Source organism: Salvia hispanica, chromosome 5 (assembly GCF_029641045.1).
Source record: "Salvia hispanica isolate PSC_SH4W2 chromosome 5, Shi_PSC_v1, whole genome shotgun sequence".
Taxonomy (NCBI): Eukaryota; Viridiplantae; Streptophyta; class Magnoliopsida; order Lamiales; family Lamiaceae; genus Salvia; species Salvia hispanica.
Window position 1 is genome coordinate 35,704,319 of NC_142696.1, and position 136,937 is coordinate 35,841,255.

General features: G+C 36.4%; 14 protein-coding genes, 1 long non-coding RNA gene and 1 pseudogene across 23 annotated transcripts; 9 read left to right on the top strand and 7 right to left on the bottom strand.

Annotated features, from left to right (window-relative positions):
* The first annotated feature begins 4,774 nt into the window (after window positions 1-4,774).
* Window positions 4,775-23,434, top strand: SCD1 (stomatal cytokinesis defective / SCD1 protein (SCD1)). The gene is made up of 29 exons (XM_048085163.2): window positions 4,775-5,339; window positions 6,478-6,619; window positions 6,742-6,842; window positions 8,028-8,091; window positions 8,232-8,345; window positions 9,940-10,154; window positions 11,016-11,070; window positions 11,148-11,231; window positions 11,339-11,534; window positions 11,635-11,764; window positions 11,854-11,914; window positions 11,984-12,028; window positions 13,606-13,681; window positions 13,803-13,876; window positions 13,964-14,014; window positions 15,955-16,112; window positions 17,352-17,399; window positions 18,201-18,258; window positions 18,366-18,449; window positions 19,262-19,514; window positions 19,591-19,790; window positions 20,106-20,170; window positions 20,396-20,519; window positions 21,053-21,234; window positions 21,358-21,429; window positions 21,515-21,675; window positions 21,763-21,804; window positions 22,370-22,578; window positions 23,219-23,434. The coding sequence occupies exons 1-29, from the start codon at window positions 4,870-4,872 to the stop codon at window positions 23,312-23,314; spliced, it is 3,630 nt and encodes a 1,209-aa protein (XP_047941120.2). The 5' UTR covers window positions 4,775-4,869; the 3' UTR covers window positions 23,315-23,434.
* Window positions 23,435-33,564: 10,130 nt separating this feature from the next.
* LOC125186217 (Eukaryotic aspartyl protease family protein) lies at window positions 33,565-41,422 on the top strand. The gene is made up of 10 exons (XM_089059488.1): window positions 33,565-34,255; window positions 35,097-35,214; window positions 35,354-35,399; window positions 39,154-39,337; window positions 39,415-39,654; window positions 39,993-40,146; window positions 40,236-40,321; window positions 40,751-40,865; window positions 40,946-41,018; window positions 41,158-41,422. Exons 1-10 carry the CDS (start codon window positions 33,684-33,686, stop codon window positions 41,283-41,285), a joined length of 1,716 nt encoding a protein of 571 aa, XP_088915614.1. The 5' UTR covers window positions 33,565-33,683; the 3' UTR covers window positions 41,286-41,422.
* Window positions 35,406-38,393, top strand: LOC148926725 (uncharacterized). Its single transcript, XM_089059489.1, has 2 exons — window positions 35,406-36,736; window positions 36,882-38,393. Exons 1-2 carry the CDS (start codon window positions 35,924-35,926, stop codon window positions 37,407-37,409), a joined length of 1,341 nt encoding a protein of 446 aa, XP_088915615.1. The 5' UTR covers window positions 35,406-35,923; the 3' UTR covers window positions 37,410-38,393.
* Window positions 41,423-41,639: 217 nt separating the features above from the next.
* Window positions 41,640-45,090, bottom strand: LOC125186218 (RING/U-box superfamily protein). 2 transcript variants are annotated; one of them, XM_048082567.2, is made up of 5 exons: window positions 44,203-45,090; window positions 43,333-43,488; window positions 42,440-42,538; window positions 42,201-42,356; window positions 41,640-42,036 (listed from the first exon to the last, which is right to left on the bottom strand). In XM_048082567.2, the coding sequence occupies exons 1-5, from the start codon at window positions 44,728-44,730 to the stop codon at window positions 41,887-41,889; spliced, it is 1,089 nt and encodes a 362-aa protein (XP_047938524.1). In that variant the 5' UTR covers window positions 44,731-45,090; the 3' UTR covers window positions 41,640-41,886. The 2 variants fall into 2 exon arrangements, with proteins under 2 accessions (XP_047938524.1, XP_047938523.1); XM_048082566.2 differs by having other exon boundaries at window positions 42,440-42,565; window positions 44,203-45,084.
* Window positions 45,091-48,257: 3,167 nt separating this feature from the next.
* On the top strand, window positions 48,258-51,027 carry LOC125190836 (lipid phosphate phosphatase 2-like). 4 transcript variants are annotated; one of them, XM_048088241.2, is made up of 9 exons: window positions 48,258-48,312; window positions 48,813-48,872; window positions 48,959-49,200; window positions 49,284-49,371; window positions 49,470-49,579; window positions 49,966-50,059; window positions 50,142-50,330; window positions 50,434-50,493; window positions 50,693-51,027. In XM_048088241.2, exons 3-9 carry the CDS (start codon window positions 48,976-48,978, stop codon window positions 50,890-50,892), a joined length of 966 nt encoding a protein of 321 aa, XP_047944198.1. In that variant the 5' UTR covers window positions 48,258-48,312; window positions 48,813-48,872; window positions 48,959-48,975; the 3' UTR covers window positions 50,893-51,027. The 4 variants fall into 4 exon arrangements, with proteins under 4 accessions (XP_047944198.1, XP_088915787.1, XP_047944199.1 ...); XM_089059661.1 differs by having other exon boundaries at window positions 48,277-48,312; window positions 48,949-49,200; XM_048088242.2 differs by lacking the exon at window positions 48,258-48,312 and having other exon boundaries at window positions 48,777-48,872; window positions 48,949-49,200.
* A 4,168-nt stretch (window positions 51,028-55,195) lies between these two features.
* Window positions 55,196-58,719, top strand: LOC125187819 (uncharacterized). The gene is made up of 3 exons (XR_007170672.2): window positions 55,196-57,281; window positions 57,690-57,753; window positions 58,374-58,719. It is a non-coding gene; the product is annotated as an uncharacterized LOC125187819 (long non-coding RNA).
* A 4,979-nt stretch (window positions 58,720-63,698) lies between these two features.
* On the bottom strand, window positions 63,699-65,650 carry LOC125187470 (uncharacterized). The gene is made up of 2 exons (XM_048084068.2): window positions 65,298-65,650; window positions 63,699-64,361 (listed from the first exon to the last, which is right to left on the bottom strand). The coding sequence occupies exons 1-2, from the start codon at window positions 65,544-65,546 to the stop codon at window positions 63,819-63,821; spliced, it is 792 nt and encodes a 263-aa protein (XP_047940025.1). The 5' UTR covers window positions 65,547-65,650; the 3' UTR covers window positions 63,699-63,818.
* An 11,060-nt stretch (window positions 65,651-76,710) lies between these two features.
* On the top strand, window positions 76,711-80,931 carry LOC125191384 (Protein phosphatase 2C family protein). 2 transcript variants are annotated; one of them, XM_048088930.2, is made up of 10 exons: window positions 76,711-76,995; window positions 77,152-77,260; window positions 77,392-77,428; window positions 77,517-77,561; window positions 77,976-78,028; window positions 78,708-78,869; window positions 79,495-79,578; window positions 80,056-80,145; window positions 80,266-80,338; window positions 80,558-80,931. In XM_048088930.2, exons 1-10 carry the CDS (start codon window positions 76,724-76,726, stop codon window positions 80,623-80,625), a joined length of 993 nt encoding a protein of 330 aa, XP_047944887.1. In that variant the 5' UTR covers window positions 76,711-76,723; the 3' UTR covers window positions 80,626-80,931. The 2 variants fall into 2 exon arrangements, with proteins under 2 accessions (XP_047944887.1, XP_047944886.1); XM_048088929.2 differs by having other exon boundaries at window positions 80,266-80,313.
* Window positions 80,932-83,345: 2,414 nt separating this feature from the next.
* On the top strand, window positions 83,346-85,376 carry UMAMIT4 (nodulin MtN21 /EamA-like transporter family protein). The gene is made up of 7 exons (XM_048085294.2): window positions 83,346-83,638; window positions 83,722-83,784; window positions 83,881-83,997; window positions 84,082-84,307; window positions 84,585-84,743; window positions 84,836-84,987; window positions 85,077-85,376. Exons 1-7 carry the CDS (start codon window positions 83,445-83,447, stop codon window positions 85,240-85,242), a joined length of 1,077 nt encoding a protein of 358 aa, XP_047941251.1. The 5' UTR covers window positions 83,346-83,444; the 3' UTR covers window positions 85,243-85,376.
* A 275-nt stretch (window positions 85,377-85,651) lies between these two features.
* On the bottom strand, window positions 85,652-87,595 carry LOC125188441 (T-complex protein 1 subunit delta). The gene has a single exon (XM_048085291.2). It carries the CDS (start codon window positions 87,466-87,468, stop codon window positions 85,870-85,872), a length of 1,599 nt encoding a protein of 532 aa, XP_047941248.1. The 5' UTR covers window positions 87,469-87,595; the 3' UTR covers window positions 85,652-85,869.
* A 1,746-nt stretch (window positions 87,596-89,341) lies between these two features.
* On the top strand, window positions 89,342-98,879 carry LOC125188440 (DEA(D/H)-box RNA helicase family protein). 3 transcript variants are annotated; one of them, XR_016130921.1, is made up of 20 exons: window positions 89,342-89,798; window positions 90,057-90,211; window positions 90,642-90,729; window positions 90,937-91,176; window positions 91,934-92,029; window positions 93,328-93,516; window positions 93,674-93,833; window positions 93,920-94,050; window positions 94,328-94,495; window positions 94,594-94,866; window positions 95,159-95,353; window positions 95,460-95,663; window positions 95,795-95,864; window positions 95,962-96,110; window positions 96,684-96,989; window positions 97,136-97,195; window positions 97,280-97,432; window positions 97,517-97,627; window positions 97,731-98,337; window positions 98,418-98,879. XR_016130921.1 is itself a non-coding variant. In XM_089059704.1 (19 exons), exons 1-19 carry the CDS (start codon window positions 89,448-89,450, stop codon window positions 98,196-98,198), a joined length of 3,567 nt encoding a protein of 1,188 aa, XP_088915830.1. In that variant the 5' UTR covers window positions 89,342-89,447; the 3' UTR covers window positions 98,199-98,879. The 3 variants fall into 3 exon arrangements, 1 of the variants encoding a protein (XP_088915830.1); XR_016130922.1 differs by having other exon boundaries at window positions 98,421-98,879; XM_089059704.1 differs by having other exon boundaries at window positions 97,731-98,879.
* A 250-nt stretch (window positions 98,880-99,129) lies between these two features.
* On the bottom strand, window positions 99,130-101,837 carry LOC125188443 (beta-1,2-xylosyltransferase XYXT1-like; annotated as a pseudogene). Its single transcript, XR_016130924.1, has 3 exons — window positions 101,687-101,837; window positions 101,312-101,389; window positions 99,130-100,368 (listed from the first exon to the last, which is right to left on the bottom strand). The product of XR_016130924.1 is annotated as a beta-1,2-xylosyltransferase XYXT1-like (transcript).
* A 1,253-nt stretch (window positions 101,838-103,090) lies between these two features.
* On the bottom strand, window positions 103,091-105,857 carry LOC125187562 (protein DETOXIFICATION 16-like). Its single transcript, XM_048084177.2, has 8 exons — window positions 105,488-105,857; window positions 104,546-105,090; window positions 104,375-104,461; window positions 104,242-104,298; window positions 103,861-104,099; window positions 103,660-103,778; window positions 103,481-103,567; window positions 103,091-103,393 (listed from the first exon to the last, which is right to left on the bottom strand). Exons 1-8 carry the CDS (start codon window positions 105,761-105,763, stop codon window positions 103,334-103,336), a joined length of 1,470 nt encoding a protein of 489 aa, XP_047940134.1. The 5' UTR covers window positions 105,764-105,857; the 3' UTR covers window positions 103,091-103,333.
* Window positions 105,858-106,520: 663 nt separating this feature from the next.
* On the bottom strand, window positions 106,521-109,298 carry LOC125186600 (protein DETOXIFICATION 16-like). Its single transcript, XM_048082996.2, has 8 exons — window positions 108,811-109,298; window positions 107,940-108,484; window positions 107,737-107,823; window positions 107,610-107,666; window positions 107,259-107,497; window positions 107,058-107,176; window positions 106,877-106,963; window positions 106,521-106,808 (listed from the first exon to the last, which is right to left on the bottom strand). Exons 1-8 carry the CDS (start codon window positions 109,063-109,065, stop codon window positions 106,749-106,751), a joined length of 1,449 nt encoding a protein of 482 aa, XP_047938953.1. The 5' UTR covers window positions 109,066-109,298; the 3' UTR covers window positions 106,521-106,748.
* An 890-nt stretch (window positions 109,299-110,188) lies between these two features.
* LOC125187698 (microbial collagenase) lies at window positions 110,189-112,550 on the bottom strand. The gene is made up of 4 exons (XM_048084327.2): window positions 112,314-112,550; window positions 111,200-111,382; window positions 111,033-111,092; window positions 110,189-110,599 (listed from the first exon to the last, which is right to left on the bottom strand). The coding sequence occupies exons 1-4, from the start codon at window positions 112,533-112,535 to the stop codon at window positions 110,312-110,314; spliced, it is 753 nt and encodes a 250-aa protein (XP_047940284.2). The 5' UTR covers window positions 112,536-112,550; the 3' UTR covers window positions 110,189-110,311.
* A 756-nt stretch (window positions 112,551-113,306) lies between these two features.
* Window positions 113,307-118,340, top strand: LOC125190627 (peroxisome biogenesis protein 3-1-like). The gene is made up of 7 exons (XM_048087976.2): window positions 113,307-113,514; window positions 113,795-113,956; window positions 114,050-114,249; window positions 114,344-114,474; window positions 115,676-115,803; window positions 117,346-117,573; window positions 117,924-118,340. The coding sequence occupies exons 1-7, from the start codon at window positions 113,510-113,512 to the stop codon at window positions 118,174-118,176; spliced, it is 1,107 nt and encodes a 368-aa protein (XP_047943933.1). The 5' UTR covers window positions 113,307-113,509; the 3' UTR covers window positions 118,177-118,340.
* Window positions 118,341-136,937: the final 18,597 nt, after the last annotated feature.

Below are 136,937 nucleotides of genomic sequence, written 5' to 3' on the forward strand. Positions count from 1 at the left end.
CTTTTAGGCCCGAATAGCCCGATGGGTTAGCCCAAAATCCGGCAGGTTAGGGTTAGGGTTGAAAATTTATGATCCGAAAAATCCAAACCCGAATGACCCGCATCCAAATAGCCCGGCAACCCGAGTGGGCTGGCCTGAACCCGAACGGGTTAGCCCGATTAACATCACTAGTAATGTCCATTGGAACTTAAAAAGCACCTCTCCTAGAACTTTACTCGTTCTTTCAACTCAATCTTCGTACTCTTCCTTTTTTTAGTTATAAAAACTCGACAAACCATTAAACAACAAATTTACAAGAACTTATATATAATTAAAACAATAAAGAATTGTAGTATTAAAAAAAATCCCACTAACATTTTTTCTGAAACACTATCAAACGAAAAACTTATACTCATCCAAACCAAAACTTTAACATTGTATTAACAAAAGTGATTGAATTAATATAGTTGAAATATACCCATCATTTAAATTGATTATATGAAAAAATAAATAATTTTATGGTCATAAAAATAGTACTACTAATACTTATGCATTGACAAATTTTAGTTTTGTATACCAACTTTAAAATATATCTGTAAATTATCAAATTAGGAATTTGTTTTAATTTTTAATTATTTCACTCTCTTCGTCGTTGAGTCTATCCTTTTTTGGGTTATTAAAGATAGTTGAGTCATTTTCAGTTTTGACAAAATTTTATTTTTCTCATACTTTATTGTCTCTTCTGTTCTCTTACTTTACTTTTTCTACTTTAGCATTTAACACATTCATTTCTTAGACATGTGTACAAAAGAAATGTTTCAACTATCTTGATGTCTTGCAACCAATCTAAATTATGATGATACTCCTAATATAATTTGATGGCTTAACTAGTTGAATGTAAATCAAAATAATGTTATATTTTGAAATAATGAAACAACATCATGGGACTATACTCAAAGGGGGTATTCGGCTTGCAATATTGTATCACGGATTAAATATATAATGTGTATGGTTCATGAGATTCAATCTCACAATTCAATAATAGATGGATAATCATGTCATAATTAGTCACAGCTAACCCCTATAACTAAAATAATCTCACAATTCAATCATAGATTATATATTGATATTATTTTATCTAGGAAACCGAACACAACCTTTGGGATGGATGGAGTACTAAATTAAATAATTTTATTTATTCAATTAGAGTTTAAGGAGTACCATCATTTATATTAAAATTAAAATTAATTGTAAAATTAATTACGTACCGTTTCATCGGACACAAGTGGAAACTCAAAACCAGCGAAGGCGAAGAAATTAGACAGTAAGAGCATCTCCAATGGCGGCGAGCGGGCCGGCTAGCCGATTCCCGGCGCTGGCCGGTCCGCTCGCCGAACCATTGTGGGCGGCGAGCGCCAATTCGGCGGAAAAATAGCAAGCGTTGGCCGATTGGTTCGCCGCCATTGTAGGCTGGCGATCGGCCAGCGGCTTTTTTATTTAATTTCCGAAACACTATATATACGGATTTGGCATGCGTATTTTGGGGTAGCCGGGTCGAACAACGACCTCAACGTCCTCAACTCGTTGCCCCTTTTTAACGAGAAGTGCCAGGGCGTCGGTCCGGCATAATATGGGCTACTACTTGGCGGATGAGATATACCATAGGTGGCCCGTCTTTGTGAAGACGATCAGATGCACAAATGAGGACAAGAAGGCCTACTTTGCGGAATGGCAGGAGTCGGCGCGCAAGGACGTGGAGCGCGCATTTGGTGTTCTCCAAGCTCGATGAGCGGCAATTAAGGGTCAACGCGTTTGTGGGATGTCGACTGCATTGCTGATATGATGTACGTCATGCACAACATGATTGTCAAAGATGAAGGTGTACAACTGACTAGTTGGGCCAACGACGATAATGAAGCCGGTCAAAGCCACGGCGTGGCCGCCGCCAACGTACGACGGGGGTACCTCACGATGAAACCGGCCGCCTCCAGGCACATGCCGACATGCGCCAAGTGGATGCTCATATTCAACTCCAAAAAAATTTAATTGAAGAGTTGTGGGCGCGGAGGATTGAACGGCGATAGTAATTTTTGTTTTATGTATTTTTTTTAATTATGTATTGTATTATTTTTAGGACACATTTTTTTTAATTTAAATGAAATTATTGCATTTTTCCGTATATGTGTCATAAATTTAATTCCTTATTTTGTGTTTAATTTCGTAAATTTGTTTTTTAATTTGAGTGAACTTCAAAAATGGTCCCTGGACTATGGGTTTATCTCGAAAATGGTCCCTGGACTTTAAAAATATCACCAATAGTCCCTGGACTAAGAGTTAATATAAAAAAGAGTGAACTACAAAAATGGTCCCTGGACTATGGGTTTATCTCGCCCATAGTCCCTGGACTTTAAAAATATCGCCAGTAGTCCCTGGACTAAGGGTTTATCTCGAAATTGGTCCTTTTAGCCTTTTTTGGTACGAAAATACCCTTTGATATTATTTTGGGGGTTTGGGCAATTTAGTCTTTTTACACTTTTAACATTTTAAATCTGATATTATTTTAGTTATGTACTAACTTTGATATTATTTCAAATTTATCATCCTTTTTCCCTTTTGTCATCCTTCACTTTGTTTCTTTATTTCAATATTAGATTTAATTTTACAAAATTTTAAATTTTAATTTTTAAATATCAATAAATTTTTTAATTATAAAAATTATTAAATAGCAAAAATTAATAGTTATAATCAATATTTGATAGTGTATAGTACTATGTAATCAATAAGGTATGACAACGCCTTAGTTTTAATCAATATTTAATACTCTCTCTGTCTCACGTTACTTGAGTCATTTCTTTTTTGCACTCGTTTTGGAAAAATAATAATAAATAGTTAAAATGGAGAGAAAAAAAGTAAGAGAGAGAATAATGTAGAGAAGAGTCTTAACTATATTTTTTTTTTTACTTTATTTTCTCTTCACTTTAATTATTTATTATTATTTTTTCAAAACGAGTGCAAAAAAGAAGTGACTCAAGTAACGTGGGACGGAGGGAGTAGCTTTAATCATAAATAGATTATATAACACAATTTATTCTGAAATAAATATGCATCTAATGTAAGACTAATATAATTTTCGTTTATTAATTTGAAAACAATCAAAATTTACTAGAAAATTTCAACAAAAATACTCCTATATAAAATTTTAAGTAGGATCAAATTTTTAGTCAACTTCATAATATTTAATCACAAGCAATTATAACAACCGAACGGAGGCTAAATAGAATAACTCTTATTTTTCCATCATGATTAATGTACTTCTTCAATTCAATTGAATATTATGTTAAATAACTAATAGTTTTAATCAATATTTATAGTGTCCATGAATTAATAGTTTTCATTAAAAAAATTTATTGATATTTAAAAATCTAAATATTAAATTTAATTTTATAAAATTAAATCTAATATTGAAATAAAAAAAAAATCAGTGAAGGATAACAAAATGGAAGAAGAATGATAATTTTGAAATAATATCAAAGTTAGTACATAACTAAAATAATATCAGATTTAAAATGTTAAAAGACCAAATTGCCCAAACCCCCCAAAAAATAATATCAAAGGGTATTTTCGTACCAAAAAAAGCCAAAATGACCAATTTCGAGATAAACCCTTAGTCCAGGGACTACTGACGATATTTTTAAAGTCCAGGGACTATGGGCGAGATAAACCCATAGTCCAGGGACCATTTTTGTAGTTCACTCAAAGGTCCTTTTGCACGGTTTCGAGACGAAAATGCCCTTTTGAGGGGTTTGGGGGGGTTTGGGCAATTTGGTCTTTTTACACTTATAACATTTTAAATATGATATTATTTCAGTTATATACTAAATCTGATATTATTTCAAAATTATCATTATTTATCCCTTTTGTCATCTTTCACTTTGTTTCTTTATTTCAATATTAGATTTAATTTATAAAATTAAATTTTAATTTTTAATTTTTAAATATCAATAAAATTTTTTAATTAAAACTATTAATTCATGGACACTATAAATATTGATTAAAACTATTAATTTTTATTATTTAATATAATATTCAGCTGAATTGAAAAAGTACAGAAAAATAATACTCCATTAATCATGATAGAAAAATAAGAGTTATTCTAATAAGAGCTTATTAGTCTTACATTATATGCATATTTATTTAAGAATAAATCATGTTATATGATCTATTTATGATTAAAGCTATTAAATATTGATTAAAATTAAGGTGTTGCCATATCTTATTGATTAAATATTAGACACTATCAAATATTGATTATGACTATTAATTTTCGTTATTTATTAATTTTTATAATTAAAAAAATTTATTGATATTTAAAAATATAAATTTAAAATTTAATTTTGTAAAATTAAATCTAATATTGAAATAAAGAAACAAAGTGAAGGATGACAAAAGGGAAGAAGAATGATAATTTTGAAATAATATTAGATTTAGTACATAACTGAAATAATATCAGATTTAAAATGTTAAAAGTGTAAAAAGAACAAATTGCCCAAACCTCCAAAACCCCTCAAAAGGGCATTTTCGTCTTGAAACAGTGCAAAAAGACCGTTTTTAATATTAACCCTTAGTTCATGGACTACTGGTGATATTTTTAAAGTCCAGCAACCATTTTTGAGATAAATTTTTAGTCCAGTGACCATTTTTGAAATTCACTTTTTTAATTTTGATTGATGTGACTAGTCTATTGCTTATCCAATTGCTTATTAGGAGTAATTTTAATGGCTAGACTATTGCTATTGAGATGCTCTAAGCAAGTTTCTCAAAGCTCAATCCGCAAATGAATCTCGTCTCATCGCTTAACCACTAAAACCCCTCCCCAGATCCGGCATCCCGATGGCCCGAATCTTCGAATATTTCGTGGTCTGCGGAATCGGGCCGGAAATCCGAACTCTCGACGGAAACCGAGGCTACCATGGCACCGGCATCATGTACTTGCCCTCCCTCCTCGATCAGTACCCTCCGTCCAATCACACGCTCTATCCTCCTCCTCCACCGCAGCTCCCCACCTGCGTGCTGCCGGCAGGCTCCCAATTTTACTCCTCTGGCTTCAATTCGCGCGATTCGTCGTCGTTTCCGCGGAGCTACCCCATTGTGCTGACTGAGGGCGATGGATCCAAAATCTACGTCACCTGCATTGCCTTTCGGGATCCCGTGTGTGAGGACATCGTGGAGGCGTACCGGTTGCCGGCCAATTCGTTTGCTGACAAGTGCATCTGCTTCGTCTCGCGTGCCCCTAGCTTTGGGGTTCTGCGCGATGCGTTGGAGGAGATATTCCTGCTGTGTTTCTCGGCTTCTGGGAGCAGGTAGTGACGTGGATATGATGTGTTTGCTGATTCGGGCGTTTGTGACAGTGGTTTAGGGGTTTGGAATGCCGTGAATTAGGGATTAGTTTAAACTGTTTTTTAATCTATATAGGCTAATCCTCACAACTAAAAGCCACCTAAGTATCTTTTTATATCATCTTCGAATCAGTTTAGGATTTACAATGGGTTCCTCTGCTCTCCACCAGCATTTGGTTTTAGCTAGTTAAATAGTGCATTGTGTTTGTTTTTGTACGATTTTTGGTGTGCTTGATGTTTATCTTATAGTAAATGATTTAGCCTGAACAATGATGGTAAGAGTGGTTATCTGGACAATAATTTTTGAGATTATGCTGATAATGGTTCCTTGTGGATTTATAATTTGGTGGGTTGGATAGATAGTTTAGTGGATATTATGTTGTATATAATGAAACTTATTAATGTGACTAGTGTTTACTTATGCATTAAGACAAAAAAGATGGATAAATCATATCCCTGACTAAGAGAACTTGATTTTCATGTCTTTTTTATTTTATTAATACCGCAGATATGTACTCCATCCGTCCCGCTTAAGATGACACGTTTTCCTTTTTAGTTTGTCCTAACTAAAATGACACATTTTCTTTTTTGGAAACTTTCTCTCTCCAATTAATGCACTCAACTCATTCCTATTAAAATATTCATCTTTCTTTCTCTCTCTATTTTAATACTTACACACACGTTTTCTCTCTTCAATAAAACACTTTAATCAATAACTCCTAAAATCCTGCTCCGGCCAAGAAATGTGTCATCTTAGCCGGGACGGAGGAAGTAATGCGTATAGATTGTATTTTAAACTCAAATGGAAGAAAGAATATGCACAAATGTTGTGTGAATCAAAAACTGCCTGTAATGAATAGAAAGGCATGAGCTTTGTATCATCATTGCCTTCTACGCTTTAACCTTTATGTGTGTTGATGGAAATAGGGGGAGGGGTTACCCATTTCACTTGGAAGGTAGTGCAAGTATAACATGCCATTGCTCAATCATGTTCATATTTGAATATCATTTTCTTGTATTTCAGTTTTCTGCTATTTGATTGTTCGATCCCTTTACTACTTTTTAGAGATTACTTGACATTCTTTGCTTAAAACTATTTCAGTAAGCCACTTTGGGATGTAATAGCATATTTGGTCTCCAATGTCCCTTTGCCTACTCCTGGAAAGGAACGGGTGTTGTTTGCTATCGAAAATAGCCTTCTTCCTTTAGAGGTTCCGCCGAAGGATGGGTTTCCTCATGTTGATGTATGCCATCTACTCTTTTTCATAGTATATTATAAATATACAAATCCATATGATATTGGAAGTCTTTTTCATTAATATGCAACATTTTTATTTGATCTTGATAGTATATCTCTTGATGACAGATATCCTTCCAGCCTCTAGTCCAGTGTTTGGATGTTGATAATCTGATCAAACTCTTTACAGCTGTGTTGCTTGAAAGACGGGTTCTGATTCGCTCAAACAAGTAATTTCCTTAGTCTTTTACCTGTAACCATCTGCAACATTAAGTATGTCATTTTCCACTATGTATGTTAGTTCTTAGAATTGGTCTTCACCTTTTACATGTAACCATCTGCAATGAAGTACTATGTCATATTCCATGATGGATCTTACTTCATATAATTGGTCCTCTAGTTTCATTTCTTAAAGGTATATATAAAGATATTCCTCCATGATGTAATTCCTTTTCTATTGACTATTCGAGAAATGTGACATCATAATAATATGCATTAGAATGGCTCCTTCCACCCCACCCCCAGTACGATTATGGCTCCTATTACCGATGCTCTTCTTAAGGGTGAGTTTGGATGGTTTAAGACTTCAAGTTTCTAAACAATCTCTTGCTATGGCTCAAAAAAAGATGATTGAAACCTGTATTCTTACATCATCCCATTTTGAACAAGGTTTCTAAAAGTTGTTTGTGATGCTTCATGCATAGGTACGTGCCGTGATAATAATCCAATTCAGTTCTTTTTAGCAAAAAATTCAAATGATTCTAAGAGAGAACTTAATTATGGTATATATGAGAAATTTTTTGTGCTTTGAACACTGGTGATACTATTTGTTCTAAAAGAGCTTGTTTTGTGGATTGCTCATGATGCCCTTACATCTATTCTATCCGTGCTTAGGAGTGGAGTAGGAGTACTTGTGAGAGAAGCATGCTAAGTAGGGGTGTAATCGAATTGATCAAGTTGAATATCATGATTTTATCTTTGTATTGTAATACTAATGGAATCAAATAGAACATATGTTTTTGAGTTTCATCATAAAATGCCAAATACAGAATATTAAAATTCGATTATGGAATCAAACACAAATCATCTTCATATGATTTTTGGATGCTTGAAAAAGTTTTTTCGTACTATAGTTCATGATTTATTTGTGGATTATCTTTAGGATAACCTTCCAGAGGCGAGTTCTTTCAAGTGGGGGAGATGATAAGTATAATAAAGTCTCAAAGCAAATTTTAGGAAAAGAATTGAGTCAATCGACAAGACAATTGGAATGCAACACTAGTATTTAGTTAATTTATCTTATTAGTTTTCCCCATTTATTGCTTCCTTTCATTATCACAACCTTTTGTGGAGAAATTATCCTTATGTTGTGTTTGTAGTTCTTTTTCTAACTCTTCCATTCAAATAACTTGCAGATATTCTCTTTTAACTCTTGTATCGGAGGCAATATGCCATTTAATATATCCATTTAGGTGGCAGGTGCGTTTTCACCATGGTTTCTATAAAAAAGAAATGATTGCACTTGTCTGAAACAGTGTAGTTCTTTATTCTTAAGATTACTATTCTTCAAATATATTAAACGAAGGTATTCTGATCCTGTTATGTTTGTTGTTCTGAAGCATGTCTACATTCCGTTACTGTTTTTCAGTGGAGTTGACTATATTGATGCTCCCACACCATACATGATGGGTCTTCATTCAGGTGTTGACACTTCTGGACTGGTTATGGATGGTGTAAGTTCATTCTTGGGTTTCTTGAATTTTAATACAAACAGATTCTACATTAATCCATTAGTTCACTGGCCTTTTTTGGTTTGGTAGGCTATTTGTGTTCCTTGCATTTTTTATTTGGTTTTCCTGCATATGTTATTTGAATTTTCACTCTGTTACAATTATAATGCAAGTTGTACCTGAAAAACCTAATGTCCTTACTCCTTGCAAATACTACATTTTTTAGTAAATTCAGTTAGTCTGATCCAACTATTGAAAGTACCAATGCCATTTGATACTTTGATAAATTCATGGAGAACCGTTTATCACCTTCCTTCTTTGTCAGTTTGTTTTAAAAAAAGTTAACTTGTCTACTTTAAGTTTTAAAGGGGGAAGTAAAATGTTCCTCTGATAGTCTGATGTGAAAAAGAGATAAAAAGAGATAAAATGTTCTGGGCTCTAGAAACTATTGGTGGCTTATATGTTATATCTCACTATTTGTGAAACTTATACCATGGGTAATGAAATCTGGACAACTTTAATTCAATTTTTTTTTATATATTCTGCTATTTTTTGGGGGGGTGGGGGGGGTGGGGGTGGGGGACAGGTTGATGATGTGCATTCTTTTTTATTTAATGGTCTGTTATATTTAATTAATGAAGATGCATATTAATGATTGACTGTGATGGTGGGGTCATTTATTTAATGGTATGAACAAAAAAGTTCAATTGAATATGGCATCATTTCACATTTGATGAGTTCCTTTTCAAAGAGGTTGAGTACATGTGTTTGAGTCCAGTGACTCTAGTCTCATTTTAAAGTCGAATTATTATGCTTAGTGTGATCTTAAGTAACTGCTGACAACCCACTTCAAGTCTAAGCATTAATAAGTGTTGTTGTTTGTTTTTGAAATCATGAGGTGTTTAAGATTGTTGTGAAGTCTACTTTGATTTTTTTGACTGATGTAATATCCTTCAGTCTTCAGTCACTTTACTGTGTATACAATTCTAACTGATGTGACATGAGTCACATGTCGTTAATATAATTATCTCGTTGGTGAAATTCTTCATTTCATGTTTCTTGAGAAAGTATGTGGGACGATTGGTGATACATGACTGTGAGATGTGAATCGCAGCATTTATATACTATTAGCTAGAACTTGGTAGATGGATGATACTATTAAAAACCTTCTTTCATGTTATATTCCAATGCTACAGTGATCTGCAGAAATGTGATCACTGTAAAGCATGATCTATCTATAACCTTAGTTCTTATTTTGTCATTTTTTCTTACCTCAAATCTCAAACCGCCTACTGAGTTTCTGTTGAAGTTTCTGATTAAAATCTTCAATCTTTGCTACCTTAGTTGTTTTCATTTAAGTCTGTCATAATATTTTAACAAAAAGACAAGCATGTGATACATACTCATGCCTCATTATTGTCAGCATCCTAGAAAAAGATAGCTAATTATGTTTTACTTGATTATTAATTTATGCAATGAACTTGTGCTATGCAGTTGATTTTTTTGTTCATTCTTTGTCGCTTTAATTACTGATGTCTCTAGTGCATTCTATTTTTCACTGCTAAATTGGTTAAAAATCTGTGGTATTCCATTGCAGGTAGTTGTGGTTGACCTTGAGCATAACATCATCACCACTACTGAGGAAATACCTCCCATACCTGAGCCAGAGCATAGTTCTTTGCGCGGTGAGATATTGAAGCTGTTGTATCCTAATGTTGTTGGTATAGACCAGATGAAGTATGGTTTGTTCTCTGAGCAATGCCTTAGAGGCGATAGCAGGCCTTGGGGGGAGGATCATGATCTCCAGCTTAGGTTATGCTTCCGCTCAGTTTAAACTTTTATGTATCTATTATCAAACTGTTGATCTAGTCATCATATTCAGATGCTTAGTGATTTTTCACCCTTTCGGTGTTATGTATCAGCCTGTGTAGGATTCAACATGTTAGAAGTTGTAATTCTGCATTGTTATAATTGAAATATACACAAACAAATTCAATTTCAAATTTTAAGTTTTTGCATTAGTTGCGCAATCCTTTTCATGAGCAAATGTTCAAAATAAGATCCTTCAGTTGGTTTCAACAAAGAAAAATTCGACTGCATTGTTTTCTGAATAAAATTAATGTCATTCTTTTATTCCTCTTGCTTGTGGTCAACTTGTAGTTGAGATATTTTATTGAGTTCTTACATTCATATGTTAATCATTGACTAATTATGTTCACATGTTAGTCGTTGAGTAATTACTTTCCTTTTCTTCCTTCTCCAAGGCCTATTAGACAGCTCTTCTGACTTGCAATTACTTCAACCCACTATCCATACTTGGAGTTTGTTTTCACCATGCATGTTTTCTTAGGGATTGTGTTTTACCGTGAGCTCTTAGGGTGCCTTTTCTTCTCCAAGCCTATCAGACAGCTCTTCTGACTTTGCAATTACTTCAATCCACAATCCATGCTTGGAGTTCGTTATCACCATGCATATTTTCTTATTATTTGTGTTCGACATTGTGCAGTAAATGATAGAATTTATATTATACTGGGATTTATTTGGTTAATAAGTCGAACAGTTCATCTTTAGTTGTTCATCACTTCACCCACTGCTTCGTCAATGTGTATGGCAAAAGACATTGTGTTGTATCAGGGCTTTCTCATCCACTAATTAATATTTTGGGTCTTGCAGGTTTATATTCTTGAAGTTTTTTGGATCTATTCTAGGTGGCTATCGCAATTTTATTGTACGCACTTTACCTAATCTTCTTTGTTGGTTTAGTGATTAGTAATCTAGGATAGCAACTGATCTATAGTTTGGTAGGAAAACACTGCAACTCATATCTTCAACAGCCAGGCCTTTCTGAAAAAGCGGTCCAGGTCAAGTAACCAGCCACCTGATGCTATGGTTAGTGCTTTAATCTATTTTCATTGAGCTGTAAAGAGTAGTTTGCTGCAACTGCTTTTTCGCTTGTTTAGTTACTCAGATAGATGTTAAATGTGCAACTTAAACAGATCAGCCAGTTTCTAGAATCCCAAGGTTTCTTTGATTATTTGGAGAGAGGTCTTGGTTCAGAAGGAAATGGAAACAACCTTCTTGATAGGTTACAAGATGCTATCGGCAGGGGACAAAATCCTTTATCGATCCTTCCATCCTTTTCTGCAGAACCTGATATTGTAACAATATCTGACCCAGGATTGGGGATTCCTGGTAATTTCAACAATCATTTGAACTGGACAGCGCTTGATATGTAGACATGTTAGAGTAGGTTTTTGAATTTTTGTGTAATTTTTTGCTTTATCTTCTACAGAATCAGGTGCCAAATATTGCTATGACAGGTTTCCTGCAAACATCAGAACAGAAGAGCAGGAAGAAAAGAGGAAACAGATTCTAGCAGCAGCTAGTGGAGCTGTTGAATATCCTGCAAAACATGTACAAAGGTACAACACTAAGAACATCGAGTCCTTTCTCTTACTAGACTTACTTGCCTTCTCTTTGAGACTGAACATTGTCCTTTTTCATTGTCTAGTTCTCCTTCACCCCGTCCTGGTAAAGATCCTAAGGAGAGCTTAAGTCCAAGGGAGAGAGCTGTGAGTATTTGTTGCTTTGCGGTTAACTGAACAGTCATACAGTAACTAAAATCTTATGAAAATTCACAGGCTGAAAGGGAACGCATGGTCCTCGACATTCAAGTGAAGCTGCAGGTACAATGTTTTTCTGTTTGATTCTGTTCTCTCCATTAAATATCCAGATTTTGGATTTTGCGTCAGTATATTTATTGATTGGTTATTTCTTGTTAGGACTAATTGGCTTATATTATAGTAAGACTGTAATAGCTCTCTTTTGGGCTAAGCCTTTATGATCTAGTATTAGTTACTACCTCCGTCCCACTCAAGATGTCCACAATCTTGAGTGACACGGAGTTTTAGGAAAAAATATTTTGTATAATAAAGTAGAGAGAGGAGAGGTGGTTGTTTGTTTTAATTAGGAGAGAAGAGAGATGAATTTGTTTCCAAATATGGAAAGTAGACATCTTAAGTGGGACAAACTAAAAAGGAAAGGTGGACATCTTGAGTGAGACGGAGGTAGTACTCCCTCCATCCCAAGATATTAGACCCCTATTCCACTTTGGGATGTCCCAATACACTTGAACAATTTCTATTTATGGTAAAAATTTACTCTACTACCAACTCCACTTACACCACTAAACAACTATCTCCTAAATTCCTGTGCCCAAAAGAAAGGGGTCTAATATCTTGGGATGGAGGGAGTACATTATTTAGTATTTCTAACTATATTATGAACGTAAGATCTTTCTTTGTTAATTAATAAGGGAGATTTCAAAATACCAGAACCCCTTGATGAGGTGTGGGATATAGCACCTTTAGTTTTATATTTGTGCTCTGTTATTTCTTTTGATTTGCAATTCTTATCCCCTTGTCACGAAAATTTCGTTCATCACTTTGATCTTCTTTCTGATAACCAACAAGAAAATTATATTTTAGGTAAGCTTTCAGGATAGCTTAGTTATTTTTATTTATGTGCTAGGGCCTCTTTAGGTCTTTTATGTCATTAAAACTTTCACATTTCTTGGTCCTTCCTAGGAGTATTTAAAGTTTGAACGCAGCATCTTTTATAGTTGGTCCGAGTTGAGTTTGAGTTCTTAAATATGGCTGTTATTTCAGTTGCTTGTTCAATGTTCAACCTGTGATCATTCTTCTTATTATTTTCAAGCTATCTTTATATCTAATTATATATATGTATAGAACGCCAGTGAAAAGAAATAGAAGATTTTTCCTGACCAATTGAAGTCCCATAATTAGTTAGTACTTAATAAATCACCAGATGCGAGGATAACTCATATTTATTGTGTAGTTTAAGTATTGAAAATAGTGTTTAAGATGTACAAAAACAATGTAAAAATACTTAAAACAAAAATATACGCATGCAATTCATAGTTCTACTGTGTAGAACTACAATATGCTATTCTGATAAGCCAAAACATTCTTTTGACATTAATACTTTCAAGTATACACATTACTATAATTTCTTATTCAAGTTATTTTTGCATCGTTTTATTTTTGTTGGCAGCATGTTGTAGAAGTTCGATATTTTATTGATATGTTGTGGGTTGTTCATCATATCCTTTCTGTAATAATAGCTGTGACTGGGGTAAAGCATGTGTGGATTTCTCTTACCATCTTCCCTAAAAAGCATAACATTTTCTTCGGATTTTGTCTAGTATTTATCATTTTCTAAACCTTTTTGGCTCCTTGGACAGGGATTATGGCTACGACTTCTGAAATTGGGGGCGACTGATGATCCTCTTTCATCATTTGAGCATGGAACCATCCTTGGTAGGCCTTTTCTGTCTTAACCAAATAAACTTAGTGACTATTCTCTTGGAACTATATTGGTTATATCTTTGTTCCTGTTGGCATAAGCGGATGTCACTATGAATTTGTTTAATGTTTTCAGCTTTGATTGAGTCTGATGCTGAGGGAATTGGTGGAAGTGGATTCGTTGAATGCATAAGAGAGCACATTCGTTCGGTATGTTCAATCTTATAAACGAAGTAATGTTCACTCATGTTGTGTTATGACTCATTTTCTGACTCTGATACCCCCAAACACCAAAAGGGATGGACCTGCCAGTTGACAGATGAGCAGTTTATAGCAGTGAAAGAACTGGTATGTCGGCTTAATAATTCTTGGAGCTATATCATGATTATCAATTGAAGCGACTTTCTTATACTATCTCAGCCATTATTTTCCTTCATCTTTGTGCATGATGTATGGCTGATGACACTGTTGATTGTTTATTTTACATAACACAAAATTAAACATAAAGAATGTTTGGTTTAATTTGATAGAGGACAAAATTAAATTAGATGTAATATGCTTTTGTTGGTTTTGTGAGATCAAGATATATGAACCTAATTCTATATATTGTTCATTTGTTTTTTTTTTAAATAAAGTTTCTTTAAAATGAGTTTTCCAGACCTAAATACTTAATTAGCAAAAGGGCTCATATTTTATGGGAAGTGTTTGTCATGTATGGTGACTTGGTCTATCTGGTTAGTGTGCAATAGGAGAATATTTGTGTTCGAAGAGATGATGAGGTTTCGAGATCATGGAATATCAGGGCCCTTGGTGGATTTAAGACCTCAATGATTTTAAAGCATTCCTTTTTTTTTTATTAAATTGGCAGGCATAAATTCTCTTATTGGTGTTACAAGCTCATGCTGCTAAACTAAGCTTTGAAGTCTTCCTTGTATTACTTACTCCCTCCGTTCCATAGTAATGGAGGCAAAACTTTTCGGCACGGAGATTAAGAAAAATTGTGTTAGGTGAGTTAAGTAAAGAGAGAATAAAGTGGAAAATGAAAAAGGTAGAGAGATGAAGAGAGAGAAAAGTAAGAGAGAGTAAAGTAGGTGTGGAAAAATGTGTTGACTTTTACTAAAAAGGGAAATGACTCTATTACTATGGAACGGACGGAAATGGAAAAACGCCCCTATTACTATAGAACGGAGGGAGTACTATCAAACATGAGAGTAGTGTCAGGCCAATTTGTTTTATTTGGGATTTGTAGTCGCATGTGCATGTATATTATTTATATTATTTATAATTAATAAATTCTCTGTTTTATATGTAAAAATAACATTTGTGTAAGTAGAGTTCTTGGTGTCATATTTAATTAATTTTTATTGGGAAGAAGGTTAACTTATTTTAAAACATATTTGAACTCCTCCTGACCAAATAATTGTTGAATTACATGGGATGGTTATGCTCCAATGATCCAAATATGGGAATAGTAGATACAACTTCACTCTCGGAATATTATTGTAGTGTTTGTACATATAATTCACTGATATATACTCCCCCCGTCCCATAAAAATAGTCTTTTTTCCATTTTGGACTGTCCGAGAAAATATTCATCTTCCATTTTTGGAAAGCTTTTCTCTCTTATGAGGCCAGTCCCATTCTCCACTAACAATACTTCAATCACTTTTTCTTTCTTCCTCTCTCTTACTCTACTAATTTCGCACTAAATCCCATGCCATCCCCAAAGTACCTATTTTTATGGGACAGAGGGAGTAATAAAATACTACTAGTACCTAGTGGAGAATGGAGATAATATAAAGTACGGAGTACTAGTTAGTGAATAATAATATGGATCTTTTGCTTGACAGTCACATAATGTTTGATTACAATGTCTTTTACCACACCTTTAATTCGTAGTATCATTATTATATTTGCTGGTGTATAAATTTATGTGCAACATATATAAACTATGGAAGGAGGGTGATATTATTGTAGTTTAGTTCATTATTTAATCAATATATGGTATAAATATTTTCTGTATTACGTATTCCATCGATGAGGTGGGATAATAGGTACTGGGCTTTGATTTTTAAGCAAACAAGGTATAAGCCTATTGTAAGCATCAATCACACCCTTATCACATGTAGCAAACAAGCCCTTAATATGATAATATTACTTCCCTTGGGTGGGAAAATTGTGTTTTCATTTTTGCCACTATTTGTATATTCATATCATGGATTGCTTGATTTGGAAAAGCATCTGTAAGTCAGGTATTAAGTTAAAGTAACTATTTTGTATTAATACAGCTCAAAACAGCCATCAACCGTGCTATATCTAGGAATGATCTGACAACTATTAGAGATGCCCTTGAAGTTTCTGCTGAAATGTATAAGAAGGATGTGAACAATGTCCCGGATCATATTCAGCGCCACCTTCGCTCTCTTTCCATATGGGATGAGTTACGGTATGCATCTCTTCTTTTATGAACTTGAGATTTCATCTTCATATCTTTTATAATATTTGGTCTTTCACTATTATATGTGGCTTACTTTATGGTCTATACTCACGATTCTCCTGTTTCAAATCATTTTGGTTGTTGAGTAGAAACTGGACACTAGAACTTGATATTTACAAGAAGTTGGATCCATGAATATAAATTACATGAATCTGATCTCTAGTACATTTTTTTGCGTAGTATTGAATACAAAAGGACAGGTTGTTTGATGATTCCTTAATGATAACTTACTTAAAGGCTAGGATTAGAACACTAGCTTATTATGAAATACAGCAAAGAGTGCCTCTGCTAAAATAAAATGAGAACTTTGTTAAATAAGTCAGGTTGGGATTGCAAATGAGGACAGGTAGACTTGAGTGCCTATGCTAAAAGAAAATGAGAAATTTTAGGAATATGCCATGCATTCTACCAAAAAATTGTAAGAGAAGACTAGAGTGCTTCAAAGATCATTTGTCAAATGGCATTCTCAATTCTAACTTCTGCTATGATCTCACTTTGGGAAACACTAGATAAATTATGTAACAACTCGACACTCGAATGTTATTTAGTTTGTTTGTGATAATTAACGGAGTAGAAGTATTTTACTGCAAATGCAAAATTGACTGCATCCTAGCTACTTCTTTGCTACTTGGGTGTCCTGTTTTGTGTTCCAGTCTATTGTCTTGGGTCATTTACCCAATGGTAGAGGCCAGGGCTTTATGGTCGGTACTTTATACTCTCACTGCAGAACAGTCTAGGAATCAATTTACTGAAACCAGTTGGTTTCCAATAACACAAAGCTATTATAAGTATGTTCCTTGTTAAGACAAAAGAAATAACCATTTAGGCTTTTATGGTAGTAGAGACTATTTCAGGTCCCAGCATAGCCTTGAGCTTAAATATATGATACACTAATTCTCACTGATAACTGTACTTAAGTCTTTAATGCTTGTAAATTTCTGTATAGTTAGTATACAGAAGATCTTCTACCTCAAAAAAAAGAGTGTACAAAAGATCTTACCTATTTGGTAATGTTTGAAGATATGGAATTTCACCATGGAGAAGAATCTAACTCATCTTATTTCTAGAAAAAGATGATTAGGATGTTTATGGGCTAATCTATATAATAAATGTTTACATGTTAATATGTCTTTTGTGGCGTTGTGAATGTACGTGTATAATGAGTTCATTATCATCTGCATATTGCAGCTTTTGGGAAGCCTACTTTGATGATCTGATTGACCGCTTTTCGAGCAAGTAAGGACACTGCCATCTTGAAACTCCTTTTTTTATCGAATAAATAGAACGTATACTCTTTTTTGCTGTTCACTCCCTCCCTCCTTGTTCTTATTTTGGCACTTATGAGGCTTCCTTTTATCTGATTGATCTTAGTTGTGCTTGATCAAGTGTCTTTTATTTTGTATGGATTCGGTTTAATGTGATCCACATCCACCATGGCAGCAGTTGACATGTTTTACAACTTCTAAGAAGCAAGTGCTGCATTAGCTATAAGTTTACTATATATCGGTTCTAGAATGTTCGCGCAGGACTCCGGGATCTAGTATTGTTATTTTCAGTCTTGAAGTCAATGACCTCAATTTAGTAGAGGAGTGTGGCCAGCTATTTCAGTTTGTTGGGTAGATAAGGGATCTTGTGTTTAGAGGTGAAACCTCACCGAGTGGATGTGCTAGATAAGGGATCTTGCGTTTAGAGAGTAACGTCTTCAAACTTGAAGAGCTAGAAAGCCTACAAATGGATTAGTGTAAAAGCTTGTTTTGCCTTAGATAGCTTCTTTAGTTGAAAAGATTCACCGTAATTGGTAGTGATACATAATGTTATGTACTATTTATCAATAAATACACATGAAGTCAGTGCATGTTTTCCCCCATGAAACTAGTTGGACAGAAAGAGAAATGATGAAGTGTTTTGGCAACCTTTTTCACTTGTCAGAAATATAAAAATTTATGACATCTGTCTATTTTTTGACTTCCTTATAGACATGCACTTTACAGAATCTAGACACACTGATCAGTTATTTTTTTGTTGTTTTAATGTTAGGTCAACCAATTATGCAATGTTGGTAACAACACAACTAATCGTTCTTGCTTCACATATGGTATTTCTTTTATTCTATCTGTTGGTGGTATATATCTATTTTATTATCTCACCTTAAGTATTTGTATTCATGATCTTGATTTCAAAAATTTTCTTTCTGTGATGAAGGCTGGTTTGGGCATTGCCGAAACTGATACATGGTATATGATTGAAACAATAGCAGGGAAGAACAACATTGGATACAAACACATAGTAAGTTGCAACATTTTGTACTTATAAACGGCCACATTTTGTCTGCTGTGTTTGCTTATGGCTTGGCTTCAAAGGGTGCATGGTCTCCTTTCTCCATAAATTTGATACACTTTGCTGTCGTGAAACTACATGATTAGCAGCTTCCTGCCGCTAAACTACTTAAGAATCCATGATATAGTAATGCATCTGTAAATTAATACTCAATATATTAATAAACTCTAATACAATATACTTGTAAGACTGAACCCAAAACCATAAAAATCATAATTGAAAAAAATCAATGCACTAGATATTAAAATTAGCCCAATGACGTTCTGCATGAACTTCCCTTGAAAATGATACTTGCATGTATCATGTTGTGCTTATGTCTGAAATCTAAATAGCTGATTCTCTACTTTTGGGGTGTTGAGTCTTCAAGAACTTTCTTATGATCATGTATTCTTCTGTATTCCTGATTTTGGTCTGTAGAATGCCATCTCCTGATATCGATAGCAGGCTTACCAGCCCTCCATGAGAACCACAACTACCAAATTATTGCAGAACTACTCCTTGTCCTGTACTTTTGGTTTGAGCATTTTTGAATATTTAAAAGTTAGCTAATACATCTTTGATCAGTTGCTGGTTTGATAATTGAATATACGTGTGCTCATTAAATATGTTTAATATCAATGGACTTTGAAAAAACTCCTATCTTTGAGTCCTCATTACTGGTCATGATGAATTTACTAATGTGGCTAAGTTTCACCTTTGATATTCCTCTATCTTGCATATTTTGGTATTTTACATATGTTATTATTTATGTGCTGTATCAGATTAAGATAAGGGGATTCCTGTCACATATTCGACAAATTTGCATTGGGTATTGGGGAATCTATGCTGGAAAATCTCAATCTGTTTCGTCATTTGGTTTGCCTTCTCCACGGCCACAAGATGCTGGAGACAGCACCGAGCAATCATCTGAGGCATCTGGTGATGGAAGGAGCTGGGTTCAGAGCATGTTTAGCAGAGATAAAGCCAGTTCTTTTAGTCGTGTCCGGAAGTGGACATCTGATGGTGGAAATTCAGGTACATTTCTCTTTTGTAGAATGTAACAACCTATCCTGATCTTAATGCTGGTCATGATGAGTTTTTGTTTATTCAGCTACAAATGAGAATGGTTCTCTTTCCAAGCAAGATATGCCAGCAGCAGCACAAAAGAAGGTGCAGACCAGCTTGCGCATGCTGAGAGGTCATAGTGGTGCAGTCACTGCTATACATTGTGTGACCAAAAGAGAAGTCTGGGACCTAGTCGGTGATCGTGAAGATGCTGGGTTCTTTATCAGTGGAAGCACAGACTGCACAGTAATATTCTATTGTTCAAAATATCTTCAATGTTTTGGTGACAGCAAGACTACACTAGCCAATCCTCTATTATTTACATTATATCCATAATAATAATGTTCATCTTTGGAAGCCAAAAGTTCTACTGACCACCATTTACCTCTCGTCTAATGTGTATAATGCCCCTTTTATGACATTTGTAATCAGCGTTCAAGCCACTCTGGCAGTGGGGATGCGAAAATATTTAAACCGATTATAATTCAAATTTTCCCTTGATCATGATTCCATGAAATTCCATGTGTCTTGAAACTCATCCCATATTCATCAAAATTGCAGGTAAAGATATGGGATCCTAGTCTTCGTGGCTCTGAGCTCAGAGCAACCTTAAAGGGACATACCAGGTATCTGTGGAACATGTGTTTTCATCTCTTCCCCTCTCTGTCCAATGTTTCCTGTATTTGTGTTCTGTGTGTTGTCATACGGGTTGAAATTATAAATGTTCTTATGCATCCAGAACATTCTTGGGGAGGTCATCTTATACTATGTACAAAATTATGTGGTTAGATCTATTACTATCACATCTGAAAGTTTACGAGATCAATGATACCTTGCTATTCTATCTACAGAACTGTCCGAGCCATAAGCTCTGATAGAGGGAAGGTAGTATCTGGTTCAGACGACCAGTCTGTGCTTGTTTGGGATAAACAGACCACTCAGCTTTTAGAAGAGTTGAAGGGCCATGATTCACAGGTCAGCCTGGAGCATTAAGTTATGCTGCCTATTGCGTAATATATACTTTTTGCTCTGCGTGGTATGTATATGATTGTGGTTTTTTGTGTACATGGAAGTATCCAAAGTATTAGGAAATGCTTGATAGTTACTGAATTGTTGCTAATAATAAGGAAAATTTGTGTTCAGAAATTGAGTGGACTACTGTTGCAGCTTTCAACTGAAATAAACCTTTAGTACTGTAGAAGAAACTAGAAGTTCCACAATTTTGGAGATTCCTTCATCATATATACTCTTTTGCAGTAAGAATTCCAATTAGTATCTTCTTGAGTTGCTTGATGGAAAGCTCTCACGTATAGTATTTATGCTAGATTCTCAATCCTCACAAAATTGGTAATTTGGTATAATCCTGTTCTGTTAGAAGATTAATTTACTTTTGACATATGCGGTGTTTTACTTTAATTTCAGGAATAAGTCTTTATTAGTGTAACAGCATGTCTATGTCATTGCTATATTATCAAACTAATAATCACTAGTGTCATGCTTATTTACAGGTCAGCATTGTAAAGATGCTATCTGGTGAGCGTGTTCTCACAGCTGCACATGATGGCACTGTGAAGATGTGGGATGTAAGGACAGATACCTGTGTTGCAACAGTAGGCCGTTTTTCAAGTGCTGTTCTCTGCATGGAATATGACGACTCCAGTGGGATCTTGGCTGCTGGAGGCAGAGATGGGTAAGCCCCTCAAACTTATATTTGTAAGAAGGATATTTGTGCTGACCTCTGCCAATAGCTGGTTGTTTTCTCATTCCTCAGTCTTCTAAAATCTAGCCTATTTTTTTGCATTTTCTTTTTAAGGGTTGCAAACATTTGGGACATCAGGGCTGGAAGACAAATGCACAAGTTGTTAGGTCATTCAAAATGGATTAGGTGAGTTTATTGACCTTCAAGAAATAACGATACATCATTACATCTGATTTTGCTGATTAATAACCATTACATAATGACCACACAGGTCTATCAGAATGGTCGGAGAAACTGTAATAACAGGAAGCGATGATTGGACTGCCCGAGTGTGGTCTGTCTCTCAAGGAACATGTGATGCTGTTCTTGCTTGCCATGATGGTCCAGTTCTTTGTGTGGAATACTCTACTACTGATAGAGGGATTATTACAGGTTAATGTAAAATTTGTTGTCTTGAGCATGGATATGTGAGAAGTCACAAGTACTAATTTTTTTTCATTCAACTTTCATGTGATTCAGGATCAAATGATGGACTTGTTCGGTTTTGGGAAACAGATGATGGTAAGAGTGGTGATTTTTGTTTTATTGATGTATAAGCGTTGTATGTCAAACAGTAGAAACACATAGAGACATTTGATGCTTTTAGCAATACCACCTCGTTCAAATCTTTCTAAAAGTGGATATACTTACCACCCACTGGTACTTAGTGTGTGGTTGTTTGGGAATCTAAAATGCAGTTTTGAACTCTCAATTCTAAGATCTCTTTGTTTTAAATTTTGATCTCCAATTTTATCAAATCTACATCTTAGTTTAGCATGTACTGATACAAATTAGTCATAGGGATGAAATGAAAAAGAAAACTTCTCTAGATTTAGTTTAATATCTATAGTCATAGTTGACTCCCCCAAACTAGTTTTATTTCACTCTTATGGCTATATTTTTTTTAACTGGCAAGTTTTTTGAGTTCCTCCTGTTTTGAGCGAGTGACTGGAAAATAAGTTTACAAGTGACATAAACTATTAACCAAATGTAGCTATCCTTAATGCTTCTGAATTGTTTTCATTGAAGTACAGGTTTTTAATGCTCAAGCATTTATCCACGTCTGACTAATACATTTTATTTACAGGTGGCATAAAATGTGTCAAGAATGTCACTCTTCATAGTTCTCCCATACTATCTATAAATGCGGGCGAACATTGGTTAGGGATAGGAGCAGCTGATAATTCGATGTCCCTTTTCCATCGACCTCAAGAGAGACTTAGTGGGCTGACGAATACAGGATCAAAGATGGCTGGTTGGCAACTTTACAGGACTCCACAAAAATCAGTTGCTATGGTTAGATTTCCCTTCCTTACTTATGAGTTGGTACCTTTACTAGTGTATTATGGAGTCATTAAGATCTTACTTTATTACAATCTGTTATCCATTTGGTATTCTCAGCAGAGCCATATGCTCATCATTTTAGTGCTCATAATGTTTTTTCTTCTCCTTGTGAGTGGCTCACCCGTTCGTATGCTCAACTTATTTCTTCAGATCTCAATAATTTTACTAGCGTTCTTATGCTTATGTTTTAAGTTATCAGAGATTCTTTTTTGATAAATAAAAATGCTCAAGCCTAAAAGGGAGGCGAGCCAGAAACTGCTACATAGAACAAAGATATACAAAAGCCAAGCAACTAGAGCAAAACCAGACCAAAAAAAAAGTTAATTATATTCGTTTGGCTCTGTTTACATAAATGGGTCACGATTAATATTTATGGTTGGCCATTGAAGGCATCTCACACTTAGTTGCTGTTCGTTTGACTAGACAAAAAATGTACAACTATGTTTCTATATGAAATCTTAGTATCAGGCCATTGCCTACTAGACTGTTACTAGTTCCATTTAGATAGTAGTATTTTGCAACTTTCACACAATTATTTGCAGACAGTGAATCCTGACTACGTTAGTTCCGCATTGTTTCTTGGTGGCTACAGGTTAGATGTGTGGCTTCTGATCTTGAAAGGAAGAGGATCTGTAGCGGTGGACGCAATGGGATGCTTCGGTTGTGGGATGCAACTATTAACATATGAGTGTCTTTCTTTTGTTTGTTTTGTTTATCATGCTTGTATCAATACAACTCATGACAGATTTTATCTATACTGAATTTAAAACCAGTGCATAGTTAATATAAGAAATCATTAATTTGTGAAGGAATATCAAACTTTAGAAGTGCTATAAAATGTTGCCTGTATTTCCTACAAAAGATACAAGTATATGGTTGCACCTTTTGTGATGGAAACAGCTACATTTCTCACACTAGAATCTAACAACATTGATTTAGGTAGGGCTACAAGTGGAAATCAGGACGAGCCTTCTTATAACCTAAACTTTATCATGTCCGATTTGAAAATACTCCTTCTGTCCGTGAATAAGAATTCTGTTTAAGTCCGTCCGCGAATAGGAGTCACGATTCACTTTTTACTATAAATGGTTATATAGGTCCTCTACATTCCACTAACTCATTCCACTTACATTTCATTTAAAGCTAATATACATAAATGAACTCATATTTATGTAGTAATTTTTTCTCACCCACATTTTTTAACAATTCTTAAAACTCATGCCAGAAAGAAATAAGACAGACTCCTATTCGGCAGTGAGGATCACCTACGACATCTCCTACTCCACACTCATAAACATGAGTAGTGGACCCACCATCATATTTTATGTTTGTCATGTTCCGTTTAAAATAAGTCAAGATAAAAATTTCGCTCAAAATTGAAACAGTTAAAATTGAAGCTCACTTGCAAAGGGATGCCACATGGGGGTGCGTGTGTGACAGCCTGCCTCGCCTCACCCATCAGCAAGACGTGCTCCGGGAGGGGTTGCATGTAACGTATCCCAAAAAAATCCAAAAAAAAATTCCCATTTTCCCAAAATATTACTCCTTCTGTCCGCCATTAAGAGACTCGGTCACTTTTGCGCAATCGTTTTATAAAAATGATACTCCCTCCGTCCCCTAAAGAGTATGAAATTTCTAATTTTGAAAAATTCAAACAACTACTACCCCTACATATCATTTTATTTACAATTTATACCATTACCAATAACACTAATACCATTATAATAATATGGACCTCACTCTCCACTAACATTATTTCACTACCCTTTCTCTCTCTTACTTTTCCCCGTATTTATTAAAACTCGTGCCGAACCCAAAGTTCATACTCTTTGGAGACTGAGGGAGTAATAAATAGTTAAAGTGGAAAAATGGTAACTTAAGAGAGAGAATAATGTTGAATTCTCTCTCTTACTTTACTATTTCTCCATTTTAACTATTTATTATCATTTTTAAAAAATGAGCGTGCAAAAGTGACCGGGACTCCTAATGGCAGATGGAGGGAGTATCGTTTATTACCATTTTTATTTTTATTTTTAAAAAAAATTATCCTCCAATTCCTTCAAAATCATCTTTAAATACATCATTCATCACCCATATTTTTCACATTAAAAAAATATCCCCCACTCATTACTCTTCTACTTTGTTCATATTTTTAACATTAAAAAAACTATCCCCCACTCATTACTCTTCTAGTTTGTTCAAACATATTATTTTGCATCGATTGAAGAAATGGATCTGAATGCACTTTTTCGGTTGATTACACAAGTGGAGCAAAAACAACAAGAGATTATCAACAATACTATGCCAACCTTAATATCCCTGACCCAAATTTTATATTATTACATGTAGGTTGTCAATATACGAAAAAAATATACTAAGTGGGTATGGTATGGTAATATTTTGCAACAAGACGACGATAATTAAATATGGCTAAGCACACATATATACACATGTGGGAGGTAAATATATTATTATTATAGTAATATAATATACCATATTTATTATGTATATATATATATAGGGATGCGATCATATCATAACCCATATTTATGTGATAATCTAACAACTATATCATTTTATAGGTCAAAAGTATTATTTTTACTAAAAATGATATTTATATACGATAAAATGATATTTTTTCAGCATGCATAAAATGATACTTTTACTCCATAAAATGATATTCTGTTCCATAAAATGATATTTTTCGTCCTAAAAAGAGAATTATTAGATTATCACCATAAATATGGGTTATGATATGATTACATGTGCATATATATATTTTTGTGTTAATATGTGGAAAGTAGACATATGTAATTGGATGCATATATACATATTGTCTTAAATATTAAATTAAAGTTTATATTTAATTAGGAAATTAAATGGAAAAAAATGGATAGTGACGTGTGTAAAGTTCATGCATGAAACAACACATTATAAAAGAAACATGTGTACATCTATATTAGTAACTTGGTTGACGAGGCACTGCTATAGCTAAATTTTAAGAGAGATATCATTAAAATAGAAAAAGAATATAGCAAAAAAAATGGGTGATCATACCGACATAGTATGATTGGAGTAGTATATAAGTTATATGCTCAGTTAAGTAGAGGGAGTTTTTGGATGCCTATTTCTTGTGGAGAAGAAACGTATAGGGGCAAAGAAGAAACAACTGAACGAATAGTTGATGATTAATGGGATTAAGAACCATAGAGTGGGAAGAGGAAATCAGCTGTCCGGCTAGAGTATTCATCGTGGGTACAATCATACTTTTAAGGGTTTTTGGCTTTTTAAACCAAAACTTTTCCCCGAATTCTGGTTTTTCCCATGAACTATGAGATTTGTTTTTAAAACCACGAACTTTCATTTTGTTAGGATTTTCCCCTGGCGGGTCAACGACGAAACCCGGGTTGTCTACATGTCAATTTTAATCCTATTTGTCATTAAATTGATTACTTGGATACTATTTGGCACAATAATACATACAATCACAATTATTACATAACAAATGACAACTTTTGGATAAACAAAACACAAACTTTAACATTTTGAATTATGCTATTCGGGTCGGAAATATGCTATTTGGGTCGGGTTGGAAAAATCCTGACGAAATGAAAGTTCGTGGTTTTTAAAACAAATCTCATAGTTCATGGGAAAAACCGGAATTCGAGAAAAGGTTTTGGTTTAAAAAGCCAAAAACCCTACTTTTAATTGTATATGTGTTATATGATTGATTGTGATAGGTTGAATTGGACTATATATTTAAATTATGTGTAATTTGATAATGATGGTGGAATATAATATGGATATGTAGTCGATAGAATTGATATGTTTTACAGATGGTATTGAAAGTACATAAATCATATGATTAAAGAAGATTTATGACGGTCTTGCCCTGGATCTGAAATTACTGTTGGGAAATAAACACAAGCAATCACGAATATAAAAGGAGAATGAACACAACGAATTGTTTACCCAGTTCGATACAAAGTGTATCTACGTCTGGGAGCGATGCCAAGCCAGGGATTTCACTATATAATTTCAGGATGATTTTACAATGAGGGGACACCTCTATTTATAAGCAAAATAGAGAGCCCTAATTCTAGTCAACTAGGAAACATATTCCATAAGGAAATATCTTCTATGGAATAAATCTATCACAAGGAAATATACTTCTAGGAAACAAATCTTAAATATGGTAGGAGATTAGGCTCCATAATTAACAATCTCCCACTTGGAGACTAACAACTCCTACGCCACCATATCCTTGTGATCTCATCCCTGCATCCGCTTTGCATCGTCTAACCTTCTCTTCAAGTTTCAAGGCCAATTGAAGCTATGCATAGCTTCAATTTCTAGAATGAAACGCCGGATTCTTTGCCAAGAAAATAGCACTCTGACTATCACTGTAGAGTCTGCTACTCTTGTTCTCCTTCCCAAGTTCATCTAAGAAACTCTGCAACCACACCATCTCCTTGCTTGCCTCCGTCGCGGCTACATATTCAGCCTCCGTAGTAGACAAAGCAACGGTCTTCTGCAACTTAGAAGTCCATGAAATAGCAGTACCACCAAAAGTAAATACATACCCGGTTGTGCTTCTTCTCCCATTAAGATCATTGGACGCCAAGTCTGCATCCACATAACCTGCCAGCTCGACATTCTTGCCATTGAAACATAAGACTCTTTCTGTAGTACCTCTCAAGTATCTAAGGATCCATTTAACCGCTTCCCAATGTTGCTTGCCCGGATCACCCATGAACCGACTCACTACTCCCACTGCTTGTGCAATATCAGGCCTCGTACACACCATTGCATACATAATACTGCCAATTGCTGAAGCATAAGGAACTTTCTTCATTCAACACGTTCTTCTTTTGTACTCGGCGACTCCTTCTTCGACAGCTTGAAGTGACTGCCCAAAGGCACACTTACTGGCTTCGAATTATCCATGTTGAATCTTTCCAAAACCTTACCAATGTAAGCAGCTTGCAAAAGATACAATTTTCCTGCCGCCTTGTCACGTTCGATTCTCATGCCCAAAATTTGATTAGCCTCTCCAAGATCTTTCATGGAGAATCGTTCAGACAATTGCCTTTTCAACTTATCCATCTCCTTTGGATCACCTCCTGCGATCAACATATCATCAACATATAATAACAGGATAAGATAGCTCTTGTCAAACCTCTTGTAGTAACAACAATGGTCAGCGTAGCATCTTTTATAGCCAATCTCCATCATGAATCCATCAAACTTCTTGTACCACTGCTTGGGAGCTTGCTTTAAGCCATACAATCTCTTCTTCAACTTGCACACAAGATTTTCCTTTCCTTTTACTACGAATCCCTCGGGCTGTGTCATGTACAACTCATCCTCCAAATCACCATGAAGGAATGGCGTCTTTACATCCATCTGATGTAACAATAGATTTTCTGCAGCTACCATACTCAACACTAAACGAATAGTAGTCAGTTTCACAACAGGAGTGAAGACATCTGTATAATCAATACCGTATCGTTGCTCAAATCCCTTGACAACCAGCCTAGCCAGCTTCACCTTTGATTCGATAGACCCACTTGCAATGCAATGCCTTTTTCCCTTTTGGAAGTTCCACAAGCTCCCATGTGCCATTCAGGAGAAGAGAGGCAAACTCGTCATCCATGGCAATTTTCCACCTTCGTTTATCAGGGCCTTCTCCTGCCTCTGCATAACACTCAGGTTCACCACCATCAGTAAGTAACAAATAGAAATTGGAGGGCGAGTACCTATCAGGTGCACGTCGCTCTCTAGTCTGTTTAGGCAGCGGAATAATCGGTGGTGGAGTGCTTGGTTCTTCTTCAAGCACCTCTTCAGCATTCTGACTCTCCTTGCTCCCACTCGAGTTTGAGATGTCTAGCTCGACTACTTGGGGCTCAGAACTGCTGGAACTCGATGCCTCCAATCTATCCTTGTATAATACCTGTTCATTGAAAACGACATCTCTACTGCGAATAACCTTACGGTTCTGCTCATCCCAGAGCCTATAACCGAACTCATCGCCTCCATAACCAATGAACGTACACTTAATAGATTTTGCATCCAACTTACTTCTCTCAACAGAACTAACATGAGCATAAGCAACACAACCAAAGATACGTAGGTAAGATAGATTCACCTCTTTTCCTGTCCAAACCTCATCGGGTATCCGAAACTCCAACGGAACTAATGGACCTCTGTTGATTAGGAACGCAGCTATGTTGACTGCATCTGCCCAAAAATTCTTTGGCAATCCACTTTTCAACCTCATGCATCTTGCTCGCTCATTCAATGTTCTATTCATGCGCTCCGCGATTCCATTCTGCTGTGGAGTTCCTTTCACAGTCTTCTCCATGCGAATTCCATTCTCTGCGCAAAACTCCTTGAACTCTGCAAGTTCATATTCTCCTCCATTAACGGATCTTAGACACTTCACCTTCAGCCCGGTTTCAGTTTCAACAAGGGCTTTCCACTTCCTGAAAGTATCAAACGCATCAGATTTACTCTTCAGAAAATAAACCCATACCTTTCGAGTGGAGTCGTCGATGAATGTCATATAATATTCAGAGCCTCCTAGGGACTTCACAGGTGCTGGTCCCCATAGATCGCCATGGACCAACTCCAACTTCTGCGTCTTCAAGTTTCTGCCTCCTCTTGAGAAACTCACCCTTTTCTGTTTCTCAAACACGCAATCCTCGCATAGGCCAATTTCAACTGTTTTCAGGCCCGGCAGTAAACCTTTTGAGCACATTATCTTCATCCCTTTCTCGCTCATGTGGCCAAGACGACAGTGCCACAAATCTGCATTATTTGCTTCACTTGCAAGATCAATGCATTCTTTGGAGTTAGTTGTGGTATACAACGTACCCTCCTTCTTACCTCGAGCTACTATCATAGCTCCCTTGGTAATCTTCCAATTGCTGCAGCCAAATGTTACCGTGTACCCTTCTGCATCAAGCTGCCCAATCGAAATCAAGTTTCTCTGTAATCCAGGAATGTGTCTGACTCCATTCAGTTTTATTACGGATCCATTGGATGTCACTACCTTCACGTTTCCCTTTCCCGCGATATCTAAGGGCTCGTCATCAGCCAGATATACTTTCCCTAAATCGCCAGGAACGTAGTTTTCCATTACCTCCACATTGCTGCATGAATGGAACGAAGCTCCAGAATCCTATACCCACGATTCCATCGGACTACTCACACTTAGGACCAACGCCTCGCCATCGTCATCTGACATGGTAGCGTTTGCTGTATTCTTCTCTTTCTGATCCTTATTCTTATATTTCTTCGGTGCCTCACACTGATTTCTAAAGTGCCCAAACTCATCACAATTCCAGCATTTAACTCGATCCAAATCCTTCTTGGATTGACTCCTTCCTCTGGATTTTGATCTTCCACGATTTTGCCTTCCCATCGATCTGCCTCTCTGTTCTGTACTCAATACTGAACCAGAAGTAGAAGATCCCAATTCTTTCCGGCGAACTTCCTCACCAATCATCAGATCTCTTACTCTGTCAACTGTCAGGTTTGTCTCTGCAGCAGTAACTGCTGTCACTGTGCCAGCCCAACTCTCAGGCAGGGACGATAGCAAAATTAGGGCACGAATTTCATCAGCGAATTTTATATCAACAGAGTTCAGTTGCGAAGTAATCATGTTGAACTCGTTGAGATGTTGTTGCACCTCCTTTCCCTCTTGCATTCTAAAATTAAACAATCGTCTAATCAGATGTACCTTGTTTGCCGTTGATGGTTTCTGATACATATCCTCCAAGATCTTCATCATCTCCTTCGTCGACTTTGCTGCAGTCGTGTGATAAGCCACCTCCTTGGACAACGATAGCCTAATCGCGCTCATCGCTTTTCTGTCCAGCAGCTCCCACTCCTCCGGTTCCATCTTTTCGGGTTTGGCTTTTAAAGGTTTCCACAGATCTTTACCGTACAGGTAATCCTCAATCTGCATCTTCCAAAATCCGAAATCAGATCCGTCGAACTTCTCTACAGCAATCTTCCCGTCGATCCCCATCGTGATTTCTTCCTCTTAAACCCTAGGCTCTAGATACCAGTTGTTGGGAAATAAACACAAGCAATCACGAATATAAAAGGAGAATGAACACAACGAATTGTTTACCCAGTTCGATACAAAGTGTATCTACGTCTGGGGGCGATGCCAAGCCAGGGATTTCACTAAATAATTTCAGGATTATTTTACAATGAGGGGGGACACCTCTATTTATAAGCAAAATAGAGAGCCCTAATTCTAGTCAACTAGGAAACATATTCCATAAGGAAATATCTTCTATGGAATAAATCTATCACAAGGAAATATACTTCTAGGAAACAAATCCTAAATATGGTAGGAGATTAGGCTCCATAATTAACAATTACAGAGGGACCTATGAGTCCAACTAGAGGGACCTTCGAGTCAATTACAGAGGGACCTATGAGTCCAACTAGAGGGACCTTCGGGTCAATTATAGAGGGACCTATGAGTCCAAATATAGAGGGACCTATGAGTCCAATTACAAAGGGACCTTCAGGTCATAGAGGAAACCCGGGCAAATACCAGGCTTGATTTATCACAGAATAATAAATTGAACAGAGAGACATATGCATATGGATGTGCAAATTGTTTATGATATTTAATGTTTATAGTTATATGTATTGAAAAAAAAAAGAATATGTTTGATAATTGTGTGATGCGAAATTAAAGGTAGAGTTCATATAACATTGATTTGTGATTCGTATAAATGACAAATACTTTTAAGAGTAAGTTACAATATTTAAAAGTAGGTATTTAATAAATGTAGGCTTTTGGAATTAAAGTATTTGGGTGGTCTTCTATTTGGATACGTGATTACTATATTTTAAGTTATAATTGTCAATTATAAATATATATGCATAAGAGGGGTTGGGTGTGACACTGCTGCCGCGAACCCACCGTGGAGACTCCGGTATTACATCCCTTGTGAGTGGAAGGGAGTCGGTGAAAGGTTTGTTCGTGATTATTTTTGCGAGCAACTACTGTTCCCAGAATACTACTTCAATTGTCGTTTCCACATGCACCGGAAATTACTTCCGTGCATTGCTAATACGTTGGCGGCTCGTGAGGAGTTCTTCCAAGAAGGATTCAGCTGCACTTCCTAGAAGGATTGTCGGCCGAGTCTTACCACTTTGCAAAAGTGTACGTTCGTAATCTGACAGCTTTCTACTGGGCAAATGTCATATCTTTTCGACAAATACTTGAAAACCACTGGCCGCAAATGCTTCAAAAACTTTTACAGAGGCATTCGCGAAGCGTTCGGTGCAGAATACTTGCGGAAACCCACCACCGCCGATCGCCAACAGTAGCTTCATCTCCATGAACAATGTCACGGCTTCCTCGGCATGCTTGGCTACATTGAACGGAAGAATTTCCCCATGGCATGGAAGGTGCAATACTTAAGCGGCCACAAAGGCACCCACCCAATGTTCATCCTAGAGGCGGTCGCCGATTACCGACTATGAATTTGGCATGCATATTTCGGTGCGGCCGGATCGAACAACGATCTTAACGTGCTCAACTCCTATGATGTCTTCAACGAGGAATTGAACGGTAGAGCACTGACGATATTCTTCACGGCCAACGACCGACAATACAACATGGGGTACTATCTCGACGATGGTATCTATCTGGGGTGGCCGACGTTCGTGAAGATGCTCAACATGCCACAAGAACCCAAACAAATTCTTTTTCTGCAGTGACAAGAGCAGCTCGAAAAAATGTCGAAAGAGCATTCGGAGTTCTTCAAGCACGATTCAATATTGTCAATGCCCTGAGTCGAATGTGGTACATTAACAATCTAACCACCATCATTTATGTGTGCAAGTGTGTTATCCTACACAACATGATTATTGATGATGAAGGCCAAGGTGCAACAAATTTCTTCGACGATGATACCCTGAAAACTCAATCTCAAGCAGTTCCCCACGCCGGGGTGCGCCAGCAACATTTAGCGAGGGCATATACCGTAGGCACTTGCACGTGATGCCGTTGTCCACGTCCAACTCCAAGAAGATCTAGTGGAACACATTTGGGTGAGATTTGACAACGAATAGGCGATTCCATGAAAAATATGTATTTTATTGCTTTCAATAAATTGTAATTTTAGCATTTCAATTATGTCATTTTACTTTTAATTATTTTTAAGCGTAATGTCTTTTTTAAAATTTTAATACTATTGTTTTAAGGAAAATAAATAGATTGGAAAAAATAAAAAAAGAAATAAAATAGTGTAGTATTGTTTCTTTTTTTAATAAATACTCCCTCCGTCTTTCATTAGGAGTCTCATTTTTTGACGATACGGGTTTTAAGAAATGTAAAGAAAAGTGGGTGGAAAAAAGTTAGTGGAATAAGAGGTTCCACTTGTATATGTTAGTTTTAAATAAAATATGAATAGAATGAGTTAGTGGAAGGTGAGACTCTATTACTATCTCCATCCACCAAAATTTGTCTCACTTTGACCCGGTACGGGTTTTAAGAAATGTAATGGAAAGTGAGTTGAAAAGGTTAGTGGATTGTGAGTTCTACTTTTATATATTAGTTTTATAATAAAATGTGAGTAGGAATGGGTTAGTGGAATATGAAGTCCACTACCAAAAATGATAAAAGTGAAATTGGACAAATTTTGGGTGACAGACGAAAATGGAAAAATTAGACAAATTTTGGTGGACGGAGGTAGTACCATTTATGGTAAACGCGAATCGAGACTTCTATTCGCGGACGGACTAAAATAGCAAAACGGGACTCGTATTGAGTATAATTAATAGTTTACTTATTTATGACGTTGATGTGGCATGATTCAGTCGTAGAAGAAAAAGTTCACCTAATATTTTACAAATAATTTCCCGGTAACTCCAGCGTCGATATCACGACTCATCCGCTCCATTGACTTTGAAAATTTTGGCAATGAAAAATACAGCTACTGTTGTTTGAATCTTCACTCGTCAAGCCCTTCTCTCTCTCTCTCTCTCTCTACTCTGATCGAAGAGAGAGACAAAGACTGGCGATGGCGGACGAGACTGATGAACCCTCCCCTCACCTTACTGGCATAGTCATCATCACTCTACCCCCTCCCGACAACCCTTCCTTTGGTAAAACCATCACTGCCTTCACTCTCTCCGATAATCCTTTTTCTTCTACTACTTCACAATCAACTCATCCACCAACCGATCCTTCTCCTCCGCCGCCGCGTCGTCAGTCTCCGTCTTCGTTGGGGAATTTCAGCCACCGCCGCCCGAGCACTATTCTGCCGATTCTCTGCATCTGCTTCATCGCCTTGTACTGCTGGAGCTCAATCTCGCAGGAGGAAGTCTTTCGGTTGCGCGATGATTTTGATAATGATGATGATGATGACGGTGATCACAAAAACAAGTCGCGGACTACGTTTCTGTTCCCCTTGTATCGGAAGCCTTACGGAGGCAACGGTGATGTTGAGCTCAAATTGGGGAGATTGAGGGGTTTGAAGGATAGTGCGATGCCGATGCGTGCTCCCAAGATTAATAAGAAATCGGCGTCTGCTACTTCTAAGATTGACTCTGCCTCTGTTATACCTGTTGGAGGTAACATTTATCTTGATGGGTAAGTCTTGTTATTACTCACTCATCGTTTTCTGATTAGTTACACTGAGTTTTTCACTTTTTTTCTTTTTCTCTTTTTGATTAGATAGTCGTTGACTAGTTTAATGTGTCACCAATCAACTTTGACTGAGTATTTATGATTTTGATTTGATTCTATTGTAGAGTCTTGGAGTTTGATGGATGTTAACAAATTTGAGTTTTCTTTTTTTCTACTGCAAAAAATACTTTTCTGGAATATAATTTATTGATTATAAGTGGTGCATAAATTAATTATATGTGATAGGTGAAATATCAATGTTAATGGCGTGCAGAATGTAGAATTTAAGGTTAGTTCAACTACAACTGATCAGAATTTGGAACTAGTATACAAGATTACTAGTGAACCATTTGGTGTAAATGTAACTGAGAATGTAAGCTGTATCATTAGCTGGAATGTACCCAAATTTGGATCGGGATAAGGTTGGAGTAGTGTAAGAATGGGCCAAAGTGAAGTGTAACTCTGTAATTTTATAAATCTGTTCTAGTATATATATGAGCTGTATCATCATTGATAGTTATGATATCTTGAATGCTACTGCTCCTTGAAGTCGGAAGCTAGCTCAACTTATTGTGAAGTTCCTAGCTTGACATACTATTGTCTTGGCAATTAAAGAGAATAGATCATTAGTGAGCAGAAAAATAAGTAACCAACAATAGTGGCAAATTCTCGTATCTTTGAGAAACTAAGAAGTTTTTCCTTTTGGATTTAATGCCGGTTTCTCATGCAGATTCAGTTATTTATCATTTTTGTTTACGTAAGATGCAATAAAATGATGGATTGCATTGTTTTTATTTCATTGCAGGCTGTATTATACATACTTGCATTTTGGGAATCCTCCAAGACCTTACTTTCTTGATATAGATACTGGGAGTGACTTAACATGGGTTCAGTGTGATGCTCCTTGCACTAGTTGTGCCAAGGTACTTCTGATTGCTTCATTAGATATAGGAGAATGAGTGATCAAGGATGATATAAATGGATTAGAAGTAGTTGTCTTCCAACCCAATTTTGTAACATTGTATAATGGAACATACTCACATAGAGATAAATGCTTTGCAGGGAGCTCATCCTTTCTACAAGCCAGGGAAAGATAACATCATACTCCCTCCGTTTCGCAATAGTTGAGGCGGAGGTTAGGGGCACGGAGTTTAAGAAAGGGATGTTTAGTGGGTTAAGTGGATAGATAATAAAGTAGATGAAGTAGTTGGAGTTTTTAAATTTGAATATGAATTTTGATTTGACACTTTTATTTAAACTAAAAAAATTGTACGACCATAATTCATTCTTTAAATTATTTATTCATTTGTTTATTATTCACATATTAAAAAATAAATTCTGAGTTTAAGAGAGAGAAAGCAAGCCGACAATACATAGACTTGAGTAAAATGAAGTCTTTTTTTATTCACTCGAATGTTGGCAGCTGTAACATTTAAAATTCAAGAAAGGAAATTTACAAAAATTTCGTCAAAAATTATGGCGCCATTTAACATTTCAATTAACCAAAAGGGGCGCCACTTTCTACTTCCTCTATTAATACTCTACTGCTAACAACAAATAAGTCCTCCCCTGAAATAAATGCTCAGCCACCAAATGGAGTAAATGCTCTCCTTAGCAGCTGAAGTTTCTTGAATGTTGATAATGGGACATCAGGAGTACTCCTCAGAATTCAAGAACCAAGTGGTTCAATTCATCTTCGGAAGGTGCGTGGCTAGTGTACCTCCTCGTGGCACACTTAAGGCGGCACAAGACAAATTCAAAATCTCCCGGCAAACCTGTACAAGGTGGTGGAATACTGCAAAAAAACAACAACAAAGAGGAGAATCAATGCAATTGGTAAATGTAAAAAAAGTGAGGCCTTACCCCAAAAAGTTGCATTTGGATATTGAGTTATTCAAGAGTATACCTTTATCAAAAAGGTGCAATCTCTTAAGTGTGGCAGCCCGTTTAGGTTGTTCAAAAGCAACTGTTTGGAGGTGGGTTAAGGCTGGCCTAATTAGGCCACATACATCAGCCATTAAACCCAACCTAACAGCTGAAAACAAGCTGTTGCGACTGAGATTCACCATTGAATCTATAGAACTTGACAGAATCTTGAACAAGATCAGGTTCAAGAACATGTATAACACCATACATGTTGATGAAAAGTGGTTCTACATGACTAAAGGAACTCAAAGATTCTATCTTGCTCCCGGAGAGCAAGAACCTCATAGAACATGTCAAAATAAGCAGTTCATATCAAAAATAATGTTCATGTGTGCAGTTTCTAGGCCATTGTTTGGTGTTAATGGTGAAGTCTTGTTTGATGGAAAAATTGGAATTTTTCCTTTTACCGAACAAGTTGCAGCCAAAAGGTCAAGTAAGAACAGAAAGGCAGGCACTTTGGAGACAAAAGCCATAGAGAGTATCACAAAAGATGTGACGAGAGATTGCTTCATCAATAAGGTAATGTTTGCATCTCTTTAATGCAGTTAATTTATGCACATCTGCCATTACATACCAGTGTACCTACCTTCTCATGATACACTGTTAATGAATTTGTAATGTTGTGCAAATGATGATTTTATGCATGGCACATTGTTGGGAACAGATATTGCCTGCCATCATAGCCAAGTGGCCAGATGGGGCAACTAAAGTTCTCAAAATACAACAAGACAACGCAAGGCCACACATCAAAGACAATGATCCAGCTTTCAAAGAAGCTGCACAACAAAGTGGTTTCTCAATATCAATTGTGCAACAACCACCTAACTCCCCTGACACTAATGTCAATGATTTGGGTTGGTTCAGAGCAATACAATCACTGCAACAACAGACTGCATGCAATAGTGTGGATGATTTAGTGAATGCAGTTGAGAAATCATTCAATGAATTAGAGCCACAGACTTTGGACAATGTTTTCCTAAGTCTTCAAAGCTGTTTTATGGAAATTATGAAAGTCCAGGGTCATAACAGCTACAAGCTGCCCCACATAGGGAAAGCACATTTAAGGAGGACAAATCAACTTCCAATGGATCTAGAAGTTCCAGTGGAGCTAGCTATGCAAGCAATTGCTTATCTGCGGGACCAGGGGAGCAACCAAGGATTGGAGATGATTTCCCAATCCTTAGGATTATGAAGGTATAGAAGAAGCTTTTGTGTTTTTTGGATAGACTGCCTATGTGCATGAATGATGCATTTAGTGAATACACATGAATGCACATATCATGCAAGTGTTTTGTGTTTTGAATAGGCTGTCAATATGCTGATGCATTTTGTGTTTGTAAAAGGTTGTAACTGTGCAACAGTGATGCATTTTGTGGTTTTAAAAGAGGTGTAAATGTGCAACAATGATGCAAGGGTTGTTAAGGTTGTGAATTCAGCAACAATGATGCATTTTGTGCTTTTAAAAGAGGTGTAAATGTGCATGAATGATGCAAGGGCTGTTAAGGTTGTGAATTCAGCAACAATGATGCATTTTGTGCTTTTAAAAGAGGTGTAAATGTGCAAGAATGATGCAAGGGCTGTTAAGGTTGTGAATTCAGCAACAATGACATTCCAAATTCACCAAATCACCAACGAAATTCACAACATCACCAACACCATCACAAACCAAATTCACAACATCACCAACACAATCACCAACCAAATTCACAAAAACACTAACACCATCACAGTTATATACACTAAAGACATTCATTCAATTACATATCACAGATCACATATATAACCAACAATCACAGATCAATACACCAATGAAAATCTATGATGACAAAGTGAGCATATAGAAAGATCTCACCCATATCACGGATCCAAGCAATTTTCACCGAAGAGTGCCTTCACCTCCCTTTCTGCCTCAGCCTTGTTTCTCTCCCATGACACCTTGTCGGAATCGGTGATGACATAACGCCTTACAAACTCTTCATCCGACATTACTGGGCTGTCGGTCACCTCATTGGTGGAGTCGCCTTCACCAAAGAGTGTCTTCACCTCTCTTTCTGCCTCAGCCTTGTTTCTCTCCCATGACACCTTGTCGGAATCGGTGATGACATAACGCCTTACAAACTCTTCATCCGACATTACTGGGCTGTCGGTAACCTCAAAGATGGCGTCGCCTTCACCACCAGCAAGACCTCCGGCCGGAGAGGCGCTGCCTTCACCTCCAGTTACGCCTCCAGTCGAGTAGCCGCCGCCTTGGCTGCAAGACACGCATCCGGTTGGGGAGGAGCCGCCTTCACTGCCAGTGACGTCTCCGGTCAGGGGAGAGGCGCCTACGCTTCCGGCGGGTTCTCCTATGTGAGACCGGCAGATGTACAACCATAGATGGTGGATTAGCCCTTCATCATCTGCAGCTGATTGTCGAGATCTACGACGGGAATTGCTCAAAATACGACCTCTACTCCAGGATCTTACCGAAATACGACCTCTTCCCCGGGAAGCGACCGACATTCTCCCTCTACCGCGCGAGCCTGCTGGAACACGGATGAGGCGGGGGTTAATCCAGCCATCGCTATCAGCGAGGGGATTGCGTGGTTGTCTCAGGTTGTTGGCGATGTGCGAGCGGTCCATCGTTTGGGGTCGGCGAAATGAGAGAAGATGAGGGCGGCGGCGGATTTCAAAATCTAGGGCTGCAAGTCGAAGAAGAGAGAAGGGGGAGAATTTTGTGTAGAGAGAGAAGAATAATGCGGCTAATGAGAAGGGTTGGAGCGAATTGTTTTTCATTCTTTAATTAACTTAATTAAGTGTAATAAGGGTTGTTAATAAATATGACTAAATCACAGTTAATGTGCTAATTATTTCCTTATTTGGAAACGACTCAACTATGAAGAAACTTCCCGAAATGGTAAAATGACTCAACTATGGCGAAACGGAGGGAGTATTACCTAAGGATTCTTACTGCCATGAACTCCAAAAAAACCAAATGAGCAAACACTGTGAGTCTTGCCTCCAGTGTGATTATGAAATAGAGTATGCAGATCACAGCTCCTCCATGGGAGTGCTTGCTAGGGATGAGATTTCTCTAAACATTGCAAATGGTTCTTTAGTCAAGTCAAAAGTTGTTTTCGGGTAACATTTTCTAGTTCTATGTGAACAGAGCTTACAATATTGCAACTCTTTATTTATGATCTATGGTTGCATTTCAGTTGCGCGTACGACCAGCAAGGTTTACTTTTGAACACACTGGGAAAGACAGATGGAATTCTCAGTCTTAGCAGAGCAAAGATCAGTCTGCCTTCTCAGTTAGCAAGTGAAGGGATCACTAAAAATATCATTGGACACTGTCTTGCTACTGACACCGTCAGTGGTGGTTACTTGTTCTTTGGTGATGACTTTGTGCCCCACTCACAAATGGCATGGGTACCAATGCTTCAGAGCCTTGATTCGTGAGTGCAGATAAGTTTCAAGAGATTCTTCTACCAAATGTTTAAGATGTAACCATGTTAGCGATAAAACATGAACAGAAAAATGAGTGAGTGCAAGTACTGTGAACTAGTCACAGGCGCACAGCTTATTATCGGCTTGAGCTCACTAAAAAATCGAAGTGATCTTTCAGTGGTGCTGAAAATGCAATAATTTTCAATTATTCTCACTGATATTACTTTTAATCATGCATCCATGTGACTTTTAATTGTAGATTTGTTCCCTTTTTCTTGAGATTGCTTGCTGCTGTCTCTCTTGATGACACAATTCATTAACGAGGACTATTTTAATCTATGTCCAGGAACTCTTATCAGGCAGAAATTATGGAAGTGAACTATGGGAGCAGACAAATTGATTTGGGTAATGTTAAAGCCAGACAGAGAAATATAATTTTTGATACTGGCAGCTCCTATTCATACTTCCCAGAAGAAGCATATAACAATCTTGTCACTTCAGTAAGTTTTTTAGAGTGTCTTGTCAAAGGTCTTTAGACAACATAATTATCATCATTCATATGCATTTATCCATTAATTTTTGGTATCAGCTTAATGACATTTCCAGTGAAAGCATTGTCCTTGACACATCAGATACTTCGTTACCTATTTGCTGGCGTTCCAAATCCCCTTTAAGGTACAATATTTTTGGGTTTTCTGGTAGAAAACTTGTGTATCTCAACTGTCAGCGACTGGAGACCCATTTTTCTCATGCGGCATATGGGTCATTTACTGTTTTCATAGTTCTTCACATATAGAGTCACAACAGAATTCATATTGCTTAAAGTACATATTCTATCTCCTATATTGAAATCAAAGATGTCAGCAACTGCAAGTTCATTGAGACTTCCTTACCTGGACTGAAAAATTATTCTGTTGTGCACACACAGCTCTCTATTCGAAGCCTGTGATGTTTATAAGTATCCAGGGAAGCATTTTCAAGCTGTTTGTCTCTATGCATTTCAGTTGTGTCACAGTTCGCTAAGTTTTTAGATGCATGAGTTACATCTTACCGTTTCCCTGATAAGTTCGGATTAAGACAAGCTTTACTAATTTATCTTTGTAGGTCCGTGAAGGATGTCAAAATGTTATTCAAACCATTAAACCTTCATTTTAGAAGCAAGTGGTGGATCCTTTCCAGAAAGCTTCAAATACCTCCAGAGGGGTACTTGGTGATCAATGTAAGTATTATCTTTATATGTTTCTTCTACTAGATTTACCACTGTAGAATCAATGTAAAACAGTGCTTGAACTGCTACAGAGAAAGGGAAACGTGTGCTTGGGCATCCTTAATGGAAATAAAGTACACGATGGATCCACTTTTATACTTGGAGGTATGGAAAATCAACTAGAATATGCTTCGATGAATTTGACAGCAACATCACATATATTGTTGAAATAACAAGTTTCTGTCTGTCCATCTGTTATAACCTTCATTTTGTTTGTTTTTGGTATCTATCGGCATTCACTCAGATATATCGCTACAAGGTCTACTGTTCGTGTACGACAATGTAAACAAGAAAATTGGGTGGGTTCGATCAGATTGTGCCAGGCCAAGAAGATTTGAGAGCAATTTTCCTAATCCAGACGTCGGATTATGACAAAACACCAGCATCAAGGGCATTTCTGTCCTCTGTAGATAAGATTATTTTCCTGCTGCTTCTACACAGTTTTCTTTGTGTAACATAATTTAAGACATCATTTGAGGAAAATGGTTGAGAGTTGCAAGTTTTGTTTATGTGCTTTTTTGTTCCTTTGTAGTACTGGCAGTAGAAATGATAATTCAAGAAAAGGTAAAGTAAAAAATACTGGTTGTTACAACTACTGCATTTGCACACAAAACTAGTACTACCATAAATAAATAAAAAATGACAGAATAAGGCTTTGTTTCCAATACAACTTTAATAGCATAATTCATCAACCTCCTCACTCAGCCACCAATCCACAGACAGATAGGTACATAAACAAGTAAAGAATAGATTATGGTGATTTGAATTTTACAGTTCAATCAACACCAAATTTGCCAACTAGCAAAATTGGAAGGAAAAAAAAATTAGCATCCTAGAAATGTAGGAACCAAATTTCCACATGAAAAAAACGAAGAAAAAAAAGAAAAAAGAATGCCCTCAGTTTTCAAAGATTTCAGAATCTATACAGAGAGATTCGGAAGCAGCAACAGCAGCAAGATTTTAAAGGCCAAACCTATTTAGCTTCTTCTTCAGTTTGCGACGCGACCAATGTTTTGCAAATCGGGCAGCTACTCTTCTGCCGGAGCCACTGCTTTATGCAGTAGATGTGATAGAAGTGTCCACAGTATAGCTTTCCCGTCTCGTCATCTGCTTCGTATTCCTCCTGCAAAATACCGAAACAGACCATCAAAAAAACACGAGGGAATGTGTGCCAGTAGGCTTAGCCATAGAGTGGCTGCCTGAGGTCAGAGGTCTCAGGTTTGAATCCACTGTGGGGCACGAGAGCATAAAACTACGTGCCTACTGCAGCAGCGGAGAGAAACTAACCTGGCAGATACTGCATTTCCTCTCCATCTCCGAGGCAAACTGCAACGATAAATCAGTCGAAGTTGCAAGCTTGGCCGTCCCCAAACAACGAGCTATCTCATCGTCTTTCAGTCCGGTGCTCACATACCCGATCCTATCACCGAGCTCCAGTAACTCCTGTTTGCATGATGATAACAGAACTTCAAGAACACAAATACCAATAGCAAGCCTAACTAGACACTGTCGTGTTACAAACAAACCTCGTACGACATGTTGTCTGTGTCGAGTCTGAGGTCCCTGTACCGGTCGAGCCCGTCTGGTCTCCCAGCCATCAAGAGACTGTTTTGGAGCATTACAGTCTGCAGCCGTAAGCACGTCGTAAGCGACTGGAAAGATTGCCACCAAAAAACAGACTATCAAAATTCAAAATAATACAATCTGATCATGAAATGATAATTTAGCTTTTCTGAGAGGTAAAAGATAACCCTTATCGTCAAGTACTTCTTATTCTAAGGTTATGGTCCAAAACTCTTCAGCACTATTTCAACATACAAAATTCGGATGGGATGGTCTGCCCAGCTCTATGTCCTATCATCCATGTCCCACTATCAATTTTACTATAATAAATAAAAATATTCGTTAGACAAGACTAGTCTTACGTGTCGTTGTCTAGAAACAAAGTAGTATTGGGCCAGGTCAATCCAACCGAATAATGGCATATCATAAGACTAGACAATCCACCAAATCAAACATACACTAATCTCTCTGTAGAATGATATCTGTTAAATTCTCTAAAATTCCGTCCCACATCGACTTGGTGATGATCTTATCTCATCTATATAAGGATGGATAACCTCCCCCTTATAAGGCCTTTTAAGGGTGAGTGGCCCATTTCTAATAATATCCATAGTAACTAAAGTAGATAACACAATAACTCATTATAGGGAAAAAAACAGTAGTACTAGTATTTTGCAAACTAACAACCAAATAAGATTTTGCTAGGGTACGGACAGAGTAAAATGCTATCTGAAAAACTCTGAATTACATTATGTCATGAGCATTGAAAAGTAATAGGAGCTGAAACATCATTATCGTCAGAGAAGTAGAACACTACGCGAACACTACGCTCTACAATAAGGAAGAAGAAACTAACCTCACCAAGTCCTTCACGGAAGCCATGCCTGACATGACGATGATGAGGCCTAGATCCAGTAACATCAGAACGAATACGAGCTAGTCCAACAGAAGAATCAGAGTCAAGGAAAGGGTTGTCTTCAGGGGTAACCATTCTCCTCACGTTGTACGAACGCTGGCAATCAACAACAGAAAGTTGAACCCATTGTATAACGTAACTTTAGTGTAACAAGTCGATACAACACAGGAAATACAAAAGCATTAGAAGTAAAGCAATGAACATAAACAAACTTAATCATACAAGCAAGCAAAAGAGACCACAGATTAAAAGATAGGCATGCGGTTAGAAATTGCAAACAAAACCAAAATAGTATAAACAGGCAACTAAATGCATAGACAACTCATCAAGTTAAGGATGATAAAAACACTATGTCTATATACATAAACTTTCACCAAATTCTAGTTTTGAACATGAATGAAAAAAAAAATTGGTTAGAAATACACCAACTTTCAATTGTTCTGATTTTCACATGTTTGTCAGCCTTCAAATTCAAACTAACGTTGAAGTGGACACCTGAAATGTATTAAACAAAATAGTTGAATGTCTCCTCCAATTCAACAAGTCATGATGGCATAAATTTGTCAAATCAAGTTAGTCATGATGACATTAATTAGCTTGAAAGTGAAAACTTAGAAACACTGAAAGCTACGTGTATTTGGTTGCAAGATTTTTAGATCACCTGCACACCCAGAAACTGATTGAACAAGTACCAGAAATCACAGAATTTTGACACAAAAATAGAATAAAGTTTCAATCTTTAGCATCAATTAGCGTCACAATGTTCGTATTAAGCTCTAATTTTACAGATACAGGAAGGAAACAAGCTACCTCTCTGGGAGCAATAGCGTTGATTCTGTCATTACCATCAACCTTCCCTCTCGAGGGCCTCCTCGAAACGACGCAATCGACGGAGGCAGCGTCGGTGCTGAGGCCGATTCCGGCGCCGCACCAGACATCAGGTGCGCCCACGCAGCTAGAAGACAACGCGAGCGAGAGCGAAGACGATGAGGATTGCAGCGGCGTATTAATGGCGGTGGGGTTTCCGGGAATGGGAAGCTGATCATTGGCGGTCTTCTTAGTCTTGAGCCTCTTCTTCTTGAGCTTCTTGGCCTCCCAATTGGCCGAGGTCCTTATGACCGCGGGGACTGAGACCTGCGGCGAGGCGGCGCAGCCGAGGCCGCGGAATGTGGCGGAGGAGAAGTTCTTTTTCTTGGAGGCGGCGTCGGAATTGGGGCTGGAGGAGAGGAGGATTGAGGATATGGTGGTTTTGGGGCGGCTGGAATTGGGATCTGTGTCGGGATTTCTGGGCTTCCTGTGGCGAATTTGCTCCGCCGTTTCCGCCGCCGCTGTAGGCATGGCTTCTTGAGAGAGAGAGATGGAAAATTGGAATTGCGTGTGATGGAAGGAGTGGAGGAAGAATGGGGAGAGGTGGGCAAGTGGGGTGTTGATGGAATTTGAAGAAACTAATTTTTTTTTTCTCAAGAGTACTAGAAAAGAAGCTCTATGTCTGTGTCTGATAGAGAGAGAAACAAGAATTTGGCGTGTGAGAGTGAGGACAGAAGGTGAGGTTATTTATGTAAATTCTCTATGGAATTCTGTGTAGAAGAATAAATTAGAAAGAAAATGAAAATAATTATGGAAATCTGATAAATGTGTGAATTCAAATTCTACGAAATTAGCTATTTATTGGTTTTGAGATGTATCAAGAAAACCAGTTATAGTTATACACTAGAGTCTTTGACCACTAGGAAGACAAAAAGAAAAGAAAGTGAGGAATGCTCAAATATTTTATACACTTGATGCACATAATATAAAGACCACAAAAAGGGGGTGTGGCTAAGAAAGAACAAAACTTTTGCTTAATTGGTGGGGAGTGGAGTAGATAATATTAGAGGCTCCCTATCTTTAATTGAGTGAATGGTCATTGCTTACTTTTCTTGGATGGTTAGGTGGGCCACTCTATTGTTCCCCCTCTCCCTCTTCATATAACTATTGAATTACAATACTCACTCCGTCTCGTATAAATAGATTATTTCGGATTAGCATAGTTATGTAATTGATAAAATAAAAAGAAGGAGAAAAAGTAATTAAAATGATGTACTGATGTTGAAGCTCATAAATAATAAAATAAAAGATAAGAAAAAAAGTTTATCATAAATGAATATGAACTAGTCAAAGGTAATATTATTTATTATTCTTTTTACTTAAAATGAATAATTTCTCTTTTTTAATAAAAAGTAGTAATAATATACCTATTTTTTTCTCTTACTTATTTTATTATTCTCTCATCATTCTTTTCATTTTTTTTTTTTATACTTTACTTTTTCTTCACTTGACTTTCTACGTACTCCTATTAATTTTAAAATTATGTGCAAAAAAAGTGTCTTGCTTGTGAGATAACGAGGGAGTATATTATTTATTTGCTTTTTTGTTCCTCTTGAAATATGAGTATTCAATATTCTAGTTTGGCCATTAAAGAATAACACCTTCCAATAATTATTACTACTTTTTGTTATTATTGATGGGACAAATTTAGAGTGACCAATGATCTTTACATTTCCAACTACTTTTGTTATTATTGTATTTAGTGTTTTATATATTACTTATTATATTGAAAATAACCTACTCTTCAAAAATAAATATGAAAACCTAACTTCACACTAAATTCCTGAATACTTGGTCGTCCGCAATATATTCCTTGCATTATTTGGTTCGTCTTGTCTATGATTTCATAATTACGGGTTCAATTTAACTGTCAATTAATTTCATTTGGTTCTCAAAGTTTTGTATTAGAAAATTCACGCACGTGACATTTTTGGGTATACAATGAAATATTAGGGATTCTTATATACTTTAAAAATAAATTTTGTCCGAAACTTGGTATTTACCATAAACTTAAACATGATCACAAAAATCATGAACTTAGATCTTGTAGTGAATTTTCTATGATTGGAAATATCTAAGAAATTTGGGAGTCATTTTTAATGTTAAGCGATGCAAATGGACTCCAATCATGCCCATCATCAATAAATTTAGAGGAGGTTCAGTGTACTGACCGGTCTGCCCACATACATAATTCGCCGCGTCATATAAAATTAAATTAAGGAGAAATCAAACTCGTGGAAAATTTGGTACAAATTTTAAATTCATTATATTAAATGGTTTAAGTTCGTCGAAAATACCAAATTGAACCAAAGTTTAGGGACCATTACCCCTATTCTCAAAATTCTAACGACTAGCCCATTATAGTTGGGTCATATAATAAAATTAATCTTATTTAAAAGTATATTTCAAATAAAATAAATAGTTTTAATTGATCAATTCAACATGCATTTTTAAGCTTGGAAGCTCAATTATATTGATTAATTCGTCTTGCATATTGGAATACTCCAACTAGACTAAACCCATTTACACCCCAAATGCTCATAATTCCATCATCAACATTAATATATCTACTAAAATGATTATGTGTACTAAACGACTAGTACAATGTAGCACTTTTACGCTATCAATGTACACATTAATATGACCATAAATAGAGTTATAGGTCAAGATTACTCATGTTGGAGCATATTTGGGCATATTTATAATAAATGTGATGCCCCATTGGGCTTAGCCCAATAAACAGACTAACAGTGACAAAGGCCTGTTCACTGCCACCTAGCAGCAACATTTACATAAGTACAGTAATTAATAACCTTGTGAAATATACACTACTATTGTATTTGTAATTGCAAAATTAATTCGTTGTGTGATAGATGAAAGATATTGATATTCGAGTTTTATCAGTATGTAATTATTATTATTATATAAAAATGTTAAGTCGAATAGCATTTATATCCTGGAAGTCTGGCAAATTTTAACAATTTATTAACCACGCGGAAATTAATTACTTATAATAATCATGAACTCTACCACAACTTGTGAAAAAAGACAGAAATTGAACAAAAAAGGAAAAGAAAATTGATATTACATTATTACACCTCTTGCTTTAATTTACCGAGACTATGATAATTTGTAAAATGAACAAAAAAGGAAAAGACATAATTACTTCCTAACTCAAAAAGTTTTTTGAATATTTACTTTTTGTTTCCAACTCAAAAAAGAACTAACTTACACCCCCAAAATCTAATGTTAATAATAGACTGTAATAGATTACATTTTACTATAACTATAATTTTGTACGACTAAATTTTATTTCAATTAAATAATTTATAGTATAAACTAGTGTTTCTATTTTTCAGTGATATACTTAAAGTTTAACTAAATTCTCGGCAATTACAAAAAATAATCTAACTGGTAAGTAATAAAAATGGCCAGTAGAAATAAGGGTTAAGTTAGAACCAATAGAAAGAAATAGAAAGATAAAAAGAAGTGATAAGAAGCAAAAGAAAAGGACTAAAATAAAGAAACCCTTATTGATTTATACTCCATAACACAATTCAATAAAATAATTAAGAAATAAAGCGAGTGTAAAAATGATAATTTCTCTCTTTTAAGGCTTAGTAGAGGTAAAAAAAAGAAAAAAAAAAATGACTTCAAATTAATATTTTGCATTTTCCTTTTTCGAGTTCAATAAGGTTATAAATGTGGTCCGATATCAAGTAAACTTATATTCATTGAATTTATGTTTAAAAAGTCTATTTAACTATGATCTTCTTGTGGATAAAATAGAGCTAGATCAATGGAGACATTGCAATGTTTTATACGCAAATTCGATTCTCATACCTATAAATCCTTCCTTTAAAAGTGTTAAAATACATCCAACAAGAATGGTGGATAAAAATCGGTGAGTTATGCATCAATATTTTCTTATCACTCATTTTCATATGATACATATTTATTAAAGATGTTTTTCCTTATAAACTGGCGAGGCCTTATTCACGAGACATCCGAGTGAATTTCCTGTTTATTTTTGGGTTTTCTCCTTTGTCGACGGTACGTCCTTAATTTCAACAATGCCAATTCCATTTGATCACGAACTTCCATTTCTGGAAATTTGAATTTGATTATGATATGGTTTTGTTCTCATGCATGCATCCCTGGAGAATTGTGTTTCGTTGTATTTGTTATTCCAAGAATTCATATATTTCCAAAGTTTTTGAATCATTAGGAAAACTTTTTTGAGACGAAATGTTTGTAATTGTTGTTATGATAGCCATTACAGAATAGTATTGTATTTTTGTGTGTAGAAATGGGTCATTCACCCCCTTCAAAGTCTTAAAAGGGAAAAGGGTTATCCAAGAATATATATATTCTTGGATAACCCTCATCTTTAAGGAGGTGACTGGTCTATTTCTAATGTATATATATGATTGAATACGTTAGTGATTTAGTGTATTTATGATGAGATTTTTTTGGTATATTTAATGGAAATATTTATACAATGTTTTGGGGTTGAAATGTCGTTTAATCATCGAGTACTTGGAACGGAACAGAACACGCAAATGCATGTGTTCGTTGCAATCAAGATCACACATCAAATTTCAAAGTTTAAGGTAGAATGTGTTCCATTCAAATACAACTAATTGCTTATTAATTAGTATTGCTATGTCTGGTTTAAAATTGGTATAGTTTTGTGTAGTTGAATGAGATTGTGCGATGAGTCCGCGGGAGGGCAACTTTGTGCGGCACACGGTGCAGTCACATGGAGCAAGGCTGGCAAGGCTGCATATGCAGGATTGGCTTATTCTGCTCCTCCTTGCCGGAATTGATGGCGGCCTCAACATCATCGAGCCCTTCCATCGCTACATAAGCTCCGACCTCATGACTGACCTCAAATACCCTCTCAAAATACCAGACACCGTCCCTATGTGGGCTGTCCCAGTATGTCTATATATATACATAATAATTTTAGGTGTTTCTAATTAACTAAGTGATTGAATTGGTTGTGGGAATATATATGATAGGTGTATGCTGTGATCTTGCCATGCTTGGTGTTTTTGATTTATTACCACCGAAGAAAGGATGTTTATGATCTGCACCATGCTATTCTTGGTAAGTTTTTGCATGTGTGTATAAATGGAACAAGAAAAAGGATTATTAATTTGTGATGTTGTATATATATAGCTAACTCATTAATTGTGATATGTTAGGGCTTGCTTATTCTGTTCTTATCACGGCAGTCATAACGGATTCCATAAAAGATGCTGTTGGACGACCTCGCCCCAACTTCTACTTTCGGTGCTTCCCCGATGGAATCGCGGTATGTATACGGAGTAATTGTTAGACCATTTTACGTGTCAATATTCGTAAGACTGACATGACCAATTTGATATATTTTGATTCGTTCTTCTACTAATCAAAATATATATATCAAATTGGTCATGAGACTGTTTTACGAATATAGAACATGAAAAGAGGAAAATTTGAATAGTGGTCATGCAAATTGAGCGATTTCGCATGACAAACTAAGTGAAAATCATTCAATTTTCGTGATCACACATACCTCTGATTTTTGCATGAATTTGCACAATCACGCGAAACCGCTCAATCCGCGTGATCATGTGAACATTCAATTTTCGCATAATACGGTTTTTAGTGTTATGCACAAATGGACATACTTAACAAGAATGATGGTTGTGTGACTAGATATTTAACCCTAACAACGGGGACGTTATGTGCACCGGAGATCGGAAGCTTATAAAAGAGGGATACAAAAGCTTTCCTAGTGGCCATTCTGCATGTTGGTAGCAACAAAATTACTCAATAATTATAGAAAAATTATGTATAATGGAAATTTAATTAGGAAAATGAAAATGGTGCAGGGTCATTCGCGGGGTTAGGGTTTCTGGCATGGTATCTATCTGGGAAAATAAAAGTGTTTGATAAAAGAGGGCATGCGGCCAAGATTTGCATTGTACTTATTCCTTATTTGTTTGCTGCGCTTGTTGCTATTTCTCGTGTCGACGACTATTGGCATCACTGGACCGATGTGTTTACTGGATCCATGTTAGGTCAGTCACCCTGCATCTAAATACACGAACTTTTAATTATTCCGATTTTACAAATTGTGTGTCATATACATGTACTAATCCGTCGCCATTGCACTTAATGTAGGAATTGTTGTTTCTTCGATTTGCTATCTCCAGTTTTTCCCATTCCCGAATTGCAATAATGGTGAGTATGCTAGAATTTAATTGACATCAAGATATAAATGATTATATGTGAAAATTGTCTTTGTTAGTTGTGTTATAGTACTACTTTTAATTACTAAACATAACAATGAAATAATTAAATTTAAATTTTGAGGTCTGTCTGATCATGATAAAATTAGCCATGCATGACCTAAATATGAGTGAATTAATCTGGGGTGTAGGTTGGGCAACACATGCATTTATTAGAATGATGGAAGAAAACAGGTTCGAATGTGATATTGAAGAAATAGAAACCACTCAGTTTCGGCATGAGGATCGCAGAGATCGATCAACACCTGTAGAGGAGATCAGTGGGAGAGATCGTGCTCGTGACCGTGACCGTGATCGTGATCATGAGCCGTGCAGGATAATTGCATTTTAATTTTACCCAAATATATCGATATACTGCATGAATATTCGGAATGCCAATTATTCAAGATCATCCATACTGGGGTGTATATTTATATTGTAAGAGCTGGTTTTATGCTTTTATACACGTATCTAAGTTTTACTACTATTTATTAGTATGTTATAGTATATGTGAATTGTTTACTTCCTAATTCCTTCCACTTATACTATATGATAATTAGATCGTGAGATATTTATGATTTACTTAAATATCATAAACGTCTTCCTTTCAAAAATTGACAACGAATAAATTATGATTTTAAAAAACTAAAATGAAGATATTTATTAGATAAAAGTTGCAAAGGTGAAAAGCACATTATTTGAATAAATTTGCCAATTTTGTATAGTTTTCGAAATAAAGGTGTGGGGCCTTAGGGCTGAGTGGAAAGAATAAAATAAAATTGGGCCCACAACCGCCCCATTTAAAGAAGCCCAGAATCAAATGGATAAGGTAGTGTACATATTCACTTGGGCTTATGTGAAATTGCTTTATTCTTTCTTCTTTTTATTGATCGTTATTCTCTAATCATTCTTTCTTATTCTTTTTTTTTTATCCTGTGAAGCAATATCCTATATTTAGAATAATATCTCGCTTAATAGTAATAATTCCTTATTTATATAATACTTCTTCCTCTACCTCCAATGTATATTTTACTATTTTGAGGTGTTTCCAAATTAGTGCACACTTCTTTTATGCAATTTTCTGGATTCAATCCTCTTATTTTTATCCACGTTTTACATAATATAATAATACATGGTCCATTGTTTCTTCACTAATTTGGGAGATATGATTAATAAAAATATCCCCAATTTTCAATGTTTTTTAGAAAATGTTCAAAACTTTAGGATTTTTTTTTCTTTTTTCTAAGACCTCATTATTGATCTTGGGTGCACTATTTTGGGATACCCAAGGAGTAATGTTTTTGGTTAATCCTAAATTGTGTCCTCAATTTTGAGCGTTTTTCTAGTAAGTGTTCAAAATTAATAAATTTCCATTATCACTTAAACTTTCGATCTTGTAAAGTGTTTTATCAACTAAATTGCACTTTATCGTTTTTATTTTCTTTTCCTTATGGATTAATTAACGTAACTTAGGTTTCTCTGCATAACGCCCCCAACTCTTCAAAATTATTGTTCCACTGCACAAAATAAGGTGACGTCAACTTAGCTTATTGAATTATTGGATGGATTAAAAAAATCACATCAAGTGGTAAATTGCAATTTACTGATAATTCAAAGAGATGACTTGTCGTTCTATTGTTAAATTATGTCAACCTGAGCATAATTCAAAAAAACTTTCACATAGTTGTATATTTGAAAATAAAAAACATGATCACTGCTAATTACATTATCTATTATTTTTATTTTATTTAATTTTGTCCTTATACCTTAGTATAAATTACTTTTACGATTGATAAAGTTACATATTATGTATGCAGTGATGGTAGGGCTGACAACTTTTGGCACGACACAATAACTCGACACAAATTCGCACTAAACTAATGAGCTTGGGTCAAAGCTTATTGGATTCGTGTCCTTATCGAGTCGACGCATGAAGAACACGAAAGATTCGTGTCGTGTTGGGGTTACCCGTTAAGAAATAATATCATAATACTATTAATTTTTAGTATTTTAAAATTTATTTATTTTATTGGATTTCTTTGATATGCTATTGATGTTATTGTTCATCACATGTCTAATCACATTTTAGATTTTTAGCTAGACTCTTAATTATCAGATTCACAGTTTTGTAACTTTTGTTAATCATTGTTAATCAATAGCAATCGTTGTCAGGTTCTTACCGTGTAGTTATCAGATCGGGTTGTTATAGTGCCGTGTTAATTCAAAGTGGTTCGTGTCGTTAATGGGTTCGTGTCGGGTTCATGTCGTGTTCGGGTTTGAGGGTAGCGGGTCGTGTTCGTGTTCAGGTTTAGGGTTTTCTTAATGGGTCGTATTCGATTTAGGATTTTCTTAATGAATCGTATTGTTAACAGATTGAACCGATAACAATTCAACACGCACGATTTGTCATCCTAAGGCATGGAGATAAAATTATATACTACTTTTGAAATGAAAAATATGATACGGTTGAAATTTTTGATTCCCTCTTTCTCCTGTCCACTGGAACAAAGGCCAATAGCATTTTTTTTGAAGATCCAAATTCCAAAGAATACAGAAAGCATAGTGAAGCTGTCGAGTATAGATTGGTTAGTTTTAAAAAGTGGATGCAGATCAGATAGAGCTTTTCAGAATTGTTCAATTTGTGATTGAGATAAAAATACTATCCAAATATGGTTTGCCAACTTCTTTAGACCACATATTCTCGACTTCTTTTTGGAATGGGTGAGTGACAGAATATATAAATGTATCTAGATTTTTTTATGGATCGAATCAACCATCCATATATATATAAATGTTTTAAGAAAAAGTTAACTACTCTCCCCTTTTCCACGAATAAGAGTTTTATTTTTCCATTTTAGTCCGTCCACGAATAAGAGTCCTAATTCATAATTATCATAAATGTTAAAGATAACTCACATTCTACTAACTCATTCCACTCACGTATCATTTAAAACTAATATATACAAGTGGGACCCCTATTCCACTAACTTTCTTCCATTCACTTTTTTTAACATTTCTTAAAACCCGTGCCATTTAGAAATGAGACTCTTAATCGTGGACGGATGGAGTAATTTACTACTACTACTACTCCCTCCGTCTCTGAAAATTTGTCACCTATTTCCTTTTTCGTCCGTCCCTAAAAATTTGTCACATTTCACTTTTATTATTTTTGGTAGTAGACCTCATATTCCACTAACTCATTCACACTCACATTTTATTATAAAACTAATATATAAAAGTATGACTCATATGCCACTAGCTTTTTCAACCCACTTTCTATTACATTTCTTAAAACCCGTGTCAGGTCAAATGGTGATAAATTATGGGAGACGGAGGCCGAGGGAGTACTATTTATGCATAAGAGAAAAAGGTGCATTAGCTTGGCTCTCTAGATTTCTAGGGTTAGGGACTTGGGTGGTATTAGAAAATAAAACAGTTCGTAAATTGGATTTTACTATATAATCCAATTTTAATCAAGTGTTAATAATTTAGTTGGGTTTGCACTGCATTTTGATGATTGTATTAATCAAAATATTTCTAGAATTTTGAATGGCTGATTGCAGTGGGATTCTTGTATATTTAATAATGCAGATAAAATATAAATTGGGGATATAATAGGCAAACCAACTTTTGTAAAATAAGGCAACTTTATATATTAGGTTAATATTTCTTTGTTATTAACCGTATGTAGTACTATATGATAGCACGTTCTTGCAGTTTGGTTGGGAAAATTAAAGAATGTGACATTGAATTAAGTATCATATTTTGGTATATATATGATGAAAAATTAATAGCATAAATTAGATTTATACTGAATCGAAAATACGAAGAGGCAACAGAAATGGTCTGTTAACATAAATTAATGATAAAATAAGCTAAACTGGATATTAGTCAATATATAGAATCATTGAATTAGTTCGTATAATCACTCCTATATTTTAATTTAGAGTGGACCATTTTATCTAGAACAAAGATTTTTATAGTTTACAAAAAAACAATCCATATGGGGCCTAGTCTTTCGCTTCAATACGACTTAGCACTACATGAGAAAAAATGCATCACTATAAAAAAAAATATCATAATTGAAATAAATTAAGTATCAAACTGTTGTGAGTAAACAAATTGTGAGGGGTGAATTATTGAAATTTGTACATGCTGAATTGATCTTCATACAAACAGCAAATCAAAACTAACTCAACCACCATATCAAAACACTTCAATTATTATCACGTACTAACCATTTGCTCTCATTTTTCAATTTTCTACGAAATCTAAATCATAAAATAAGTAGTTGGACCTATAAAGGTGACATGATGATGTGCTAGTTTTAAAATAAATTGAAATTAATTGTAAAAGTGACATATATCGTCTGTATTTGCCTGAGCAATATATACAGAGATGAGTTATGGAGTACTATTAATTAGCCATATTATTATATAAATCTGAATTAATTTATTCCATGTTGAAATGTAATTGACATGCACGAAATTATAGCAAGTGCATATACATGCAATCCGTCCAACAGAAGAGTGATACAACGAACCACATCGATTCTACTTTTTCTTCATACCCTATTCCTAACCCCACCCCCCAAAACACACACACACACACACACACACTCTTTTTTCATCCTATAAATACTCCAGGCGTCTCTCAAATTCGTCAATGAGACATACAATACCACTCTCTAATTTCACTCTCACACACAATATGTGATAATTGTTGAATTTTGTTGGTAAGTTTGATAATGGGGTTGTGTTGGAGTAGAGGAGAAATGGGAAAGAGAGGAGGTTTAATTTGTTGACAGAAGATAGAGAGCACCGATGATCAAAATGCACATTCGCATCTTCACTCATTTGTGCTCTCTATACTTCTGTCATCACATCACTCATTTTACCTCCCTTCATTTCCACTTCTCTTTTTTCTACCATATACTATTTCATTTCATGTTTACATTATAAATATTCTACGATTACATGCAAAGTTTTGTGTTTGTTTGTGTAACCTTATCACACAGTTAATTTAAAGCTTTCATTTCTATTTATTAATGATAGGGGGGTAGTACATATTTGGGATAAATATAATAGTCATTTAAATCACAAAGTTTGGTCAAATTCTGGTTGTCTCATGAACTTTGAAATTGGAAAATTATATCATGAAGTTTCACTTTTTCTCAAATATTGTCCCATCCATGAAAAAATGTCGTCTTTTGACGATATTCAAAGCGAAATGTTTTATTAGTACTAAGTATTTTATTTTACTTTTTTATTCATTTATTTACTCATTTCTCTTCTTATTTTGTTGGAGCGTTGTCGATTTATGCATGGATGAGACAATTGAGAAAAATTGAAACTTCATGGTTTAATATTCTAATTTTAAAGTTCACGAAACGGATCAAAATTTGACTAAATTTCGTGATTTAAATGGTTATTACTTATTATCCCTTCTGCTTATTTTGTCCGGCACATGCATCTATTATACAAAGGCGTGAAAGAAGAACAATTGTGCAGTAGTGGAACATCTCTTCTACTTTCCTTTTTGTCTTTTTTAAATGTTTTAATATGTTTCCTTTTTATTCGAGATCAAAAATATAATTCTACTTTCCTTTTTGTCTTTTTTAAATGTTTTAATATGTTTCCTTTTTATTCGAGATCAAAAATATAAATATATTTTAGAAAAAAAAACATACATGTATGTATCTAGTTGGCTGTTGATTATGCATGTCTGAAGATGTGTAGTGATATTCATTTCATCTCAAATTAATTAATCAATTTATGTCTTATGAATTGCTACATTTGTAATCCGTTTTGAAATTTCGACAATGGAGACTTTACATCTAAGCACAAAATTTGTAAATAATGGGACTCTTCGTGCTCATTTTCATTTATTTACACAATATACTAATTTAATTATTTTCATTTCTGACATTGGTGAATATGGGTTTAAACCATGTAATTCATTGATATCTTGAAGGAAGAAGCGGTATTTTTTCTATCAACAGCGTTTTCATTTGTTGGGTTTTGTGTTTATTTAATATTCCTTATTACGTTTTGTCTCATTGTAGTATTACATCTTTAACTTATTAACTATAATGTCACAATCTAAAGACAATTACATATAGATACTCAACATATTAATTATCGTAGGGTTAATAAAATAAATAAATATCAACCACCAAGTTTTGGAAGTGTCCTGCCACCAGACTCTGACAAAATCAAAATTCTAAACTGATGGGAAATAGACCACTTCAATTAAAAAATATTTAGCATATACTTTACCAAAATATATATATATATATAGGGGAGCATTAAACTCCTTTTACCCCTTTAGATACTATTTCCTTCTTAATATCAACTATTAGATGGATGGAATGGACGGACTAGATTAAAAGAGTAGATCTGATCCCGTGTTGCATTATTAGTTCATTTTTGTGCATTATAAGGGTAAAGCTGTAAAACAACAATGGATCCCACGCGTTACAAAACGGAAGGCGCGATATCAGCGGGATATTAATTGAAACAGATTGACCTTCCATCCAATCAGACTCTCTCTCTCACAATACCTCTCTCTTCCCTCAACCCACGATCAAAACCCTTTCTCTCCCATTTCCATTCATTTGTGAACCCTAGCCGCCGCTAAATTGGGAGAATCTCCACTAGAATAGTCGACTGCTGTCGGCGTAACATCCTTGGGCGACGAAGCAACGTTGTAATCGGGGGGAGGTTTTGAATCGACAACAAGGTAGGGTTCTAAAAGCTTCAATTTTTGGTACTATACCAGTTTCAATGTCGTTTGTAGTCGGAAAAACATCATATAGTCGTCGATTCAGAGTTTTCAACTAAAAACAGTGACGATTTTGTCACACATTTGGTCGACATTTTTGAAAATCGCTACTGCTTGTTCATGTATTTTTGTTTTTTGTTCGTTATTCAACCTTTTAGTAAATTCGAGTTCTAGATTTGGGCTACGATCGATTTTATTTATCCTATACACTCTTACCATTTCTTGGTGGTGTAGTTTTTCCTGTACAAGGTTTACATTTTTGGTTAGGGTTCTAGGAATTATTGTCTTTTATAGTTAATTATTGCCCAAACAATTGTGTGTTTCTCGATGTTGTAGAAATCTTATTGTGTTGTGTTTGTTGGTCAGAATAACAGGATAACCATGTCGAAGAGAGGAAGGCCGTTTAAAACACAACCAACACCGAATGCAGGTGAGTAATCTAATTAAGCATGTAATGTGTGTACATTATATTAGATGTTGGTGTACATTATGTTGTGTTTTTAAGTTAAATGTATTGGTTTCATAGTATGCTACGAGTTCTGCTAAGTTTTGGCTGTCCCCCGAAGTGTTGGTGTGTTTGAGTAGGTGTCTTTGTTCATTTTTTGCATTATTTGCTTGGTTTGACACATTATAATTCTTTGGAAATCATTACATTGTTCTGTGTAAAAGTGAGACATTATTTAAGCAGATTTATGTATTACATTCTTTATCCAGATGTGAAACAATATATCAGTTCATTTTTTGCATTATTTGTTTGGTTTGACACATTATTTGTGTGATGCTGTACATTACTAAGCAGTATGTTGCATTTTTTTGTATGCATTTGACAGAAGTACATTATTGGGTTAAATTTATGAATTATTTGGTTGATATTGTACATTATTTATTAATGATGTCTAAGCATTAGGATATAAGTTAAACTATACATTGGTTAAATTTAAATTTTTGCATTATTTATTCATTTTTTAACATTAATTAGCAAGATTTGTGCATTAATGAATACTTATGTGAAACATCGTTGTGTCTTATTTTTGGTCATCAACTAAGCAGCATTGGGTTGATTTTGAGGAAGTGGTAGTCGATGTTCTTCCAATCGCATTGGCCCACAAGCTTCGGCATAGATTAGCCGAGGGCAAAGCAGAGACCAGTACAGCCCGTGAAGATGTTGAGCCTAGAAAACCTAGAGGAAAAAAGGCAAACCATTTGTATTGCCGTCGCACCCCGATGGAGTTTTTGAATGCTTTAAAAAGTCTTACTCCAAGGCAGAAAAAAGCTGTAAAGGAATTGCATTGATAACATATGTTGGAAATTCAAGTAGCGGACTTGTTGTGTAGCTCGTTTTGAACATTATCAAGTTTTCTGAACTTGTGGAAATCCGATATATATTTTTGTATTAGGTGATAATATCATTATCTTAAACCATACAATGGATGAAAAGTAACGTATAATGCAAATTTTGAAATTTATATGTATTATATGAATAACATAATGTATAATACATTAGCTACTTTTTAACTTCTCTAATGGCTATAAATGAACTAATAATATGAAGTGTGAATAATAATGTATAAAATGTAATGAATGTGACTACCAATGTATGGAACATGATAGTGATCGAATGCGCTAAATTACATACCTTAACCAATCATGGGATGAATATTGCACTTTACACTACTAATTGGGTACAGAAAGTTATTTGCTTCGTTACAAATAATGTACAACTTTAATAATATTAATGTACAACGACACAATAATAATGTACTATATGTGAAGAATAATGTAACTGATCTCAGTATCAGGTAGAGATGTGATATTGCGTAAAAAATAAAGTTCTTGTAGCTAATAATGCACTAATAACATAATAATAATGCATTTTTATTAATGCATATAATGTACCAAAATGTACGACTAATGAGAATAAGTTAATGGATAACAAACGAAGACTAATCCGAAGAATAATAAAAATAAGATGGGAAGGAGCTTCGTGATATTCAAAAAATCATCAACATTTCCCTTTGCCCTTGCGCAGCGCATTCTCCTTCTCCATCTCTTTAAGTATTGGACAATTTCTAGAGTCGTGACGGCTCCATCTCATCGCAAGCCTTACACCATCTCAAAGGCCTAGCGGCCTCCTTTATAGCCTTTTCTCTCTTGGAAATCATAACAAAAACATATCAGGAAAGTATACATTACATAACATATATCGTACATTACTGATCAGCTAAACTACATTATACTTAAGTATTTGTACATTATATTTATGGGTTAAAACTAAACTCTAGGAGGGACGACAACTAAATCATATAGGAATGGCTGAGACTCGTGGACTTTGACGACGGTTGTGTTACTTACTCCATGCTACACCCTAGCCCCAACGATTTCTAAACCCTTAGGGAAAGGATTTAAGTTGCGCTAAAACATCAAACACATTCAATCTTTCTGTATAAAATAACAGCAAAAAATGCTCTAAAACATATACATTATACATTACAGTACATACACCGTCCATTACTGATACATAAATTACATTACACATAGATATTTGTACATTATGTTTGTCAGTTAACACTACTCCCTAGCAGATATGATATCTAAACCCTAGATTAATGACTGAAACTCGTGGACTACGGCCAACATTGTGTTACTTAATTCATACTACACCCTAGCCCCAAGGATTGCTAAACCCTAGGGGATAAATTAAACTAGCACCATACAATCAAACACTGTCAATTTTAAACTGCTCATGAAATTGTATAACTCAACCAAACAAAAGAGTAAGATCAAGGATTACTACTGCAATCGGTTTTTAAGATTACAAAACAGTTTAATACTCAAGACAGGAACAAATTACATTACCTTCTTCCATTGTTGCAGAACAAGAACAAAATTCACGACGGGTCCAACTCTTTTGATTTGTGTAATTCATGACGGCTCCAAATTAACGACGCATTCACGACGCCAATCTTTATAAAACCGGATTTTTAACGAAGAACTAACGTTGAAAGAAGAAAGAGAAAAAAAATGAAAGAACGATGAAAGAGAAGAAAAAAAATTCTGGGAGAAGAAAAAAACCGATGCAATATTTTGTGAGGAGAAAATCATGGACTTTCCATAACCACCAATATTGTCATTCCCTTAAAAGCCCTTTTCCATTTTTTTAATTAATAAAAAATGCATGATCAGGCCTTAATTTCGGCCATTAGATGATAAAAATGAATGGTTAGGATTAAAAAGGAAAAAGCATAAAATATAGGAAAAGTATATGAATACACCTATATATATATATATATATATATATATATATATATATATATATCCCTATAGAGTCCCATTATCCACAAATCCACTCTTAAAGACTGAACCACCGAACCCTACCAAATTAGGACTTTTAGATCTAGTTTTTTATGGATAAGATACAGAAATTTATAAATTATTTTCGCCTTGATCACGAGCCTATTTTAATTCATTTGAAGGTAAATAAGTCATACTAACATGTTACGAAGATTTAACTTCGTTCCAGAATATATTATTTCATTCTAGTAGGTTTTTACTTCATTCCAGCAGGTTTTTACTTCATTCCAGTACGTAAATGTGGTTTCGCCGTCGCGTGCCGTTCTTTCTCTCTACAATATCTATCACCAACACCATGGCGCTAATATGGTTTAATAAACACATGGAATAATGTAATAAATTATTGGAATGAAGTATGTGTAGAAGCATTTGAAGTACAGAATGAAGTAATAAACCTAAATAATGAAGTAGAATGGGCTTGTAATGAAGCTGAAAAATTTTTCACAGCAGCTCACCTCATCAAAAAAACTAGATCTAATGGCCCAGATTTGGTCTCTAGTTCGTCTTTAAAATTGGTTCGACATTGATCACAACTCTATATATATATATATATATATATATATATATATATATATATATAGGTTTGTGTTAAAATGACAACCCCTCTTAAAATGACAACGTGACAACGCTTATACAGCAATATTTTAAACGTTACACAGCAATATCCAACACGTTAGACAGCAATTTATAGATTGCTGTCTAACGTGTTGGATATTGCTGTTCAAGAAAAATTGTTGTTTAAAGGCCAGCATATTGCTGCCCGTCTTTTTTGGGGGGTTTTTTTTTTTTTGGCCACGTGTCAGCTTATTATTCGTCCACGTGTACAAATGATTGGCTAGGAATGGTGGTATGGTGTTATTTTAAGGGGTGGTGGCACCCTAACATGCCCCTATATATATATATATATATATATATATATATATATATATTTAGCGTGTTGCAATATCCAATACGTTGGACATCAATCTATAGATGCAATCTATATCTATAGATTGCAATCTAGTGTATTGGATATTGCAATTTAGTGTTTATATTATTGCAGTTTAGCGTGGTGTCACAATGTCATTTCAAGAGATGTTGTCGTTTTAACGCCCCCTTTAGAATATAAATTTAAATATTTAACGAATAGACAATCGAAGTCAACATCAAGTCTGGGCAAAAAAAGTAAGACTATATGTGCCATTTTAAAATTGATGCAAAGTTTATATTTTAATTAAATTATTAAATCTATTCCGATTTTTTTCATCAATTTATTCTTAGAATTCAGTGTGAATATTCTTATTTAATTAGTAAGTAGTTGTACTTGATAAAGACTTAGACGTGGCCACAGTTCGGAACCGGCGGTTCCGGTTCGGCATTAGGTGGAACCGTAACCGGCCCGGATACCGGTTGTCCGGTTCCGGTTTAACCGCCAGTTACCGCCGGTTCCGGTTCCGGTTTTTCACCGGTTCCGGTTCGGTTCCGGTTCGATTTTTTTTTTTATTTTTTTTTATTTTATATTTATAACTTTTAAATTCTATAGTAAAATCCGAAGATAATTGATAACGATAAATGATAACGATAAAAAATTGCAATTTTATTGATTTGAAACTTTGAATGTAAATTTCTACAATACAATTACAAGTTACAACTTACAACTTACAAGTTACAAAATATAACAATACAACTATACACTTGAATTTAAAATTTAAATACAAAATTACAATTTACAAAAAACATATTAAAAGTAAAGTTGAAACAATTAGAAAAAAAAAGAAATAAAAGGAAAAGGACTTGAGCTCAACTTAAATTTAAAATTACTTGTAAGCGAACAGCCTCAGCATGGGAAACCTCTTCCAAAATTTCTCGACGAGTAGGTCGTCGTGATTTTTTCGGACGGGTAGATTGATCTTCGGCAATTCCTTTGCCCCGTCGATCACGGTCACCACCACCACGAGAAGAAGACATATTTTTTTTATAGTAATGTAGTTGAACAAGTTGTAACAAATATAAAGAGCAAATTATGAAAATTGATGAACAACTTAGGTAAACAAGTAGAGAGCAAATTGAGAGAATGAGGTAGAGAATAGAGAATTGGAGATTGAGAGAGAAATCCTTGTTAACACAAGAATGGGGTGAGTAGAAGTGATGAAGAAGGGGTATTTACAGATAAAAATGGGGGGAAATCTGATATTAAAAAAAAAAAAAAATTTGAAATTCAAAATTTGAAAACGGTCAAAAACCGCCGGTTTGTGTCAAAAAACCGCCGGTTTCTGACCGAAAACCGGCGGTTTCCGACACCTTTTCAGGCCCTACGCTGCAACCCTAAACCCTACGCCTGAACCCTACCCCTGAACCGTCGGGAACCGGCAGTTTTGTGTCATAAACTGCCGGTTTTCCGACACAAAACCGGCGGTTAACCGTACTTTTCCCGACCTACACCTGCAACCCTACGAACCTATCAGCGAACGGCTACATATTCCGATTAACCGGCGGTTAACCGTCGGTTCCGGTTGCTTATTTTTGGAACCGTAACCGAACCGTGATAACCGTGTAACCGGATTTCGAACCGGAACCGGCGTCCGGTTCCGGTTCCGGTTCCAAACCGGCGGTTAACCGGCGGTCCGGTTTGGTTTGGCCACCTCTAGATAAAGTACTAGCTACTCCCTCCATTCCAATTAAGTTAAGTCGTATTCATTTTGGGTTGTCCCAAAAAAGTTGAGTCGTTTCCCTTTTTGACGAAAAAACAAAACATCCAATCACTCTTACTTTATTTCATCATCTACTTTACTCTCACTTTATTTCTCCTACTTTTTTCTCTTTCCTATTTTATTTTACTTTCATTTAATCTATTCAACACAATTTCTTAATCTTCGTGCTTAAAAATTTTGTACCAACATAGTTGGGACGGAGAGAGTACTATACTATCAGTCCCAAATTTTTTCAAATACAAAATCATGGTTCATTCATTCATTAATCATGTCAATCTAAGAATTGTGAAACTGCCATTTCTTATTCAAGATCTTTAAACTTGACTAATCTACATGAAACATAACAACTCATTCTATGTCATCAACCCTTTGTCACCATTAAAAACCACATCAACCAAATCTTGCAAACTCTCTCACCAAATCAAAGAGATGAAACAACACAACACAACAGAAATCAAGCAGCTGGCTGAACAGCAGCAGACTCCAAGTCCTCACCAGTACCATTCACAGATTGAGTATACAAATCCCTCGTAAAATTGGTTGTCGTGTCAAGAAAATAGAGTATACACGACATGACACAGCAGCACACAAACATGGGAATGTGGCCGAAAACCCAGACGAAGAGAGGGAAGGAGAGGTAGAATGCCCTTAGGCCAAGCGACCAGAAGAGGCCGCCCCGGTTGAGGTTGGTGGCAACGTACTCAATGGTGTCCTTGCGGTCCCTGTAGGTGGGGACAGTCACGAGGAAGCTGGTGTGCGCGTAGTACCTTATGGAGAGCACGTTGCAGAGGAAGGCCGCGAGGAAGCAGATGAGGACCGCGAAGAATTTGACAGAGGAGACGGTAGTGATGTTCAAGCCTTCGCAGGAGCTGGATTGGTTGCTGACATAGACGCTTATTAGGGAGCTGAGAGTGATGGCGATTGTGGCTAAGAGTGTTGATGCCATTATGTTGTTGCGTATGGTTTGGATCGCCAATACACCGTTTTTTATTGGATCCTACATCACATTCAATGATTCAAACAACACTCTTGGTTTAAGATGAAGACCAAATAGAGTAGAACAGAGAATACAAAGACTAATAATTAAGGTTCCCTACTTCTGTTTGTAAGGCTAATTATTTCTGAACTTTCACTAAGTTTTAATTTTGCCACATATACTAAATAGTATTAGATGTGTCATGTATCTAACGCTTGACAACAAAACAAAATGCACCAAAGAATGTTTTCACGAGGGAAATGAGGATACTGTATGAAATGTTGCTAATAGGATAATCACTACACATTCCATAATAGATTCATCCAAAAAAATGATGACACTTTACACCAAACTTTATGTTACTTTTGGAATTAGCTTTTTCTTTGAACTCATAATAAATCATACTAGACCCGGTAACTATTCCTCGTGTTGATTTGTATGTATCAGCTGGCTCAAGAATTTGAAGATTGTTCCATACCCCATGACTATTCTCTATACTAAATTTTAGGTAACTCGAAAGGTGGTACAGTACAGTTGGCCCAGTACAGTTGGCCCAGTGCTTTGAGAATGTCCCATATCCAAAGGCAAAAATCGAAATCCTGACCATTTGGTAATGATGACCAAATTCCTTGGATTTGTAGTAGGCGCATTCTGTGTGTTGAAAAAGAATGGGAACATATATTTTTACCATTATACCTAAAGTAAATTACCCAAAAGTCCAACTTATAATAAAATAAAAAAATAATAATAATATGATACTAATAATTTCGGTTTTCCCAAAGTGAAACTCTAAAAAGTCATAGTAGCAACTTTTTTCCCACCATTTCTTATCCATCAATTTGTGTTCACGATTTCAAAGATTTCATCGACATGGATGAATGAGCGCGGGTAAATAGAAACAAATGAGCAAAGGTAAAAGTGAAATTGGTTGAGGAAGAAATGAAGAAGGCGACTTACAGACATCATACAAGAAACCCAGATGCGGCGGCTCTCGGCATTGAGACCAATCACAGTTCTTCTCGGGTTGCGTTTGATTGTAATCATCAGCCACAGATGGTAGGCCAGCAGCACTCCAATTCCAAGAGGCACCATAACTATTGCTATCTGTGTATCCTCAAACAATCTTATTTTCCTCACCAATTTCAACACTAATCCCAAATTCGCCACATCGTCTTCTTCCCCTATCATTTTGATTTCATCAAACATCCTTGTAAGTTGTATCAGAGAGAGAGAAAGAGAAAGGGGAGAAATTCGTGCGATTCTGGGGCAAAGGGGACACGGAAATGGGACAAAGATATATGAGTATGAAATTACTTGTCCTATTCAATCATTCTTTATTTATTTACTTGTATGCTGATGAGGTCTATGGGCCATTTGGGGGATGTCACTTTGATACACCACACAGCCATGAAAGGAATCTATAACTGTAAAAAATATACATTCTCAATATTTTTATTCACTACCACAAATTAAATCTATTTAATCTACGATTTCATAAATTGTGGTATCATTGTCATTCAGGCCTAAGCGTCATCAAAACTCGAACTATAATTTAAAAATAACTTAGGAAAAAATTATGATCTTAAATCATTACAATACAAATGTTGCATGTAGTCGTGAAATGGGGAAAGTTCAGCAAGTTGAATCAGTGAAATATAGTATACTAATACTTCTTAATAAACACGTTGATTTATTTGAAAATGATGCTGCGGTTGTCAATTGTGTTTTTATACTCACAACTCGGCCCTTCATATGACCCAAGCATTTTCGTGTCTATTGTATTATTGTGCTTTTGTTAATACGAATCAGAGATAGCTACTGTCACCATAAAGAATTAAAGATACTTTTCTTATATGAATCTGAATTCGGATTTTTATAGTATAGTGTAATATTATAATATTTTCTCTCATTCCCTCTCGCTTTTTATACTATTGTTATTAATCAATATTAATATTATTATTTTGATGCTATAAATTAATAATTAATTTATTTTTTAATATCATTCAAATATACGTAATTATAATTATAGTTATAATTATATTTAATCATTATAATAATATTATTGATATAATACTAAAAACTAATAGTAATTAATAAATAATTATAATATAATTATATAAATTATATAAATTATGAATCATATAATGTTATATTATTATTATTATTATTATTATTATTATTATTATTTTATATTAAATTAATAACTAATAAATATAGTCTTAAAAGAATTTTAAAATTGTGAATTGTATTCATAATGATATAAAGAGTGAATATTTTTAGTTAGGTGTTTCAATCCTAAAATGAGGATAAAATCATTTAATAAAAAATATTCAATTGTTTAATTACGTTAAATAATTAATTTAATTAGGTGTTTTGTTCTTGATTTATATTATGAATGCAACTACATGTATGTATAAAACACTAAAAAGAAAGAAAGAAAAAAGAGGGAAAAAAAATATGGTGATTAATTATGTTAAATAATTAGTTTAATTAGGTGTTTTGTTCTTGATTTATATTATGAATGCAACTATATGTATGTATAAAACGCTAAAAAGAAAGAAAAAAAAGAGGAAACATAAACTAAGGAGAAAAAAGAAAGAAGAAAGGAAGATAAAATACTAAAAAGAAAGAAGAAAATGAAGAAAAAAGAAAGAAGAAGAAACTAAAGAAGAAAAAAAGAAATAAGAAAGGAAGAAAAAAAATCAAATGTTGGTACTACTATTTAATTGAAATTTCCAAAAAATATCCTACATAACAAAAGAATCACATATTTGTTATATCCATGGTTTTTTTGTCACGGGTTCCAAAAATGACTCTGTTCCATAGTAATGGAGGCGTTTCTTTTCGCCACGAAGATTAAGAAAAATTGTGTCAGGTGAGTTAAGTAAAAGGAGAATAAAGTGGAAAATGAAAAAAGGTAGAGAGATGAAGAGAAAAAAAAAGTACTTCCTTCATTTCATAGTAATTGAGACATTTCTTTTCGGCACGGAGATTAAGAAAAATTGTGTTAGGTGAGTTAAGTAAAGAGAGAATAAAGTGGAAAATGAAAAAGGTGGAGAAATGAAGAGAGAGAAAAGTAAGAAAGAGTAAAGTAGGTGCGGAAAAATGTGTTGACTTTTACTAAAAAAGGAAATGACTCTAATACTATGGAACGTACTAAAACGGCAAAATGACTCTATTACTATGGAACGGAGAGAGTATAAAATAAACATTAGGTACCATTTATGTGCAAAAGTGAAAAGATTTTATCCAAATTAATTTATAGTTATGATTAATCAAATCTAATTGAAGATTATTTACTACTCACTCAGTTCATTATGATATATTGATATGCACTAAAAACATATAGTCAAATACAAAAATATCAATAATTAACCACAATAAGCATTTTTATATATTCTCTTGCTCAAGTTTATAAAATGATTTCAATATTCGAATTCTATCTTAATATGAAGTGTAAAGTAACACTACACTAACTTAACGATATTAAATATGTATTTTTACTTTGAGCACATCCTAAAAATAAACAAAGAAATCCAATAGTTACAACATTTTTTCCTTTGTCAAGCTTAATAAACAATCGAAAGAGAGAGAACATTTGGGCTTATAAACTAATTAGTTGTTGGGCCATAATTTTGCGCTTTATTAAAAGATTGGGCTGTGTTTCTGGGCAAAATAAAAATTACAGGGTACATTTTCGTCCATACACCCTTAAACGCATGCTTTAATGTAAAATTGCTACCAGGAGAGAAAAATAATAATTAAAATACTATATAGCGCATAATATAGTATATTACTACATTATTAGTGAGAAAAACTTATCATAAATAAAAATTGATTAACTTTTGTGATCAAACCAACACAGAAATATATGACTATTGATATCAGTTGTATACTACTAGAGTACTTCAACATTGCAGCTCCCATATTAATGCACCCAAACTTTCACGATTATGTGATAGTACATCCTTCTCTCTTTCTACATTTATAGAAATTTGTAAGATCTCACCCTCATTTTTTTTTCATCTTGTAAGAGAAATCCTCATCGTCGAGATTGTATCTAAAATTTCACGATTATGAGATCCTCATCTATTAGAGCATCTCCAATAGCGGCTAGCCGATTCGCGGCGCTAGCGAACTATTGCAACCGGCCAACGCACTTTCGGCGAGAAATTAGGCGAGCGCACGCCGATTTCCAGGCGCTAGCCGATGCGCTCGCCGATGCAGCCTGGCGATCGGCTAGCGATCGGCCAGCGCAATTTTTTATTATTATTTTTTTAATTTTTGAAACACTATATATTCGCGATTTTCACGTCATTTTCATTTGCACCACTTGTTTTAACGAGTTTTCTCTCTATCTAAATTTCTGTACAAGAGCAACATCGAGAGATGGACAACAACAACCAGTTTAATCCTGCGACGAGCGGGTCTCAGACTCCCACGGTACCCGTGGGGTCTGGATGGGGGCAGATGGGCGGGCAGTACAACACGTACCCTTGGCAACAGTTGATGGGATTGATGGCGGGCGGGCAGGCAATGTCGGGCGGGGGGCAGGCCAGTGGCGGGCAGGGAATGCCAGGGTGGGGAGGTACGCCGCAGATGCTGCAACAGATGATGAGGATGATGCCGGTATGGCAGGGGGGGTGCAGCCCGGTATGCAGGGGTCGTCGGGGGGGACACGGTCTATCGTCTCACTTTTGACTTATTGACGGCTTCGTCTCACACATCGACCCCGGTGGAGACGCAGTTCACTAGGGATGACCGTTTCTCTTTACAGGAGTTGGGGATCGATGTCGAGGAGGCGGACACTCCCGTTCCAACGGGGGGAGCAGAGCGGGGTCGGGCTGCGCCGAAGAAGAAGAAGAAGAAGAATAAGGGGAAGAGCAAGGTGGTCGGGGAGTCGTCGCAACCGGCTGTTGACGACACCAACACACGGAGGAAGTGGACGGACGATGAGAACGTCGCCCTGTCCAAGGCGTGGTTGTCGGTTTGCGACGATCCTCTGGTTGCGAACAACCAGAGGATCGTCAATATGTGGGCTAAGATTAGAGCAGCCTGCAAGAGGAACTGCCCGCATAGAAAGGACTTTACCGGAGAGAAGTGCCGAAAGGCGTGGGAACGCATCAGGGCCGCGGTTGGCCGATTTTCGGGCTTGTAAGCCAACGCCCTCCGGATGCAGACTAGTGGCCAGACTGAGGAGGACTGCCGGAGGATAGCGGAGAGTTTGTTCCCCAAGCCGGGGGTTTATAAGGAGTTCACCTACTGGAACTGCTATCTGGCGCTGAAGGACTTCGAGAAGTTCCGGGCGGGGGTCGCAGCTGGGTGGCCGAAGAAGCAGAAGCTGAACTATTCTGGCGATTACAACGGCAGCAGCGGCGGTTCCCACGACCTCCCCCCGGATGCTGAGGAGTTTCTGTCCCCTCCATCGTTTGCTCGCCGCACTCTCCCGGTTGGCCAAAAGCAGGCGCAACGGGCAGCGAGGGGATCCTCCCCCCCTATCGCCCCAGGAGGTCCAGTCGGCAACCCCCCCACCCGCGCTCACCTTCTTCTCGCGTCAAAAAACGCGGGAGCAGATGTACACGGTCTTCCAAGATTGGAAGGCCGCAACTGACCCCAAGGAGAAGAGGTTTCTTCACTCGATGCTCGAGAGCATGCGAGTCGATTTGGATGCCGCGATGGCACAGTTGGGGGGCTAAGACGCGGGCTCAGACGTGGAGGTCCCGGGTGGCAGCGGCGACGACGACGAGGAGTAGAGAGAGACGGGGCTCGTGTGTGGAAGCCCTTTTTTTGTATTGATTATGTAATTTTTTTTTCTTTAATGTGATTTTTTTTAATCAATGTACCTTTTTTTTTATTTAAAGGAAATTAATAAATTTTCCCGTATATGTCTTGTAAATTTTAATTCCGTAATTTGTCACAAATTTAATTCCGTAAATTGAATTATTTTTATTGCGGCTAGCCTATTTGCTTAAAATGATGATGTGGCAGGTGGAATTTTAGTGCTGATGACGTGGCAGGGAGAGAGAGTGGCTAGCCTGTGGCACCTGAAGCTCCTGATTTCTTTTTGTTTAGACTGCGTGCACAGTAAGGAATAACAAGACTCCTAGGTCCAGTGAATCCACTAGATCACAAGGCCTAGGAACTCACGGATCGTTGGAAGATCTCGGTCGTCGGACACACAGAATACCACTTCAAAAACCCTCAACCACGTATACTAAAATTTAGCACATGGAAGTAGGGATCGATCCCACAGAGACGGATGCGAAATGAACATGCTCAAGGATTCGGAAACTATTTTTGGGTTGGCTGCTGCCACGCATTTTTGGGTTGAGGAAACTAAACTAAATTTGGAATTTAAATCTGCTACTCTAACAGCTAGATCTAGGCAAAACGGAAATCATGCATGTAAACTGGAAACCGAGACAATCACTAGATCTAAGATACCATTCTAAATTACCTAGACCTGGGAAATAAACTGACTGTGGGGACCATGGATGAAAAAGCAGAGTACGAACGAAAAGCTGGAAAAACAACTAACTAAAGTACTAACTAACAGCGACATCATCTTCTTCAAAGCAAATTGCATAAAAACTCAGTAGAAACAGAGATGAAACGTAATCGGAAAACGAAGCAGACTGGATTTAAGTAATTTAGCGAATAACAATTAAAAACTAAACAGATCTACGGCTACTAGACGAAGTAAGATAGAAAGTATATAGAAAACTCAAAATCCATGCACAACTTGAATCCCCTGTTCAGATTTAACCTCGGTATGGAATGGTTTTGCTCGCTTCACTGCATTTGTGGAACTCCCAGCCTGGGTTTCACCAACTTCCCTGTTTCCTTCCTTGTTTACTAACTCAGGTTCTGGATCTAGGAAAAATGGGTCACTTGGTCGAGGCAGAGATCCCCCTAAATCTCCCTTCTGGAGGTCATCCTGAACAAGGACTCCTCTGGGTCTAGGGCTATCCCCTTGAAACACTTGACCTTCCTTCCCTTTACTAGCCTGTGTGGGTACCTCCTTTTCAATCTCCAGCGTCGGTCCTTCATAGCCCCGCCCGGATCTCAAGGTGATTTGACTAATGTTTGCTCGGTCTGGTGGCTTGACCGTGGCAGGAAGTTTCCCTTCGTTTCCCCGCATCTCATTCAAAGAGACTGCGATCTGGGACAGTTGCTTCGCCATCATATCCATGGCAGCTTTATGTTCCGTCTGAGCGTCTTGCAATTTGTGCACCACGTCGTTGTTGGAATGCAAGTTGTTCTGCATGAACTGTTGTGAATTCACTAGGTCGTGGACCATGTCATCCAGACTCCTTTGTGGCCTGGAGTTGAATTGATTAAAATTTGATCCTTGACCTTGGTTCTGCCCTTGGTTCTGCCGATAGTTCTCTTGATTCCCTTGGTGGTTATTGTACTGGTTGCTAGACCCTTGATTCCCTTGGTGATTTGGTTGGGAATTCTGATAGTTCCCCTGGTTATTCCTCTGGTGAGGTGGCACATAAGAGCTCCCTAGATTGTTCTGATTCCTATTTCCCCAATTAGTATGGTCCTGATTCCTGTACCCCAGTTGCAATTGCCCCTCTTGACCTTTTCCTGACCAGTTGGACTGCCTCTCTGGAAGGTGTGCATAATTCGTGAGCTGCAGTGGGGTGGCTGACCTTGATCATTGTCAGTCCATCTACAATTGGGGTGAGTCCTCCATGGGGCATCCCTTTGTCTTCCTTGGTTCCAACTTCCATCCGGATTCCAGCTCCCCATCGAATTTGCTTGGGCTTGGTATTTCCCTTCACAGGGCTGACCGTAATAAGGCTGAAGTTGCCTTTCCTTTGGACCAGGGGGTTTCTCATTCTCCGCTGGAGCATGAGGGTTGTACTTCTCAATTGCATTCGGCAGTGCTTTCTCCAATTTATCTATCATGTCTTCCACCTTCTTGTCATCTTGTTCCGTTACTGCATTGGCTGACCCCCTTCTCAATATGCTCCGCGGGTTATCATAGGCCTTCTTTGCCTCGATCAATCTTCCCAAGGTTTCTCTGGCTTCACTTGCTTTATTTTTGGTAAAATTTCCCCCGCTTGAGGAATTCATCAAGTCCTTTGACTCAGGGTTTGCACCTTCGTAAAACAGATAGTAAGTCTCCGCTTCAATCATCCTATGATTCGGACAAGCATCCCACAGTCCCCTTAAATCGGGACCAATAAGAGCTCAAAGACTCATCATATTCTTGCTTGCACTCCTGAATCTCCTTCTTCAAGGCATTCGTCTTGTTAGACGGGAAAAAATAATCCAAAAACTCCAGCTTGAAATCCTTCCATGTGTTAATCGAGTCTGGTGAGAGCCTCAACAGCCAAGTATTAGCCTCCCCCTTGAGGGCAAACGGAACTGCACGTAAACGGTAGTCCTCCTCAGTCGCCTCGTTGGGACGCTTTTGAATGCTACACAGCTTACTAAACTCATTCAAGAATTCGTAAGGACATTCGTTCCTTCGTCCAGAGAATGTGGGCAAAACTCCGAGCACATTTGTCTTGATATTAATAGACCTCCGGCGCGGGGTTGAGACTATTGCATGGGCGGGTTCACCGTCAAGATGTGCGGTGAGTGACCCTATCTCCGGATCGGGATCTACTAAATGAGCCATATTTGGGTCTTCCTCCTCCTCAGTCTCGGAATGCTCTGTTTCTGTTGACGACTTCGGGTCTTCTTCTCCTGACGAATTCCACTCCTTCTCACTTTCTGATTCGAACGGAAATGGGTCCGTCGTCCTTAAACCTGACCTGGTGGTGATAGTGGACGTAGACTCTTTGACTTGCCACTTGTATCGGCCGCTCCCTGACCCAGATGAACTAGCCCAACTTCCAGAATGGAAGCCCGTGTTCATAAACTGTCAAGAAAGACAAAATAACATAAATTAAACTATTTGCACCAAATCCTCAAACGCAATAACAATAAACGCCATCACAGCAACGGCGCCATTTGAAGCTCCTGATTTCTTTTTGTTTAGACTGCCTGCACAGTAAGGAATAAAAAGACTCCTAGGTCCAGTGAATCCACTAGATCACAAGGTCTAGGAACTCACGGATCGTTGGAAGATCTCGGTCGTCAGACACACAGAATACCACTTCAAAAACTCTCAACCACGTATACTAAAATTTAGCACATGGAAGTAGGGATCGATCCCACAGAGACGGATGCGAAATGAACATGCTCAAGGATTCGGAAACTATTTTTGGGTTGGCTGCTGCCACGCATTTTTGGGTTGACGAAACTAAACTAAATTTGGAATTTAAATCTGCTACTCTAACAGCTAGATCTAGGCAAAACGGAAATCATGCATGTAAACTGGAAACCGAGACAATCACTAGATCTAAGATACCATTCTAAATTACCTAGACCTGGGAAATAAACTGACGGTGGGGCCCATGGATGAAAAAGCAGAGTACGGACGAAAAGCTGGAAAAACAACTAACTAAAGTACTAACTAACAGCGACATCATCTTCTTCAAAGCAAATTGCATAAAAACTCAGTAGAAACAGAGATGAAACGTAATCGGAAAACGAAGCAGACTGGATTTAAGCAATTTAGCGAATAACAATTAAAAACTAAATAGATCTACGACTACTAGACGAAGTAAGACAGAAAGGAAATAGAAAACTCAAAATCCATGCACAACTTGAATCCCCTGTTCAGATCCAACCTCGGATGCTAAATCCACTCCGGATCCAAGCATCCGACACAAACCAGGCCAAAAACATACCCATAACTACAGAATCGCCAAACAATCTCCGATCAACAACAACAACACGGATCCACAGCCGAATTCCCCAGATCAAGCACAGAATTATCCAAAACAGAGATTAACATATAACAGCCGAAATAAAACGTCAAACAAAACAGAATCAACGTAGATCAACACAAGATAAACACCATCCTGACAGAAACTAAATGCATAGATGAACCGGTAAATAGCAACAACCAAATTGACTTCCAAACGTGAAGTTCGAACGGAGTAAAGTGCGAAAAACAAAATGTAAGTAGATTGTTTCTTCGCCCTTCGCAAGGACGGTGTTACGACTGACTTTCTCGGAAGATGAAACCCTTAGAACCCTAAACTACCTCAGAACTCCCATTTCCCAAGTGTGTATTTTTGTGTGTGAGCTAAGAGCAAAATTTCATCGATATGCGTGTGGTGCATGCTCCTTTATTTATAGGCGTTGAAGTGGGCCCCAGCGAGGTATAGATAGTCTTTGTTGCCCTCAGCTATTGACTCCCTTCTTCTAGCCATTCTTTCCCCTTCACTTCTGCTCACTTTCCTTCATTTCCTTCGCTAGTCCGTTTCCTCCTGCTTTTCCTGGATCTAGCGATTCCGTCACACACCTGGCTTAAAAACTTTGTTAGACCCAGTAAAATATAGTGTTTTTCACCACATAACTGATGCATGAAATTAGCCTTATCAGCACCCCCCCTGGTTCCCCACTGCACCCCCCCCGGCGCTCCAGCCATCATCCCCATCAACTGTTGCCAAGAGACGTTAAACCCTGGGTCCATCTGCCCGCCTAACTGGCCCCATCCAGATCCCACGGGTACCGTGGGAGTATGAGAGCCGCTCGTCACCGGACTGGACTCGTTGTTGTTGTCCATCGCTCGATGTTGCTCTTGTACAAAAATTTAGAGAGAGAGAAAACTCGTTAAAACAAGTGGTGCAAATGAAAATGAAACTAAAATCGCGTATATATAAGTTTTCAAAAAATTTAAAAAAAAACGAAAATGGGCGCTGGCCGATCGGCACGCCACAATGGCGGCCAGCGCACACGAATCGGCTAGCCCACGCCGATTTTCTCGCCGATTCTCGGCTGGCCGGTTGCAATGGTTCGGCTAGCCGACCGGCTAGCGACGCGAATCGGCTAGCCGCTATTGTGGACGCTCTCAACCTCCGTACAAGCCACCCCCAACGTTACTCATTCATTTTATTGGTCTAACATTGTGGACATCTCCAGTGATAGTAGACTAAAATTTGGCCTCTTAGAGCACTCCCAATGGTGCCGGCTAAAAGTCGGCGTTTTTTCGCCGTCTATCGCCGAGTTATCGCCGACCAATGGGAGAGGTCAGCGGTAATTCGGCGATTTTTCCTCCCATTTTATCGCCAACCGGCGAAAAATCACCTGATTATCGCCGACCACTGTGGGCGATAATTCGGCGATAAATATATTTTTTTATTTTTTTTATTTAATTTCCCCCCTATAAATACACACCTTCTCTTCATTCTCTCCCCATATAAATACACACCGTCATGGACATACACCAGAAGGAGGCCCATCGAGCACTACAACACGATATGATCGAAGAATTGTGGGCAAATAGAAACCGCGCCCACCGCCCTTGAATTTTTTTACTTTGAATTTTTTTTTCCATTCCTGTACTATTTTTTTTTATTAATTTTCGGCGTTGTAATGTTTACCCGTGTTTAATACAACGAACTTTATTACTATTATTTGTTTTGTCTTATAAATTAAATTAGCTAGCTTTATTATATACAAAAATAAAACAATTAAATTAGTGATGATGTAAAAATGAAATGTTGAGTTAGGGAGAAATAAGGGAAAAATAAGGGAGAAACCATTGGAGCAGTTGGCTAAAAGTTGGCTAAAAACTGGGGATAAATTATAGTGCTGATGTGGCAGGAGTTAAGGAGAAATAAGGGAGGTTTGGGAGAAACTGTTGGGAATGCTCTTAGATTCTTCACCTTGTCGACTCTCTCCTTCTCATCTGACAAACTCTTTGAACTCTAACCATTATTACACATTTAACCAGTACAAATATGTGGTTAAGAAGTTGATGGATCGTTGTGATGGGGGAAGGTTCCGAAAAATGGAGGTGTAAAAGTATGTTGTTAAGAAGCTGGATAGATGGTTGCAATGGGGGAAGGTTCCGAAGAATGGAGGTGTTGATGACACAAATGGGATATGTCCAGATAAACCACCGTTCCCACCCGTCATCGTGGATGGTGTCCTCTGCATAGTTTGGGCAATCCATGACTCAAGATCTCAAGATTGGGGTACATCAAGGCTTGAAATCATAAGATTTTGTTGAAAACAAGTGCTTCCTCAAGTGAAACATCTTCTTGGAATAAAATTGTTACTATAATTAATCAAATTCATATTAACACTATTGGATTTTGCCTACTCAAAGGAATTAGTAAGTAAATAATCATACATAAAAACAGTAATAATAATAATAATAATAATAATAATAATAATAATAATAATAATAATAATAATAATAATAATAATAATTAATTAATTAATTAATTAATTAATTAATAATAATAATTAATATAAAGCCAGAAAGAATATTTGTGGCCCCTTTTTCATTCGATTCCATCCCGGAAATGGCGACACCAGAATCCAATTCCGCCGCCGCAATGGCAGCGCTCAAACGCCCCAACGTGCTTAGCGACTCCAACTCCTCACCAGACAACAAAAGGTTGAAACCGGATGAACAATCCGAGTCTCAGAGTACTACCATCGCTGCTTCCAGTACAACCAAGGCTTTATTCGCGTTAGAGGCCGGTGCAGCTGAAGACAAAGGGTTACGCCACTCCATGGAAGATGCCTGGGTTGTACTTGAAGACGCCTCCTCCGATTCCCCGGGAAATTTGAGGTTCCTTGATCATTAATTTTCCATTTCCCCCAATTCCAACTGTTCGTATCTGTTCATGTTATTAATATTCTATTCTATTGTTTAATGCAATTGCTCTTTTGTTTGCTTTGGTCATTTTTGTTTTTTCTTTCTTCTGAATCTCCTTTGCTATAATAGATGTGCGCATTTTGCAATTTATGATGGACATGGAGGCCGGCTAGCTGCAGAGTATGCGCAGAAGCATTTGCACAAGAGTGTGCTTTCAGCAGGCTTACCACGTGAGTTGGTCTGTCTATCTATGCATTCATTTGATTGTTCCAATTTTGAGTTTTCTCCTGATAATACTGGATTTCTGTTCAACCTTTTTGGGTATTTTCTTATTAATAATGCTACTCTCTTGTTCTTGTGAAACTTCAGCTTGATGTTAAGACTGCGAAGAAGGCTATACTAAATGGTATGCCTCTTTTAACTTCTCTTGCTCATTTACCTTTTATAAGTGTGATTCAAGATGTTGATTGATGACATGTTTCTTCTTTGGGTAGGATTTAGGAAGATGGATGAGGCTCTACTTCAGGAAAGTGTTGCAGGTTCCTATATTTTTTGTTTGTTCTTCGTTTCCCTTGCTGCTCCTAAAATGAAAAGTGAATGGCGGAGTCATGCTTATGTTGATGTAAAGCATGTCACTATTTCTATCAGGCTTTTTACTAGTATTTGATAAATTCAAAATTTGAAGGTATGGTGCTTGATGCATTTCAATAGGTTGAATCGCTGGTAAAATGCGAGTTTATCCCTATATTTTTCTTCACTTACAAAATTTTGACCATGGATCCATGGGGTTACACTTATATTTTTCTTCTCTGACAAGATTTCATCATGGATCCAAATGACTTCTCTCATCCATGTAAACCTGACATGCGTGAAATTGTGGATGTAGATATTATTTTTTGTGTTTTGTTTTAGTCAAGTATCTTTATATGCGTTTCACTTTGGCCTGTTGATAGGGGGATGGCAAGATGGTGCCACAGCTGTATGTGTTTGGGTATTGGGACAAACAGTAAGCTTTCCTTCACTAAATATGCTGTGCAATATATGCTAAAACAGTATCAATAGGATAGGATGTAGCTTGAATATGAAGTATTTGGCGTTCTTGGCATTGGTCAATATAGTTAGGAGCTGTTTGTTTGTTTGTGATCCCTTGTGCAACTGGATTGAGCAAGCGAATAAAATTGGAATCAATTATAAATAGAATATGCTAGTGGAGAGAGTTTATTTGAATGTTGTAAGAATCACAGTTCAGCTTGATAATTCATTTTTTGCCTTGTATTCTTGTTCCTTAGCAGTAAGTGCTTTTCATTGAACTCAATGAGGTTTTTTTTTGAATGACTTCCCATTATGGTGCATATAAGAACTATGCATCTAAATTTGGCATTGGACGAAAAGAGGAAGAACAAAATAAATCTATGCATCCAACTTCCATGTTTTTCATTGAATGAGAAGAGGAACAGCAGAATAAATCTTGCGACCAACCATAAGGCATTTTTTAATAATTCTTTAAAAAACTATGTCCATGTATAGGACAGTTTCATGCTAATTTTAGATACATATTAGTTGTGTTGTGATAGTTCAGATGATGAATGTCTACTTTTTTCATTAGAGATAATAGGTGTTGGGAATGCACCATAACTAATTCCCATTATTTTTCTGCTCTGAATCTATAATGATTTTGTTTTTAGGTGTTTGTTGCAAATATTGGTGATGCCAAGGCAGTAGTAGCAAGATCATCTGTTGTAGATGGCTCACAGAGTTGTTTGGACGGATCAAATCCACTAAAGGCTATTGTTTTGACTCGAGAACACAAAGCCATATATCCACAAGAGAGAGCACGGATTCAGAAGGTTTGCTTTGGGTGCTAGGATAAGATTTACTCACCATGATTGTATCATTTTATGTTCTCCCCACCTTTCATAATTAAGTGGTAAATGCCTCCGGATAAAGAGAAGATGTCGTTTCTTTTTAGAGCATTATTGTGTGTTTACTTCTTCAAAACTAAAGCTGGTAATCTCATAGTTCCATGTTATCCAGTCTGGGTCTGACATATATTCATCATTGTTTGCTAAACTTTTCTCCACAAGTGATGGTATGGTAGCCTTTAGATTGTGCTTTTCCCTTTATTGGTGGACTATTTTCTTGTGAATGTTACACAGCTACACAAACACACATAATACACATTACAAGATTTGAAGACCTTTATACTGAGGCAGGCGAACTTGTGTGGTTCACTATTTTATTGGAACTGAACAACTTCTCTGATAGCAGGGATTCTGAAATTATTTGTCCATTTTTAAGTTTCTCCCTATTATTTTTAAGTCCCATTATGCCTCATCGTTGTTCTAAAGTTGTATATGCATATGTTATATAAATTTTAATTTACTGGAATGTTGTGTGGCTGCCTAACTTGTCCTTCCTTGCTCTTTGTACTTGGATGAATAAGTACACTGCTGAATATATTTACATGAATAGGCTGGTGGATCTATCGATTCAAATGGACGATTGCAGGGGCGTCTTGTAGTTTCTAGAGCCTTTGGAGATAGGCAATTCAAGAAGGTTCTGTTTTTATCTTCTTGCTCTTTCCAACATCCTTGGTGTCATGTCATGTTGTCTATAACATGCAACTTAGCATGTCTTTCACTTTTGTGTTTTAATTTTACTTTTCATCTTTATAACTCTGAATGGGGGTAGGAAACTCCATCTGGTAGTCAAGTTACCTAACCTCTTAGGGCTGCCAGGGAGGACATGTATGCCTGCATGTTGTTTGGATGAAAATTGCAACATGTGCCAATTTATATATCGATTAAGAACAAATAAGTAGATGTCCAACATCCTCAGAACATATACGCATTATTCTCATTTCCTTGTCATTTACTTTGTGTGTTGTGTGTTGTGTGTTAGAAGTGTTGGAGGAATAAAATCTACTGTCACAATTCTGGGTTTGTTAATATACTTGAGAGCATTGCATGCATCTTGAAGTTCTAGCATACTTTTTGTTCTTGTCTAAACGGACAAAAATTAAATGGTTTTCAGGTAGGCGTCTCCGCAATTCCTGATGTTCATTCATTTGACCTTACAGAAAGAGACTACTTTATGATTCTTGGCTGTGATGGCTTGTGGGGGGTATATCTCCATCTCTGTGAACTATTTCATGATCTGTATTATTTCACAGAGATCTCAATTACTTTGCCTTAAGTTTTACTGAATATTGACCACATGAATGATTTTTTATCCAACTTCTAGGTCTTTGGAGCAGGCGATGCTGTTGACTTTGTTCATAAGCTGTTAAAGGTTCACTTTGCTTATGCTTTACTGAGTATGTATGAGAATTGGTAGATAAGAATAGTTTACAAAAGCTTTAAGGGGACGTTTTATTATGACTGACTATTTGGAGGTTTAGATGGTCAGCAAAGCTTAAAATGTTCAAAACTTGTTATAGTATGTGATGGATTAGCTTATGGAATATTATGTTTATTTATCTAAACTATCATCCGAAGTAAACACCCCCTAATAGTATACGGATCATCTATGACAGGAAGGTTTATCAGTCACAGCCGTGAGCCGCCGACTCGTCAAAGAGGCTGTCCGGGAACGCTTGTGTAAGGATAACTGCTCTGCAATTGTCATTGTATTCAGACATCCGTAGCGAATCAACTCTATATTGGGCTTCAGTGGCCAGGATCAGTGGAACCTCTCCTTTCTGTTGCTTTTCCAATTTCTGTGTTACTGAGAGTGAGGGCTCTAAGTTTGATGTGCTCAAGATGTCTTTTGGTTAACTATATTCAATTTTGAGATGATTATTGTCTAACTATTTTTGGTTGATAACTCTCAAGTTCTAGGCTTTATGGCTTGTTTTGTTGTTGATTTTCTGTGAAAATGATTTGTTAGGGTATATTCCACTTTATTTTATTTTTTGGTTGTATCAGAGAAAGTGTAGATGGTTGATGGAGCATGTCAATTTTATCACAGGAGAAAAGGTTTAAGACATAACATAAAATAAATCCAAAAAATTTTCAAAAAGAAAAATTAATCTAAAGAACCAACAGTAGCACTAAAATACATAAAATGAAAAAGTGGACCACAAATGACTTTAATAATGTTAATATATGAAAAATTCTCATTTAAATCTGGTAATTTATAAAATACTCAATCTTATCAGAACATACATGCATACATATTTTTAGAATGAAGAAATAAAATGGTCCTTCAGTCAAAATATAACACTTGTGTCAATTACATAGTTATTATTATGTCATGAATTTCACATATTTGCACGAAAGAATTTATTTAAGTTAATTTCTTCATATATAGGTAAAAATAAAAATGTACTATTGGACTAATTTCGGAATGTTGTCACCGATGCATGTATCTCGTTGATAAAATTATTGCAGAACGATAGTTAATTTTTATTTATTTTATCATCATAAAATAATAATGGTAGCGAAGATTATGATTATGAGAATAGTAGTACCATATACGGCACTCATCATTGGTCTCTCAGATTTTATAATATAAGATTCCCAAATGATAAGAGGCACATGCTTCCACTTCAACAAATAATCTTCTTATTCAATTAATTATACATTTATATTAAAACAACACAAATCAGTAGCTAAATCGTAATATTCTCTTTATTATGTTTGTTAATTTCCCATTGCTTTTTCTTTAATCTACTTACCAATGAATGGGAAAATAATTTAGTTAAGTTCGTAGATAATAAATCATGTAGTCGCACAGGCCACGTCAGTCTCTGTCTTGGATGTCTCTTTCACTAGATAAGTTATCTATCCTATTAAACCTGACTGAGACATTGTTTATCTCTCAAAATGTCTTGCACGGATTGTCTCTCACCTCAATCTGGGTTTTGAAGGCATTTCTTGTGAGAGCAGTTGATTTCAAAACGAATGCTATCACGATTATAAATGTTCTCTTTAGTATTTAAATTCTGGTGATATTTGTACTTTTGGTCGAAGTTTATTATTGTGGTAATAACATGTATGATAATGAAATGAGGAAAAAACGTGATCCAAAAACGTCAATGCGATATCTTCTTTAAAAATACCCTGAAAGTAGTGAAGATATCAGTATATCTCGTAATGCACTGCATATCACATACAATGAAAATCAAGATATAGATTTGCTTCTATTAAAATCCCCATTGGAACTTGAAACATGTGAAGAAGAAAACAATATGCTTATCAACTCCTCCATGATTTTCACTCATTCCTACAGGGTTAATAATTATAGTAGTACTATGTTTTTTTGTTTTTAATAAAAAACACTTAACATAGGTGGGGGGTTTAGGCAGACTCCCACACGTAAATAAGATCAAAACAGGTTTAATGGTATGTTCACATTTTATTAAATGTACCAACTTTAAACATATTCTAAAATATCGGTATACTAAAATCTCAATCTCAATACATAAAACAATTTTGTTAACCAAAAAGAAGAAATAGTTTAACTTTTTGGGTCCCATTTTTTTTCCTTAAAAGTTAGGGATACTTTTTAACACTCCTTTCGTCCGTGAATAGGAGTCTCACTTCTTTCCAGCACAAGTTTTAAAAAAATGTTAAGAAAAGTGGGTAGAAAAAAATGTGAGTGAGATAAGTTAGTGAAATGTGTATGTGAGACCCTAATATCATTTATAGTAGTATAAAATAATTGGAACTCCTATTCATAGGCGGAAAGAGGTTAAAAATTGGAGATATTTTTAAAAATTGAAAAAATAGTTGAATACTAGAACATACTACTACTATTTAACATGTCTTATCTTTTTGTTAATAGGACTATGTTCTACATGTCGAAGTAGTTAAAGAATTTCACCTCAAACTACGACAAGATGAATCAGATATCTGTCATTTATTTAACGAGATGTTTTATGGAGATTGTAGAAATTTTGAGACGTGATGAATTACGCTGAAAGTTTGGAACATAGAACACTATTAAGCCTCAAATAAAATATAATCCCGACTGCAGTTGCTGGACAAATTGAGCTCCCGACAAAGTTGAAATCTTTGCAAAATGATTGATCATAACCATCAATAATTTGCAGACAAACTATTCAAATAAAATAATATCAATAATTTGCAAAAACCCAATATTGATCTTTTTCCCTTCACTACCTGCCCAACATGGGCAACAGACTCTCTGTCTCCCTAACAAATTTCAATTTCAAGTCAACATATCAAATTAGATTTAGATAAACTCAATTATCATTGCAGCTAATACATTGCACTAATAATTCACATACATTTGCTCATAATCATATTCAATCATTATTCTCCAATTTGCTAACCACCATCTTCTCTATCAAATAATACATGCCACACTAAAAAAATTCATGCTTTGCATATTTGTCCATGTATATATATACATAGACACAGCATAGACAAAGACAACACACAAACACAAACGACGATATGGCACAGGGAATCGTCGTCTCTGAACGAGCTAAGCTCGTGGCATCATTGATAGTTCTGCAGCTATGCTTTGCCGGGTTTCACATAGTCTCGAGAGTTGCTCTCAACATTGGTGTTAGCAAGATTGTATATCCTATTTACAGAAACATTATTGCATTGATATTGGTAGGGCCTTTTGCCTACTTCATGGAAAAGTGAGTTTCTTAAATATTCTAAATGTATAATTATTATCTACACAAAAATGTTCCCTAAATATCTTACACAATCTTATCTACAGGAAGGAGAGAACACCTCTCACATTCTCATTGTTGGCCGAGTTCTTCCTACTTGCATTAGTGGGGTGAGTTCGACTACACATCAACACAAACCACCTCGATTTTTAACTACTTATCTCATCTTCCTATTAACAAAAAAATTGGTGTTTTCTCATTTCCAGAATCACAGCAAACCAGGTGTTCTACATACTAGGTTTGTATTATGCATCACCAACCTTTGTATCAGCACTGCAGAACACAGTACCAGCACTGACCTTTATCATGGCGTCTGTTTTGAGGTAACGACAGAACACAGATTCTAGTAAATTTAAAAGTTACAGATAGGATGAGACTGAGAGCTTAACCTTGTGTGATGGTTTCAGGATTGAGCAAGTGAATGTTGCGAGGATGGATGGTTTAGTGAAAGTTCTAGGGACTTTGGTGAGCATCGGAGGCGCTATGGTTATCACCTTGTACAAAGGGCCACTAATTTTGAATGGAACTAATCCATCAACAGAGGAGAGTTCAAACAAAATGCAAAGCTGGGCATTGGGTTGTATATTTACCTTTTGCCACTGCTTATCCTGGGCTGGATGGATGGTCCTTCAGGTAGAATGATCGAACAATAAAACAAATTCAAATTCAATATCTTATATGTACGTACTTGTAAATTAATAAGTATGTTACTAACAGGCACCACGAGAGGACCTAAATAGCAACGAATACCTAACTGACATTCAAAAGAATACAAAAGAGAATGATGTTCTAATATGAAATCACTATAGGCAGGCACTGTGATGATTCAAAATTCCTAACAAATCAACTGTTGAAAATGTATAATGCATCAATTTAAATGTAATAACTAACTAAGCTTCTTCATATGCAGGCTCCTATAGTGAAGAAGTACCCTGCCAAACTCTCACTTACATCATTCACACTCTTCTTCGGATTGATTCAATTCCTATGCATAGCTGCATTCACAGAAAGGGATCCAACACACTGGAAAATAGTGTCGGGGGAAGAAATTTTTACCATCTTATATGCGGTAAGACTTCACACCACTTTAATTTATTGTCTACATGTTATGATAATCACCACATATATCTCAACTAACTACCAATAATATACATACTGCAGGGCATTATATCATCGGGACTTGTAATAGTTCTACAGACCTGGTGCATTCAAAAGGGAGGTCCAGTGTTCGTGTCCAGCTTCCAGCCAGTTCAAACAGTATTAGTTGCCGGAATGGCGTCCATAGTTCTTGGTGATCAATTATACTCTGGAGGGTATGTCCTCAATTTTAATGTCAAAATATTTCAAGTAAAGGGAAAAAGGTGAATCAAATAACAATCTGACACTTTCCCCACTCTTGCAGAGTCATTGGAGCTACACTAATCATGACTGGCCTCTATCTAGTTTTATGGGGTAAAACAGCAGAAGCAAGATATCAAAGCCAAGACAAGGAAGAGACTCTCACAAAACATCTATTAGATGGTGACAACAGTAGTCAAGAGTGCCCAACAAGAGCTGATATTCCGTAAAAAAAATCTGTCAGCAAATTTAGAGCCTTCACATGCTGAAAGGCTCACAAGTTGTAGGTCATTTTCTGTATAATGTCAAAAACAGACTCAGCATAAAAAATATTAACACGTAGATCTTCACTTGACTTGTTCAATTTTCATTGACCTCCACAAATATAAAAATAAGCACCAAGTGGAAGCAGACAACTTAATAATACTCCTATCATGAACTGAAAAAAGACACAATGTGTTGAAAGTTTAAACATCTTTGAGATCTATTATAAGCTGTTACAAGTATGGATCTGAAAAGGCAGTGCTTTTGTTTTCAACAAACAAGAAAAGTAAAGGAAGCCTAGAAAGATATTGCTCAAAAAACAGAATGGATAGCATCCAGCAATCTCATAATAGCAGCAGAAGGGAGAGACTGCAGTAACATAATATCTGCCCATTTTACGAAACCCAAATTGAAAGGCAGTGAAAAAGTACATAACAAATAGGTAACACAATTCACTAGAAAAACTAATGAGTCAACTTGGAAACAGCCAAACAGTCACAAAAATTGAGTAAAACTAACACAAAATATAGCAAAAGATAATAACTGAAAACAAACCCTCCAGCAGCCAATAACTTTAACATATGACCACAGCTCTACCTCACGGTAACTATGTCATCAATCTTCAAGATCATCCGGACACACTCTGAAGCCAAAGAAATTGCACTTGTGCTCACTAGCAGGGGCTGCACTACATTCTCCTCCAAAATGTTGGTGATCTGTCCTTTCCTCACATTGATCCCTGCATTGATTTCACCTTGTGCATGCCTGTTCCTCAGCTCAGTAACAATGGCAATTGGATTCAACCCGGCGTTCTCAGCCAACGTGTAAGGAATCACCTCAAGAGCTTCAGCAAAAGCTTTGATACAATACCCTTCCATTCCCTGGAGTACCTTTGCCCAAGCACCCAGCTGCCTCGAAAGCTCTATCTCAGGTGCTCCACCACCAGCAATAAGAAATTTCTTGTTAACCAAACACCTTATCACACACAAAGCATCGTGCAAACTCCTTTCAGCCTCATCAAGCACCAAATGATTTGAACCACGGACCAGCACACTCGTTGTCCTCCCCATGTCCTTAATTCCCATAATCTTCACAATCTTCCCACCATCTCCCAGTGGCACCTCCTCCACAATATCAGCAAATCCCATCTTCTCAGCACGGAAGTGCTCGATGTTAGAGATTGGCAGGCAGTTCAATGTCTTGGTGATGAACTCAATCTCATCTCTCTCAATGTCTTTAATGACCAGAATCTTAGCCTTAGCCAAGTAATGCAACGACAAGTCCGTGACAGCATCCCTCAAGATACTCTTCTGAATCAACAACACATTGCACCCTGTAGCTTTTATCTTCTTAATCATCCCCAAAATATAATTTCTCTCCTCTTTCAAAATCCTATCCATCTGTGAATAGTCTGACACCACAATGCTCTGCTCTATATCAGTTTTAGGCGGGGAAATCTGAAACTGTATCACACCTATCTTAGCATTCTCCACTCTAGTCGGGCCACCTGCAGCATGACTCACCTTCTTATCAAAAACAAGCCCATTCACCAATTCAGTATCATCAACAGTCCCCCCTAGTTTCTTCACTATCTTAATATCTTTCAAATCAACTAAATCAGGCTTCTCGGGATCCACAACAGAAAGCACAGCATCAACAGCTAAAGGCGCCAAAAGAGTAGAGTACTGAGAGACAACCTTAGAGTTTAGCGACGTAGATGCAGATTTCACGAGCGAATCACGATCCGAGAGCTCCACGGGAACGGCGACAGCAGACAAAATCTCGACAGACTTAATCGAAGTCTTGTGAAGCGAATCGGATATAACGGTGGGGTGAATACCGGAGCTCAATAGAGTAAGCGAGGCTTTGAGGAGCGCGCCGGCAATGACGACGACCGTGGTGGTTCCGTCTCCGGCGACGACGTCCTGAGATTTGGAGAGCTCGACGAGGAATTTGGCGGCGGGCTGGAGGACCTCCATTTTGTTGAGGATCGTGGCGCCGTCGTTGGTGATAATGACCTCTCCGGAAGCGGTGGAGATCATCTTGTCCATTCCCTTGGGACCGAGGCTAGTCCGCACGGCGTTGGCCACCGCCTCCGCCGCCGTGATGTTGGCCATCCGGATGTCGTCTTTGCGCTTGTTGTCAACGAAGGTCTCTGTGGGCTTCGCCTTTGCCACAGCCGCGGATGCCATTGTAAGGGTGTTGAGGGAGAGCGAGATTTGATGCGTAAAACCCTAGAGAGAGAAAGCGCGATGGAGGAGGGTGAGACTGAGAGTGAAAAGGGCTTTCTGGTGAATTGGATATGCGCGCTGTGCGATATATGCAATTCAAAATGGAGTGAAAAGGGATTTTGCTCTCTTTCGAATTTATCAACTAGTACTACTACTACTACTTTTTAATGATAATTTTGCAACTTATATAATAATTATGGAACATCTTTCTAAACTATTGTAAAATAGAGAATAATTTATGTTGAACTCATTTTTATTAATAATAATTAATTATATATTTTATCTCATCTCTGTTTATTTAGTGAATAAAATAAATCACATCATTAGAGGTATATCTTTTCTACATACCGTTTCCATTTAGAAATGCTTTAACACCATTAATTTGCCTCTTTGAATATGCTCCAGCCACGAATTCTACTATTCAGCATCATCGAGGATATATAAGCAGTACAAAATTAGAATTAGGGTTGTGTTGATTGTTTGATTTTATTGTTTATTCTTAAATTGATTTACTTGTTGTCACCGTAGTTGAATTATTTGTTGTACTTTGGCCAGTATTTGTGTACGAGGCTCGAGGATCATATTTGGATCATATTTCAGTTGAATTATTTTTTGTACTCTGATCGGTATTTGTGTACGAGGCTCGAGGATCATATTTGGATCATATTCTTCACTGGACTAGCAATTCAATGTCATTCGAAATAATTATCGTTCTCGGTCATAATATTATGAAAAATTATTGTTTCGATATCAACTACACTTGTTGTTACAAGGACATGAAGCAGACGCAGAAGGGGAAGAAGGACATAGAATTTGCTTTTACATGGATTGAGTTTATTTGAGAAGATCGTCATGAACCACCTACTCATATATGTACTACTCAATCGAATCCCAAATTACATTAAATCTTGGATACAAACAATATCTTTTCTCGTTTGGCCAATTCTTACTTGATATCACAATCCATTCAACATCACTCACTAGAGTCTAAGTCATACTCCATCTGTTCCATAGTAATGAAAACGTTTCTTTTCGGCACGAAGATTAAGAAAAATTGTGTTATGTGAGTAAGTAAACGAAGAATAAAGTGGAAAATGAAAAAGTTGTAGAGATGAAGAGAGAAAAAAGTAAGAGAGAGTAAAGTAGGTCTAGAAAAATGTGTTGACTTTTACTAAAAAGGAAATGACTCTATTACTATGGAATATACCAAAATGACAAAATGACTCTAATACTATGGAACGGAAGGAGTAGTATATTAGAGTATAACATTTTATTCTTTAACAGTATCATGTAAACACAAATGCGATACTATCATCTTCTCTGTTTAGCAAATTGAGCTTTAATTTTATTATTTTCTAAAATTATATTATTAATAACATTTTTAATATATTAGAATGTACTCCCTCCGTTCCTGAAAGTTTGTCCCATTTTCATTTCTGTCCGTTCCACAAAATTGATCTCATTTCACTTTTTACCATTTTTGGTAGCGGACTGACTTCATATTCCACTAACTCATTTTTATTCACATTTTATTATAAAACTAATATATAAAAGTAGGACTCTTTTCAACTCACTTTTCATTACATTTCTTTAAAACCCGTGTCGGGTCAAAGTGGGACAATATTTTAGGACAGAGGGAGTAATTAAATATATTAAATAAAATAAACAAAATTAAATTTAATAATATTTCAATCTTATTTTTTTAATCTATTTTTATTATCCATTATGTATAATACAAAAATATTCAAAAATTGTTATGTTTAAAAACGAGCGCAGTAAATATACACTAGATGTCTAGATTAGTAATTTGGGTGTTAATTCAAGTGATCGACACGAGAAATCTCTTAAACCCTAACCACAACTCCCACACAGCATCAACGCCATGTCTTCTCACACACATCACACACTGCTCATCACTTATTAGCAACCCTTTCTCCTCAATGTTCGTCCAAAATTTCTTCAAACCCAAGCTCAGAGCCATGTCTCTGGCTCATCTTACATGTCCCACAAAATCCTGGTCCTCCGCCGTCACGGCGTACCGCAGGCTTCACAATTTGTACCCGAGAACTCAAACTAGGAATCTTCTGGCAGGCTTCTCCTTTTCCTGCTATGCTTCTTCATCATCATCTTCATCCAAGTCTTCTGTTGTGGTGAGGCGAAGCAGAAACGCTGCTTCTACGTTTTCTTCGCCGCACTTTTATCAGCGCAATTTGAGCTACGGGAGATTTGCTTACGATGAGTATGCGTCGGAGGAGTCCGACTGCGAAGTCCAGTCTTCGCCCAAGCAATTGGTAAATTTCAGATTATCAATTTCTATTGTTCACCAATGTGGAAATGTGTTCTTTTACTCTTATTGTGTGTTTTCCCCTTTTCCCTTTTCTTTATGGGAATTTTGAGATTTAATTTGTTCAAATGAAAATTTCTGAATGACAAATTTGATTATTAATTTTTGGATAATGGAGCTCCAATTTGGTAGTAGAATTTTTATAAAATTGGCCGATGCATTGTGTATCTATAAGTTTGTGATTCCTTTTATGTATCATTGCCAGGGTGCTTCCACTCTCGATAATGTCGAAGATTGGCAATGGAAGTTGACTACGTTTTTGCGCCGTAAAGACGAGCAAGAGATTGTTTCGCGAGAGAAAAAAGATCGGCGTGATTTTGAGCAGCTCTCAGCTCTTGGAACCAGAATGGGATTGCACTGGTACTTGAAGGATATCTAGTCTATATATGTGCAAGCTCACACTTATTATATATGCATTGATGTTTGTTTGAGATAGTGTCTAAAATGAATATGCACAAAAAATGGTTCCTTGAACTTTCATAGTCTTTGTCATAGGGGTCCTTAAATTCTCACATGGCTCAGTTATGTTTATTGAACTTTGGGTCCTCACACTTTTAGGCTTTAGCATTCTCAAATGACTGCCATAGATTGACCCACTTATGACAAAATAACAAAATTAAAAGACCTTTATGAACTAAATAAAAGTTTGAAGACCTAATCACATGAAAGATGAAAGTTTCAGAATCTAGTTATGATGATTCTTTTCTAAAGGTCTAATCACAGAAAGGATGTAAGTTTAAGAATCTAGTTATGCATGATTCTTTCTAAAGGTCTCCTTTTTTATTTGCAGTCGTCAGTATGACAGAGTAGTTGTGTTCAGTAAAGTTCCACTGCCAAATTATAGATCTGATTTGGATACAAAGCGTCCTCAAAGGGAGGTATACCTTATTATATTAAAAAAACTTTCTATTGATTATTTCTTTTGTTTCTTACTATTACTGTACTAAAAACATTGATGGTCTCCAAGCACCTCTTCTGAGAATAGTTTGGTTATGAGCGGCTTCTGCAACATCTCAACCTAATTTTTGACTGAAGCTGGAAACAATGTGATACAACTTAACATACATAAGTGTTTCTTTTGGCAGGTGCTGTTACCATTTGGGTTGCAAAAGGAAGTAAATTCTCATCTCAGGGCACACCTTGCCAAAAAGGCTGTAAACAAAGAAAGCCTTCATAATGCTTATCCAGCATCCAATGTGGGTCAGGGTCAGTTAATTGATGAAGGACTGGAGGAGCAGGAGGCGCCCTCGACCAAAAGTGTTATAGCCGAGAGGGTTCTTCAGCGAAGGAGCTTGCAGATGCGCAATAAACAACAAGATTGGCGAGTTAGTGTGATCCAGATTTCTGTTATTTTCTAGTTATATCTGTGTTACCATACCTATTGCTAACTTGCTAAATCTTTCTTCTGTTCACTATAGTTGCTCTCTATCATAACTGTGTTGGTGTCAGAGATTGATTTTCTAATAATTGAATTCATATTCCAATATTCCATAGGTCGGATTGCTTCACACTGAATTTGTTGCTGGCAGTTTGTTTTTAGATAGTCAAGCGAAATGTTTGTAAGCATTCTAGTTTCTTGTGAACAAAAAGAAACCACTCTTTAAAAAAGATAAACCTTTTTATCCTTAAATATGTCTAAGTGCCGAGTCAGTTGCTTTTTTGCTAAGCACAATAAGAGATTGATAGATTGATGGTTGTAATTGGTAAGTAACCCCTGAATTGAGGTTCTGCATTGAAACATTGAATAAGCTGTACAAATGTTTAGGTAAATGATAAAATTGATTCATAGTAGCAATGTCTTACTGCTCTATCATTTTATGCTCGTTCACTATGAATGTAAGAGTTTTGTAGATGAATCTTTCAAATGGGCCAGTGGCGTGTGTAAGCTATATAGTTAAAGGAAAATCAATAACTCATTGCAAATGTATATTATTATTTGTTGGTTACAAATATGAAAAATATCACACTATTCCTTAATATATCCATGAATATTACCGTCTGCTGACGTTTATTATTATGGTTGGTTGCTGGCAAAAGTATGTGTATTTGATGGACTTATTTTACTCTGGTTGCATGGTACAGGAATCTTCAGAAGGTCAAAAGATGCTGGAGTTCCGGAAAAGTCTTCCATCTCATGAAGCCAGAGAAACATTATTGCACACTATTTCTCAAAATCAGGTACTGGGTTGAATTGATTAGTCTTGTTATGTGGCAATTCATATGTGGCTTGTGTTCTTTGATGGATTTCAACTTTCAACCCTGTGCATTTTGAGTTTCTCTTACTGACTCACCTCCTCCAACACCTCTCAAGCTACCAAATGAGCATATATAAAACACTTAGGTATTAGCTAATCATAAAATAGATCTTCTTATTATTTAACATTGATTTGTGAATTGATATTGATCTTTGGTAAAGTAACAACAGTTAGACGATTGTCCTGAGGCCAATCCACCATGTTCATATTAGATTTTTCAGAAAAGTAATTTCATCAGGTAGTTTGGTAATTTCTCTGTTGCAGTGTACTTAGTAAAATAAGTGGTAAGTTCTGCTTAAAACAAGTTTTAGGCTCCACAGTGGGAAAAAGGGTGGTATGCTGGTAGAGGACTAAAAAGAAAGAAGGTAATATGAGCTTGATGTGGATCTGGGGCGTGGGGTAGGGCAATGTTTAGGATGGTGAAAATTTTCAGTTTATGGTGCCATCGCTAGGACTTTGGTGCTTCACTCTGTGCTGTTCCTAGTCCCTCCGTTGCTTGAATCAATTCTGTAGGAATTGCTGTTGGCCAATTAAAAAATGCCCTATAACTGTTTTGGCTTGTACAAAGACCTTACTAGTTACTACCCCTACTGATACAAACTGCCGATCCCGCATAATTCATAGTGTTACTCGAGCCCAGTGATACTCAATTCTCAGTGGAATAGTTGTTTGAGTCATTGTGACTTGAGGTTACTGGACAGTGCCTTGAGCTTCAGCTGTTCGAGGGACAGTGACAGAGTGACTTGAGAAGTTGAGCTTCAGGTAGCGCCAGCCACTTAAGCCAACCTGGAACTGAGTGACTTAGATGGAAATCATGGTAACAGAGTCCGGATTTACTATTAAACGTTGCTGCATTATCTAAATAGATATTTCCATTAAACTATGTGCTTTCATCCAGTATACATTGTTTGATTTTTTTTTTTTTGCTTTTTTTATTATATTAATTTAATAAAAATGCAGATAAATTGCAAGTATTATCTAACAATAGTAATCTGCCTTCATAACGACTAACATGTTTTGCCCAATAAGAAAAATATGACTACCACTTCTCTCTCTCTATATATAAACCTGAATATATGCCCTCAATAGATCCTTGACACGTGTCCTTGCCAAGTCTTCTCACGGGAAACTGTGTCTATGTTCTGTTTCTTCTTGAGCGCAGAACAGCAGAAGATCTACATGAATTTGCTTACTAAACTTGGTTGCAATTTGCTTTTTCAGGTTGTTGTTGTCTCTGGTGAAACTGGCTGTGGGAAAACTACCCAATTACCACAATACGTCTTGGAGTCAGAAATTGATGCCTCTCGAGGAGCTGCATGTAGTATTATCTGCACCCAACCTAGACGAATTTCTGCTATAGCTGTTGCTGAGAGAGTTGCTGCTGAGCGTGGTGAAGAAATAGGAGAATCTGTAAGCCTCTTGCTTATTTCTGATTGAAAATGTTTTCTTATGGTTGTAGCATATATATATTTACTTTATAGGTTTAATGCAAGAGTTCTCAGTATGAATATTTATTTGAATCGCACACTATAAAAAATGTACAAATGATTTTCTATTGCATCTGAAGGTTGGTTATAAAGTTCGCCTTGAGGGAATGAAAGGAAGAGATACTCGTCTCCTTTTCTGTACTACTGGCATCCTTTTAAGGAGATTATTGGTGGACAGAAACTTGAAAGGTGTAACTCATGTTTTCATTGATGAAATTCATGAGCGTGGGATGAATGAAGGTATTTCTTTGATTGCAATTTCTCTGTATTAACGAATTTCCTTATTTATGTATTCTTTGTTCTCAATGCTGTCCATTTCATTGCAGATTTTCTTCTAATTGTACTGAAGGATCTTCTTCCCCGCCGACCAGAACTAAAATTGATTTTGATGAGTGCTACCCTAAATGCTGAACTTTTTGCTTCTTATTTTGGTGGAGCTCCAGCAATACATGTTCCGGTGAGTTGGAATTGTTTGACTTACTTCAAATTCCTAATTTTCATGCTGCTTAAATGTACTCTAATGCACAAACTGGTACGCTAAAATTTCTTAATTTCATGAAAGGGACTTTCTGCTCTATTCTAATTTCTAGGTATAAAGTTGCTGTGCTCTCTTGTTGCTTCTACTCATTGTTGCTTCCCTATATAATTTCATCCTATTTGATAAATACTACCCACACGCCTGCCCCACTTCCTTCTGATCCAATAGCTGATTCAGTATTTTGGTCTATTATCAGGGATTTACATACCCTGTTCGGAATTACTTTTTGGAAAACATTCTAGAAACGACTGGGTACAGATTGACACCGTATAATCAAATAGATAACTATGGTCAAGACAAATTGTGGAAAATGCAAAAGCAGGGTCTCAGGAAAAGGAAGACGCAGATAGCTTCATCTGTTGAGGTATATTATTTTCGTAAAATTAGAACCAGATTATAATTGTATGTCGCCTAACCTTTTTACTGATTCTGTTATGGGTTGTCTTTGATTTTTTGAAATAGGAAGCTCTTATGGCTGCTGATTTTAGGGAGTACAGCCCCAGAGTTCGGGAGTCACTCTCTTGTTGGAATCCTGATTCAATTGGATTTAATCTAATTGAGAATGTGCTTTGTCACATTTGCCGCAAAGAAAGACCTGGTGCTGTATTAGTATTTATGACTGGTTGGGATGATATAAATTCTTTGAAACAGCAGCTTGAAGCTCATCCACTATTGGGAGATCCAAGCAAAGTTTTGTTGCTTGCATGCCATGGTTCCATGTCTAGTGCAGAACAGGTTACTTCATGGATCCTTACTGTGTAATAGTTGTTAAATTATGTGTGCAGATCATCACTCACACGTTGCATATTTTTATGACTAATAATTTATGCTTAGTGTGGGTACTTTACTGAAGGGTCATAGAATTATGGGTCTCTCTCTCTCTCTCACACACACACACAGTGAGGTGGCTTGCCAGGGGATTGATGGAGGATGTTATGCAGCTGTTATCAATAGCTTAGTCTCTTAAACAGTGGCAGTTCATTTTTATTCTTTATATAACATTAATTTTGCTCTTTTTGGAGAACAGAAATTAATTTTTAATAAACCTGAAGATGGAGTCAGGAAGATTGTTCTGGCAACCAATATGGCTGAAACAAGTATCACAATTAATGATGTTGTTTTTGTGGTTGATTGTGGGAAAGCAAAAGAGACATCTTATGATGCTCTGAATAACACTCCTTGTTTGCTTCCATCCTGGATCTCGAAGGCTTCTGCTCGCCAGGTATATGCATTACTCAAGATTTTGAATTAGCTCTTTGATATAAACTGTTTAAAGAAATATATGCATTTAGATAGCAACATGGATGATTTTTAATTTCATGTATCAGAGGAAAGGTAGAGCAGGCCGTGTACAACCAGGAGAGTGCTACCATCTATATCCTAGATGTGTGCATGATGCCTTTGCAGATTATCAATTGCCAGAACTTTTGAGGACACCTTTACAGTCTTTATGTTTGCAAATCAAGAGCTTGCAACTTGGAAGCATATCAGAGTTCTTAGCTAAGGCCTTACAAGCACCTGAGCCGCTCTCAGTAAGCTTAATTGTCCACCCTCCTTTATTTGCATCTCATCCTTTAATCCTTGGCTGTGCATTTTCACCCAAGGTTTGTTGCGGCCTTATGAGGTTATGTCTTTTATACATGTATATTTATTTGTTTCTCAGGTTCAAAATGCTGTTGAGTACTTAAAGATGATTGGGGCTTTAGATGAAAAAGAAAATCTGACAGTTCTTGGTATATATCAATTATTACTAATTATGTACATTGTGTTTCTGATAAGAGCTTGCAAATATCCGTTGCTTTGTGATGATGATATGCTTTCTTATTCCAGGACGCCACTTGTCGATGCTTCCAGTCGAGCCAAAGCTCGGTAAAATGCTCATATATGGTGCTATTTTCAATTGCTTGGATCCAATTATGACAATTGTAGCTGGCCTAAGTGTGAGAGATCCATTCTTGATGCCATTCGACAAAAAAGATGTAAGTAGCATAATAGTTTAAGGCATATGCTTTAGTCGCTTTGTTAGTAGAGATGAGCATTGTGCATTGTTAGAGCAAAATAGTACAAGTCCACTCAGTGCAACTGGTTTTGCGATTTCTATTGAAAAATGTTTGATGCTCTTCCAATTTTATAAGCATCCTTCACTTTAGAGACCATTTACTAGATATTTCTTACTCTTATTCAATATAGATCTCCTAGTTTTGTGTTACTTGATTGCTGATAACTGTGAAGTGTGAACAACTTCTACTAAGCTGTTCTCCATATGCAGGTTCGTAGTAGTATTTCTCTAACTTCTTCCAGAAGAATATCTCTAAAAATTGACTGTCGATATGTATAGGCTACTTAAGTACACACTACACAGTTTTATGCTCTGTTTGGTGTGTGCTATGTCTCGTCTCTCAATTAATGTTAGACCTTTAGCTTCAAGATTGTAGAAAATCAAGTGAGGATTGATTGATTTTCAATTCTGAAGGGATAGGTTCAGGATGCATTGAGTTAACCTCCGTTCCAAGCACAATGAATAACTTGGTAATCTCTTTTGACTCTTGCAGCTTGCTGAGTCTGCAAAGGCCCAGTTTTCTGCTCGTGGCTTCAGTGACCATCTTGCACTGGTCCGGGCCTTTGATGGTTGGAAACATGCTGAAAGGGAGCAGTCTGGCTATGAATATTGTTGGAGAAATTTTCTATCTATGCAAACCCTGAGAGCCATTGATTCTCTAAAGAAGCAGTTCTCGTATCTGCTCAAAGATATTGGTTTAGTTGAAAATTTTGAGAGTTGTAACATGTGCAGTCACGATGAACATCTCGTTCGTTCTGTTATATGCGCGGGTCTGTTTCCTGGAATATGCTCTGTTGTGGTGAGTGAAACATCATTTTTTTGTATTTACATTTCTCATAACCAATTTGTATACTTAAGTGAGGACACTGAGAATGTGAGCTCACTTGTGTTTTATCTGGTACCTAGTGTTGTGTGTTAGAACTAATTTAAAGTTTATTGATCCAGAACAAGGAGAGGTCAATATCATTAAAAACAATGGAGGATGGTTCAGCACTGTTGCATTCGGTGAGAGATCATTCATCACGTCACTTAACGCTGTATTTTCACATTTGTCGTGTATTAATGATTCCATTATACGTTCTTGTTCAGAATTCCGTGAATGCCCAGGAAGCCAAAATTCCATTCCCATGGCTTGTTTTCAATGAAAAAATCAAAGTCAATTCAGTATTCCTTCGAGATTCAACTGGTGTATCTGATTCAGTGGTTCTCTTATTTGGAGGGAATGTTTCTAGCGGCGGACTTGTAAATCTATGCTTTCCCTATTTCTCATGATTGTGTTTTTCTCATGATTGCCACTTTCTCATGCTTTTTGCATTATCTTTGTAGGATGGCCACATGAAAATGCTGGGTGGATACATGGAGTTCTTCATGAAGCCAGAGTTGGCTACTATGTATCTTAGCATAAAGAAAGAGCTTGGCGAACTTGTTCAAAAGAAGGTATATATCCGTCTGTTATGTGTCTTTCTTATGCTTGGCATATCTAATTATCTCTGCCTTGTTGTTTTCCTTCTTCGTTAATCTCATGCTTATACGACTGCAGCTCTTGAACCCAAAGTTGGACATAAAGAGTCATAACGAGCTTCTAACAGCAGTGAGATTGCTGGTGTCAGAGGACCGGTGTGAAGGCAGATTTGTTTTTGGGCGGCAGCTTCCAACAGCCTCGAAAAAATTCGAAAAGGAGATTCAATTAGGTTCAGCCAACGTTGGGGGTAATAATGCAAAATCTCACCTCCAAACCTTGCTCGCTAGGGCAGGACATCAGCCGCCTTCCTATAAGACGAAAGAATTAAAAAACAACAAGTTCAGATCTACTGTTATGTTCAATGGTCTAGATTTTGTTGGCCAGCCTAGTGGTAGTAAAAAAGAGGCAGAAAAAGACGCAGCTGCAGAGGCTCTGACGTGGTTGACTGGTGATAGCCAATCGTCTCAAAAAACCGTAGAGTACATGTCTGCCATTCTGAAGAAAAGCAAGAAAAACCAAGATTATTCTTCTACAAGGTGGCGGTAGTTAGTTGCTTGTAGGAAGCATATTTTGATGGAATTGGATCAGCACACCACCATGAACTGGTCTCCACATTTTTTATTGGTTCAAAGCAAAATTGTGCCTTGGTTTCATGCAATTACAGGAAGTAGTCGACGTTTTGCTGGTACAGAAGCTTTTGATTCTTTCTGGGTGGCTGCTCTTTAACACAACCAGACAGCTGATTCTCTAACATTTTTGATGCAGTAGCCTTCCCCCATTATCTGTATATATTACTTGAAGTGGATACAACGACACCACAAGGTGAATTCTTCCAATCCCAGGAAAAGTCCTCTCGCCTGCTTGAACGCTCACGAGGTCGGTGCTTTACATTTCCTTACGATTTGAATACTTAGATTATTCGATCAAGTAAGGTGGAGTTACGGCTATCCCAGTGGTCAGTTGTGTTATATAGGATTTCTTTAGTATGATAAGATTAAAAGGTGAATAAGGCAGCATGTTTATCATCATTTAGTTGATTCATTCCTATCAGTAGTTGAGTAGTATAGTATGTAATGATTTTGACATTCGGTATTGCCAACGTTGGTGTCATTGCCAGAGTTATGCCCTAAACACCAGTGGCCATGACCGGTTTTCCTGTTTATATTCTCTGCAATAGTAATGTTGAAGAGTTATACTAATAGTGATTCGTATTCATTTTTAGAAGTCTTTGACGGCCTCTTAGAGTTTTGATGAAGCAGTTTTTAAAATTGCCACACTTTTATTGAATTTTTTTGTAGATCTGCATTCTTTGGTCTTTTAGAATGATTTTAATTTAATTTGTCTAGTTAAATGGTTTTAAATTTTCAGGTGTAGATTTGGGGTGATTATCTAGTGACAAATAAGAGCTTCTAGGAATATAAAATTTCAATATATTTATTAGGCTGCGTTTGCTTTTAGGTACTGAGAAAATGAGGAATAAGAAAAGTGTAATTTAATTATTGGAACATCATACATTTCAATTTAATTTACACATTCCTATACACCAAGAAAAAACCCCTAACTAACTATTACAAACAAGCTCCATGGCTTCCAATAGAGTTGAATTAAACCTAAACAAATCAACACTAACATCTTGTTCATCCAAATAAACCGAACGATATACACCCCATTCCTTCTTGTATAAACTTTGAAGATCAAACACCTCACTCCCAACCCCATATTTCTCAACCAACGAGCTCTCCCTCACTTCCACCTTATACCCCAAATATCTCAAATTCATATCTCTCGACGAGTTTTCGAAGCAGTCCTTCGCATTAAACTCCACTCCGAACGGCACAATCTGCACCACAATCGCATTTTCGGGAAGAAATACCATGTTGGTCATCCCGGCACCATGCACCGCCACCATAACATCAAAGCCGTTCACAAATCTCGCTACCGATGAAACATCTCCTCCCATTTCCCTCACGCTCACGTCGAATCCAACGCTCTGTGCCAGCTCAGCCATGTCGTATTCGTTCCTCAGGCGCCGTGTCCTCTGCCTCGAGACGACGAGCAGGCGAGGGCGCCGGCTCTTGTTCTTGCAACCGCCGACAAACCCTCTCTCAGTGAGTAGGTGGTTTTGAGAAATTTGGTGAAGTGACTGAATAGTTCGGTGAAATCGATTTATCTATGTTTAACACTTTGTGAGATTTGAGCCCCGCGATAATTCTTGGGAAACATAGGACCTCATTTTGGCTGGCCATGTCGATAATTTCGTATTTTGACAACATGTTTAGGATTGGTTTGTATTTGGAAATCCACCATGGATTCATGTCAACTACGAGGAAGATTACCGTCGTGTTGAATTGCCGAGAGGTCAAGTAGAGTGGGATGAGCACGTCGGTGAAGTCATGGAAGGGGTTTCCGAGGTAGCCTCCGGTGGAGAAGATGACGGCCGGGGCAGTGAATAGCCGGGTGCAAGGTGGGGTTGTGTTAGGGTTTTGATAGGTTATGTTGATATTTTTGATCTTTTTCATTATGCTTTTCTCGAAATTTCGGGCGTAGGGTTTGAGGTTCCAAAAGGAGGTGGTTGTGTTGAGTTGTTGAGTTGTGGGTATGAATATGGTGGATGAGTTGCCATGGACCCTAACCTCACCATTTATTTCGTACACTTGTGATCTTGAATTGGTTAGGTTTTGAGTGATTGGTGGTGTTACACTCTCCACATAACTATCTGAAATAAGAAAAGAAATTATATGTTACTCCATTTAGAAGCAGTCAAAAAATTAGATTCATTATTTCAATAATACTCGTTTCAAAATTAAAATCTATTACTGTGATATGAGATAATAACTAGTAACATTTATAGTCAATATATAAAATTCACTAAAAGAAATAAAAATTAAAATTTTACCTAGCTAGCCTTTTGTGATAAAAGAAGAATCTTGGCCTATGTGCCTTTAATTAGTTTAGTAGACAATCCGACAACTTATATTCTCTAGCAAAAGTTGCCATAATACTTAGTCCACAAAAGAAAATTATCCATTTTCACTTATGATAATAAGGTTCATACAAGATACAACCCATACTAGATATAGTCACATATTTTAGTGACTCCACTAAAATCACAATATCCACTACACAATTAATTACTAATACTATTTTATTAAAATTTGAGTTGTCTATAATATGATAAAATTTTCGTGGACCAGATGGAGTACATATATACTCCAAAATCTAAATCCCATTCGAGTTATTCTCACATTTGTATAATTGTTAGCTCTGGTTAAAGATTTTTTTTTTGTGTGAAAAGATACAAAATTGTTTTAATGATGTGGTTTGAGTCGTTTGACTATAAAGATGTGAGGTGCCAGCTACCATTCTTTTGAATTAAGTGGAGAAGATGATTAATTAATACTACTTGAGTACTTGTTAAACAAGAGAAAAAATCACACATACAAGCAAAATGGTTAATTTAGAGTATTTTCAATAATTGGAGACATTAAATTGGTTGAGACCGACAATGAGGCCAATTTATTAGGTAAATTACACATACAAACAAAATGGTTAAATTATATCAACGGAAAAAAATCACTTGCAAGCAATCACAACTTCAAATATAAACAATTTACGAAATAATCATCTTAAACAATGAAAACTAATTATTGAAGTCTTACATGATTGTGGTGGTTCGCTTATTTCTTGTGTGCTCATCAATATCTTGAGACCAGATGCCATTGATGTCTCAAAATCCTCTGCAGAAAAGCTTATAGAAATGTTATTCTAGCTCTTCATAATCATGCAAATTTTATTATGAAGATAGCCGAGTAAGAGTAGCAAAATTTAGACCTGACTATGAATTTATTAGAGTTCAATAAGTTAAGTGCAAGATTCATACTTTAAGAAAAAATGAGGTTTTAATTAGATCATAAATCTTAAAATGGAAAAGGGTTCTATGTATATATAGAAAGAAACATGTAGTATACGTAAGTACATTTTTGCGAAAGAACAATCCATCAATTGAGAAGGAAATAATGAAAAGGTGTACTTACTAATTAGGGGTAAGTTGGCAATAAAAGGTTTGAAAAGAGTGAATGCCATAAAAAAGCAACAAATGAGAGCTCCCAATCCCATCCTTCTCCGTTCATACTGACTGAAACTTCTTCCTAATATTGCCTTTTGCATCATTCTATTTATTTACACTTAAACTTCTCTTTTATCAAAATTCATACGATTTACAACTACTGGTGTGTATATATATGTGTTGTGTTTCTCTTTATTGAAATCATTCGCTTGCAAATGTTTTGTTTTTTGTATATTAATTAATGAATAATGACAATGTCAATGGCCCCAACGATTGTTTATTACTAGTACTTGTTTGTATTACTCCATTTGCATTATGTTTTACATACATTGTTGTTTAATTTATTTCTCTCTCTCTCTTGAGGGTAGATATGAAAAGGGCATTGGAGTTGACACACGGGAAAGTTATTAGTAATTACTTATTTAATTAATCATTGAACTCAATTGGATTCGTCCATCAATTAATTATTTCATTATGAATTAGTTTACTTTGAGTTTTAGGTGTAGAATGACTTTCAATGCAGTTGGGCTGCCCCCTTCAAAATATGCAAGTAAGGGGAATTAGTTCAAAAAAGATTTAAAAATAAATAAATTTGGAACTTAAAGGTTATTATAGAATGGTTTCATGGGATTTAGTTAAATGGAAACTATAATTATTGTATAAATTTCAAACTATGATATGTACCATTAAAAAATATCAATATATGACAAAATAGTAGCAACAAAAGATGTCAATACAATGTCAACGGTTGCTGCTGTGTTGGCATTTTTTTGTTGCTACTATTTTATCATCTGTTGAAATTCTCTAACGGTTCAGATCATAGTTTAGAGATTGTACAATATATAGAGTTTGTATTTTATCACTTACTAATAATTTCATTGTACTAATTAAATAACACATTCTCTGATACTAACAAATATGAAAAATAACAATAACATGTCCACCGTTGCTTATTAAGTAATACTTCCTCCATCCGCTATTAAATGTTCCATTTTATTTTTTATTTGTCTACCAATAAATGTTCCATTTCTTTTTCTTTGTCCATCCACTAATAAATGTCCTAATTTTTCCTTTTCTTTTTTTATTGTTTAATGTCTCATTTCACTTTTAATATTTTTGACAAGTGGACCTTATATTTTGTTATAAAGCCAATATATAAAAATAGGATCCAAGTTTCACTAATTTTTTCTACCACTTTTTTTCATAAAGTCACTTCTCAAAATTCTACCAGATAAAAAATAGGACATCTATTGGTGGACGGATGAACTTTGCTCTATGTGAGCATGAAGATTTGTCATTTCTTAGTGCGGCATGCTCTTTCGAAGGTAGGGCACAAGGGAGTGCCAAGACTTGGTCGAGTATAATGAGATGGTTACGACGATTGACGGATATTATTACTGTCGTCCAAGAACGCGACCTTAACGATGAAAAATCTAATACACATTTTTTTACTTGCCAGAATAATATTGCAGGAGGCCAATGAGTATATTTTACTTATTAACTTGATAGGAGGCGCACAACGCTAGAAAAAAGATGGGTGATGAAACGCAAGTTGGGGTGCCCGGTGTAGCCCGCTGCGTTGGGAGAGTAGCCGAGTAGCGGTCCGGCAGCACCATCACCGTAATGCCTCCACTGGAATGGTGGAGCTATAGACTCTTTTTCTTGCCTTGTTTGTCTACACAAACAAACAACACAAATTAAAGAATAAACAAAATAACATCACTCTTAGATCATGTTTGGTAGGGTAAATAACTCATCTTACTTGATCTTCCCAGTTAATCCGTAACATGATGATCGAAAGGCAGACGACTTGCACCAGCAGCGCGCATATAATCCCCATCCACAGACCCTACAATGAATGCACCAAACAAACAATCCAATATTTCATCAGTCACAATACTCAACCTTATATATATCCATACCCATCTTTCAAATCCATACCTTTCCTCCTACATTCGCAACGAACGCTAGCAAGATGGACACAGGGATGCCCACGAGATAATACGATCCGAGGTTGATGCACGCCCCAATTTTCTGCCATCCGCATCCTCTAACGGCCCCTGCACACGTCAGCACCAACAACCTCAATTTTGGCACCACCATTTTCAGATTTCATTACTTACGTGGTAGAGTGGTTGATACCTGATAGAACTGACTGGAGGCTGTCTATGAAGTTGGAGGTAGCAAGAATAGGCATCATTGTAGCTACATATGTCACGACTTCTGCCTCGTTGCTGTAAGCATATCCCCATACATTGCGTATTAAAACAAGAACCAGCCAGAGTACAACGCCCTCTGTGAGTGCCATTACTAGCACCACGTGCAGAGCTAGACGAGCTGCTTGTGGCTGCTCGGCACCAAGCTCGTTTGATATCCGTGTGCTGCCATTCATCAGATAAGATTGAAAGACTTGAACTATGCTCGAGATAGATGAAAATATGTTGGAATGTGATAGCTAACATATTCTTGAAACTTCATTTCTTAACAAACAATATTCAACAATATTGCATCATATTTGATTACCTTACAACACAACTGAGCCCAAAAGGTATCATCCAAACCGTCGAAGACGTATTAAGGCTGTGTAAAACAAGAACACATCAGTCACAACACAAACTAAAGTGATGTTCTCACATAACTTGAACAAAATTTCTACCAGATTGAAAGAACAGATGTTTCCAGTGCCGGATTCGGAAGCAGACCAGACAGCAGTACCATCATCTGAAAAGACCAAGTCTCCAAGCTGTTCAAAACACCAAACATTCCATGAAAAAAACACTTTGGATATTCGATTTGTGGATATTTTGCTGTATGACTGATCACTCACCAAACCATCAGTGCAGAAGGGAGGCCGAGTCTGATGAAATTTAGGACATCTTGCAGGGCTTCTCTTGAGTATCCGGGCCATGTCTTGGAGCAAGATGGAGAGAACTTGATATAAAGAGAGAGAAGCAGAACATTGAGCCAGTAGGATACACAGCTAGCCAATGCAGCTCCCTTGCTACCAAGTCCAGACTTAAACACAAGAATCCAACACACAACAAGGTGCAGCACAGTTGTGATTCCGGAGCTTATCATCATCGGGAACACAATGCTCTGAGTCTGCAAGAACCTGACTTGGCATTGCAGTATGCCGTAGCCAAAGACACAGGGGATCATGTAGCGAGCATAGGTCCCGGCCTCCATGGAGATGGTGGGATCTTGGCCTAATGCTTCGAGGATGGGACCGGTGTTGGCCCAGATTAGGGCGAGAGGTATGCAGACAAGGAGAAGAACAAACATGGCTCTCTGAGCGTGGATTCCGAGCATGTGGTATTGCTTGGCTCCATATGACTGTCCACACAGTGTGTCTAAAGCGCTCGCCATTCCCATCTAGTTGAGTAGGACATAAATCAAACTAGAGCACAAAGGATAGATAACTCATCTAGGAATGAAATTCTAAGCGCATGTTTGGAAACCAAGATTTATGCAATCACTGTCTTATTTAAGGAAACTAATCCAATCACTATCTTGTGTAAAAGCATAAGTACTTCACTGTGTTGACATGTCATAAATCCTTTGAAAGAAACATTTGTATGCATCTGGATGCAACTATCTATGTTAGGGCTCACTAATAGTAAATATCCAATTAGAATTACTAATCCCTAATTAGAGTGCATTTGGATGAATACATAGAGTAGTTCATATATATCCAGTTGCAACATGATGTCAAAAGATACAAGGGAAAGGTATAAGCAATAACAAAGAGAGAGATAGTAGTAGTTATTACAAGCAAGCTAAAACCGGTGACAGAAGCGAAGGAGGTGGCGATGGAGGCACCAGAAAGAGCAACTTCACCCAAATGGCCCACAAACATAACTGAAATTAGCTGCAAAGAAAACTGCAACAAAGAAACTGAGATGAGAGGTCCAGCCAGCCATAATTGCTTTCTAACTTCCTCCAAAAATGCTTCTTTGCTTTCAAAGATGGGAGTGGGATCAGTTATGTTTTCTGAGCTTTGAGTCAGTGGAGTCCTCAGTGAAGAAGTACTACTATTACTCTCCATCTCTCTCTCTCTCTCTATTGAGAATGCCTGCAGATCCAGACTTGCATATATTATTGAAATGTACTTATCTAAGTTCTACATGGAGTATATTATTCCACTTAGAATGAGTTATTTCCTTCTTTCGACAAAGTAACACAATTTGTTTTCTTATTACATATTTTTTTTCAATTAAGTATTTTTTTAAAGTTTATATCCAAAAGAAATGCTTCGATTATGGCAAGATGATAGGCAGTAGCATTTCACAAATTTCGAATGATATTAGCGATGACTCTTGACTAAAATATTTAAATAAAATATGGAGTAGTAGTATTCGGTATGTAAATGATGGCAGGTTAAATAAAATTAAACTAATCATATCAATCCTTGTCTTTTTTCAAAACAGCATGTAAACGACAAATCTAGCCTTTTTTATTATGTACTCCTCCACTATAGATATAGCGACATATGAAGTATTGTAGTATTTCATTATTCAGATGCCCTTTGAAATAAAAAAATTCAAAATACAATCACAATTTTTACTAGTAACTTTTCTCACTAACATTCCTATTTACGTCTAATTTTACAGTCGGCAACTAACTACTAGCTGTTTTGGGACATAACAACGGCCCACTGCTGCCACCCACTTCACTAGTCCTTTTCTTCATTCATTTTTAAACATCTGGGTCTTCTACTTTTCTCATCAACCATAAATGATGGACTAATCAACTCTGCAAATTGACTTATATGAAAATATTAAAATCATATCAAAAGCATTAAATTCTCCATTAAATCCAGCATGTCATGTCAATTTTCGAGAGCTGAGGAAAACAATTTATTACAAAATCTGTTTATGATTAAAGACAAAATTTATGGAGTAGTAATAAGCACAGATACCATGTTACAAAATTGATATTTGCCCGAAAGCAAATTAATAAACAACTAAATTCCAAGCTAACTTCTTTTAATACTTCCTCCAAAAAAAACACATTGGCCTCCAATTCCATCATCACCCTAATACCTCCACTGGAATGGTGGAGTTATAGACTCTTTCTTTGGCCTTCTTTGTCTGCACATATAAACAACACAGAATTCAACAATAAACAACATCACTCTTAAAGCCTAAATTCATCTTACTTGAAGTTCCCAGTTAGTCCGTAACATGATGATCGAAAGGCAGATGACTTGCACCACCAACGCGCATATAATCCCCATCCACAGACCCTACAATGAACCAAGCAAACAATCCAACCCTTATCAGTCAAAATACTCAACCTTATATCTATCTATACCCAGCTTTGATCTTTCAAACCCATACCTTTCCTCCTATATGTGCAACGAAAGCTAGCAGGATGGAAAGCGGGATGCCCACAAGATAATACGATCCCAGGTTGATGAACGCCCCCATTTTCTGCCATCCGCATCCTCTAACCGCACCTGCACACACCACCACCAACGTTCTAAATTTTGGCACGACCTTTTTCGTATTTCATTACTTCTGTGGTAGGGTGGTTGATACCTGATAATACACACTGGAGGCCATCTATCAAGTTGGAGGTAGCGAGAATAGGCATCATTGTTGCTACATATGTCACAACTTCTGCCTCGTTGCTATAAGCATATCCCCACACATTGCGTATTAAAACAAGAACCAGCCAGACTACAACGCCCTCGGTGAGAGCTATTACTAGCACGACGTGCAGAGCTAGGCGTGCTGCTTGTGGATGCTCGGCACCAAGCTTGTTTGATATTCGTGTGCTGCATTGATCACATAAGAATGAAAGACTTGAACTATGATCGAGAGAGAAACATATTCTTGATTTTTCATTTCTTAACAAATGATCTTCACAATGCATCATGTTTGATTTACCTGACAGCAGAACTGAGCCCAAAAGGAATCATCCAAACCGTCGCAGCTGTATTAAGGCTGTGAAAAACATAAAAACATCAATCTCAAAACAAATTATATCCTCTTATAACTTCAATCGAAAATCTACCAGATGGAAAGAACAGATGTTTCCAGTGCGGGATTTGGAAGAAGACCAGACAGCAGAACCATCATCTCAAAAGACCAATTCTCCAAGCTATTCAAAACACCAAACATTCGGTGAAAAAAATCCCTAAATATATCATCAAGCTGAATTTTTGTACACTTGGATATTCAATTTTTGGACATTTTGCTCTATTACTGATCACTCACCAAACCATCATTGCAGAAGGGAGGCCAAGTCTGATGAAATTTAGGACATCTTGAAGGGCTTCTTTTGAGAATCCGGTCCAAGTCCTGGAGCAAGACGGAGAGAACTTGATATAAAGAGAGAGAAGCAGAACATTGAGCCAGTAGGATACACAGCTAGCCACAGCAGCTCCCTTGCTACCAAGTCCGGACTTGAACACAAGAATCCAACAGACAACAAGGTGCAGCACAGTTGTGATTCCGGAGCTTATCATCATCGGGAACACAATGCTCTGAGTCTGCAAGAACCTGACTTGGCATTGCAGTATGCCGTAGCCAAAGACACTGGGGATCATGTAGCGAGCATAGGTCCCGGCCTCCATGGAGATGGCGGGATCTTGGCCTAATGCTTTGAGGATGAGACCGGTGTTGGCCCAGACTAGGGCGAGGGGTATGCAGACCAGGAGAAGAACAAACATGGCTCTCTGAGCGTGGATTCCGAGCATGTGGTATTGCTTGGCTCCATAGGACTGTCCACACAGTGTGTCTAAGGCGCTTGACATTCCCATCTAGTTGAGTAGGATATAAATCAAACTCATAGTATGATTGTTTTTATAAAATTAAGGAAATATAAGATTATTGAATAAGCAAATTAATGAATACATCAAAGTAAACAGGGATTAACTTGAATCTTTTTGTTTATGAATCCTATCACACAAATAAAATTGAGAGGAAGGAGCAATGTGAGTGCAGGGTGCAGCTATGGAAATGAATGATCAGATAATCCAATTGACAAATGTTTGTACATTTTGGAGACCAAGATTTGTGCAATCACTATCTTATATAAGGAAATGAATCGCTAATTAGAGGGAAAGGGAAAGGGAAAATTATGTACCAGCAAACTAAAACCGGTGACGGAGGCGAAGGAGGTGGCGATGGAAGCACCAGAAAGAGCGAGTTCACCCAAATGCCCCACAAACATAACTGAAATTAGCTGCAAACAAAACTGCAAGAGAGAAACAGAGATGAGAGGTCCAGCCAGCCATAGTTGCTTTCTAAGCTCCTCCAAGAATGCTTCTTTGCTTTCAAAGATGGGCTTTTGTGAGGTTTGAGTGAATGGAGTGGTAAGAGAGGATGTATTGCTCTCCATCTCTTCACCAAATTCAGAATGGAAATGATTCAACTGCAACTGCAACTGCAACTGCTATTGTTGCTGTACATATAGATGCATTTCGCACATTTTCTTGGATGTATGTACGGAAAATCATTTGCACACTCTTCTTGACTAAATTTATCACACAGTATATACCGACAAAGCTCACCATGAAATACTCTTTTCTTTTTATAATATCTAGGTTCTAGGTTGAATGAGTGGCACGAATTTAAGAAAGTATTGTCAGGTAGAATAAAATAGAGAAAAAAAAAATTAATTGCATATTTTAATGAGAAAAAAATGAGAGATAATATTATTTTCAACATTTTGAATGGGACGAAGAGTATTAAAAAGAGCTGTGAAGTGGAATAAGGGACATATATGCATGAGGAGTGTATTTAATATCTAACTTTTTTTTTTAAAAATATTTCAAGTGGACATACTTTGCGCAGGGAGGGAGTATGTTTGTGAATTGTGAGTCTAGTTTAACGTACTGTCCAAGTTGTTTGACCGAAATGGACCACCACTTTGGTTAGTCGTATTCGTCATATAGTAGTATCTGAATTATTTCTTCTACTTCAATTAAAAAAAAAATCATCAACCCAAAATTATGCTGACATGGCAACCAGCAAGTTCACTTATTAAAAGATTTCGTTTTGATAACGAAGACATAGAATACAAATCAAAAGTATATATTGCCAATCCACCTCAATAATGCTTCTTCTCTCATGCAAGCCACACTAATCAAAATTTGATTTTTATTCTTTGATTTGGTCAATTACACTATCAATAATCTAAGCATATCGGTCAAACTTTATCTCTTATTATCAACCATTAAATAAGTAGTGTTGAAAATGAAGCAAAATGCAACACAAGCATACTCGTTTATGTAGAAAACATAAGAGGAAGATCATAAACATAAATACTCGTCATTAAATCTATTTTTGGGAGATGAATAAGGTATATTACACAAACCTGCAGAGGAATCTTAAATATGAAATATAAAGATGCGTTTTGTGGAGCCAAGTTATAAATCACAGGTGATTATGATAGGAGATTCCATATTAGATTTCAAAATCAAATTCAGCAAATCAAAAGAAAATAAAGAAGGCAGGCAGCATCACAGAAATAAACTTCTACTTGCATTTCTCTTCTTCTATTGCAAATAAATTTAGCAAGAGAGGAATGTATATGTTTCTATACAGCAAGAAACCAAGACATATAACTCACAAGGCGTAACACATCACTGGCCAACACGTTTACAGCGCACCCAGAATGCTGTTCCCCCACTTCTGCCACGGGCAACAGTGATTTCCTCATCAATATAGAACCAAATGAAAAACGGATCCGCATTGGTTGGCTCCCTTTCATCATCTCCTTTAAAACTAAACTCAAACGGATCAAGCGGCCCTACTTTTATCCGGATTTTTTCAAATATGAATGCAAGTATTCTTTTCTTCCATGATAACCTGCCCTCAAAGCTCAGGGATCCAAGAGGTCCAAGATAAACTCCATTCTCTATCCTCTTTCCCTAAAATATTCATGTCAAAAAATTATTCACACGTGTAAATTAAAGAGCAGTGTTTCTCCCTTTTTACAAAAATATGCTTAATATCCTTAAACAATTTATGCTACACTAGCATCTTTAAAGGCCACCCAAAATAATTGACAAAGAAGTTGAGGATGATTCAACATCCGTTTAAAGAGTAAATTCATTGACAGAATTTTATTTTATTTTTTGGTTTTTGGGGTCTAGACTTCAATCATAAGTGTGGAAAACATATCTAAGACTTTGTTTTATAGAAAGAAAATGCACATATGAGTGAAAATGCCATCTAATGTCAAGAAACGTTGTTATCAAAGGAACGGTGTGAAATTAATCCAAAACAGAGCCAGCAAATATAAACCATTGATCATTTAAATGACAGCAAACATATTTAAACTTCAAGGATCCAGAAACTCACAGCTGCATCAAATCTCTGGATGGCTGTGATCGGGAAATATTTACCGCGAGTTAGCTTCTTCTGCCGGTTATCATATCAGCACCAAAGAGAAAAGAAATGTGAGCCTACACACACGATAAAGTACTGAAAAAACAAGTGCATCATGAGTGCATAAAAGTAACAATAACCTCAGCAGTAAAAACGAGCATCCAAGTTCTCCCTGGTGAGTCCGTTCCTCCTAGAGTTTGAAAAAACTTAGAGGGGTCGACCTTTGCCTTCTCAATCACAGAAAAAGCATTCAGGATCTCTTCTTGTGGAACTTTTCTTGTCTTGGCTGCATTCTTAAGCACTCTAACACACTCCTCTACTTCCTGTACAGAATAGATATTCGTAACTTAAATGGTAGTAAGATTGAGTATCTCATGACTACCATTGATTTCTGTTATCATCAAGTTAATACTTGTGTGTGTGAACATAATGTGAATTGAGCATTGAATCATAGAGAAATAAAAACAAATAACAATTTTCTAACCAAGATTCTGAAGAAGTTACAAGAAAATGTTCGAAGTACTAGCTGCTGCTGAAAGGAGGAATTTGAAAATTTTGGACAAACTATGTCTCAGTTATTAAATTACATTCTGGAATATTCAATATATTCTTGAGCCTAAACTTTCATAAAATTATGTTTCGATTTTTGGTTAATTTCGTGAAGAAAGGAGGTACTCTAGCAAACACTGGGTGATAAAATTAGAGGCGAAGGGTGTTTCCCTCGTGATAAAAATACTTTCGGCATTATAAGGCGATATGGTGTGCTCCCTTGCAAGGTCTTTCATAAACAATGTGCTAAACATCAAATCTAAAAAGACTCACTGTTGTTTTGAACCTTTTGCATATCCTTTACTTTCATTAAATCTTCTGATCTTATATACTTACAAAGTGAAGACATTCTAACCTTGGACTCACTTCTTCATAAATCATTTAAAAATGATTCTTGCAAAGAAACCTCATCAAAGCTGACACAAGAGACTACAGACTAAATGATCAAGATCATAAAACTGAGAGTTTTCAATTTTGCCTCCTAATCCCAATTCTCTATGATTCTTTTCCAATAATTCCTTCCAACAAGATTACTACTTTACTCTAAAAAGCTTCTAAATAGTTCAATTGAGAAACTCAATCAGCCACAATTCAATCAACATTGTCATTAAAAAGTGATGGTGCCAAGAGTGAAATGAGGGATAGCAGCACAAACCATAGTTTCTGAAAATCAAGAGAAAGTAAAAAAGCAATTAATATAAGCACCTTATCGAGCTGTGGTTGTTCCTCAGCGAGAAGTGATGGTGTGGTGGAGATTTGGGGCTCGCCATCAACAGCAGCTCTGAGACGTTGTAGAGAGGAGAATGTGGGAATAGTTGTTTTGTGCACAAGTTTAAGGTTGAAGGGTGTGTGAAGAGAGCAGATGGAAGGCGTGAGGGAGTGACAAGGAGAAGAAGCAATGAAGCTATGGAGAAGAGAATAAGCCATAGCCACATACTGCTGATATCTCAATTTTTTCATTTAAATTCAAATTAGTTTTTGGTATTTTATGATAATTGCCTCAAAAATCAAAATACATGCATTTTAGGTAGTACCGAAATAAATAATGCTTACAAATCAAACTCAAAATTATGCTCTAAAGCTCTAAATACAATTAACATCTCACATGTCAAATTTTATGAACATTATTAAATGACAACTTAACAATAAAAAATTCTTATTTTATTGGTGAAAGTGGTTGAGACTAATAGTACAAATCAATTTAATTTGATTAATTAAAGTTAACACAAATAATTTATATAAAGATTATTTCATGGAGTATATACTGTGATAGCAAAATTTTGTAAAGTGATTAGTATTAATTACAGTATTGTATGTTTTTTTTTTGTCGAAATTGCACGAATTCTATAAAATTCTTAATTTAAAGTGCCCTTGTATACATGCTTATTATTTTTAGTTACTATCTGATGAAATTTTTATATCAAATAAACTGATAATTGGGTCTAGGGTGAGATTAATACAAGCTTTTAATGGGTAGGGTGTAATAGTTTATTGGTTTATTATGTTTTGTACTCTCAACTTCATAATACTATCATGTAATTAATAGTAGTAGTACTAATACTATGTTAGCAGTTAGGAATTTTTATTAAAAATCATCAATTAAATAATCAATTAAAAAATATTATTCTAAAACTGTGTATGGAGATTTGATTCCGATTAAATTTTTAACTTAGATAAAATTTTGATATTGATGTACATAAAAAGGTGAGATTTTTGCAGCTACTTATTCTCTTTTCTTCGTCTCAGATTCCAAAGCGCAAACCTAAACCGTTAAAGAACTGCCAAGATTCTATTTTGAGTTGCCTGTAACTCAGTTCGTTTGATTTCTCGAAAAGGGGAAGGAAGCACCGGCCAAGTCTGGGCTTATACCAACTAATTTAGGGATTTAAAAAACAGTTCGAATGTGGTTCGTCAATTTCTTTTCCTATTTTTTTCTGTTTTTCTATAGCGTTTTCCCAATTTTGTGTGTAGAATGCGTGATTAAATGCTTCAGCTATGTATGCTAGTTTCTAAATTTGGTTTACTATTGTGGGATTTCCATCAAATTTAGTTAGTGGCTCAGATTCTTATTTCCATTGGTGAGCTCCAACTGTTTGATTAATTTCCACACTGGGCTTCCTTTTTTTCTTGTGAGGAGTTATTATTCAATTTTCTTAGCTATTGTCATGTTGAATGCGTGATGATAGGGATTTTTGGAGGAGGCATAAGAGAAAAGTGTATGTTGCACTTGGAGCTTTTGGGGGCGGGTATGTACTGTACAAGCTATACGATGCTCGGAGGCGTAGTCTTAGTGCTCTGCAGCGGCAGCTTGCTGATGAGAGAGAAAATGAGGAACTCATCAAAGCCCAGTTAAGATCAGCTAACGGCTAACCCTTGTGCATTCGTTTGTTATTGCTACTAACGAAGCTTAATACTCATTTATTTTTTTGTTGCTTGGGTAGAATACAAGCGCATTTTCAGAGCGTCCAGAGAATAGCCGACACAGCAACGATGCCTCATGTGATGCATTACTTAGATATTCATTTGGCTGAGAGCTTGGACCTCACACCTTTGACAGAGAGATTAATTCAAGGAAAGGACCAAGCAACTACTTTAACCAAAACAGAGAAGCTTGAACTATGGGACAGACTTAAAATATTGAGTATGTATAAAATACTTTCGCTCATGTACCCTGTATGTCTTTATCTAGACCATTTCATTAATTTTTGTTATCCATTGGTTGTGATGTTTTACAGGTTTTACAAAAATGGTATCATCTATTTGGGCGTTGACTATGCTGTGCCTCTATATCAGGGTCCAAGTCAATATCTTAGGGAGACATCTATATATTGACACGGCACGAGGTCTTGGAAGTTCTCATCTGCTTGTAAGAATGATGCTATCTTTAGTTAAATTGGGAATACTTTTATTTTTACCAATAGATGTGTGTTGAGCATTACCAACCTGGCCTATTTGTAGAGGATAACGTTTTTTATGCGATGTGTAACATGTGTCTCCAAAAATGTTGCATTATTATCAAACTAATGTTTTTATGCTGATTCTTATATTGACTTTATGTTTTACATTGTCTGATGTTTGAAAGTAACTTGAATCATTATTCCAATGGTGTCCCTGTAGTAGGACAGACATATAACATCTCTCAAGCATTTTATTATTCAAAAGCTTTAAGGTAGACTTAGCCAACTTGTTAGGTGTACAATTTTTTAGAACAAGTAATCTAGTTTGTATGAGTATGAGTAGATATCAGATGTATCAAATCCAAGTTGATATTGGATGAATCTTTAAAATGACCAATTGACCGTGCTTTAGGAATAGTATATGGTTGTTATAACAAAATCAGAGAGTCCCTGCTTGTCATCAAAACATGCTCTAGCCAGCTTTGTGGCAGTCACATTAACAGCAGTCGATATTGCTGATGCTCATTATTTGGCGTGGGTCATATGACTCATATTTGCCACACTCTCTCAAAGATAATTCAGTGTTTTAAGTAAATATTATTCCTCTTTCCACCAAAAGTGTGGCACCGGTTTTCATAAAATGTTTTGTAGATATTTTGTTAGTGTAGAAGTGTCTCACCAATGGAAAATAGTGGGTTAAGATGGTGGGTCGTGGGTCATTGTTTGTAAATAAGGAGCATTTTGAGAGTAAATCATAAGCAGGGTGGGCTTTTTTTTTCAAAAAAGGAAAGTTTTCTCACTTTTTGTGGACGATGGATGTGGGATGCCTGATAAGGCAATTGTTGCACACTCTTGGTGGACGGAGCAATTACTTTTTTGTGCTAAAGTTTTTTTGGAGTGGTAGAAGTTACAAGATACACAACCCACAGTTAAGCTATGAATTTAACATTTGTGTGCAGATCACTTTTCTTACAGTATTAATCACTAACCACAGTTAAGCTATGAATTTAACATTCGTGTGCAGATCACTTTGTGCGTCTATTGTATTTCAAGATATGTTTCATCTACCTCTTAATCTCTTTTTAATGGTGCTAAACATATGTAATCTTATTAATGCTGTAGCCTGATCTATTTATGTATATATAAGAATGGCTCATCTATGTGATCCAGGATGAAGCTGAAATGATTGACAAGAATGATGAACAACAGTTTTTGGCCTGTGCTGATTATCTTTCTAATCGTGGTCTGCTTTCTTTGATATCTGATACAGAGGCTGTGACAGTGGAAGTACTCAAGGGGTATGTATGCCTTTCTATGCATGTATATGAGATTAGTAAAGATTTCATCCCCCCCCCCCCAAAAAAAAAAAAAAAAAAAATTCCCTAAATTCTAGGTTTTTACTGTTCCATTGCATGCACTATTCGTCTATATGCCTTCTCTGCTCTTCATATTTGTATTTTTTTTCTATATTTTCTAGCATTTCTTGCAAAAAAGGGCATCACAACTTGACAGATGGTTAAACTATTGCTATCTTGTGACTATTTAAAATATTTTTGAAATCCATCTAATTGAACTGTTTATTTCCTGGAATTTCACATCTTTGCTGGAATTATGCCAAGGTGGCAGATCCACATAACAGCTGATTCAGTTGGAAACTTGGAATTGTAAAGGGTTAATTAGTTAGTGTTTTAATTTATTTAATTCTTAGCTGAGTTAATGTTTAAGAGGTGCCACCAATGGGCCAATTGTGTGTAGTACCCTCTTATGATAATTGCACGAAGTTTAAGAACTCGAGAAGTCATTAGGTAGGACAGGAGTTTTCTGGTTTTAATCTCCGAGTGACTTATAATTATAAATTCTCAGTATGCATATTCTTCATTCTGTTATTGTATGAATAGATTATAATAATGCAATTGTTTGGGATTTTGTCCTCATTTCTAATGAATCTATGCGATATCTATCATGTCAAGAATTTGACACTTCCATCTGTAAGTGAAGATACGAGTTATATGCAATATTGATGAAGATCATGAAGTTTGTAATTTTGTAGTATCTCTTTCAAAGTTCAAATTTAACTTTAGCACGGTTGGAATTAGCTGTTGATGAAGAAAGAAAGTTAGACAAATAAAGTCCTCTGGCACGCAATGGGTAGCTGTACCCACCTTGGGAATCTGGTTCGCATATGACCTTAAACATCAGCTTATAGCATGGTCAGAAAAATAATTAATTCACTGGTCAACCCATTGAGTTAGTGCGGAAGAGTATTATTTTCCAATTTCCTTTTGCCGGCCAATGGAGTTGCAAACGATATAATATCCCATATGAATTTTTGGGGTTGAAGATCAGTGCTGCTAGAACTTGCTCACTTGGTGGTGATAGTTTTACTATGCCTTGATTTTCAATATTCTTTATATAATCTAGAGAATGAGTTATAACTTATATAATCATAATGTGCTAATCAACTAGTTGAAAGTTATTTTTTTATCTGCTGTCTGTATTCTGGCATTTCAATCTTATGTATATATATGCTCTTTTATGTGTGCTTACCTTTCTGCTTTTTGATGAAGTTTCTTTAATTCTCTGTTCTTTTTTGCACCTTTAAGGCATTTGGTTTAGTCTTGACTATGTTATGTGGATACCCTTAAGCTCAGTGTCTTTGTTGAAATCTTGATCTGACACTACGAATAGGTAGCATCTGGATACTATATAACACTCTTTAGTCTCCATGTCTCAGAACCATGCCTGATTCCTATTACATTGTTTCTTGAATCCTAGTCATGTCAGGCAATAAGTGTTTTGATATCAAAAGTGATTATACGTTATTACATTTTCATTTGCAGAAAACACCTGAAAGATATCTTCAGCACTATGTTAGTTCACGATGCTATTATACACATATTGGAGACGTTAATGATTAGGCATAGCCCTAGTCAGTGGGTGGGTTATCTGATGCCTGATGATGGCGATGTTTACAAATTTGTTGCACCATCCAACAGCGGTGGATCAGATTTCTCACATGTTACAAAATTTGAGTTGCTCATGGGGGAAACACGCGCAGTGTTGTCAAGGTACAGATTTCGAATTCGGCACCTTATTGAACTTGGTTGCACACTCAAGTAGTATTTGTTTTTGCATCTGAGTTTTACAAATCCATCATTTTGGAAAGATGTTTAAGAAAAACTGTGTGAGGGACCTCCAAATTATACAGTGCTTCCTTTTGAATATGTTCAATACATTGCTGTTGTTGGATTACCAATAAAACATGTCCAATTTTCTAAAATTCATTACCTACCATTTTGAGTTTGGTCTTACTTTGTGCTGTAAATTTGCATTCTCTTCCTTCTGTTGTTTCTCTAACAGATGCTGAATTTACATTATGAGGATGTCCTTATTTTGTGTGTTCTCTTTGTTTGGGCAGTGCTGAGTTTGCCAATGTTGTCGACATATCTCTAAGAGCAGTGGTGAATGCTGTCTTGGAGGATCTAAACAGCCATTGCGGCAAAAACAATTTGATGTCTGGGATGCCACTTGCCAGACTCGTGCCGAGGATAGCTCTTATGGCTCAACAGCTTCTTACGGAATCGAACAGAGGTAGGTACATCCAAATGATTCGGAACATACCTGAAGTTGAACAATTCTTCACCCTTTTATACTCGAGCACGCCCGCATAGAGCAGAATCACTGTCTCAGTTTATGTGAAACTTGAAAAGGTTAATTCAAGTATGTGGTGATGATGTACAAGCTATTAAAGAGAAGAAGACAATTTTTGTTGTAATATCTTCTTGCAAATGTAACCCATGGCTATTTGTTTGATTAATTTCAGTATCATTGGTGATTTTATAGTTTTTTTTTTTTTTTTTGCAACAGCTTCTTGTTTAAGAACGAGTAGTACTGATTATTTTTATATATCCCAGTTTAAATTTCTCATGAGAATAATAGCCATCTACAGATATATGCAAAAGCAAAAAACACATTGCGGGTTATAGTGGTATACTATCCACTCTAAATTTTGTAACATGGAGTATATCCCATCATTTAATATAATAGTAGTAGTAAAGATAAATGCTTACCTTGGGATATACACGAATATATTGATTCCACATGTGACATGGAGTATATCCCTTCATTTAATATAGAATGGCATTCCCCATTCCATTATGGTAACACGGCAACCAATATTTAATCCAGTTTCCAATTCCATTATGTTATACACTGTATTTAATATTTATATAGGATGTTAGCGACTGTATTTAATATTTGTATAGGATGAACTTTTAAAATGCTGATATGCGATTTTAAATTTTAGATTTTAGAAATTTGCGTTCTTACATTTTCAACCATTTACGTTAAATTTAAATTCATTTTTATGTAAATATGTCATATTGAAATCTCTCTCTGTCCACAATTAACTATTCCAATTTACTATTTTTTTCATTCATATTTAATTTTTTTTACTACTTTTAATAATAAACTTCACATTCAATTAATTTTATTTTAATCATTTTTTATTATAAAACTAAATATATTCTATCAATCCCCTAAAAATAGACTAATTTTGAAATGACATACTGCGTAATTGGTATTAGTAAGAGAAAGATAAAATATAAAAAAATGTTTAGAGATTATTAATGAAAAATGAGACTCATCTCATTATTTAACATTTGATTCACACTGTGGTTATTTTTTACGACATGATTTATCATTGGTAATCTTCGAGAACTTGCAAGCAAACAATGTTATTGATGGATTATTGACCAACACCGGCTTGTCGCAAAATAATTTTTTATCAACGAACATTAATAGTCAGAAAAGTTACGTTGCCCTACTCAATCATAAGCCCAATGCAAGAGCTGAAGGAACTCTGTCATCAGTGATAACTGATTGCATTTGTGGGGTGTTTAACTGATGGATGAAGTTTGTGTAATAAATTTACAATTCAAGAACTCAAGAGCATATATAAATAATACGGTATATTCGAACAACATGTATTTCACGTAATTAACTACTAGAGTAATTATCGGATCGAAAACTTACATTGACGATCTACAACGGAAGCGATTTTTGGATTGAGTGGCTGCAAATCCAAAGATTTGTTTCTCTTTTTCCTCCTTTATGTGTATTTTGTTATGTATGTGATTCAATAAGATACCACTTTATTTATATATTGAGAGAGAAAAACCTTAATTATCAAAATAACTAATATGCCCTTTCAATTAAAGTAGCTATAAAATAGTGTAACATGTCTATAAAACAAATATAAAATGATAGATCCATTTATGTTTAGGATTCAGTCACATGTCAAACATGTGAGACATAAAACTTATAGTCTGTCGATTATGAAACATGGTATATCTATGATACTCTTCCGTCCGTCATTAAGAGTCTTATTTCTTGGCAGCACGAATTTTAAGAAATGTTAAAAAAAAGTGAGTGGAAAAAAGTTACTAGTAAAATATGAGTCTTACTTATATATATATTAGTTTTAAACGAAATGTAAGTAGAATGAGTTAGAGAACGTGGGACCCTATAATCATTTATGGTAAAAGTAAACTCGGACACCTATTCACTGACGGAGGGAGTATTTGTTAGGTGTGTGATTGGATTGGTGGGCAGGCTTGTTGGGACTTCATGAGATGTTTCACCATCTCTTGCATCATCGGAAGATGAATTTCTATCTTTGTTCTTTGTACATGCTAGAATTCGTGATGCACTTCATGTTGCAATTCGTGTCACAGTTCCTATGTTAGGAATGATCTAACTCGAATGGTGTGTGTTGAGCAATCACTCCTGTAGTCTGTGTTGAACTGCTACCCACGACGATATGTGGCAAACTTTCAATCCCGAGCGTCCTTTTTCTTCTTTTTTGAGCGTGTATCTAAAACATCATCAATAAAGATTTGACTCAGATTGACATTTTTGTCTTATCTTGCAACAACCTCTTCCACCTTCATCTATTTAATAAGAAAAAAATTACTACCTCCGTCCTTGAAAATTTGACACGGTTTACCATTTCGGTCCGTCCCTGAAAGTTTGACACACTTCACTTTTACCATTTTTTGTAGTGGATCTCATATTCCACTAACTCATTCCGACTCACATTTTATTATAAAATTAATACTTTAAAAGTATGACCCATATCCCACCAACTTTTTCAACTCACTTTTCATTACATTTCTTAAAACTCGTGCCGGGTCAAAGTGTGTCTGTTATGACAAATAGGGCAATTGTGAATCGAGAAACAAAAGAACGTAAATAGACACTAAATTTACGTGGTTCACCAACGTTGTGTTGGCTATGTCCATGGGCAAAAACGGTGAACAAATTGTATTACGACTGCAGTTTTCAGATACAGATTATGTGCTCTACTCCCATATATATAGGCACACATTAGACAGACTGGGCCTAGGAAACATAATCCTATCCCAATTAGGAAACCTAATCCTATACAAATTCAAGGCATACTAACAAATCTCCACTTTGACTTGAATTCTCCCCATCATAACACCAGACGAACAAACTTCTCCATTCTTGCCTCAGATTTTCCCTCCACGGGCAACTAACAGCTCATGACATTAAGCAAGTCCAAACAATGTTGGAACTTGCTCTGCGGGACTGACTTGGTGAACATATCAGCAGGATTATCAGCAGTACCTACTTTCTTCACCTCAATTCTCTTCTCATCTCTTAGAAAATGATACCTCACATCAATATGCTTAGTCCTTTCATGATGGACTTGATCCTTGGCTAAACAAATAGCGCTTTGACTGTCACAGAACACAACAGCTTGATCTTGATGTAAACCAAGATCACCAACTAGCCCTTGCAACCATATTCCCTCTTTAGCAACTTCTGCCAACGCCATATACTCTGCTTCAGTAGTAGACAAAGTAACTGCAGCCTGCAAAGTTGCTTTCCAACTAACAACAGAACCACTAAGAGTGAAAACATAACCGGTCATAGATCTTCTACTATCGACATCTCCAACAGAATAACCAGTCACTAAACTGTGAGTATCACCTCCATAAATGAGACCAACATCAGACGTACCTCTCAAGTAATGAAAAATCCTCTTCACAGCCTGCCAGTGCTCCTTTCCAGGATTTCCCATGAACCTGCTAACAACGCTGACAGCATGCGCTATATCTGGCCTAGTACAGACCATGGCGTACATCAAACGCCCTACTGCATTAGAGTACGAGACTCGAGACATGTACTCCTCATCAACTTCGGATTTCGGTGCAAGATCAGATGATAAATGAATGTTTATGGCACTTGGAGTATCAATAGCCTTAGATGGAGACATGCCAAATCTTGACAAAATCTTCTCAATGTAGCTCTTATGTGACAGAGAAAGCTTTTTCTTTTCTCTATCTCTAGAAATCTCCATGCCCAGAATTTTCTTCGCAACACCCAAATCCTTCATATCAAACTCAGCACTAAGCTGAGCTTTCAACTTCTGTACTTCAGACTTCGACTTCGCAGCTATGAGCATATCATCCACATATAGAACAAGATAGACCATAGAACCATCATCAGCTTTGTTGATAGACACAACAATCATACGGACTCCTGCTGAATCCCAGCTTGATCATGTAACTGTCAAACCTCTTATACCACTGCCTCGGAGACTGCTTTAGTCCATACAAGGACTTCTTCAACTTGCACACATAATCCTCCTTGCCCGGAACCACAAAACCCTCTGGCTGAGTCATGTAGATATCCTCCTCAAGCAATCCGTGTAGGAAAGCCGTCTTCACATATAGAACAAGATAGACCATAGAACCATCATCAGCTTTGTTGTGATAGACACAACAATCATACGGACTCCTGCTGAATCCCAGCTTGATCATGTAACTGTCAAACCTCTTATACCACTGCCTCGGAGACTACTTTAGTCCATACAAGGACTTCTTCAACTTGCACACATAATCCTCCTTGCCCGGAACCACAAAACCCTCTGGCTGAGTCATGTAGATATCCTCCTCAAGCAATCCGTGTAGGAAAGCCGTCTTCACATCTAGTTGCTCAAGCTCCAAATCATAATGTGCAACTATCGAAAGTAACACTCTGATGGAAGTGTGTCTGACCACTGGTGAGAATATCTAATTATAGTCAACCCCCTCCTTTTGCGTGAACCCTCTTGCAACTAGACGAGTCTTTTATCTAATGCCCTCATCTGGTGTAGTGCCTTCCTTCTTCTTGAAAATCCATTTGCAAGTGACAATCTTTCTCCCCTTAGGCCGTGGAACCAATTCCCAAGTCAGGTTCTTCAAAAGTGATTCTATCTCTTCTTGCATTGCAGCGAGCCACTTGGCACGCTCACTGCCCGAAACAGCTTCCTTGTGTGGTTCATCTGCCGAAGGCTCATCTTCGACCTCATTGGCAACCTGCAATGCATATGCCATCATATCTTCAAAACCATACCTCAACGGAGGCTTCACATTTGTCCTCCTAGCTCTGTCAATAGCAATGCTTCTCTGACGAGCTTGTGGATGAACATCCGAACTAGAAGTATCGGCGGCTTCAGCAGTAGTGTGTTGATCTTCTCCACCTTGGAGTTGTGATTCACTCACATCGTGAGTGACTTGCAGCTCCACCTGTTCATCAACACCATCCAAATCCTCTGTAGCAATAGACTTCACAGTAGAGTTAAGCATAGAATTTTCATCAAATACCACATTCCGACTGAGAATAATTCTACCCTCTGAAGATGACCAAATTCTGTAACGCCCCACTTTTTCAAACCCTAATTTTCGGGTTATAAAATTTTTGCATTAAATGCCTTAAATGCTATGATATGTGGATTATTTGATGAGTAATTAATTGCATAGTGTCTTTGTGACCTAATTGCGTATGAGATTTGAGATTGAGTTGAATAGTCAACTTGTTGAAATGTTGACGTGGCTATTGAATAGTCAAAGATGGGAAAAATATGACGTGGCCGTTGAAAGGTCAATGCGTTGAGAAAAAGGAGAGGAAGTAAAGAAATGATTGATTGGGTGTGAATATTTGATGCGGAGAAATATAATTGTGGGTGAATTATTTTCCTAAGGGATGAGTGAGAATTAAATAGGAGCATTATTAAATCATGTGGAATTATTCGATCCCTCTTATTTTTATTTGGAGAAGAAATCCTATTTTTCTTGGATTTAATTATTTGGTTGGAAGAATTTTCCAAATTAAATCCAAAGTCCGATTATTCTTTATTTGTTGGTGGAATTTTCGGCCATCATGATTATTGGAGAAGAAATAATATTATTCTTGGATTTAATTATTTGTTTGGGATAATTATCCAAATTAAATCCAAAGTCCAAATACTCTATAATTCCTACATGGAATTTTCGAACTCCACCTTTGATTTTCCCATGAGATTTTCGAAAATCTCATATATTGGAGAAGAGGGAATTATTTATTTATTTGACCTCTTATTTATTCTATTCCATGAATAAATATAAATATGCTAGAATATCCTAGAATATCTTGCCAAATCTAAGAAGATATTGCATATCCTAATTAAATTAGGATTTGAAATTCAAATCCCTTGGAAGATTTGATTTTTACACACCACTTTTGGCTATACTTGGGAGATTTGATTATTATTTTCTTGCTCCGTGATATATTATTCTACTCCGTGAAATATTTGAATTTAAATCATAGGCTAAGTCAATAGCCTAGAATTCGAAATTCTCTCCTAACCATCCTCCAAATTTTCGGCCTCTACAACCAACAAATCTCTCCATATCTTCCAAATCTTGGTTTATTTAATTATTGGATATTATTATTTTGGCACTCTATAAATATAAGAGAGAGATCAAACCCTAGCATACCAAAAACCGGCGCCCCACTCCTCAACAATTTCGAAAATCTCTCTCCCACTTTCTCCATATTTTCTTCAAGTTTTCTTCAAGATTTCTTCATCAATTGAGAAGAATTCAGGTGAAATTCAAGAGATTATTGAAGAATCAAGACTAATTCCTTGTTTCTACCGTTCGTTCTTTTGGAAAAGGTACTTTAATTATTGATCTCCTCTTCTTCTACCGATCAATCGGTGTTCTTGTTTCCACATGCATATAGATTGAGTGAAGGGGAAATTAATCGGTGAATTTCGGGATATATGTGTGCAAGTGTGTGTGTGCGAGACCGTGTGTGTGTGTGTGTGCACGCCTCGGTCGGCGTGCACATGTGTTGTGATCGTGTGCGTGTGTTGTGTGTGTGGAGCACTCTTGCGTGACACGATTTAATGGTGAATTTGGAGTTGTTCATTGAATAAGAATGACATACTAATCATACTTTGATTTTGTTTGATGATTTGAAAGTAATCGATGGGAAAAAAAGGGAAATATGGGAGACATGCATGATTTGAAATCAATGATTGAAACTGATTTATAATACGCCTAATTTAAAGGTGATACTTCGCGCTCTCAGCGTGATAAGCGAGGAGAAGAGAATACTTTCGAGCTAAGCCGACGAGGTGGGCTTTCTTTTAAAATAAGGACATTGTCCTAAACTGATATTGATGAGAATGAGATATGTGTTATCATGCCTTGATTTGTTTTGTCGTGCCTATCCCTCGTGGCTATGCCACTATTGATTTAATCGAATTCGGATCCTCGTAGAGCCGCAAACTCTACTTGGGTTAGTGTACACCAATGTTAGACCGAGTGCTGGCGTACGGGTCGGCCGGTCTAGTGACCTGGATTGCGGCCGCATTCCTTGTCATGTAGAATAAGGATATGGTAAACGTCGATGAGAAAAATGGTTGCGCGACCGTGATATTTGAGAAAGAATATATTTTGGTGCCTCGGGTCTTTCTAAAGTTAAAACCCCGATGGACACTTGAAAATGGCATGATAACTATAATTGTGATAAAACTGTTTTCGGCATGAGTCCACTGAGTATGTTTATAGTACTCAGCCCTGCATGTGTTTTCCCTATGTGCAGGTTGAGCGGTGACGAGCGGGCGGCGGTGTTGAGTAAGGAATAATAAGATGATCTGTTGAAACTCTAAGTGTCGTTGTGTCTCCATACATAGCTTCACTTCTCTCTTGATCGCTTCCGCTATTTTATGAAAAATTGTTATCTTTTGGTTGGGATGAAACAGTTGGAATTATTTTGGAAACTCTGATGAGCATTTATTGCGATAACCTTTTGTTGGATTTCTTTGCTAAGGCATTATTCTTCTCCTATTTAATTGTTCATTAAATGCTTTGGTCAAATCCCTTTTTAAATGGTACCCTAGCCTATGATCTTTGATGCATTTAAGTCTGCCTAGTTAACGCTCGCCGCATTTATTATACCCTAGATGGGCGGGTCGTTACAAATTCTGTACCCCTTAACTCCATCTCCATAACCAACAAATACTCCCCCTTAGCTCTTGGCTCTAATTTACCTTCACTCACATGATAGTAAACAGTACTCCCAAAAACTCTCAACATAGAGTAATATGCAGGTGAATCAGACCATACCTCGTACGGTGTCTTGCAGTCAATGCCAGTTGTGAGGTCCACGGTTGATCAGATAACAAGCCGTGTTCACTACCTCTGCCCAAAACTTCCTAGTCAAACCGGCTTGGAAGAGCATGCATCTTGCTCTCTCCAACAACGTCTGATTCATGCGTTCTGCCACACCATTCTGCTGTGGTGTATGTCTAACGGTGTGATGGAGAACGATCCCTTCACTCCTACAGAACTCATCGAACTCAGACGAACAAAATTTCAGACCATTATCTGTTCTCAATCGCTTAATCTTCTTCCCAGTCTGGTTTTCAATTAGAGTCTTCCACTCTTTGAACTTCTTGAATGCCTCACCTTTATGTTTCATCATAAACACCCAAGTCATTCTCGAGTAGTCATCAATCATCGACACAAAATACTTGTGTCCTCCAATAGACTCAACACGTGAGGGACCCCAACAATCCATATGAATGTAGTCAAGTGTCCCCTTCGTTCGATGAACACCTTTCTTTGGAAACTTGCTGCGATGAAGCTTCCCCAACACACAGTGTTCGCATAAATCAAGTTTCTGCACCTTATGGCCCAAAAGAAAATCACGATTTGACATGATTCTCATGCCACGTTCTGGCATATGACCGAGCCTCATATGCCACAGCTTGGTCATATCCTTGGTTGCAACCTCGGATGATGCAATATCAGCAGAATTTGCTACGACGGAACCTCTCAGAACATACAAGGTACCTCGTTTCAAAGCTGGTAGAACCACCTTCGAACCTTTCAAAATACGCATTACTCCACCTTCACCTTTGAAACTGAACCCCTTACTATCAAATGTACTCAGGGATATCAGATTCTTCGTCATCTGTGGAACATGCCTAACATCGTTCAAGGTGCAGAAGACCCCATCATGAGTCCTAATCCTGATTGAGCCAATGCCAACCACCTTGCAGACAGCACTGTTGACCATGGTAACGTTGCCTCCATCTATCTGCTCATAAGTGTTGAAATACTCCCTGTGAGGACAGAGATGATATGACGCTCCAGAATCCAAAATCCACACATCATTACAGTGTGGCTGTTCATCCGCAACCAAGGCCAATTCTATTTCTGAATTTGTGTCATCAGCTTCTGCCACAGTCGCAGAATCGTTAGCATCTTCCTTCCTGCCCAATTTCTTCTTTATCCTTGGACAATCAGCCTTCCAATGCCTTGGTTCTTTACAATATCTGCAGATGTCATCTGGCTTAGGGCCTTTAGGACCTTTTGAACCTTTTGAGTTCTGCTTCTTCTGTCCGAATTTCTTATGTCCTTTACCCGTAACAGATAATCCCGATGGCAGATCTTCTGTGGCTGAACTCGTTGCCTGTTGACGATCCTCTCTGATGTGGAGAGCAGATCAAACATCCTCCAACGAAAGAGTTTCCTTGCCAGTCATAAAAGACTCAACAAAATTTTCGTAAGATTCAGGCAGAGACACAAGCAAAATTAAAGCAGCATCCTCGTCTTCTACTTTAACTTCAACATTACGCAAATCTAGCAAAATTTTATTCAAATTTTCCAGATGATCTCGAAGGGGCGTACCTTTCTGCATGTGTAACCGAAACAAACGTTGCTTCAAGAGCAACTTGTTGGTTAGAGACTTCGTCATGTATAGACTCTCCAACTTCGCCCAAAGAGCAGCAGCCGTCTCCTGATCCGCAACTTCGATGATAACATCGTCAGACAGGCTCAATATGATGGTCGTGTGGGCCTTTTCGTCTAGGGTTGTCCACTCCTTATCATCCTCCGTAGCCTTCTTTGTTTTGAGCGGCTCCCACAAACCCTGTTGCTTCAGCAGAGATCGCATCTTGATCTGCCATAAACCAAAACTATTTCTCCCGATGAATTTGTCAACCTTTACGTTCAGAGCAGGCATCTCGATTTACCAGACAAAATCCTCGCAGCGGAATTCAAAACCCTAGTTCGAAAACCAAGGCTCTAGATACCAGTTTGTTATGACAAATAGGGCAATTGTGAATCGAGAAACAAAAGAACGTAAATAGACACAGAATTTACGTGGTTCACCAACGTTGTGTTGGCTACTTCCACGGGCAAAAATGGAGAACAAATTGTATTATGACTGCAGTTTTCAGATACAGATTATGTGCTCTACTCCCATATATATAGGCACACATTAGACAAACTAGGCCTAGGAAACATAATCCTATCCCAATTAGGAAACCTAATCCTATACAAATTCAAGGCATACTAACAATGTCAATATTTGGGAGACGGACGTAGTATATATTAACAAATAAATATGTTTCTATGTTTATTTTTTAACACTGCCCTATATTAATGGTGGTTCTTGAAACTGTGTAGTTTTTCAACTTATTCATACAAAGAATGAAGTGGAGTAATTTATTACTAGTATATTCTATTGTTAATTACCATTTTATATTTGAATAATATATATAGTAATATGGAGCAAAATACCGGACCTTCGTGAATATAACTATAGAATACATAGAAATTAGCACATATACTCTATTAAAAGACTTCGTAACTTGGTTTGTACTATTGAAAGTTTGATTGAAGTTGGTGTTACAACAATTACACACCAATTCATGACAAAATTGCATTTGAGATGTTGAAAATTTAGAATGTTTAATTTAATGAAATGAGTGCATTAATATTAAACGGTACTACTAGTATTACACCAAAGAATAATGCTATGTAGCCACAACGTGGCTGGCCACACAGTAGCAGTTTTGTAAATAATAGAAAAATATAATAATAATTAAATAATTGGTTTAAATAGTGCTCATATACTTTTACATAATCACCCTTTTCCTCCACTCTACTTATTAGTACTTCTACCACTCTATTTACACCAAAACCTACCACTGTTTTTGCACGTAGTCAAAGCTAACGTTAGAAATGAAGGCAACGTTAAATTCAGTGATAGTGATGTGCTTCGAAAACAAGCGCTTGTCAGTTTGAATTTAATTGAATGGAATCTAATTCATGTGCTGTAAAATACTATCAAAAGCAATGTATAATAACTCTCTTCTTATCTCCATTGCCTCCTCCCTCTCTATATATACTCCTCACAGTCACACCCATATCACTCACTCACTCACAAGGGTTACTTCAAAACCCACGTTTTCAAAAGGCCAGAAAAAAAATACTCCACTTTGGTCTTCATCTTCTTTCTTCAAAGCAGAAAGCCCTAATTTCTCTCTTCTTGCTTATTTCAGATATTCTATTCTAGTTTATAGATCTGGAAAATCTGCTTTAAGCTTTGATATCACCATGTTTTTCACAAAAAAGAGCTTTTTTATTCCTTTAAAAATGCTTATATATAATTTATATAGTAATTAATAGGAATAATTCTTAAGAATTTGAGGTATGGAAGTAGAGCTCCTTGAAGTCCAAAAGAGGATCTTGCAGGGAAAAACAAGCTGCTGATCTATGGATTCCTCAGCTCCATCCAAAAAAAATGGTAGAAATTGGATTGGTTTGTGGATTGCATATGTCAGGAGCTTCTGTTGCCCATGTTTGAGCCTTCTTTGGATTGAAGGGAGCTCTACATATCTTGCCTTTAATTAATTTAAATTTACACTCAATGCTTTTGTATGTTTGTTGCTTTGTTGTTTGTTTCTCCATTGACACTTCATGTGTTCTTATATCCAACTTTAGTTTAATGACATTTCATTACTCTGTATGGAAACTGAATTTCTTGAAAATCATGAAAATGTCACCTTTTTAAAAAGGGCGTTTTTTCTATTTTTGGTTATGGGTGAAAGTCAAATTCTTGAATTGAGATATTTTGTCTTCAATGATTTAGGTAGATTTGTTTTGTTGCTGCCTATGAAGTGCAGGTGGATCCAGCTAGCATTGTCTGCATAGAAGGGTTGGAAGATTTCTGTTAGAGATTGATGGATTTTTGCCTATGTTTGTGTTTGTTTTCAGTGTGTAGTGAATTTGCTTTAGATTTGTTGTTGGATCTTGCCTTCTTTAGCCTCTTCTATAGTAGGAGTACTATACTAGATCTGAGATTATTTTTGTTTTGTAATAATGTTGTGAATATATTTGTTCCAAGTAATTATTTATATTTATTTAATCGCAAGCTCTATTGTTGATAAATTGGGTATTATGTTTTTAGAAATAATGTACTACTACAATGTAGTCGAGGTCAAATATACCATAAATATTCTTGATAATAGTTTGTAGTTTATTGAATTTTGATTAAGCGTCTTTAATTAAAATTTGGTTCACAGTTCCTGTTTTTAGTTATTTAGTGTAAATTGTAATGATTTACTAATGAGTTAGATTTATACTTATTCTAATACTAATAGGGCTAGCTACTTGAAAATTCTGATACCATTTTAATTTTAGTGTAAATATCAAATCAAAAATATGATTTTACTCCAAAAGAATATTTTCTCTATATTACGGTGTATCTCTTTTACTTATAAAATTTGAAAAGCTTTTTATTTAATTTTAGTGTGAACCTAAAAATAGTTTTTTATTCGAGATTGGTTTTGGTGTACCATTTGAGCTAATTGTCTACTCCATTTTAAGTTTTAATTGTACCATTAGTCTTAGAGCATCCACATCGGTAAGTTTGTCCGTCCTTGCCAGCAGCAAGGACGCCGCTGCTCACCAATGCACGTTGTCCGTCCTTGCTAGCGGCAGAGCGGTGCTCTTAAATAAGAGCACGTCCTTGCCGCTGAGCAGGCTTATGTGGCGGGCTGCGATTGTCCAACGGCATAGATTTTGTTTTTTTCTTTTATTTTTTTTAAAAAAATTGAAATTAATTTTAAAAAATCAATTTTAAATAAAAAATATTTTTCCACTTCCCAATAAATTATATCCGTTTTCTACACACTTTTAATTTATTTTTCAATTTTCCCAATTATACGGGATCTCCGAAGAACATTGAGGATAGAGGACTAATCTTCCACGGGGGTATTTTTTAGTCTTTAATTATGTAATTTTTAATTTGTAGGATTTTAATTATGTATTTTTTTATTTTCTAGGATTTTAATTATGTATTTTTATTTTTTAGGATTTTAATTATGTAATTTTTAATTTTTAGGATTTCAATTATGTAATTTTTATTTTTTTAGGATTTAATTATGTAATTGTTATATTTTAATGTATTTTTATATTGTAGAAATGTTTTTAATAATTGAAATATTTAAATTGAATGATAGAAATGTGGGACCCTTGGACTTGTCCTTGTGGAAGAGCATGGATGTGTCTGTCGTGCTCTTGCCTAAGGACAATGAGTCAAATTGGGTCTGGGCCCACTTCCGTGCTCTTATTTAAGAGTACGGATGAGGATGCTCTTAAATTGGCTAATTTAATTTATTAAGCTAAAATCAGTATGAATGTGCAAATTTTGTCAGAATTTCATCTTATGACCATAATCAGAATTAATCTATTTTAATAAATAAGATTGATTTTAATTTTTATAGTATTCCTCAATTATAACTTGTATATAATTGAATTTTAGTTTAGTATGAAAAATAAAATTTATATTTAGATTCAATCATAATACTTTACTCCTTACATGTTATATATTCTAAAGTATTGGGCTATGGTGTATGGAGAGTATTCAGTAAAAAATAAGTAGCGTCATTAAATGATTGTCCTTTGATTTTCCATGCACCTTTCTAATTTGTAGTACCAAATTGTTGTTGGGATTTGATCGTCTATTATTTTAATAATCGCTGCCCATCTAAAATTGAATTTGACCGGTTATTCGGTCGGTTCCGGTTTTAAGCGGACCGGTTGACCGATTAACTGGTTTTAAATTTTCATAAATCCTAGAACCGGAATTGATCGATTCCGATTTTGAACCAACCAGTTAAAAACCGGAACCGATGTGTAATTTTAATACGAATTTATTTATAATTTTAAATAGTTCAATACTAAAAAAATAATAATCCAACATCTAGAAATATAACAAATAATACCTAAAAATTCAAACAAATACACAAAAACTACAAACTAACAATACAATAATATTCATATATGGATAAGAGTGATGTCAAGTGTAGTAGGTCGTACTAGTTTATGGTAGCAATTTTTTAATGCAAAAATAGGAGTTGCAAACTTAGCAATTTCTAAAAAAATGATTTTAAAATTGAATTCGATTTTCTCTTTTTTTGGCTAAACACATATTCAATGGAATTTCCAATATTAATTGATCTTGTTGTGACTTTTTGGTTTACAATGAACAGTTAATAAATTATTCACAAACTAGTTAAAATCATATGTGAAATGAATTGTTATATAAATTTGTTATAAAGTTAAATTTCTATCATATGAAATGATATTGTAATTGTAAAAGTTCTTTTCGAAATTAAAAACAAACTTATGATATCGTACGTTCATAAAAAATAGATTGGGAAAATAATTGTAGATTCAAAGTATCGCTATTTAAACATTTTAAATACTTTAGAGAACAAAGCTAGCAAATCTAACACTATTTAAATCTAAAAATCACTCAAATTTTTAATTATTTTACTTTAATTCAAAATTAATTCAATTAAATTAGATTTATTAGTATATTCAATTATAAAAAAATTGAATTATAATCCGGTTCCCGGTTACGAACCGGTCGGTTCCGGTTCGAAACCGGAACCGATTTTATTTAAAATGTTGGAACCGGTACCGGAACCGGAACCGATTTTTCCGGTTCCGGTTTCTCAATTAACCGGTCGGATCCAGTTTCGATTTTGGTTAACCGAGAACCAGAGAACCGTTTAAGCACCCCTACTATTCCTCAATCATACTTACTCCACTCAATCTTCAATTTCATCTCAATATTCCTCCATATACTAAGGTCATTCGCATCCATGTCTCAATACCGTCTCAATATCGTCTTATCCCTTCATTATTCATAAACCCCACTATACTTTTTACCCCATCTCTTAACTAAGAGACAGTACTTGCAATCCTTCATCTCTTAACCATCTCATCCATTAACTATTCATTCAATTTCATTCAATTTCATTTTTTATTTTTATTTTCAACAAATTCAATTAATAAAAACACACTTCATTAAATAAAAGAAAAATACAAATTAAAATCCTAAAAAAATAAAAAAAACACATAATTAAAATCTTAAAAAAAATAAAAAAAAAAGACATAATTTAAAATACTAGAAATTAAAAACTGCACACTTAAATTATAAAAACTACTCTGCCGGCGAATCGTCCCCCGAAGGCGGTGGCGGTGCACCGAATTGAGGCGGAATACCAAGTTATCCCGCCAGATACGCAATGCCGGCAAGATGAGCTTGACATTGGGCAGGCGTCATGCGAAAAGTGTTAGCCATCGTGGCGGTGAAGTACATGGATATTAGGGAGGCCAGCGGACCTTGGGAGCCCGCCTGGCTTGATTCGCCTCGGCCCCTCCCTGCACGAGCTCTAGGCGCCTTGTTCCAATGCGGCCGACGTCGTGTACCGGAGGAGCCCCCTGCTTCGGATGTCGGGAACTCAACCTCTTGTGAGGCGTTGTCTTCCCCGCCCTCACTAGACGAGTATTGGCCACCCGCCGTGTGCTACGTGCGTTTTGAGCTCGAGCCCGTGCTGGACTGGACACCGCCAGCCCACCTATCAAGCTCTTTGACAGACTGCCAAACATCGGCATATATGAAATCTTTTTTGGTGTCGGATTTAAAGACTAGCAAAGCAGCTCTCAGAATGTCGGCTCCACTGGCTCCGCTTTGGTAATTCTCCGCTTCACGCTTGTTGATCCCACAAAATAGTTTGACATCTTTGTCGGTTCGCTCAAAATGACTGCGAAGCATCTTCAGGTTGCGGCGGAAGGTCCCATTCGGCTTTTGCTTGTTGTATACGTCGGTGATCCCAAAAAACACTTGCGGTTTTGTTGATTCCCAACAATGGGATCGTACGACGTGTTGATCCAAGCGTCGAACAGAGCCATCGTCTCCGCGGAGCTGTATGGATGACGACCTAGGTCCTCTACTGGCTCGTTCTTCTCCTCTTCCTCCTCGTTTCCGGATCCGTGAGTGGCGGAGCATCCACTGCCTCGTCCTCCTCCTCTGCTGGCTCGTCCTCCTCCGGCTCCTCCTCTTCTAGCTCCAGTCGGAAGGTTTTCCGGAGTGTGTTCCTCCAGAACATTCTCACTAATTTGGGATAATCCTGCGTCTGCCCATACTTCGGGCCGGAGGGACGATAGTATGCATCAATTGGAAAAGATTGTGTTTGGTACGCTGGCATCGACTGGCCTTGGGTGCCCGGCGACGAACCGGAACCGGAAGCACCCAAAACATTGTACATGCTTCCCCAGTCGCCAAACGCGTTCAAGTCGAAGCCGCCCTCGCCGCCGGAGTTTCCGTCATCGGACATTTTTGCAAAATTTTTAAATGGTAATATTACCGTTTGAAAATTTTAATTTTAATTTTTTTTAAAAAAATATATATTTATTGCGTCAGCATGACGACACTCACTTGCGGCCCGGCGAGTGGGCATCACGCCTCGCGTCAGAGCTCACCAAGTGGCGCTGGCTCGCCAGCTTCCTCTCGGCGGAGTGACACGGGACGAGACGGAGTATCCGCATCGCTGTCTCGATGCGGTTTCGTCTCGCCGAGACGAGATCGAGCCCGCATCGAGACAGCGATGCGGATGCTCTAACAACAAATGTAAAACGCTATATTCTACAATCACACAATATTAATTTACTAAATAAATGTGTGGGTTGTGTAATTAACTCTCTGATGTATTGCTCGTCTAACACCCTAGTAATCCAATTGGGATTGTAATTTACCCGTCCTCATTTCAATAAAACTCACAAAAATTGTGATATTTTACACTTTAATCATGAATTTTCAATTTAGAATCCAACACTTTATCTCATCCATCAAACCAAACACGCCACATAAATATAGTAGTTGAGTGGGTCACCACTAACACTAAAGGTATGTGTTCAAATTTTACTAAATTCTATATAAAGTTGTCTTTCATTTGATGGAAGTAATACTACTGCCAGAACCAATTCAAAATTTACTAAATTCTATATATAGTTTGTAAATTAGTCTACGTAAGCCCTAAATTTTATTTTCAGAACCAATTCCAAGGAAAAGGCCGAATAAATTGGTTTCGGAAGTAATGCTACTGCAAGACTTCCTAATATAAGACCCGATTCTAGAAAGATTAAAAGAAAATCATGTATTAGTCTGGATAAATACATTTAATTTTATAAAAAAATCATAATATTTCAAGTCTTTGTTGACCTAGCCAGAAAAAAAATCATAATATTTCATGTCTTTGATTTGAACTTACTTCTTAATTGAATTAAACTAGTGTTTACACCTGTGCTATGCACAGGACAAAAGATTTTTAAATAATGAAGATATATTAATTTATAATAAATAGTATAGAGTAAATAAGTATAAAAATATATTTATAGATAAGAACTACTCCATCCGTCCCTGATTAAGAGTCACACTTTGATCGGATACGAGTTTTAAGAAATGTAAAGAAAAGTTGTTGAAAAAGTTAGTGGAATGTGGGACCCATTTTTTTATATTGGTTTTATAATAAAATGTGAGTGAATTGAGTTAGTGGAATGTGGGACCTACTTATTATTTATGGTAAAAATGAAGTGTAACTCTTAATTGGGGACGGAACGAAATGGAAAAGTGTGACTCTTAATAGGGGACAGAGGGAGTAATTAACATAAGTATTTGTAATATTATAAACAACGACAAAAAATTATTTGTGCAATTATACTTCTCTCGACCCACTCTGAATGAAACATTTTATATTTTAGTAGATGATTATATATTATTTTAATATTTGATATGAGTGTAGTATAAAATAAAAGAAATAACAAAAGAGGAGATGTGTGGATGAAATAGAATAAGACATACCAATATTGTTATTTGTTTGATAATGATATTAATTTAGTTTCACTTTATATCATTATTTATTGGTGTTTCATAATTATTTGGTTTAGCCATATTTGAATTCAGTATAAACATATTCCAAATTTTTGAGAAGTAAAAAGAATAGAAACATTTCATATTTTAGCAGATGATTATATACTATTTTAATATTGGATATTGACATCTAATATCACGAAACTTTCAAAAAGTTGGGTTTTTCCCACGAACTTTAAAATTGGCAAATAATATCATGAACTTTACTCCGAGTTTGTTTTTTCCCACGAATGAAAAAATTCATGTTATTTTAATAGATTGAAGAATAATTTTGGAGGGTGTGCTTCAAGAAAAACTATCTTCAAAGATTGAAAAACTTGAAGCTTTCAAAATTGTTGTCGAGAAATTACGAAAAAAAATCTGTATCATAATATTATTTGTGGGAATTTTTTCATTCGTGGGAAAAAACAAACACGGTGTAAAGTTCGTGATATTATTTGTCAATTTTAAAGTTCGTAGGAAAAACCCAACTTTTTGAAAGTTTCGTGATATTAGATGCCAATATCCCTTTAATATTTGATATGAGTGTAGCCAAATAAAACCAAACTATTTGAACGAATAAATAATAGTAATACTTAGTAGTCAAATAAAACCAAACTTTTAAGACATAATAATATTATAGTCATGACACCCAAATTTAAAACTCAAATTATTCAATTAAAAAATAATTTAACTTAATAAAATATATATTATACAAAATACAATAATTTAGAAGTCTAAATTAGAACCATTTAAAGTATAATAATAATAATAGAGTTCAACATCCAAATTAAAATGCTATTTAAATAAATAAAAACATTAATTATAAAATCTATACTACTACTACACTATTACAGCTGAAATTATATCATACACTAAAAGCCCAAATTAGAGCCCAATTAGTATACAACAGCCACATTTTATGAAACCCTAAACTAATGATGCGCCACTCTCACTCTCTCTCACCGTCTCTCTCCATTAACCGCCGCCGCCTCACACACCTCGCCGGTGAGCAGCGCCAACTGCTTCCTTCATTCCC

Coding starts and splice junctions, on each gene's coding strand:
- LOC125186218 (XM_048082566.2), bottom strand. CDS start 44,730: ATGCCTACAGCGGCGGCGGAAACGGCGGAGCAAATTCGCCACAGGAAG. Junction 42,566..43,332: donor TCCGTGAAGGACTTGGTGAG/GTTAGTTTCTTC, acceptor CAATCTTTCCAG/TCGCTTACGACGTGCTTACG. Junction 42,037..42,200: donor GGAAATGCAGTATCTGCCAG/GTTAGTTTCTCT, acceptor GGTATTTTGCAG/GAGGAATACGAAGCAGATGA.
- LOC148926725 (XM_089059489.1), top strand. CDS start 35,924: ATGTTGATAATGGGACATCAGGAGTACTCCTCAGAATTCAAGAACCAA. Junction 36,737..36,881: donor GAGATTGCTTCATCAATAAG/GTAATGTTTGCA, acceptor TGTTGGGAACAG/ATATTGCCTGCCATCATAGC.
- LOC125187562 (XM_048084177.2), bottom strand. CDS start 105,763: ATGGAGAGTAATAGTAGTACTTCTTCACTGAGGACTCCACTGACTCAA. Junction 103,568..103,659: donor TTGCGAATGTAGGAGGAAAG/GTATGGATTTGA, acceptor CATTCATTGTAG/GGTCTGTGGATGGGGATTAT. Junction 103,394..103,480: donor GGATTAACTGGGAAGATCAA/GTAAGATGAGTT, acceptor TTGTTTGTGTAG/ACAAACAAGGCAAGAAAAAG.
- LOC125186600 (XM_048082996.2), bottom strand. CDS start 109,065: ATGGAGAGCAATACATCCTCTCTTACCACTCCATTCACTCAAACCTCA. Junction 107,667..107,736: donor ACATCTGTTCTTTCCATCTG/GTAGATTTTCGA, acceptor TGTTTTTCACAG/CCTTAATACAGCTGCGACGG. Junction 106,964..107,057: donor TTGCACATATAGGAGGAAAG/GTATGGGTTTGA, acceptor GGTTCATTGTAG/GGTCTGTGGATGGGGATTAT.
- LOC125188440 (XM_089059704.1), top strand. CDS start 89,448: ATGTTCGTCCAAAATTTCTTCAAACCCAAGCTCAGAGCCATGTCTCTG. Junction 93,834..93,919: donor TGAGCGTGGGATGAATGAAG/GTATTTCTTTGA, acceptor ATTTCATTGCAG/ATTTTCTTCTAATTGTACTG. Junction 94,867..95,158: donor CCATGTCTAGTGCAGAACAG/GTTACTTCATGG, acceptor TTTGGAGAACAG/AAATTAATTTTTAATAAACC.
- LOC125190836 (XM_048088241.2), top strand. CDS start 48,976: ATGAGTCCGCGGGAGGGCAACTTTGTGCGGCACACGGTGCAGTCACAT. Junction 49,580..49,965: donor GCTTCCCCGATGGAATCGCG/GTATGTATACGG, acceptor TTGTGTGACTAG/ATATTTAACCCTAACAACGG. Junction 50,494..50,692: donor ATTCCCGAATTGCAATAATG/GTGAGTATGCTA, acceptor TCTGGGGTGTAG/GTTGGGCAACACATGCATTT.
- LOC125186217 (XM_089059488.1), top strand. CDS start 33,684: ATGGCGGACGAGACTGATGAACCCTCCCCTCACCTTACTGGCATAGTC. Junction 35,215..35,353: donor CTTGCACTAGTTGTGCCAAG/GTACTTCTGATT, acceptor AATGCTTTGCAG/GGAGCTCATCCTTTCTACAA. Junction 39,655..39,992: donor ATGCTTCAGAGCCTTGATTC/GTGAGTGCAGAT, acceptor ATCTATGTCCAG/GAACTCTTATCAGGCAGAAA.
- LOC125187470 (XM_048084068.2), bottom strand. CDS start 65,546: ATGTTTGATGAAATCAAAATGATAGGGGAAGAAGACGATGTGGCGAAT. Junction 64,362..65,297: donor GGGTTTCTTGTATGATGTCT/GTAAGTCGCCTT, acceptor AATGTGATGTAG/GATCCAATAAAAAACGGTGT.
- LOC125188441 (XM_048085291.2), bottom strand. CDS start 87,468: ATGGCATCCGCGGCTGTGGCAAAGGCGAAGCCCACAGAGACCTTCGTT.
- LOC125190627 (XM_048087976.2), top strand. Junction 114,475..115,675: donor TTGGAAGTTCTCATCTGCTT/GTAAGAATGATG, acceptor TATGTGATCCAG/GATGAAGCTGAAATGATTGA. Junction 117,574..117,923: donor ACACGCGCAGTGTTGTCAAG/GTACAGATTTCG, acceptor TTGTTTGGGCAG/TGCTGAGTTTGCCAATGTTG.
- UMAMIT4 (XM_048085294.2), top strand. CDS start 83,445: ATGGCACAGGGAATCGTCGTCTCTGAACGAGCTAAGCTCGTGGCATCA. Junction 83,639..83,721: donor TTTGCCTACTTCATGGAAAA/GTGAGTTTCTTA, acceptor TCTTATCTACAG/GAAGGAGAGAACACCTCTCA. Junction 84,988..85,076: donor GATCAATTATACTCTGGAGG/GTATGTCCTCAA, acceptor CCACTCTTGCAG/AGTCATTGGAGCTACACTAA.
- LOC125191384 (XM_048088929.2), top strand. CDS start 76,724: ATGGCGACACCAGAATCCAATTCCGCCGCCGCAATGGCAGCGCTCAAA. Junction 77,562..77,975: donor ACTTCAGGAAAGTGTTGCAG/GTTCCTATATTT, acceptor GCCTGTTGATAG/GGGGATGGCAAGATGGTGCC. Junction 78,029..78,707: donor TTTGGGTATTGGGACAAACA/GTAAGCTTTCCT, acceptor TTTTGTTTTTAG/GTGTTTGTTGCAAATATTGG.
- LOC125187698 (XM_048084327.2), bottom strand. CDS start 112,535: ATGGCTTATTCTCTTCTCCATAGCTTCATTGCTTCTTCTCCTTGTCAC. Junction 111,383..112,313: donor AACAACCACAGCTCGATAAG/GTGCTTATATTA, acceptor TATTCTGTACAG/GAAGTAGAGGAGTGTGTTAG. Junction 110,600..111,032: donor TCCAGAGATTTGATGCAGCT/GTGAGTTTCTGG, acceptor TGAATATTTTAG/GGAAAGAGGATAGAGAATGG.
- SCD1 (XM_048085163.2), top strand. CDS start 4,870: ATGGCCCGAATCTTCGAATATTTCGTGGTCTGCGGAATCGGGCCGGAA. Junction 17,400..18,200: donor ATTGACCGCTTTTCGAGCAA/GTAAGGACACTG, acceptor TTTTAATGTTAG/GTCAACCAATTATGCAATGT. Junction 21,805..22,369: donor GTTTTGGGAAACAGATGATG/GTAAGAGTGGTG, acceptor TTTTATTTACAG/GTGGCATAAAATGTGTCAAG.